The 118,616-nt window shown below is 41.8% G+C and overlaps 3 protein-coding genes across 4 annotated transcripts; all 3 read right to left on the bottom strand.

Moving 5' to 3' along the window:
- Positions 1-4,632: 4,632 nt before the first annotated feature.
- On the bottom strand, positions 4,633-6,697 carry LOC105007430 (leucine-rich repeat extensin-like protein 3). The gene is made up of 4 exons (XM_020044839.2): positions 6,577-6,697; positions 6,408-6,452; positions 5,975-6,135; positions 4,633-5,781 (listed from the first exon to the last, which is right to left on the bottom strand). Exons 1-4 carry the CDS (start codon positions 6,629-6,631, stop codon positions 5,035-5,037), a joined length of 1,008 nt encoding a protein of 335 aa, XP_019900398.2. The 5' UTR covers positions 6,632-6,697; the 3' UTR covers positions 4,633-5,034.
- A 2,745-nt stretch (positions 6,698-9,442) lies between these two features.
- On the bottom strand, positions 9,443-23,883 carry mcm7 (minichromosome maintenance complex component 7). The gene is made up of 15 exons (XM_010866359.4): positions 23,694-23,883; positions 21,917-21,996; positions 21,346-21,510; positions 21,062-21,186; positions 20,634-20,814; positions 20,413-20,550; positions 20,100-20,249; positions 19,074-19,188; positions 17,710-17,841; positions 17,502-17,585; positions 16,995-17,206; positions 16,574-16,839; positions 16,095-16,263; positions 10,825-10,934; positions 9,443-10,173 (listed from the first exon to the last, which is right to left on the bottom strand). The coding sequence occupies exons 1-15, from the start codon at positions 23,722-23,724 to the stop codon at positions 9,948-9,950; spliced, it is 2,184 nt and encodes a 727-aa protein (XP_010864661.1). The 5' UTR covers positions 23,725-23,883; the 3' UTR covers positions 9,443-9,947.
- Positions 23,884-24,497: 614 nt separating this feature from the next.
- Positions 24,498-117,547, bottom strand: LOC105029028 (cohesin subunit SA-3). 2 transcript variants are annotated; one of them, XM_020044840.2, is made up of 32 exons: positions 117,449-117,547; positions 117,082-117,156; positions 116,735-116,828; positions 116,216-116,437; positions 114,630-114,726; positions 114,392-114,468; positions 113,945-114,149; positions 113,534-113,685; positions 113,225-113,422; positions 112,701-112,799; positions 112,064-112,143; positions 111,700-111,807; positions 111,375-111,474; positions 103,145-103,259; positions 102,719-102,822; positions 102,525-102,617; positions 99,280-99,372; positions 52,659-52,859; positions 52,450-52,517; positions 52,275-52,362; positions 52,088-52,168; positions 45,154-45,246; positions 44,761-44,929; positions 44,146-44,285; positions 40,468-40,569; positions 40,242-40,375; positions 39,898-40,017; positions 38,901-39,073; positions 37,901-38,096; positions 24,932-25,033; positions 24,694-24,802; positions 24,498-24,587 (listed from the first exon to the last, which is right to left on the bottom strand). In XM_020044840.2, the coding sequence occupies exons 2-32, from the start codon at positions 117,117-117,119 to the stop codon at positions 24,540-24,542; spliced, it is 3,699 nt and encodes a 1,232-aa protein (XP_019900399.1). In that variant the 5' UTR covers positions 117,120-117,156; positions 117,449-117,547; the 3' UTR covers positions 24,498-24,539. The 2 variants fall into 2 exon arrangements, with proteins under 2 accessions (XP_019900399.1, XP_028975174.1); XM_029119341.2 differs by lacking the exon at positions 117,449-117,547 and adding an exon at positions 117,347-117,412.
- Positions 117,548-118,616: the final 1,069 nt, after the last annotated feature.

Genomic DNA, 118,616 nt, shown 5'->3' with positions numbered 1-118,616 from the left:
GGTGACACAAATGGCAATTAAAGGCAGTTTTCTCACACCTGTAGCTTTTTAATTTACAATTAGTGTCTGTGTATAAATAGGCAATGAGTTTGTTAGCTCTCACATGGATACACTGAGCAGGCTAGATACAGAGCCATGGGGAGCAGAAAATGACTGTCAAAAGACTTGCATAATGAGGTAATGGAACCTTATAAAGATGGAAAAGGATATAAAAAGATATCCAAAGCTTTGCAAATGCCAGTCAGTACTGTTCAATTTCACATTTTGATATTTCTGTTATCAAAATGTGCGGTTCATGCAAGCTGACCGAAGACTTTGCATAACTTGGAGCCATTTTGCCAAGACAAATGGGTAGTTATACCACCTGCAAGAATTCGGGGTCTCATACAACTATGACAAAATACAGCCATACTGCCAATACTGTCATTGATGTTTAAGGGGGCGATACACAGTATTAAGAACTAAGGGTTTGCAGACTTTTGAATAAGGGTCAGGTCATTTTTTTCTTTGTTGACATAATTTTTATGATTGTGCCATCCTGTTATGACCTATAGTTGCATGTGAATCCCAAAATAAATAAAAGATGTGTTTTGCCTGCTCACTCATGTTTTCTTAAAAAATGTTACATATATTACCAATTCTCCTAGGGTATGCAAACTTTTAAGCACAACTGCATCTCAAACAGTGGTTTAGGGAGATCTAGCACCCTAAGCTGGTGCATACCACTGTAGCATGTATGTGGCCAACTGCTATGTAAAAAAAAAAAAGATATCATCCATCTTGCTGTACTGTCTCTACTGAAAAACTAGGTCTGAAATTATATCTTCAAAAACTCCCAAGCATACCTCAACGTGAATAATATACGATTACAGTGTCCATTGTCAATGTCCAGGCTTGAAACTTTTTGGAAACCTGAAGTTTATCGTCTACAAGCATTTCTGAAGGATATCAAGGATTAACAATCTCTGAAATCCTTGCTTTTTTAAGAGAAAAGGTATTACTTACATTCATTCATCTTCTTCCGCTTATCCGGGGCCGGGTTGCGGCCTGAATCTGAGGTTCTATTATCGGCCGTATCCTCCTCTCCAGAACCCTGGCATAGACTTTCCCGGGGAGGCTGAGAAGTGTGATCCCCCTGTAGTTGGAACACACCCTCCGGTCCCCCTTCTTAAAAAGAGGGACCACAACCCTGGTCTGCCATCCCAGAGGCACTGTCCCTGACCGCCACGCGATGCTGCAGAGGCATGTCAACCAAGACAGCCCCACAACATCCAGAGACTTGAGGTACTCAGGGCGGATCTCATCCACCCCCGGTGCCTTGCCACCGAGGAGTTTCTTGACTACCTCTGTGACTTCAGCCCGGGTGATGGACGAGTCCACCACTGAGCCCTCAGCCTCTGCTTCCTCAATGGAAGACGTGACGGCGGGATTGAGGAGATCCTTGAAGTACTCCTTCCACCGCCCGATGACATCCCCAGTTGAGCTCCACTGTAAACAGCGTTGGTAAGGCACTGTTTCCCTCTCCTGAGGCGCCGGACGGTTTGCCAGAATCTCTTCGAGGCCAGCCAATAGTCCTTCTCCATGGCCTCACTGAACTCCTCCCAGGCCTGGGTTTTTGCCTCCACAACCACCCGGGCTGCAGTCCGCTTGGCCTGCCGGTACCCGTCAGCTGCCTCAGGAGTCCCACAATCCAACCAGGCCTGATAGGACTCCTTCTTCAGCTTGACGGCATCCCTTTCTTCCGGTGTCCACCACCGGGTTCGGGGATTGCTGCCTCGACAGGCACCGGAGACCTTACGGCCACAGCTCCGAGCAGCCGCTTCGACAATGGAGGTGGAGAACATGGTCCACTCGGACTCAATATCTCCAGCCTCCCTCGGGATCCAGTCGAAGCTCTGCCGGAGGTGGGAATTTAAGATCTCTCTGACAGGAGATTCGGCCAGACGTTCCCAGCAGACCCTTACAGTACGCTTGGGTCTGCGGAGTCTGTCCAGCTTCCTCCCCCGCCATCGGATCCAACTCAACACCAGGTGGTGATCAGTTGACAGCTCCGCCCCTCTCTTTACCTGAGTTTCCAAGACATACGGCTGCAGGTCAGATGAAAGACAACAAAGTCGATCATCGACCTAGCCGTGCGTAGAGGTGACAATAACTAAGTTTTGAGGCATGAATAAAATGTTTTGGGTGAGTTACTACATTTTGCAGACATGAAATAAGTAATGAAAATTACTTAGAAAGTAATTTTTTTCATCTTTTGAGGCATACTGGACAATATGTTAAGATGTTTTTTCACCATGGCAGTCAACCCTGAAAATGTTTAGTTACACATTTCAGTTTTGTTCTACTTAATTGTTGACACTGACTGCTTATACATAAATGTCTGTTTTGTGTAGCTGAACGCTAGTGTGCATCACACTGAGCTATTTAAATACCGATTTCTACAGTTGGTTAAAGTTTACTGGGAAAAGTAATTACTGTACACAGACAAAATAATATCCACATATATTCTTACATATAAACAGAAAATTCACATTTGCATGTCCATTCTTACACATTTTATTTCTCTACAAACGTAGCTGCTGTTCATGGTTGTGATGTTCCTTCATGTTCAAAAATGGTCGTGATTGTGCTCTGTGCAAGCTCCATATACTGCCTCGGACAAAATGAAGAGATCACAGCACTTTTTTCTTTTTTTTCCAAAAAAGTGGAATAGGAAATTTTTGAGTGAGGAACAGAATCGTTCAGTTTGCAGTGGTCTCTTAATTTTAACCTTTCTGTTCCTCACTCAGAACCTTCCTTTTCAACTTTTTTGGAAAGGAAAGAAAAAGGTGCAGTGATGGGTAAGATTGTGATTCCTATTTCATTCCTATTTCACCTGGCAGGTAATTTGCAAATCTAGCAGACATCACAAATATTCCATGTCATAGATATTTATAGAATATACATGTTTGTCTGACAGATTTTGATAATTGAATGGATAATTTTGCTTTTGATGGCTCACAATGAATGTTTAGAAGTTGTGAAGAGTTTGACAATTTCACTGAGAATCAACTCATCAGTTTTGATCAGCAAGCCATGTGCATATGAAGGTATTGTGCAAATGGTAGACAGTCATACTTACTGTTTTACACATGCAATTAATTAAGCTTAAGTGAATACGAAATTCAAATCTGGTGTGAACAAGAAACAAATTGTACAGAGACTTTAACTTTTTTTTTGTTTTAAGAAATGTTATTTAAAGTTGAGAAAAACTGTAATACAAAATGTATTTCTGGATGACAGTGACAAGAAATTGACACAAATGTGTTGGATGCGTATGCAGTTGGAAGGTTGTGTTTCTGATTGTATTACTCTTGCAGCTAATTAAGTTCTGGGTTTCCAAGCTTATATGTATACATTTTTGTTAGTGGCCTCAGTGTAAAATCAAACCCAATGCTGGCTTTTCAAAAACCTTTTACTGAAGTTAGTAGACAAATGTAACCCAATACCAAGAAAAAACACGTTAAAATGAGGGAATAAGTTCAGGACTGTGGAGTCAGCATGGTTTCAATGTTTACTGGCCGGAGGTGAGTGTGTTTGCAGTTACCTTCCTTTTTGATGTAGTCGGGTGTCCTGCTGTGCTTTAGTAGTGTGTGAAGTGCATTAAACAGGGACATGTGTGGGTTTGGGAAGGGGGGCTATGACAGTCAGCATTTATTCAATATTAAAAGGTGCTGGATGTCGACAACCCCCAGCCTGTAGTTAGCAGTTTTTCATCAACGAACATCTTTTACCCAGCCACGTGGCACCAGTACTAGTCAGTTTTCTCCTGTACAGGAGTTTTCCATCTTACACATTTCAGGCTCACTCTGCTGCCACGTCCATCCATCCATCCATCTTCTTCCGCTTATCCGGGGCCGGGTCGCGGGGGCAGCAGTCTAAGCAGGGATGCCCAGACTTCCCTCTCCCCAGACACTTCCTCTAGCTCTTCCGGGGGGACACCGAGGCGTTCCCAGGCCAGCCGGGAGACATAGTCCCTCCAGCGTGTCCTAGGTCTTCCCCGGGGTCTCCTCCCGGTGGGACGGGACCGGAACACCTTCCCAGGAAGGCGTTCCGGAGGCATCCGAAAAAGATGCCCAAGCCACCTCAGCTGACCCCTCTCGATGTGGAGGAGCAGTGGCTCTACTCTGAGCTCCTCCCGGGTGACCGAGCTTCTCACCCTATCTCTAAGGGATCGCCCAGCCACCCTGCGGAGAAAACTCATTTCGGCCGCCTGTATCCGGGATCTTGTCCTTTCGGTCATGACCCAAAGCTCATGACCATAGGTGAGAGTAGAGTAGGTGCTGCCACGTTATCTCTTTAAATCTGTGATTTTCAAACCTCTGTGGATCCCAAGTAATTTCATGTACTGGTATTCCATCTGAATGAACTTCAGGAAATGCCCTTGACTAGTTGATTACGGTGAGGCAACAACAAAATTGTGAGATTGAGGCAGTGCCCAGGAGTTTGAGAACCACTGCTATAAATAACATGCAAAATGGATAAAAACTACTGGTATGTAGTAACAGAGTACAACAGAGAAACAACCCAGACCAAGATTTCTTTAAAATATTTATTTTTCATAATTGGAGTCAATATTAACTTGGTCGCTATCTTTTTGTCAGATTATAGAGGCTGTAAGGACATCAGCACACAGGATGATAATGCATCAACCATAGTGGGTCTTTATCACTGTTACAGCATCACCCGTTATAAGATTCACCAGCACATTGAGAACAGAATTACATGCTTTATTGCTCAAAGACCTCTAATAGGTATAACCTGTACTTTTTTGGCAGCATATACACAGGTGGCCAAAATGTAATCATTATTCGTACTGTAGTCTATTGGCCAATCACAATTTGTTTTCGCATCAGCTCTTCAGAATTATGCTTTCTGTGTATACACTTCCTTTGTTATTATACATTTTGAGGTGGGAAAAACAAGCCTTTGCTCTTCGCTGTTGAAACGCTCAAAGCACAAGGTAAACCCACAGCTTTTAGAGCATCAGTGTGCTTACTCACTACCACTATCTTCAGGGCCGTCGGCTGGAGGTGAGGGGTACTGGAAGCGGATCGGATCATAGAGTTCGTGCCCATAGCTGTAGGGGTAGCCATAGTAGGGATAGGCCACTTTTTTGGGGATGGGCGCAGGGGGAGGTGTGTGCAAGATTGGTTCCTCTTTAATGGGCGGTGGTGGTGGTGGTGGTGGGGGGGGTGGTGGTGGGCCAGCCTTTCCATGGAAGGGTCTGGGTGGGTGGTCTATTAGGCAGTCCGGGTCCCAGTAGGGATCGCAGTCATACTCCATGCCCTTGAAGGTCTGGATGAGGGCTGGAAAGGGAGCTGACTTTTTGGGGGTCGGGGGTGGTCGTGGCGGTGGGGCAGATTTGGCAATTATGGGGGGTGGTGGTGGAGGGAGCTTGTGGAGCTTGCAGGATGGGTGGAGGCGGGGGTCACAGAGTACGGGCATGGCCCCGGTGGGGAGGTAGACAATCTGGGGTTTGCAGAGCGGGTCCTTGGCATTGCACAGGTACACAACGTCAGTCTGGGAGAGGACCGGAGGGGGACTGGGCTGCGGGGCACTTTTTATCGGGGCAGGAGGAGGAGGAGATAGGGCTTTGCATTTTTTGTCCGTGGCTGGATCGCACATTTTGACGGTAGGCACTCCCAGCTTGTTCTGGAAGTAGGAGGCGTCAGGTCCGTATACGTGTTCAAGCTGTCTCATCTGTTGGTACAGCATCCTGATTCTGTCAATCTCATACAGCTTAAAAGGTGCAGAAGAGGTTGGGAAAAAAAGAAGGTTTTAGTCATTAATTACACAGATATCAAACAGTATGACAGCAGGACATCATGAATACAGAAACAAATTACCCATATTTTACCGTGTAAGTTGACCTCAACTGGCTATGCTAATTCAAAAGTGCTTCATAAGTTATTGATTTTGTTTTCTCTCTCACCCCCTCCGTATGTCCGATACTACTGTAGTAGCGGTAGTAAGCCTGGAAGTCTGGGCTGCCTCTGTACCATCTGGGTTCCACGTTGCGCTTTGCTCTCAAATGAGTTAGGAAGCCGTTAGCCTTTTCTGAATCAATACTCACAGCACTTACAGGGGTCAACTCTTTGGGGAGAGGTGGGTCGGATGAGAAGTGAAGGGAAGAACCCAAGATATGGGGGGAAGAACCCAGAATATTGGAGAACAATTACATTTATGAGGATATTTCCATTTATAACTAAAATTGTTGTATTGTTTCATTAACCATAAAGCATGCATTTTCAATGACTTGTGCTAGCAGGGTTGGAATTGACTTGTGCTAGCAGGGTTGGAATTACACAGAATGTCAATACACCTGAATGTAAAAAAGTGGAATGTAATTCCCAAAATATTTTTACCTTTGTGCTTGATGGCACTCAGCAGAGACTTTGCCTCCAGCCAAACTGCAGAAGATACACACCAGACACATCATTACATTTCCAGATGGAATATCCTATTTACTAAAGACATTCATTCAGTCATTTTCAATTGCCTAAACTCATGTAATGTAAGAGAAAGTTATCCCACCTGGGAGAACCATCATACAGCATGTAGCCCCCACCAACCACAATGGAGAAATCATTTTGGCCACCTGCAAACCGGCATCTACATTTTATCACTTGAGTACTTGATTTAAAGATATTGACGTAAGATGTGCATTTAATCTATAAGTTTAAAATGAACTAAATAATGTATGAACTAAATATGTATGTTATGTTGTTTTCATTTCCTAGTGGAAATCAACATACTATTTCTTTTTGAAATTGATAAAGATCATGTAAATACATGCATTTTAGTGAGCAGTTAGAAAAATCACATATTTTGTTAGTCATGGTATTGAATAGAAAACATGGAGTATACATGTTAACTATGATGAACAATGTTATTATGTGCTATAGAAGAAGCTCTGTACTCACCTATGCATGGGTTCTTTACTGTAACAGTGAAGTTAGGTGTTATAAATATAGGTCTCCACGTTAGTGACTAACGTGCAAGCGCCTGTCCAATCGCATCACAAAACCATTAAAACAATTATATTGGCCCAACCTTGATTTTAAATAGAGCCTCAGGTGCCAATTAAGACTAAAAAGCTTCTGGACTTGAGCGGCAAAGTCATAAAGTTCCAACTTCAAATGGAAATTCACAGTTGAGTCTGGGAGGAAAGCAACACCTGCAGAGTAGAAATAGGGCATCCTAGGGGGAAACCTTGCAAAAAGAAACTTAAAGGCGTGTTCACCAGAGCACAGCATCAATATCTACGCACCCAAATAATCTGCAGTAAAATGAAGCCTACATAGAAATGAAAACAAAATGTGCGGTATACAAATGGGCATCATAGTTTGTGCATTTGTGTTGAAATCAGAATAACTGCTCCAATACATTCCCCCTCTGACCAAACCACTCTTAAAAAGGTAAATGGGACAGCTGTTTTTCCTGGAAATTGCACATTTCTATTTGTAGTTCAAACTAATGGTTTCATCTGGAATCAAATATATCCCATTTTGATGGGTTATTAGTACAGTCCTGACCCTTAATTCTAATTTTAACAGTTTTTTAAAAATATATTTTCCAGGCATTTCTAGGCATTCTTTCACAAGACATTGGGGAAAGACACATTTTGCTGAAAGAGTAGTGCGCATGATTCAAATCCAAACTGCATGAGTAAATATTCAAAGAAGGCAGCAGGTCATTACCCATTTGAAAGAAATACTGAAAATGTCACTTCCATTTTTCTTTATCGTAGGGAAGTAGTAAGCGCCATTCTGTGACAGGTATATCATTTAGATGAGGATTACAAACACTTGGCTGGGTGACATGACATGATATGGTCCTATTGTAATGAAACAACTGCAGCATATCTTAGAGGCTTCCCACTTTAAGTCTATTGTCAAATTCCTTGACTTTTCCCTGACTAAAAAGCTGAATTTCCATGTCCTATAATGAATGGAAAAATAAGCAGCCTTTGTGCAGAGCACCGAGCAAATAAAAACCGTGCCCACAGTATTTTAAACACATCAATTTGCAAGCTTTATTCACTAGTTCACAGAAGTTTTCAATACAAAGCTACGTTTTCACTGCTTAAGCATACACCGATCAGCCATAACATTATGACCACTGACAGGTGAAGTGAATAATACTGATAATCTCGTTATCATGGCACTTGTCGGTGGGTGGGATATATTAGGCAACAAGTGAGCATTCTGCCATCAAGGTTGATGTAAAAAATGGGAAGCGTAAGGATCAGTGTGATGCTTTGGGCAATGTTCTGCTGGGAAACCTTGGGTCCTCCCATTCTTGAGGATGTTACTTTGACACATACCACCTACCTGAGCATTGCTGCAGACCATGTGCACCCTTTCATGGCGCAGCGGTATTCCCTGATGGCATTGGCCTCTTTCAGCAGGATAACACACCCTGCCACAAAGCAAAAATGGTTCAGGAAGGGTTTGAGAAACACAACGTGTTCAAGGTATTGACTTGGCCTCCAAATTCCCCAGAACTCAATCCAATCGAGTGTCTATGGAATGTGCTGGACAAACAGGTCCGATCCATAGAGGCCCCACCTCACAACTTACAGGACTTAAAGGATCTGGCTGCTAATGTCTTGGGGGGGACGGGGGGGACAGGACGGGACGACGACCTACACAATATTAGGCAGATGGTCATTATGTTATGCCTGATCGGTGTAATGCACAATTATGATCATCATTAAGACGATGCACCTGTCGGCTTCATGTAGGTAGCATGCTTCTTAGTTTGCATGGCTGCTAAGTGCTCCCTCTCCCATATTTGATAGATCAATAGTTTTACAAAATTTACATTTAACTTCACTGTCATCTACTTTTAACATGGTCCTTGAAATCAAAATGAAGCTAAAGCTCTTGAAATTAAAATGTTTCTGGCATGTTTGCCTTTGTTAGCAGGTACAGGAGAACACATCTTGGCTGAAGTGATTGCCTGTTAAAGATAAAGGGATGCTGAAAAATTAAGTAGCCTAACCATAACAATACAGGAAATACATGAAATAACCCAATAAAGAATACGGCATGGAAAATACATGTTGATATATGGCAACTACAATTTAGGTCAACTTCGGTTAAGTGAATAACAGGAACATGACCTTCTGTAACACATTAGCCAATTTCATGTTCATACTACAACACAAGTTTGACAAAAACGTATTTGACTGAATTCATGGAATGTAGTTACAAGTTAGACAACCATGTACAACTGCTACCAAAGGCTGACTTACCTACAAACAGTCAATTCTATGTGTAGGACTGGACTGAATAACATTCTGGGCTAAGTAATCTGTACAAAAAAAAAATTTGTGAAAGATCATCAAAACCAGGAATGAAAGTTCAGCATTTGAGTAACTTTCCAACCATAAAACGAAGGTATGCCATGACTTTATTAACACTTACAATGTAGGAGTACATTTCAAGTACTATTCATGCCATTTTAAAAGGATATTAAAGGTTTGCCAACATTTTAACACATGGAACACAGAAGCTCAATGTCAGTGAAGCTCCCAGCATTGATTTAACTTTAAGGCCCTATGGTTCTGCTAAGCAACTGATGCATTACATTATTTCTTATAAATGGTTGGAAGAGCCGGCTCTATTTACAAAAAGTAGCATTTGAGAACAGTAACCTAACAAACATTTTAAACACACTTTAGCCAATCAAATGCTTAACCAAGGCAGCCCCACCCCAGTTGGCAACTTCTCTTTTGCAAAACAAAGAGAAGACCACCATGCAGGTTTGCATTACATTCTCTCAGGATGTTTCAGATTGGGACTCTAAGGGTGCCATTGTAGTCAGTAGCTCAGACATTTCATAACAAGCAGAGCCCTTTGCCCTTTGACAGATGCCTGTGGCGGTTAAGGAGGACTTCTTCAGACAAAGGTGATGCGGGTACGGGCCTGGTTGACCTGCCACACGTTGAGCTCTTCATACTCCTCCAGGGCCTCTTGGAACTGCGCAGGGGTGAAGCCGCGGGAAACGCACCTCTGTTCAGCCTCGGCCAAGCGAACCAAACCCCCCGACCCACCACGGCCTGCCACTCCCTCAGTGGCCAGCTCCCGGAGCAGGGAGAAGATCACGTCCGCAGGCCGCTGGGCTCTAAAAAGTAATGGAAATGTACATGTTCAAACCTATGAATTTTCAGAAACATAACAGGACCAGATCAAATCAACTGACAACAAATGTTGCTAGTTATCCTTCAAACTGTGATAAAGACGGTACTAACACAGATGACCAAGAACAAAACATTACCTCACTTGATTATAATATCCACAGTCAGCTAAATGGCTTACAAGTTGCTCAAACAGTTAGAATTTTCCAATAACACTGATCTAAATCAATTGGCCTTTAGCCACGTTGCCAGCTCTAGGCTACTAGAGCTACTATATACACAATCCGTATGTTGTTACATTGACATGGCTACCCGTGCTGCTGATGTGCTTAATGTCTAAACAACATACTTTTTTATATCATCTAATTTTGAATATGTCAAGGTGGGTTAAGACATTAACACACTGCTGATGTCAGCAGTGAAGTTCTAAACAGCTGACATTTCTACAGGTTTAAACAACTTCTCCTGTAAACATGGGGCAGTGTGAAAAGAAAGCTGTATATAAAACAATATAAGAATAAATAAATCAGGAATTTTGCCAACTACTTCTGGGCATGGAGCCACTTTGATGATTGCTCCTGAATTGCTATTAAAACATTAGGGACAACTTAGTTTCCCCAGAGAGGGGAATTGCTAACCTGGTTGCATTGGACTTGTCAGCCTGCAGGGAGTCCTTAGACATTTCCATTAGTCTCATAGCCTCATTAACATCTTCTTTCTCCACCACGTCTACCAAACGCAGACGGGCCTGGGAGTGGAAAGAAAAAGACTTGTTAAGCTATTATCATAATCTTTTTTGGTCCAGTGATTAATGTTCCATGACCTGTCCTGTTGAGGAGCTTATTTTAAGTTACATCATAAAAGGTCAAATTAAAGCTTTTGGGAATATATACTTTGCTACATCATGCCAATATAAAAACTGTAATGGAAAGGGGTTACAGAACAGAGCAAATGTCAAAATAATTGCAGTGTTCAACAGTAGTTTGGAGCTGTTGTCGTAGGTTGCGTTGTGCCGGCACTGTCAGACCGAGACAAGTGCAATGCCCTCTGGAACAGTCAGCAATTGCCCAAGTCTCCGCCTCTCAACACCAGCTAGTCTCTCTTGATCGCCACGGCCTGGCGGCCAGTCTCTGGTGTTAAATATACAGATAGGTCCAGAAATAATTGGACACGGAAACAAATTATTTGGTCTGTTTACCCAAATATATTCAAGTTAGTTAAATAAATATGGCCTTCAAGTGCAGCCTCCCAGCTTTAACTTGAGGGTATCCACATCCAAATTGAGAAAAGGGTTTAGGAATTGAAGTTCTTTAAAGATACAACTCGAAGAGCACACTCCTAATTTTTCTTAAATCAGCATCTCTACATGTATGGCAGTTATTCCATTCCAGTATCTGTTAAATCCCAACACAGGCACACCTCATTTTACTTAATGAGGTACTGATTAGGTGATTACCTGAACCAAATCTAATTTAAGTTAAAAAAAAAACACTTTTTTTTATCCTCTTGCAATAGGACCAGCTGGATGGCAAAAACTCTGCAAGTAGTACCGCAAAGGAAAATTGAAATAAAAAAAAAAGACTATTTAGCATGACAAAAGAGTTGAAGAAAAGCTTTGAGTGAGAAAAAGTTAGCGTCAGGTTGCTTGCATCCTGAAAATTTCAAAGACAGCGGTTCATTAGAACAAGGTCAAGCAACAGACATTGGGGACAACAAAGCTACAGACTGGCAGAGGGCAAAAACGACTGTCCAATGACAGAGACCGTCAACACATTCAAATGTCATTCAACAACCGCAGGGTGACATCAAGTAACCAACAAAAAGTTTGACCAACAGCAGTTGGGGTGAAACACACGGCGAGGACGGTTTGAAACAGGCTCCTAGGGTCAGGGCTGTTGTCGTGCAAAGCCAGAAAAAAAACCTTCATCAATGAGAAGCGAAGAAGTGCCAGGCTAATGTTTGCAAAAAACCATAAGGATTTGACCGTATAGGAATGGAGTAAGGAATAATCTCTGACAAATCAAATTTTCAGCTTTGCCCAACACCTGGTCATCTAATGGTTAGACAGACCTGGAGAGGCCTAAAAAGCCAGTGTCTCACACCCACTGTGAAATTCGGTGGAGGATTGGTGATGATCTGGGGATGCTTCACCAAGGCTGGAATCAGGCAGATTTGTCTTTGTGAAGGTCACATGAATCAAGCCAAGTACAAGGTTATCATGGAAGAACACCTGCTTCCTTCTGCTCTGACAATGTTCCCCAACTCTGAGAGTTGTTTTTTCCAGCAGGACAACGCTCCATGATCAAGGTGTGGATTGAGGACCACCAGATCAAGACCCTGTCATGGCTAGCCCAATCTCCAGACCTGAAAACCTCTGGAATTTGATCAAGAGGAAGATGGATGGTCACAAGCCATCAAACAAACCCCAGCTACTTGAATTTTTGTGCCAGGAGTGGCATAAAGTCACCAAACAGCAATGTGACAGACTAGTGGAGAGCATGCCAAGATGCATGAAAGCTGTGATTTAAAAAAAAAACAGGGGTATTCCACCAAATATTGATTTCTGAACTCTTCCTAAGTTATAACATTAGTATTTTGTTGTTGTAAAATGAATATGAATTTGTTTTCTTTGCATTATTTGAGGTCTGAAAACAATGCATCTTTTTCTTGGTTATTTGGACCAGTTGATGTTTTCTACAAATAAATACTCTAAATGACAATATTTGTATTTGGTAGTAATGTTGTCAGTAGTTTATAGAATAAAAGAACTGTACATTTTACTCAAACATACCTATGAATAGTAAAACCAGAAAAACTGATCATTTTCCAGTGGTAATTTTTTTTTCCAGAGCTGTATATAGGCCCCTCCTTGTCAAGGGACCAAACGTAATTGGACAATTAACTCAAAGACTGTTTCATGGATAGATGTGGGCTATTCCTTCATCAATTACAGGAAAGGTTCCCGGCTAAAAGGAAAGTGGACGTGGCAACGGATATAGCGTCCAAAATTACATGAAACATTTGGTTTTCCAAAACAGGAAGGCTAGAATTTGATATGGTTCTCCATATGTTCTACAAAAACCATTAGTGTCAAAACGAGCATTGTATCAATGGTCATCACGGTTTATTCTTTCTGGAAGATGTATAAGCAGCTGCCATGCAGAAGAATCGGTCTGTGAGGAGGCTGTATCCATAACAGTCTTTGTTTACAGAACTATAGCTCACGTTAGCTAGCAAAAATGCCAACAAGTTCTATTAGCTGCTGGTAAACCGATGCAAATCTGTCTGCAAGGAGTATTTATCTGGCAACTGGCTTTGTTTGCTAAACTGTAGCTCACGTTAGGAGAGGGATTTATTGCTACCTAATGCCATTGAGAACGTTGATGTGTCTGTGGATGAGGCGGAATCCCCAAAGAAACTGGAAGAGGCAGAGGTTGAAGAAACTAAACGATCAACTCAATTCTGTAAGGGGACTGCACACTCAAAACATTGAGAAATGTCTGTAAATTGTGCTGGTTGCTAGCTAGTAAACTCCAGTAAGTTCAGCACCATAGTTCAGCTGTTTTGAAACAGCACAGTGCTGTTAGCTTGATTGTGGAAGTTGTGAGGTAGTATATTGTTAGAAGCTTGTTTTGGTAGGAGAACTATATTTTGGCAGAAAATTTGCAGAGACCTATATCCATACACCGTGGCCTTCCCTGTTTGGAAAACCGAATGCATCATATACCTCCAAACGCTATATCTGTTGTCCCGTTCACTTTCCAGGAGAGGCTTCCTTTAAACAAACTCAAAACTTTATTCCAAAAAATAAATGTCTCTATAATCCAGGAAAAAAGGCCCTGGATCAAAAATAGCAAATATTTCCTTAAAGATGTAAGAGGTATGGAGTTGATTCCAGGGGTGGCATTCACATTTGGAAGCTGTTGCTGTGAACTCACAAAATCTGGTCAAAGGAGCTCTCAATGCAAGTAAAACAGGCCATCCTTAGGCTCCAAAAAAATACATCAGAGAGATAGCAGGAACATTAGGAGTGGCCAAATCAACTGTTTGGCACACAGAGAAAAATAAAGCACTGGTGAGCTCTGCAACAAAAGGCTGGACGTCCACAAAAGTTAGTGGTGGATGATAATAGGATCCTTTCTACGGTAAAGAAAAACCCCTTCACACCATCCAGCCAAGTGAAGAACACTCTCCAGGAGGTAGGCATATCATTATCCAAGTCTAGCATAAAGGGAAGACTTTGAGAGCAAATAGAGGGTTCACCACATTCATAAGCCTGAATAGAAAGGCCAGATTAGACTTTGACAAATTACATTAAAAAAGCTAGCCCAGTTCTGGAACAGCATTCTTTGGACAGATGAAACTAAGATCAACCTGTACCAGAAAGAAAACAGTACAGAGAAGGCTTGGAATGGCTCATAATCCAAAGCATACCACATCATCTGTAAAACACGGTGGAGGCAGTGTGATGCCATGCATGGCTTCCAATGGCACTGGGTCAGTGTTAGTGTTTATTGATGATGTGACAGAAGACCAAAGCAGCTGGATGAATTCTGAAGGGTATAGGGATATATGGTCTGCTCAGATTCAGCCAAATTCAGTAAAGTTGACTGGACGACAATTCACTTTACAGATGGACAATGACCAAAAACATACTGCGAAGGCAACCCAGGAGTTTAAGGCAAAGAAGTGGAATATTCTGCAATGGCCAAGTCAATCACCTGAATTAAACCCGATGGAGCATGCATTTCACTTGCTAAAGACAAAACTTGACAGAAAGACCCATGAACAAACAACTGAAGGGAGCTGCAGTAAAGGCCTAGCAAATCATCAAAGGTGCATCCCAAACTCCAAGCAGTCATTGCCTGCAAAGGACTCTGGACAAAGTATTAAAAATGAAAATGTTATTCATGATTGTATAAATTGGTCAAATTACATTTGAGCCCCTGAAATAAGGGGGAGTGTATGAAAATGGAATTGCAATTCCTAAACATTTCATACAATATTTTTGTTCAACCCCTTGAATTAAAGCTGAAAGTCTGCAATTCAATTGCATCTTGGTTGTTTCATTTCAAATCCATTGTGGTGGCGTACAGACCCCAAACTATGAAAATTGTGTCCACATAGTTAGGTCTGGAATTATCTAGTCCAAGTCACAGTTGTATTGTATGAGGCTTTCTGGTGATGAGCGACGACTGGTTCCAGCCACAGTCAGTTTTGCATGGGTTTGCACAGCTGCTTCATAGCACACAGGCTGGTTGCAAACCCTGCAAAGCTGACTGGGACCAGACAAAACAGCTGCATCAGAATATACCAGGTCCTATTTAGTGTTAATCAAACAACATTATGGCATAAAGGGTATGTAAACAGCCTTTGCTACAATATTAGGTTCCAGCAACAGCTGTCACATTGGCCCTCTGATGGCCACCCAGACGTCGCCAAGCACAAAGCGTGTCTGGAAGTGCTGGTTTTGCAGTAGGGTGGGTGAATCAGCTACCTGCACAAACAGCACTTTTGACACCCGGACGCTACCACGGCCAAACGGAATAAGAAGTTCCACAGATTTTATGGACAGGATGGAGGCCCGGCACCCGACGTGTGAAAGAAGTGCTCACACTGCGGGTAAACTGAGCCACTACCACTACCTGCACTGTAAGCACTTTAGCACACAATGGGTGGCAACAAGAAGACCGATCAGTCAAGCCAAGCAGCAGGGCGCCGCTCGAGCCTAAACATAACCCCAGTCAGAATGACAGGTGTAGTTGCAAGGGGTTAACTGAGGGCCACTGATGAACAAGTAACACAAGTTCAATTGATTTGCAGGGACAAAAAGCACAGAAAAACACTGAAACCCTAAAAATGGGGGAAAGGTCTCTCCAGCATCATGGTTTGGGACAAGGTGACTCACCAGCGCTGTGGAGAGCCGTAGGATGGACAGGAGCGTACGGGCAGAGGTGAAGGTGGTGTCCTTGCTGACGCGCGCCTCCTTCCTCATCTCCACATAGGCAGCTGTTATGTAATCAGCCAATGCCTCTGGGACAACTGGCTGTCGCCTCTTACACAGAGAGAGGTAACGCCTGGAGATCGATAATACAGTTGAAATCTAGGATGTACGCAGGGTTTTCAATTGTACTAATGGGATTATGGGGAGCAATTAAGGTATTAACAGTCATGGTCAAGGACATAACTATAGTATATCCATTGAGCAGGTGATTTAATCTAGCAATCGGTCTGTTACCGGTCAGATGCTTTAACCGCTATGTTACCTGCATATGAGGGGAATTCTAATTAGTCAACTACCAGTTGTCTTTTCATTCCTGACATTACATAAAGAACCTCTGTAGCAGCAGTGTATGTTAAAACTGTCCATTTGGATAGGAAACCAACCTCATGAGCTTCATATCAATGGGGGTGAAGTGTGTGGGTGGTTGACGGCAGTGCTGGTGGACGTAGGTGATGTGCTGGGCCAGTCGGAGATCGGACTCTGCGTTCGGTTTGTCCTGGATGAGCCACAGCAAGTCAAAACGAGAGAGCAGGGCAGCCGGCAGCTGGATGTTCTGCTCGATGGTCTTACGCGGGTTGTAACGGCCATAGGCAGGGTTGGCGGCTGCCAGAATTGAGCAGCGGGCATTGAGGGAGGTCATGATGCCCGCCTGGTTAGAGAAAGGAACAAATAAGTCACATTCTTGTTGAACTGGAAAACCATATACAGGGATATCAATAGTATGTACTTTCATAGAATTGATAAGTCTGCAGGAAACAGTGTTCTCAGAGTTTGTCAGACAGGTGTGGCCGTGAGGACAATAACCTTGGCGATGGAGATGGTCTGCTGCTCCATCACCTCATGGATGGCTGTGCGGTCAGCATCGGCCATCTTGTCAAACTCGTCGATGCAGCAGACGCCCTGGTCAGCAAGCACCAAGGCGCCTCCCTCCAGAGTCATCTCCCCCGTAAGGGGGTCGCGCATCACAGCTGCCGTCAGGCCAACCCCAGAAGAACCTCGGCCTGTTGTGTACTGGCCTGGAGTGAGTCAGGGAGGTGAGGTCATGGCTTGGCTAGTTAGTGGCAGGAGCCCACATGGAATCATTGTTTTGTTTATTTACCTGAAAATGACTGATGCATGCATATTCCCACAGTAATTATAAAAAAGAAGTGTAGTTGGAGTTGTCTCCCACTGCTTCACTTGGTTCATGTACTTCATGTTATTTCAGTGTGAACTGGTTCAAGTTAATTTCTGGTAGAGGCCATTAGCATGCCATGGGCAAATGACAGAGACATGGTGAGGAAGTAATCTAGACAGTTACATTGTACTTACTGCGGGGAGCCAGACGGTCAATGTAGGACAGGAGCTGGGACTTTGCTACTCCAGGGTCTCCCATCAGACAAATGTTAATGTTACCTGAAAGCAGGAAAATGCAGCCTTTAGTAGATCTGGAAACTCCATTTAATAAAAAGGCAAGTACAGAGCAGCTTGGCTACTGAACAATATTTTGGAACAGTGGGATAAGGTGTATTGCACTCACCTCTGATCTTCATTCCTTTGGGGGCCTGTTGAACTCCTCCAACAAGGAGCAGCAGGAGAGCCTTCTTCACATCTTCATGGCCAAAAATCTCAGGGGCAATAGAGCCTGCGAGCTTCTCATAGAAATCTTCCTCTGCAAGCAAAATACAGTTTATTTATTTTTTTATTTTTTTTTAAAGTGTGATTGTCATACACATTTCTCGTTAATTTTATGCCACTATTATTATTTTAAGAATACATGTGGTGGATTCAGACATGGGTTCGCGTCAAAGCAACGTCAATTAAATTTGCCTGCACATTGTGTCGTTTCACTTCTGGCTATGCTGCAAATAATATTAGAGCCAAGTTATTTGAAATACCTAATTCCAGAACTATTATGTAGGTCTACCTAACGTGGCAACACATGGTTAATTCAATTAAAAATGTACAAGGATGATCGATTTTATTTTCACACATTATTCAGATTACATAAGGTTTTAGAAACTAAACCGTGAAAATAGTCCAAAGAAAATTCTCAGTCTAACCATGTGGTTTCACATCGGCTTATAATTTGAATCTGTGGGCAAGGGGGACCCAACAGTCAAAGTCGTACAGCTGTGGCCTAGGTAGAACATTGACCTCAAAGTGCAGTTAGCCTATTGTGTTGCTCCTCATTGGAGTGTCACCTGGACCTCAATGTGTTACATCTTGTCACTCACTGGATTACATTGCTGTTAAAAATTTGAGCCTGTGCATTAAATCCACATTAATGACAGAGTTCAAATTCATGATGTTGTGTTGTACGCAGAGGTAGTAGCACACAGCCAGAAACAGAACTGCTCCTACAGGTCTACGTGCCTAGTGATGTGCGGGTAAACACATCATAAGCCCCAGTACCAGTGGTTAAATCCACAATGCAGGTGGATATAGGGTCATAAAATATTGTTTTGACAGAAGGCAGCAGGGTTGCATGGCTCTCAAAGTAAGTTCGATTTCAGCAGCCAGCGTGCGCCTGTCACTTAGCCTTTTTAAATGTTTGATATAAACAATTCTATGTGAACTGTATGTCACAGCAGCATTTACTATATTTGCGGGTGTAGGGACAGGTTCGGCCTTGAGAATTTCACTTTATTCTTATAGCCCGGCATTTGCAGATGGATGGCTTATTCTGAATTAAGGGCCTGTGTGGGTTAAACAGTTTATTTTTATGAAACAGCTGATCCATGCACCATTTAAATGGAGGTGCAAAATGAAAAATCGCAATCACAAAACACACAATATCTATAACAGAAACTGAATTGGCCAAAACATTTAACTAAAAACGGTTATATGAAATCCCACATTAATGTGCTTACACTTCAGGCCAGAGGACACAGACATACGAACCTGTGATCTGGCGCAGCTCTTCCTCATTGAGCTCTGCTGTGCCCAACTCATCATCCTCAGTCTTGTTCATCAGTGTGATGCTGTGGGCCTCCAGGTATGTCTCTGAAAGCAGACCCTAAGGACAAAACAGCAGGAACATTACTGGCATGTTCCTCCGACTAGGTGTTGCAGACACCCAATACCTCTTATTGAATGTATGGATAGGTATTACATATTCACTGAACACATTGTACAATGTCAGTTATGGCATGCTTTCATTGGTTGTTGGACGGAATGTTAAGTTGGTACAGGGTACCAAAAAAAGTTGACAATCTCCTGATTTATGGGAGAAGGAGACAATGATGGCCCGAAATGTTAGGTTGTGCAGTAAACCTTTTTATTTGCATCAACATCAACACTGAAAGAGGGCTACATGACTCCAGATACTGTGATGACAGGGAAACTGATTACCAGGCCGGGCAGAAGCACACTGCATCACTGGTGGTGTTGCGATGTTATGCTGCTAGCTAGATACTTTCCATGCAGTAATCAAAACCAGTTTGCAATTACAGATTTATGCCAAGTGGGCAAGTGTACCGGATCAATGCATAAGCATACCAACAATAGTAACACTAATGCACTTGTGCTAAACATGTAACAATAATTGCTGGCAGTTGGAAAAATTACTCAAATGTAAATGGGGCATTCAAACCTTAGCATATACATCTTGAACTGCACTAAATAGCTTTTCATTGCCCAAAAACATGTGTCATAGGTGGATATTTATGGTCTTATTTTCAATCACTATGCTTAGTTGATCCCCTAAACAATGTTTGTATTTCAAAATACTGGTTTATTTTTGGAGGAGCCTGAAGCTTAGATAACAGTAAAATTGGATGGATAACAGGCCTACTAATTCAGATTTTTGCTTATGTTGCTACACAAGATTCTGCATTATTGAAAACCTAGATTGCAGAGGGACTTTTATTTTGAATGCAGGAATGACAATATTAACTGCCCTTGTATCTTGTGTCTAAGAGCACTCACCTGAACAGCTTGTCTGAAGCCGGTACGGAGCAATGGGAGAAAGACACCGGCGATGGCAACATGATCCCCTGGCTGGGCCACACGCGTGTTCTCCCCGCGGGCGTAGATGGTCATGCTCCTGGGGATGTTCCCGACAGGGACCTGGTCACTCTGTGATGGAAAGGCTTTTAATTTTTGCCTGTCTCTTGTCATCCAGTCAGAATTGTCCTCACTTAACTTCTCATTTACTATAACACGGAAGGTGTCATGTTGGTGAACCACCTGATTTCAATGTGTTGCCGCAGTTCAGATCCTGTACTCAAAAGGTCCTTACATGTTCCTGTATGCGCAGCTCCTGGAACTTAATGAACTTGGAGCCTCGGGTCTGCAGGTAGAGTCGGCCACCCGACTTGTTGGTGACACACTCTTGACTGGGGCACATGATGAGTGGCATGAAGGTAGGGGACTGGATCTAACAAAGAGATGAGGCCAAGTTAACCCACGATTGGATGGGTTGGTGCAATGAACCACCATGACAGAATGCCCTTTACTAACCGGCTGGTAAGTCTCTGCACCACACAGGTCACAGGTGTAAGTGGCAACCGCCATCATGGGTTTGACCTCAGTGGCCCGTGTGATGATACCCCTGACAGTCACCAACTGACCAATACTGTCTGCACGGACATCACGGACCACTTTGGGTTTGGCAGTACTGGGCGGTTTGAAGTACAGCTCGCTGTGTGTGAAAGAAAACGATCAGTCTGAAGGGGATACAAGATCGATCAACTATGGCATGCATTTAGCAGAATATGGATCTCAATAAAGACAGTTTGAAAGACACACAAACAGGACATATTTACCCAGAACTCATTGATTGCATATGTTGGTATAGAGCCATGCTATACCAACTGAGCCCAGATTTTTAAGTAATGAATATTCAGTTACAACTATGACCCAAGAACATACACATCAAGCAAACGTACAATCGCCTCATGAGCTCTGCTGGGTACTGGTTTTGGGGGTTCCTGGTGTCTGTCGGGTCATGACCTCTTTGCTCCATCATCAGCCTATGCTCAATGTATACATCCAAAGAATCTTTGGCCACAACCTAGTTGAAAGACAACATACTATGGCAGTTAATAACAGACTTAAAATGTGACTTGGTCATCAAACTAACCTGGTTACCAAAAGCTTGATCAGAAATAAAATCTTGCTAAGGAGGCCCAGTGGTCTTTAAAGTGCCTTAGTATAAATGTACCCAAACTACCTCTCTCTCGCGGTACTCTGGCAGCAGCTCGTGAATAGCGTCAGCAAACAAGCCTGTGTAGCGTTTGGCATTTTCACGGATGCTTTCCACTAACTCAGGGTCCTCCTCTGCCACATCGTCCAGGTCCACCTGCAAAGCAACTTGCTCCCTGTGGGACAAGGCAACCTACAGACAAAACAGTGTTGGTGTCAGGGACTGCAGAATATTTACAGGTGGTTATAGCACAGATGCAACAAGGATATTTGCTGCAAATGCCAACAAATGTTCCTGCCCATTAGGGGAAAAAAATACTGCATCGTATCAGAGATTTGCTCATTCAAACATTTAGCATGTTGGGGCAGGGAAGAAAGATGGCTACCTCTGTTGCACACTGCCTCAGCTGCACATGTTCAGTCATATTTTTTAAAACCACTATTCATGACACCTCATGGGTTACAACCATTGTTTTAATCAGACTGCCCGTTAGTTGCAAGTGGCTCAAGATTTGGAAGAACCCAAGTCAAGTATTTGAATGCTTATGGAGAGGTTATCTGCAAATGAGAATTGGTTCTCAGGGGACTTAAATACTTACAAGCTGAGCTCCATACTTGAACACCTTCTTTCCATTGTCGTCCTCACTGTAAAACTCTTGAAGGAATTTCTTGCATTTCTCTACGGAAAAAGTAGTCAAACTCAATGTGGCGATTCTCATAGGCAGAGCCAAGACTGGTTCTGTACTGGGGGCACATAGGTCTTTTCAGGTTCAACAATGTAAACAATCTCAACTTATTTCTATAAGGATTTTTTTCCATTTTAGTCTCCAGTAAAAGGCTGTAAATTAGAATGGTAGTCAACAGCAGCATTTTAGTCGAAGGCTTATTGCAGGCTCGTGTTGACCTCTAACGACCCCCTTTTGATGGGCAAAATAGCCTCAGAGAATCTCGATGAGTCACGAACACTTACGTTAATGTGCTATCCCTTTAAATCAAAGGGAGTCAAATGTTTTCCCCCACTAAAAAAATGGATCCGTCCGAATCATTGCAACAATGGTTAAACGTTAAAGCAGCTAACTCGGCGTCCATCTTTTGGGATAGTAACCCCACTGATTTAAATGGAAACATTAACTAAAGACAATTCTTGTTCTGACAGGTGAAAACAAATCCGATCTGTTGTCCACAATATAGGTACTTACTTAATCATTCGACGCAAAAATATATGCCTTCCACATTATTCGGCATTCGGAATGTTTTTGTAAACAACCAGCACATGGCTATAGTCTGGTCACACCCGAAAATCTTCCGCAGGTAAAATAGTCCCAAATAAACTGGGAGATTGTTATCGCCTCAAAACATGACTGGATTTCAGAGTCAGTCTATTGGTGTGCTGTGTACGAATTTGCTACGTTACTGCCCAATTAAACACTGCAAGCATACCAGGTAGGAAATGATATACATCACGCCCAAGCCAAGCTGCCAGTCAGATAGGAGCCTCCCGCGGATGAGAACCGTCGCTTTGATGAGTGCGTAGCTATGGGTTGTTTGCTAACTATTAGCTTGTCACTTATTCCAATTCTATGTTATTAAATTGTGAAAAGGGAAAGTTATGTACGACATTTAACACTTCTTGATGAATTGAACCAGTCTGTGATGGCCATTAGTGGTGTTGTTCGCAACCAATGCAACTACTGCATTATCTACCCCTGGACCATGTGCTCCTCGCTTGCAGTTCTTTGTCCTCATCATGACAAGATTTCCATCCGGGTTACTAAGAATTGGAAGTTAGCTACAGCCACGGGCAAGTGATCATACCTTAATGGCAATGTGAAACACTGCCTTACAGTCTGGCTGTCTATATCACGGCACAAACCTTGCAAGTTGACATATTACCCAGCATGGGAAGACAGCCTGTAAAACAACTACCTAGTATGCTACTGTACCACTATAAGGCAATAATAGATTGAATCGTATACGTTTTTGGCAGAATAGAAAACCGGACATAACATTATGCAATATGCGTTCATATTTATTTTGAACCGCAACATTACATGGGTTTGTTAACCACTAAAATACTGCAAATTGAAATACAATCTTATTTGGTTAGTTTACATTAGCATTTAAAAATTCCAATAGTATAGCTGACGTTAAACTACAACTCTTACTCACCGTATTGTGTTTACAGAATAGTAGCTACCTACCGTGGTAACTTACCCGTCCGAGTAACCCTACCTTTTAAAATACTAACTTACTACACAACCATCCATGACCAAATTTTAGTAAACGTGCATAGAGAGTTACACAACTAGGTATGGTTACTAACTACGCTCCAAGTCAACACTCAGTATAGCTTAACAAATTAGTACTATACTGTACCTTTCTCTGCCAAATAATCCTTAGGAGCCATACTTGCAGATTAAAGATGTCGATGTGACGGGTAAACCTCAATATACACTTTTTAAAACTATTCGTTTTGTTTCGGCACCGGGAGACTACTTGTTTGGCAAGTTGAAGGTCCCACTGCAAAAACTGGCGCGAGTCTGTCGACTACACAAACCAATCAAATTGCGTATCTCTGCTACCAAAGGCGTGTCTTCTCTGTGGCGCGAAAATTGCGGCAAGTCGGTGGTCACATGATTCAACAAAGCAGTACTTAACGTCATCCGTGGCGCGAAAGGTTGATATTGCCTTTCATAGTATGCTTTCTGGCATTTTAACCTAAAACCCTAGTGAAAAGTCTCAATTAAACATGTTAATGACCAGACACAATTTATTTAACTACACCTTCTATAATGTAATTAGATGAAAAAAGTTACTCAAAGTCAAACTGAAAACGTGCAAACTCTGATGTATTGATCAAATGCCAAAACAAAAGTGGTGGTTAAGACAACAAAAACTGCAAGAGAAAAGCAGAAACACAAGCAAATTGTAAAATTGCACCACTATAAGAGCCATGCTCCTACCAATACCACAATCTCGGTGGAAACAGAAGTCATAGAACCCAACAAAAAAAACATGTGTCAAATATTTCGTACATGAGCAATGAATATATTTCTCATTATGTCTTTGAACAAACATTCATAATATTAATTAAGGTACCTCTACTCATTCAATGTTCAAATATTTTTAAGCAGAGAAAAAAAGAAAAAAGAAAGCTATTTAACTCCAATTCTTGTCCTACAAGTTCTTCTCCAATGTTACTGTGATGGCACATCATTTCTGTCACTGAAACAAGTCCTCCAAGTAGCTGGTGGAATGACGGTTGGATGGCTGGAGAAAAAAGGAGGGGAAAGAGCAAGAGGTTAAAAAAAAAAAAAAGTGTGTATGGTAGGGTCAGTGGACCAAAAAGAAAAATGTAGGTGTGCTAGTGTTCTACCTGTGTAAAGGCTGTGTCATGGTCAGAAAAATGGTCACTTTCAAAGTCTTCAATTTCAGGCTCTTCCTCCACTGCATCCTCATTCTGATCTTCCTCAATCAGACTCAGCCTAAGAAACATTTGTATGAGTCCTTAACCTTGTAGAATTGTAAAGACTGTGTTGTGGGTTTGATCTGATCATGTAATATATAGATACATTTTGATCAGATAAAGCCAATTTTGTTAAATACAGTCTTACATGGTCAGATGGGAGTCAAGGTCACAGTGCTCCGAGGACGGGCTGGTTTGTACATTGAGTTGCTTGCTCCTTCTGGTGGGTTCCACCTGGCGCAGAAGTGAACTGGAGGAGAGCATAATGTCAAACACCAAAACACATTCAGAGACCACTGAACTACACACTGTCAGCTTTGGTACATGGTAATGCTACATGGTATTTTGTATCCATATTGGGAGAACTCTTAATACTCTTAAGGCCTTTACACATCAGGAGCGAAACGAATAAACGAGACAAAAAAGCGTAATATTAATTGTCGAATGTTTCGCACAAAAACTATACACATCAGACGCGACACGGTTTTGCAAAACATTTGCGTTCTATTTAATCCCCGTGAAGAAATGGAGTCAACTTCAAGGAAGACGATTTGATGCTAATTTTGCTCACACAAAATGTGATAAAAAGATCCATCCGATTCTGGAAAGGCGATCAGATTACAGTGAATTCCACCGTCTCATCCAGTAGCTCAAATTATATCACGGCCGCTTCCGCACCTACATCAGGATGTCCATGACACAGTTTGCCCCATTGGGCAATCGCTGGCGCGCCGCCGGCGTTTGCCGCTTTTCTCCTGATCTCAATGTGCATAAGCTAATTTACATCTCAGGCGGCTTTCCACCAGCGGCCCGACTGCGTTACGCTGGCGGCTAGCCGCCGAAAAGAGGGCGTGTGCTTTAGGCTGCTTTATCTGCTTGTATTGCCATTTTCTTTCAGCAGAGATGCTATTGTACCCCTTTATTCTTGTACTGATAATTTTATTAATTTTAATATTGTTAAATCTTAGTGTACAGAATTTTGGTCAACATTGGTAGTTTTTAAATAAAATAGACTGACTATTGCACTATTGCTTGCGTAAAGGACCTTTGTGTAGACATGTACAGTAAACACATCTCGCCACTGCTTACCATCATATTTATGAACTAATGGCCATTTTTCACTACATTGTACCAGCTCAACTCGTCTATAGCCTCAACTTTAATGCTTCATGGGGGACAGTTCTTTACTGTGTTTAAACACCGCCGTAGATGGCGCTATAGTAGCGAATTGCACATGTGTAAGTCATGACCATGAGGCTATGAGTAAGAACGCCATATGGATTCCACGCTGTTGTACTGTGCAAACTAGAACTTTCATTTTAGCCAGTTGGTTCTTTCGTCAACTCTTGTTCAAAGTGTATAAGCTATATGCTCTGAATTGGAAAATACAACATGTGGATTATCACATTGTTTTACTACAATTTGATGAACTCCTGAAACAAATGAAGATCAAGGACTTTTTGGACATCAGACCGAAAATTGTTGAACGCCGAGTCACCTATGGTGAGTTCTGTTCTATTCTACTATAAATAACTAGCGTTAAGTGTTGTTAGGTTACTTAGTAAGAACGTAATGACTGTTTTATATTAAAAAATGACTGTTTGCAATATTCTATTAACATTCTAATTATTTAGGCAAGTAACTGGTAGCTGAACGCAAGTTTTAAACCATTGGTGGGAAAAAGAGTTAGAGAAACTGAGCTTGAAAAAAACAGCATTGTCCTGAGATTAAATACCTACAGTAACCCTTGTTTATTAGTGTGCCAACAAGTTTGGTTGCTTACTATATTTTGTTTCTTTGTTTATCCTCAAGTTCGGATGTTTTGTACTTCTTCGCATATCAACAGTTGAACAGGTATGGTAACATCGTTAGCTAACTTGTCAGGAAGACTGTGGCAGCAGTTCCACGCCAGGTATGTGAATTACATGTTGATCTCGTAATTGCTGCAATGTTTACTTGTTTTCACCATATTTACCTGTTCACCAACTTTTATGTTTATTTTTAGGATGGAGCAAGCACAGTACTCCAAGGCACCAGAGAGGTACTCCACGCCACCATGTAGAGGATGGCTACATAGGTAAGTGTGGGTTCATTCACTTAACCCAGATGCTTAACTTGTTATTAAAGTATGTTGCTTCCAATTTTATTTGTCAATTTCATTTATTTTTAAAGTCAAGAAGGCAGAGGTAGGGGGAAGTTTTAGCTCTGCACATGAAGGTAAGAATGAACATTTTGGTGGACACTGCAATTTGACCCCTCCATCAACTGCCACATTAACGTGGTGGAGGGGTTTGAGTACCCGAGTGACCCTCGGAGCTATGTTGTCTGGGGCTATATGCCCCTGGTAGGGTCTCCCAAGGCAAACAGGTCCTAGGCGACGGGTCTGACTAAGAGCGGTTCAAAACCCCTAAATGATGATAAAAATTTTGAGGTCCGTGACGTCGCCCGGTATGGCGCAACCGGGGCCCCACCCTGGAGCCAGGTCCGGGGTTGGGGCTCGTACGGGAGCGCCTGGTGGCCGGGCTGGGCTCAGCCCGAAAGAGCGACGTGGGGCCGCCTTCCCATAGGCTCACCACCCACAGGAGGGACCATAAGGGGCCGGTGCGGAGAGGATCGGGCGGCAGTTGAAGGCGGGGGCCTAGACAGCCCTATCCCTCGACACGGAAACTAGCTTTAGGGGGAGGAAGCTGTACAGACTTGGCAGGCCCAAGCGTACTGTAAGGGTCTGCTGGGAACGTCTGGCCGAGTCTCCTGTCAGAGAGATCTTTAACTCCCACCTCCGGCAGAGCTTCGACTGGATCCCGAGGGAGGCTGGAGATATTGAGTCCGAGTGGACCATGTTCTCCACAGCCATTGTCGAAGCGGCCGCTCGGAGCTGTGGCCGTAAGGTCTCCGGTGCCTGTCGAGGCGGCAATCCCCGAACCCGGTGGTGGACACCGGAAGTAAGGAGTAAAGAGTCCTATCAGGCCTGGTTGGCTTGTGGGACTCCTGAAGCAGCTGACGGGTACCGGCAGGCCAAGCGGACTGCAGCCCGGGTGGTTGTGGAGGCAAAAACTCGGGCCTGGGAGGAGTTCGGTGAGGCCATGGAGAAGGACTATCGGCTGGCCTCGAAGAGATTCTGGCAAACCGTCCGGCGCCTCAGGAGAGGGAAACAGTGCCCTACCAACGCTGTTTACAGTAGAGGTGGGCAGCTGTTGACCTCAACTGGGGATGCCGTTGGGCGGTGGAAAGAGTACTTCGAGGATCTCCTCAATCCCGCCGTCACATCTTCCATTGAGGAAGCAGAGGATGAGGGCTCAGAGGTGGACTCGTCCATCACCCGGGCTGAAGTCACAGAGGTAGTCAAGAAACTCCTCGGTGGCAAGGCACCGGGGGTGGATGAGATCCGCCCTGAGTACCTCAAGTCTCTGGATGTTGTGGGGCTGTCTTGGTTGACACGCCTGTGCAACATTGCGTGGCGGTCGGGGACAGTGCCTCTGGGATGGCAGACCGGGGTGGTGGTCCCTCTTTTTAAGAAGGGGGACCGGAGGGTGTGTTCCAACTATAGGGGGATCCCACTTCTCAGCATCCCCGGAAAAGTCTATGCCAGGGTTCTGGAGAGGAGAATACGGCCGAGAGTAGAACCTCGGATTCAGGAGGAACAGTGTGGTTTTCGTCCGGGCCATTGAACACTGGACCAGCTCTATACCCTCTACGGAGTGTTGGAGGGTTCATGGGAGTTTGCCCAACCAATCCACATGTGTTTTGTGGATTTGGAGAAGGCATTCGACTGTGTCCCTCGCGGCATCCTGTGGAGAGTGCTTCAGGAATATGGGGTCCTGGGTCCTTTGCTAAGGGCTGTCAGGTCCCTGTACGACCGAAGCAGGAGCTTGGTCCGCATTGCCGGCAGTAAGTCAGACTTGTTCCCAGTGCATGTTGGACTCCGGCAGGGCTGCCCTTTGTCGCCGGTTCTGTTCGTACTTTTTATGGACAGAATTTCTAGGCGCAGCCAGGGGCCGGAGGGTGTCAGGTTTGGGGACCACACGATTTCGTCTCTGCTCTTTGCGGATGATGTTGTCGTGTTGGCCCCTTCAAACCAGGACCTTCAGCATGCACTGGGACGGTTTGCAGCCGAGTGTGAAGCAGTGGGGATGAGAATCAGTACCTCCAAATCCGAGGCCATGGGCCTCAATCGGAAAAGGGTGGCTTGCCCACTTCAGGTTGGTGGAGAGTGCCTGCCTTAAGTGGAGGAGTTTAAGTATCTAGGGATCTTGTTCACGAGTGAGGGAAGGATGGAACGGGAGATTGACAGACGGATCGGTGCAGCTTCTGCAGTAATGCGGTCGATGTATCGGTCTGTCGTGGTGAAGAAAGAGCTGAGCCGCAAGGCTCAATCTACGTTCCTACTCTCACCTATGGTCATGAGCTTTGGGTCATGAACGAAAGGACAAGATCCCGGATACAGGCGGCCGAAATGAGCTTTCTCCGCAGGGTGGCTGGGCGATCCCTTAGGGTGAGAAGCTTGGTCACCCGGGAGGAGCTCAGAGTAGAGCCGCTGCTCCTCCACATTGAGAGGGGTCAGCTGAGGTGGTTTGGGCATCTGTTTCGGATGCCTCCGGAACGCCTTCCTGGGAAGGTGTTCCGGTCCCGTCCCACCGGGAGGAGACCCCGGGGAAGACCTAGGACACGCTGGAGGGACTATGTCTCCCAGCTGGCCTGGGAACGCCTTGGTGTCCCCCCGGAAGAGCTGGAGGAAGTGTCTAGGGAGAGGGATATCTGGGCATCTCTGCTTAAATTGCTGCCCCGCGATCCGGCCCCGGATAAGCGGAAGATGATGATGACTGCAATTTGAGTTCTGATTGTAAAATAACCAGATATTTAGGACTGAATAATTAACTGTCTGTATTTACTTTCAGAACATTTGGAGAAGATCAAGTGGCTGGCTGACTGAAGAGGGGGTCGAGCTGAGGGCACAGCTTGCTCAGCAATCAGGTAAAAACAAGACTATAGTTACGCTAGCATCTTAATGAAACTGCATTTGTCTGAACGTGAGCCCTTTACTGAAATGCAATACTGTACAGCCTTTCTGAAATTACATGTATATGGCAGTTTTGTTTATTTCACTATTAAGTTATTGACATTTCATTGTGCTTTTTAGCTTCTGATAAACGTCTGACTGAAAAGAAGCTCCCTCTACAATCAGGTAAAAACAAGATTATAGTTGCACGAGCATGTTGTCTTCATGAAACATTTCATTTGTCTTGAATGTCATGCAATTCTCAAAATCATGTCAGACCATTTAAGTACAATATCTGATTACTGTATGAATCTTTCTAACCGGGATGCCACTGATGAGACTGTCCAGAACCAGGTCCCCAGGTACCAGAAAGGGGCAGCTGACCGTGCAGGTGGGAGATGTTGCGGCGGTACAAGGGACCTGCTGTGAATATGAATGACATCTCCAGCACAACCAATATTGCTGCTAAGCTGCAGTACTGTAGCTTATTTCTTTTTTTACTGCTGCTATGTACAGTTATATATATGATTGAATTATCCTCTTAATATATTTATAGCTCTGTGTGAATGTTCTTAATTCTGACTAGTTGTAGTGTTATGCCACCATTCATAAGCTTATATCACTGATGTATCTGATATAAACTATTGATTGCTGCTAGGTCATACTAATGTATATTACTGCCATTCTAGCCCTTGTTTATTTTGTATTGTATTATGTTTATTTTGTACTTTCAAAGTCAAATACTGTACTTCTACTATCTGTTGCTGGACACGTTTTCTTGCACTATTTGATTTGGTAACATTTTTATTTCAATTAATTTGCACATGTTTATTTTGTATGCTTGCTGTATAATGCATGTTTTTTTTGTATGCATCTTGCACTATTTAAAATAAATTGTTTAGATTTTATTCAGTTCATTGTCATTTGTGATTTGACCAAAATTATTATAAAGGACTATTATAAATAAAAAACCTAATAATGGGGCGTGAGGCTTCCCGCTGGGTTTATTGCATAAAAGCGGCTAGCCGCCGTCGGGCCACTGGTGAGCCACTGATCAGGGTATTGTTAGAAGGCATTGTCATGAAAGCGGCCCACCGGCAGTGGGCCACTGGCATGTTGCTTGCTGGGGAGGCGCTCCTGCCGATTGACTCGGAGCAGCGCCTCGCAGCTAGTCTTAGGTTAAACATAATCATAGTTAATTTGGCTACTCAATAGTTAAGGAAAATACCTATTAGGGCATGTTAACAGGTTTGGTTATGAAGGTAATTTAAAAGAAGTTAAATAGGGCACTGCTATTAGTGGATTTTACATTGCTGCCTTGTGATTAATGGGTGTTTGGTGCTGTGGATATAACCTAACTACTTCATCTGGCGTATGTCAAGGTAGAACCGTGATTGGTCAAGCAAAAAGTTTAGCTGTAAAATTCGTCCTTGAAGCGAATAAAATAAGTGCCGCAAAACGAAAGTTCTCGTTTGATGTAAAAGGTACAATAGACAAGAAGGGAATTCAAATTATTTTAAACTGTTTTTTTGTTTTGTTTATTCGTTTCGCTCCTGATGTGTAAAGGCCTTTACACTTCAACTCCCCTTACACACAGCACCCTGACATCAGCATCTTGTCAAGAGGATGTTCTACCTGATATACCAGAAACCCATCCAAGTCAATTGTTTTCCTGTCATTATTTCCATTCACAAGACTGAACGAACATGAACAGGTTGACAATTCTTTAGCTTGGATGCTGCCATTGGACATGATACTTGATGGGCAGTGTAACTAGCTACTGATTGAGTTTGAAGAATTGATTTAGAAAGAAGTGTTCCTCTCAAAGACTACGTCAATGCCGGACACTGATGGCTGTTATGTAGCAGTTATCTTTTAAAGACCAAACATATTTGGACAAATTAATTTGTCTTTATTCAGGTATTTTAATCTTATAATCTATTTGATGCATTTCTTTGGAGGTTTTAATTACAATGATTCTATTGTGCTTTTTCACCTACTTTAATACAGTGCACGTATTACTGTACATCCTTATGAATAAGGACATATATTCTATATTATTCAAATGTAAGTGTTTTACCCCTGACTTAAAGGGGAATTCATTCATACAGTGAACTCCCAAAGTATTTTGACGGTGACCCTTTTGTTTGTAAATAAAGCCCTTTTTACATCAGCAGTTGTCACAAAGTGCTTCTACAAATACCCAAATGCCAAAGAGCAAGCAACAACAAGAGTTGATGCACAGTGACTAAAGCTGTGTTTCCTGGAACTTTTAGTCCCAGGAACTACTTTTCAAGGAACTGAAAGGTTTCTTAAGACCAATGTTCTGAGCATTTCCACTGCAGTCTAAAGACCTGCAAAGATTAGGCATGAACCAGAAAACAAACCAACAAAAACAAGAAACCAGGCACGCCTAGTTCAGCCGGCCCGCAATAGAATGTGCTGCCCTCTCGAGATTCAAACCCAGGTCGACCACGTGAAAGTCTGTGTTATTAACCACTACCCTACGGAGGTGTACATTTGCTGGGTGTTATTATAGCCTATGTCTATCCTGAACAAATCCTCTTTTGCCACTGGCCGTTTTAACAGTTAATTGCCATTCGTGAATTCAATTGATACAGTTAAATTGACTAAAGTGTCTTACTAACACAAATAGCATCTATGTAAGGCGTTTGCCCCTAGCCGTTTTAACAGCGTATTAGCCAGTAATACGCTTTACCAGTAACTACTAACTTACTGGAATAGTCATAAGAATTGAGCAATTACTACAGAGTCTGCCAAAGCTATTTCATTGCATGGCATAGGAACATACTTTCTTCTTTCATTCATGAATTACATTTACACAATAACTATCAATTAAAGGTGACGATAACTAACTTTTTCATCAAGTGAAAAGATGAAAAGAATCATGGAATCTACCAGAAATAATAAATAAATGTTGTTGCTCTCAATAGATTTGAACTTGGGTCTTCCACATAAGAGGGACTGTTTTTAACCACTATACCACAGCATTACACGTTTCAGCAGTCGCTGGACTCCATTGAGGATTGTGTTAAACTGACTAACTTTTCTTATTAAGTTTACCTCCACCATAGCATCTATGAACTGTAGCCAGTAATATGCTTACTAGTATCGCCTGTGTCCTTTTCATCCCACGACCGTGACAGAATGAACCACCAAAAAGGGACACGGCAGAAATGGACGGTAGGGGAACTCCTCGGTTGGCCTGACAGCGACACTGAAGAGGAGGAGAACCCCTACCGTCCCCTGCGGCACACCGGGCCAACACTGCGTCCACCCAAAAGGAGACGTCGACAGAGGCGACGGAAGCAAACCTCTGTGTGTCCGCCCCAAGAATTTCTTGGGGGGGTGCTGTGGGGGCAGGCGGAGTGGAAGGACGCGGCCGTGCCACCCGTGCTCACGTGTGGGGTAGTCCAGGTGCCCCAGCCCTGCCCGGTGGCATCTCATAGGCGTCGGGCAACAACGCCGGTGGGGCCTATGAGGGCTTTCCCTGATGTAGGGAGATGTGAGGACTGGTGGGGCTATCGGGACCCGCCGTACCGGTTCTCGCAGCCAGCGCCCCCCGCTGCCCGGGAGCCGCAGCCAGCGCCGCCAGCGCCCCCCGCTGCCTGGGAGCCGCAGCCAGCGCCCCCCGCTGCCTGGGAGCCGCAGCCAGCGCCCCACGCTGCCTGGGAGCCGCAGCCAGCGCCGCCAGCGCCCCCCTGCTGCCCAGTGGCCTCAGCCGCCAGCTCCTCCCGCTGCCCTGTTTTCGCCGCCGCCGCCAGGACCCGCCGTGGACTGGCCGCCGCCCGGGGCCGCCGTGGACTGGCCGCTGCCGCCTGAGCTCGCGGATGACTGGCCGCCGCCGCCTGAGCTCGCGGATGACTGGCCGCCGCCGCCCGGGGCCGCGGATGACTGGCCGCCGGAGCTCGCGGATGACTGGCCGCCGCCGCCTGAGCTCGCGGATGACTGGCCGCCGCCGCCCGGGGCCGCGGATGACTGGCCGCCGCCGCCCGGGGCCGCGGATGACTGGCCGCCGCCAGAGGCCGCGGATGACTGGCCGCCGCCGCCAGAGGCCGCGGATGACTGGCCGCCGCCGCCGCCAGAGGCCGCGGATGACTGGCCGCCGCCGCCGCCAGAGGCCGCGGATGACTGGCCGCCGCCGCCCGCAGCGCCTTCTCCTGCCCAGGTGCCGCCGCCTCATCCCACGGCGCCCTCGCCTGTCCCGGCCTCAGTGGCGCCCTCGCCTGTCCCGGCCTCAGTGGCGCCCTCGCCTGTCCCGGCCTCAGCGGCGCCCTCGCCTGTCCCGGCCTCAGCGGCGCCCTCGCCTGTCCCGGCTCTCCCTGGCCCTCCGCCGGCTCTCCCTGGCCCTCCGCCGGCTCTCCCTGGCCCTCCGCCGGCTCTCCCTGACCCTCCGCCGGCTCTCCCTGACCCCCCGCAGGCTTCCCCGTCTCCGGCTCCTTCGCCGGCTCTCCCACAGGGTTCTGACCCTCCGCCGGCTCTCCCTGACCCTCCGCCGGCTCTCCCTGACCCCCCGCCGGCTTCCCCGTCTCCGGCTCCTTCGCCGGCTCTCCCACAGGGTTCTGACCCTCCGCCGGCTCCCCCGGCTCCTGCTCCTCCGCCGGCTCCCGCTCCTCCGCCGGCTGGTGACCCTACACCGGCTCCTGCTCCTCCGCCGGCTCCTATTCCTCCGCCGGCTCCCCCGTCTCCTGCTCCTCCACCGGCTCCTGCTCCTCCGCCGGCTCCTACTCCTCCGCCGGCTCCTGACCCTCCGCCGGTTTCCCCGTCTCCTGCTCCCCCGCCGGCCGTCAACCCTCCGCCGGCTCCCCCGGCTCCTGCTCCTCCGCCGGCTCCTACTCCTCCGCCGGCTCTTCCGCCGGCTCCTGACCCTCCGCCGGTTTCCCCGTCTCCTATTCCTCCGCCGGCTCCCCTGGCTCCTGCTCCTCCGCCGGCTCTTCCGCCGGCTCCGGACCCTCCGCTGGTTTCCCCATCTCCTACTCCTCCGCCGGCTCTTCCGCCGGCTCCGGACCCAATTGGGGACCCTATTTAAGTTTAGTTTGTAGGCCCCAAGGCGTGGTTCATTTTGGTTTTGTTTATCCTGTGTAAGGAATACCCACGTCACTGGTTGCTGCCTTTTGTTTTGTTGGAGTCCTTCCTTCTTTATTTTGCATTAAACATGGATTACCTTACCTACCTCTACTCTGCGCCTGTGTCCTTTTCATCCCACGACCGTGACAGATACGAATTCGGGACCTATAGTTCACAAGTCACCCACTCAGTAAGAGACATTCGCACTTCTTGGCCAGCTCTGCTTTTGCGGTCCGGCAAAAATACTATGAGAAAACAAAGAAGATTGAGAGAATGGGATTTGGCATGGCTATGGATTGGCGATTTTGAACAGATTAGTCTTGAGGCGTTCCTGGAAGATGGGAATAGTCTCAGAGTCATGGATGGTTTTGGGGAGAGAGTTCCAGAGCCTAGGAGCAACCCTAAAGAATTCCCTGTCACCAAAGCCTTTGAGCTTTGACTTGGGGATTATGAGGTGGCCTGTAGTACTGGAACGAAGTGTGTGTGTGTTGGTTGATGTGGAAGAAGAAGGTTGGAGAGGTAGGCAGAAGCAATTTTGTTTAGGACTTTATATGCCAATAGGAGGATCTTGTAGCTGATGCGTTGGGAGATAGGAAGCCAGTGTAACTCACAGAGAATAGGGGTGATATGCTGCCATGACTTGGTGTAGGTGAGTAGTCTGGCCGCAGAGTTTTGAACCATTTGGAGCTTATGGAGGGATGTAGATTTGATGCCAGTGAGTAGGGAGTTGCAGTAGTCAAGACAGGAGGTTATGAATGCATGTATTAGTGTTTCAGCAGCAGGACGGGAGAGGGAAGGTCTGAGTTTGGCAATGTTGTGAAGACGGAAGAATTAACATTTTACAGTCTGTTTGAAATGCTGATCACAGGAGAGTGTAGAGTCCAGAATGAGGCCAAGGTTACATGTGTAGGGGATGGGTAAACAATGGTGTCATCGCTGCTGAGATTGAAAGTGACAGTTTTGGTGAGGAAGGATTTGGTTCCAATGAGTATGAGTTCTGTTTTGTCACTGTGTAGTTTGAGGAAGTTGTCCTCAATCCATGCTTTTATTGCAGTCAGGCAGGCAGATTGACTGTGAGATGACTGAGACGGATTCACGCCATCGCACATAAACATTTTCTGTTGTGATTTAATAAATATTTCAGCAGTAAACGAGACATTTTGGGAGTTCTTCTGTTTTCAGATTTACACAAACAGCCACTATACATTTGGTTAAACTATTTATCTCCAAAAATGTAGGTGCAAAATAAAAATGTGCAAAACATAAGTATAAATAACTAACAACTTAAAAAAAAAATTATCTTCTCCCGACACTGTTTCCTGGAGTGAATAATGTTCAGCTCACTTAACTTGCAGGATATTTTCGTGTACACCTTATCATTACAGATCGCCATTTCCAATTCCATCTGGATTTTGGTCCTCAGCATAAACATGCAATAAGGCCTGCACTTAGTCATTGGTGGTGTTAATGTGAATGGATAATGCATACTGGTTCTCATAATTTTGGAGTTTATCAAATGCACTTTAGGTTGCTGTCTGAATAAAAGATGATGTCTGTCTGCTACACACGAGAAACGGGTGCACAATAAGCTCCCTGGTAACTTGAATTATCCACCCAGCTTTTCTAAATACAACGCAAACAATACGGTTTGGAGACCAATCACATGCTGAAATTAGTACAGAGTTAAAGTTAAATTAGGAGCTCCAAGGAGCATTTAACTACTTACACCAAATCTAGCAATTCTTCAGAAGGAAATATCTGGGTAATCACAGTTGGCAGAGTTGGTAGCTTTTTAAATTTCATGTTAGCGTAAAACAATTATTTTACGCAAATAATTAATTGTTGGATACAAGAGTAGAAGGCACATTTCGTGTAAGTGTATATGATTGATATTGGCTGCTCGAATAGAAATGTCTACTTTTCTATTACCTGGTATGTAACTCTGGTCTTTGTTTGTAACATGTCTGAATGATATCAGAAGATCATTGGGTTCTCTGACCATTTGTTAATAAGGGTATCTATCCTTTTTTCTTCAGCAATGTGGCCGACTGTCTTTTACAATGTGCCCCTACCCCCTTGACAGTAAACACCTAGGGCAGGAAGGATAAAGGTGGGGGGGACAGCCGCCCTTTGGGTGAAACCTATGTATTGTTGAAGACAGCTGGGCAGTATCTTACCACAACCCTTTAAACAGTAATAAATACTGACTGTTCATGTATTTTCCTCAGAGTCCCTCACAGGCCTGTTGTGATAGGTTTAGGACACATCTCTCTATTTGCAAAGGTATAATAAATTGCTAATTGTGCAAAGAGAATTTTGACTCTGTACTCCCACAAAGAGTTCCTATTAATGAAATGACCATAACTATGTTCAGCCTAAGGAAAAGAGCGTAAGGAATAACTAAAACACAAACACACTTGAAACAATATCCTAACAACGTCAGTTGGATGATTCATCTCATCTCATCTTCATCAGCTTATCCGGTATCGGGTCACGGGGACAGCAGCTCCAGCAGGGGACCCCAAACTTCCCTTTCCTGGGACCCCAAACTTCCCTTTCCCGAGCCACATTTGCCAGCTCTGACTGGGGGATCCCGAGGCGTTTCCAGGCCAGTGTTGAAATATAATCTCTCTACCTAGTCCTGGGCCTACCCCGAGGTCTCCTCCCAGCTGGACGTGCCTGGAACACCTCCCTAGGGAGACGTCCTGGGGGCATCCTTACCAGATGCCCGAACCACCTCAACTGGCTCCATTCCACGCAAAGGAGCAGCGGCTCTACTCCGAGTTCCTCACGGATGACTGAGCTTCTCACCCTATCTCTAAGGGAGAAGCCAGCCACCCTTCTGAGAAAACCCATTTCAGCCGCTTGTACTCGCAATCTAGTTCTTTCGGTCATGACCCAGCCTTCATGACCATAAGTGAGGGTAGGAACGAAAATTGAGCGGTATATCGAGAGTTGGATGATTGACATTACCAAAAGAACAAAAATAAGTGAAATATGCCCTTTGCTTTTAGGCTAAAAGATGAAAGTTACCCCTCTGAGAAGTCCTCATCAGACATAGGCTCACATAAGATGCTGCCCTTGTCAGGGCTGGTGGGGGGGATGTATGTGACTGGAGGCTGTTTGGATGGCTGTCTCTGGACAGTGGAGGTCAGGGTTGGGGTGGCCAAGTTGCTGTGGATACTGCTGCTGTCCAGGCAAGGCTCCTGGCTAGCTCTGGACTCTGAGCCTAGAGAACAAACCAGAGATTTACAATAAATATGATTTTACATTTCTTACATCTTACACATTGAGTCAATTAGATTAGGCCAAGGGTGGCAGAAAGTATGGTTAATACATTCATAATAATAATACAATCCATAACAACCAAGAATTTGGGTTTATCACTTAAAAAAACAAATGCCTCTTTATACCATCATCTTTTAGTATTGACTGCTGACCATGGGTGGTGTTCCTCCTGCATTTCGCTGCAGGTATCTATGGGAGAACTGAGGAGCTTTGCTATAAGCATTCATAGCTGAGACAGTTAGATGGAGAGAGGCTACCGCAAAAAAACTAGGATCAATCTGGCTAACCCAATGACAACTTGGTGGAAATATGTAAAACTGTGGGGAGAAGGGTTGCTGCACAGCCAAATCCTTGCTGTAATGTTTTCTGAATGCTTGCCATGGTTTTTTACAAACATAATCAGTTTCTGTCTTACTCCTGGGATTTTTGGTAAACTGAATAAAGATAGCTGTAGACTCTATGTCAAATGTGACAGTATCGGTAATACACACAGAGATCATTTGCACTGGGAGGATTCAAGGAGCAAAACATTTCAATTGGTGAACAAAACTGATCTGGAAAGGGTGCATGTTTCGACCAAGCCTAAAAAATCACAGGAATTGCAATGGGGGAAATGCTTATATTTATTAAATTGCAATGCATGTTTATGATAATATGTTTATGGAAATGTTTGTACTTACTGAAAAAGTTTTTGGTAAATGAATTTAACTCCATATCTATAGATTCAAATAAATGTTTTTCTGACCCTGGATGGTTGTCCTCCTGCGCTTGGCAACAGGGGTGCTGTGGGGAGACAGTGTGGCGTTCCTCTCCATCTCTCGCGGTTTGGAGGAACCAGAATGCAGAGAGCGCTGGTACATCCTCAGGGACGGCCAGGAGGGGGCAGCAGATGGACACTCAGCGCTCAGAACAGCTAACCTAAGGAAGTAAGTGAGGGAGAGAAAGAAAGACTCAATATCCTGTCTCTCGCCCCTAGGCAAGCACTTCTGAAGTGTGTGCGTCTATTTGTGTGTGTACATGACTTACTATCCTGTTAGGCACCAAACATCCCTGTAAGGATAGTAAAATAAAATAAGATAGATTTGAACTTGAGGGTCCAGTTTTACTGTTCCTTTTGAGGAAAATAGCTATATATGGCTTAAGATACAGTTGGATTAAGGATTAGAAAAGATGGTTAGATTCAGCCAGCAGCATAGCACCCTGCAACACTTGGCTGGTTTTCCTCTGAAGCTAATCAGGGTGGGTTCTGGGTCAGTGCCTCGATGGGAGAAAGCTGATGCTGGTGTTGGAGGGCCTTATTTTCTCTGGTCTAAAGATAAATTCCCATTTCCCCAGGGCAGAGAGGGGGACATTGCAGCATAGTGCCGTCTTTCCAATGGACTATTAAACAGGTCCTGAACCTCTATTGTCACTAAAGATCCCATGGCACTTGTTGTAAGAGTACGGTTGCTAACCTCAGAGACCTGGCTATATTTCCAATCTGACCATATCATCACGACCGCTAAATCACCCCCAACTTCTCATTCATCCCCCTCTTTTCCACATAAAAAATATTGTAAAGTAATATAGGCATTTATGTATGAATGCATGAAATGAATGTGTGCTAGTCGCTCTGAATAAGTACCTCAGCTAAATGACTAACATGCAAATTGTAAAGGGCAATAGGTTGTGTGGCAATAATAATGTGGGTTCCCGGAAAGAGTAGTAAGAGTAAAGTGTGTGACTGTGTGTCTGTGACTCACAGCTGGGCACGGTCCTGGCGTACGAGTTTGAAACTGAACTCGCTGAGAATCTCCAGGAAGGGCAGATTGGGGGGTTGCTCTCCTTCAGCAGCACCTCGAAAGGCAAACTGTATACCATCCCTGCCCGACACAAGCAACATTTAGATTTTCGCTACATTTAAGAGACATGCACAAGTTTACATATCAAAGAGTTTCTCTCTCTCCTTAGCTATGTGGCTTTGCCAAAAGTCTGCCTATCATTTCATTTTCAACCCCTAGCTGCGTAAGAACTTTCGATGACTGACTATTACAACAGAAATGTTTGTGTTTATACTAAAAGGTCTTGAGCGATTGGTGAAACAGACATGTGCAGGGACACCAGTGGCTGTCGGATGCGGTTAAGGTCTATGCCGAAGTTCATGGCTAGCTTCTTTGCTAGCTCTCTGATCTCCCCGAACTCCTTTCCTTCCCACTCCTCCAGAGCAAGCCCTGAGAACAACTAACAGACACACACCCTCCAACTTTAATATTCAGTGCATTTGTAATATGCATAGGGTATTTTCATTCACACACATGTGGATATGGACACACCTGCTTCAAAGTCAGGCAGACAGTTTTTGCACTCTGCACTGGACTGATGATCTTGATTCTGCTTAGAGTCTCCTTGATGATGTCACCGTAGTCTTTGTAGAACTGCAGGAAACGTGGTTGACAGTTTCATTCAACATTCTCCCTCTCCCACTCCAACCAATGATCTATCTTTCTTTATTAAAATACAGTTGTGCTCAAAAGTTTGCATACCCTTGGAGAATTTGTAATATACGTACCATTTATAAAGAAAAGATGAGTGAGCAGGCAAAATGCGTCTTTTATTCAACTGTAGGTCATAACAAAATGGCACAATCATAAGAAAAAACGTGGCAACAAAGAAAAAAATGAACTGACCCCTGCTCAAAAGTCTGCATACCCTTAGTTCTTAATACTGTGTATTGCCCACTTTAGCATCAATGAGAGCATTTCGGTCTTTTGTAATAGTTGTCTATGAGGCCCCAAATTCTTACAGGTGGTATATTTGTCTGGCCATTTGTCTTGGAAAAATGCCTCCAGATCATGCAAAGTCTTTGATAGTCTTGCATGAACTGCACATTTGAGATCTCCCCAGAGTGGCTTGATGATATTAAGGTCAGGGGACTGTGATGGCCACTCCAGAACCTTACAACCTCTGCAGCTCATTTTTATAACATCTTTTGTGCTCCATGAAACAACCACAACGTCTTTTTCTAGAGCAGCCCGTATTTCTCCTGAGGTTACCTGTGGGTTTTTGAAAACAATTAGAATTTTCCACTTCTTAATAAGTGATTGAACAGTACTAACTGGCATTTGCAAGGCTTTGGATATCTTTTTATATCCTTTTCCAACTTTATAAAGTTCCATTATCTTTTTTTTGTAACCTTTATTTAACCAGGAAAATACTTGTTGAGATTAAAAATCTCTTTTTCAAGAGTGTCCTTGGCCAAGACAGGCAGCAGTACAACCATACATACAACACAGAATACACAAGAACATAAAACAACTAAATTAGCAAATCCATCAACCACAAATCCTTAAAATATCATGCAGAACAACTACAGCCAGATGTGGCTTCTTCCAAGTCAATTAATATCCTCTTAAAAGCAACAAATGGGACAAGCTTATTAAGTTTCAAATGTTTCTGCAACTTGTTCCATGCAGAGGGAGCAGAAAACTTAAATGCCTTTTTTCCCAGCTCAGTTCTAACATTTGGTACAGACCAAGCGTGCCGCACAAGCCCTGAAAAGTGAAGCCAAAACGTCTCGATCGCCCCCTGGTGAGTGGTCCCAGTATAGGTCATAAACCCCGCCCTCCCCATGTTATTCAATGGGACGCGAGACCAACTAAACAATTAAATTACCCTTCAAATATATTTTTTCCGAAGCTGGTTTCTGTCATTTACTGTAGTTTGTATCACGCTAATGTAAATTCAAGAGTTTGTTTTTAAAATAAGTTTGTTTTTAGTAAGTTATTTAATGCTCTAAAAACAGTGGTTAATAGCCATGTTAATAGCTAGCAGGTGATCGTTAGCTAGAAGTTACCAATTATTTTTGTATTAGGCCTATTCTAAATTAAGGTTAAACATGATGTAAGTTAGGCTATAACATATCGTCTAGGTTTAACAAGCAAAGGTTGTACTGTACTTGGACTTGCGATTGATTACGGTATGCGCATTCTGCGAGGGAGAGTGAGGGCGGGGCACAGGGGTGGGGCCGTTGATTTCGCGGCTTTACGGCTTTACTTCCTTCTCGCTACTGCGCATAACTACTGCGCAGAACTGGTCCCAAGATCGCTATCTGCGCAGACGCAAGTCCAAGATGTCAGCGCCGTATCAGGACACTGGTGGCTTCATTTTTCACCAATGGAAAAGAGCGAAAGGGCGTCGTCCATTATTTTTACAGTCTATGGTACAGACAGAAGGAAAAGATCCTGGGAACGAAGTCCCAATATTATTTGCACTGATGTAGGTCTGAAGGTAGGATGGAAGAAGACCTAAAATAGCCTTATATATAAAAACATACCAGTTTTGAAGTCTCCGTGTTGATAGAGAAGACCATCCAACACGTTCATACAGTTCACAGTGGTGAGTGAGAACTTTAAGACCAGTGATGAACCTCAGAGCTCCATGGTATACAGTGTCCAGTGCATGTAAACTTTGAGACGAAGCATGCATATACAAAACATCACCATAGTCAAGAATAAACATAAAAGTACCAGCAACTAACCTCTTTTTAGATTCGAATGAGAGACAGGATTTGATTCTAAAATAAAACCCTAGTTTAAGTTTTAATGTATTTGCCAGCTGCTGAATATGAGAAGTAAAAGAAAGAGATTAATCTATTAAAATACTGAGATATCTGTATTTAGAAACACATTCAATCTTCTTACCCTGAGAAGTGATGATCGAAGGCAGATTTAATTTGGATTTAGAATTTGAAAAAAGCATGACTTTTTATATCATAAATGTTCTGTTGAAGCATATTAAAATCAAATTGTAATTGGGAGAGGGCCTGGACTGCTGTAGGTGCTGAGCAATGCAATACAGTACAGTATCTTGTTACGCATATTCTTTTCTGCTGCCCATGGCTCAGTATCTAGCCTGCTCAGTGCATCCATGTGAGAGCTACCAAACTCATGGACTATTTATTCAGACACTAATTGCAATTTAAAAAGCCACAGGTGTGGGAAATTCACCTTTAATTGCTATTTTCACCTGTGTGTGTGACCTTGTATGTCTTTAACAATGTCAGGGACATTTGGGTGATTTCTGTTCTCAATATGATTTAAAATGGCGCCAAACAACTATGTGATAATAAACGGCTTCATATGATCACTATCCTTAAATAAAATACAGTTTTGTTTGCATAATCAGTCATATTTTCAAAATAAATCCCAAAATGTCACAATTTCTGCCAGGGAATGCAAACTTATGAGCACAACCGTAAATACTTTTCAGGCAGTGGGCTGGATCTGAACCCATGCTGCAGCTATACCACTGAACTAAACATTTTAGCTCTCTTTGTCACAATTATAATTCCTTCCTCCCCAAGAGGCCACATTTTCACATTTCCAACAAGATGAGGAATGTAATAAAATTGGAAACTCTAACCCATGCCTCAACCAAGCCAATGTGTTTAAATTTGTTAATAGTTAACAAAAAACAAAAAAAAATTTAGGACACAGCCCCCATCTCTGCATCATTAGTCTCTCACCACTACTGTGGGATAAGCATGACAACCGTTTCCTTCTTTGATCAGATGTATTCTGTTGCCCACTATCTTTCCTATGACGCACTGTCCTCTTCAAACATTCAACCGACTGTTCATCACCTCCTCCACCTTCTCTCAAATGTTCCTGTTTCCAACTCCTCTTTTTCTGTTACTATTTCTACTCATCTATTTCTCAGTTCCTCTCTCATCCATGATCACCATTTACCAGATACTCTCAAGAGTCCAGATTTGCAACTGCCTTTCTTTGCTTTTTGAGTTACACATCCGTAGATTATCCATTCTGTCTATATCTGTTGGCTACCACTAGCAGAACCATTAAGCCCAAGTAAAAATCTGGGCATGCATAAATATACTTTGCGAATAAAAAGTGATTGTGACTTGGATTCAGAAACCTGTCTTACCTTTGCCCTTGGTTCACCTACCCTCGCCCCCCCCCATCCCTCCCTCCACTTCACACTCTCTCCTCTACCTTGCTGTAGAATTTGAATACATCCGTGGCAGAGCTGAAGTCCAGGACTCCGTAGATGACCAGCTTGCAGTAGCCGGCCAACTGGTTGCGCCGCCGCTGGAGAGTTGCGATCTTCGACTCCTCGTCCACCTCTTCCTCATCTAAACCCAGAGGAGAAGGAGGAGCAGAGAGAGGGGAGAGATAGGACCGGTGACAGAGAAGAGGAAAGTAGGGCACATCAAAGGTTAATTTCTCTCCCCAGCTCACCCAGTTACTGATTTCATCAGATAAAAGTTATTTTCACTTCTATATGTATTCCAATAGTTTGAAAAACAAATTGGTATATTTTTGGTATTAGTTCTTAGGTTCCTTATACACGTGTGCTTAATAAAACACCCTATTCCCTTCCAAATAGAGAATAAGACGTCATTTTGGACACACCCTCTCGGCCCAACAATGTACCCATTTCACTAACATACATGCAAGTACTTTGCTGTTCCATAATTGGTCATTTATGATGCACCAGTGTGATGTAAACAATTACCCGATAGAACTGAAATATTAGTTCTTTGAGGGCACCTTTAGTATTGAATGCAGGCACACACGCGTAGAACCCAACAGTTTTGCTGACCCTACCGGACAGTTGGTCGCCGTCAGGCTCGGCAAAGACGTAGTCAAGGAGGAAGGCGGCCATGTCGGAGCGGAGGGAGTCTGAAGGGAAATGGACCAGGGCCTCCAGAGCCGGCTGGGAGCACGCTGAGCTTGGCCCAAAAAGCAGCAGCAGGTCACACAGCAGCTCAAATGCCTGGGGGAGCAGCAGAAAGGTCAACACACATTCATGTCCAAAGACAGTATAGTCAGGTGATTTTGTGGATTCAAAAGCAACAGTTCACAAAGATTATTTAAGTTATTGAGCTGTTGTTGGGATATTGAGGGCTATTATTGGAGTTTCCACATGTTTACTGAATGGACTGTCTTTGATTGGAATAACAAGAACAATGTTGAAGACACACCAACATTGGTACTAACCTGATCTCGGATCCCCGGCTGGCCTACGGACAGGCAACTCTGGCACATGATGCAGAAGGAACGCACTTCCTTTTTCAAATGTCTCACATCCACCTGGGAAAAGTGTGAGAAAATAGTAAAAATGGAAATGGGTGGAGGTGAGGGAGAGGGTAACATACTGAGAGCAATGACTTGAGAATGTCAGACAGGGAAGCACAGAAAGAAGGGAAGGATTTGTCAGATTTTTATGTTCGTGCCGTAGCCCAAGATTGCACGAACAACAGAAATGTATGTATGCCTAATCGTAACTGTGTACAGGGGTTACAATTAGAGAAAAACCCATGACTGAAACTTAAGTTAATCTCTGAATTATTGCCTGTGGTGCCAATTTAACTTTCCATTGTATGTAGAAAAGCCATAACTATAGTGCTTTCAAGGAAAGTGGATAGCTTTTGCTAAATCAAATCCCGGGCACTCCAAGGTGAAAATAAATCTGTCCTTGAGCCCCACACATTTAATATTATTTGCTACAGGATCCCTGTAAGAAATGTTTGCGAAATATCTGATTCTGTGGGTGCATATTTTCAAATTGATATAATACATATGCGTATAATACAAGCATCAAACTAATTATTATTATTCATTTATTATCAACCCTTACCAACTGATGGATCATAGTGGCTATACATGTATCCCCATTTGTTCTACTGGACAGAACCCTGATCATTAAAAACAATACTGTTTATTGGTGTATTGGTGTTACCCTATAAACATAATTTTTTTTATATTTTCCCTTTGAGAAGCATTCTCATGTATTAACAATTAATAGGATTAATAACTGTCATGCACTGAATGCTTGAGAAGTGGAACTTTATAATTTTAGGGGCATCTTTACCAACACAAAGTGAGCCCCAAAGCACCAATGCCATTTACCAAAATAGCCAATTAAATTCCTTTGAAACCGGGGAAAATGTGTTCTGCAAAGACATAACTATATGTGAATCTGGGGCTACATGAACAACACTGATATGGACATCAAATACAGGTTGTCATTAACTGGCATTAACTCAGAGGTGGCACCATTAAATTGGTTACATATTAGGGGCCTTTCTTGGGGACCAGTCTGAATTATTCCTGAACTTGTGAGGTTAACTTCTGTGTCCTACTTGTATGCTTTGTTGATGAAAGATAATTGTAAACATTCATATGCATTTGAGTAACTTCGTAGACACTTATCCAGATGGACAAGGCATGTTACAATTATAGTAACAGCATAAAATGTTGTAAAATCAATTATTAAATTCATCAACAGCTCACTTCAAAAAGGTGTTTATAAAATGATATTCCCATTCCATACTTCAGATTCTATTGAATCATGTCACTATGTATTGCACTGTACTTACTTTATCCTACCAGTCTCTATCGCTGAGTCACCATGCAATTACACCACGATGTCTGACAGGTTTGTGGGAGCTAGAATTCATTAGCTACTTAGCCTAGAGCACAGGTGTCAAACCGGTTCCACGGAGGGCCGAGTGTCTGCAGGTTTTTGCTCTCTCCTTGTACTTGATTGGTTAATTAGGTCACTGATTGGTTAGTTTCTACCCTCACCTGGTTGTGTAGGTATGAACTAGGAACCAATTTATAGGAAAAACCAAAAACCTGCAGACACTCGGCCCTCCGTGGAACCGGTTTGACACCCCTGGCCTAGAGCATTAATCGTCATCCATCTGTTATGGTTTGACAAAAGTATTTATATTTTCTGAGTAGACAACTGGAATTTTTTAGCTAGCTAAGTTAGCTAAAAATGTTTTACAAATGTCTTTGTAACAACACCAAGTCATCCGTCTTAACTTAACCAACTGAGCAACCTTTTCGGGAACTTAATCATTGTCCATTGGCCTTGGGTAGCAACAACATATTGTTTCATCTGTACTCAGTTTTTTTCCCCGTAACAAACAAATGTAATCAGTGAGCTTAAAATAATACTACCTAGCCAGCTAATAATGTAAGCTAGATCTCTAGTTAACATGGAGTAGCTACACTAGGCACTGCACTGTGGGATCGTTAACATGCTGTACGCTGCCTGCTGTTACCTACCTGGCTACCTTCGAATTTACTCTATATAAACTAATTGGTTAAATTCTACTTTGAGGTTACCAACGCCATATTTTTCATTTGTTGACCTCTTACCCAATTTTAATACAACGGGACTATTTTTTGACCCCTGAACACCATACGCAAAGTATAATTAAAATGCCTTATCACTGTAATTGTTGTAGCTACAACATGGAGATCTATCGTCTTCAGGTAAAGAGAGCAGAGTTAGAGGCTCGGCTTCAGACGCAAATGTCAGGCAAGGATTATATTAGTGTAGAAATAGAAAAAACTGGGTCTGTGCAACCAAGAAGAAACTAGTGCTGTTAGCGCCATGGGAAAGCTCCTGCAGCCGGGCAAGAACTTTCTCTTGGTCGCTGGGAAAAAATGCCGTCGACCAGTTAAACCTGAGTCGTTGCTAAATCCAACTGATACTTTCAACAGGTTTTCCCCACTGGAGTCGGAGTCAAGGCCCGAGCCGTCTTCAGAGGGGAATGATCGGCAGGCATGTTCTACCGGTGGCCTGGAAAAACTAAAAACTTTATTCATCTGCGATTCCATTACCCGCAGTATTAGACTAAAGAATCAGCCGGCGATCGTACATTGTTTACCGGGGGGCTACTTAGCCGACGTAGTTGCAAATCTGGGGTTGGTGCTAGCGAAGTCTAAAACTGGCAAGTATAGAGAGTACAGAGATTGTTATTCACGTTGGCACCAACGACAGAGGTTACAAAGCAGAAAATAGCATCAGCGTATAAATTAGCTAGAAAGATGTTTCGGAATCGAGCAATTGTCTCTGGCCCCCTCCCAGGTAGGGGTAATGACGAGCTCTACAGCAGACTTGCGGAACTCAATCGCTAGCTGAAAACGGAGTTCTGCCCGTTGCAGGAGGTAGAGTTTGTAGATAACTGGCTCTCTTTCTGGGAGAGAAATAGGGCCAGGTCTGATCTGCTGAGGAGCGACCGACTCCAACTTAGCTGGAGTGGTGCTCTTCTTTTATCTAGGAACAGTGACATTAATCTCACTCCTATAGCCTCACCATGAGATAGAGTGCAGGTCAGGCCGCAGGCTGTTAGTCAGCCTGCAAGCATAGTGGAGTCTGTCGATAGCATAGCCAGAGTAGTTAGTACAGCTTTACCTATTGCCAGTGTGACTCATTCCAGGCTGAGAAAAGTTTAACAATTTAGTGCTAACAAAAACAACCTTATTAAGATAAAGCATTCCTCCACCTCGGTCACAAATAAAAATGGCTATCACCTCGCATCTCAAAATGGGACTCCTAAATGTTAGATCCCTTGCTACAAAGGCAGTTGCAGTAAATTAATTAATCTCTGATCATAAACTAGATGTTATTGGTTTATGTGAAACGTGGCTAAAGCCTGATGAATTCATTGCCTTAAATGAGGCCTCTCCTCCTGCCTATAATAGTGACCATAACCCTCGTGCATCCCGAAAAGGAGAGAGTAAATAAATCTGTAAACGATCAAATCGAGGATCTAAACTCAACACTGCGAAATACATTAAATACGGTGGCACCACTAAAAACCAAAGAAATACGCAACAAGAACCTTGCTCCCTGGTACACAGACAATACTAGAGCACTTAAGCAAGCATCCAGAATATTGGCGCGAAAGTGAGTTAACAAAAAGGCAAAGCTTCTTTCTGGGTCTTCACTTTAGTTGTAATGAATACATGAACTACTTTGATGAAAAGATCATCACCATTAGAAAACAAATAACTGACTCCTCCTTAAATAGTTATAGTCCTCAAAATCTCAGCTGTCCTGAGAATGTCCGGAACCTCCCTGACCAGGTGTCAATGGGGACACTTTTTTGATACCGTATCGCTCAACACATTCACAAAATTTGTAATGAGTTCTAAACCCACAAACTCTCAACTAGACCCAATTCCAACCAAATTACTTAAGGAGCCATTTCCTGTGCTAGGTCAGCCAATGTTGAACATAATAAATTGCTCCTTTCCTTCCCAATGTGTACCAAACTCTCAAAAAATTGCGAAAATTAAGCCTCTTCTAAATAAATCGCATCTGGATCCCGACATATTACATAATTATAGGCCAATATCGAACCTCCCATACTCTCAAAAATCTTAGAAAAATGTGTTTCCCAACAACTGAATGCCTTCCTGAAGAAAAATAACATTTATGAAATAAATCTGTCCTTGAGCCCCACACATTTAATATTATTTGCTACAGGATCCCTGTAAGAAATGCTCCGCATCAGCCCTGTTGCTTCTTGATCTGAGTGCTGCTTTTGACACTATTGATCACTCCTCTTAGATCACTCCTCTTAGAGAGACTAGAAACCCATATTGGGATACGTGGACATGTTCTAGCCTGGTCTTATTTATCTGAAAGATATCAGTTTGTTAGTGTGGATGGCATATCCTCTGACAAGTCAAAGGTATGTTTTGGTGTTTCTCAAGGCTCGGTTCTGGGCCCCTAATTGTTCTCACTATATATGCTGCCTCTGGGCGATGTAATCCGAAATCACTATGTAAATTTTCACTGTTATGCTGATGACACAGCTATATATTTCAATGAATCATGGAAAAGCCCCTTAATTAGCTACTTTCGAAGCATGTGTTTCAGATATTAGGAAGTGGATGACAGAGAACTTCTTTCTCTTAAACTCAAGAAAAACAAAAATGTTTGTTTTAGGACCCAAGAAACAAAGGGTGTTGTTAGCAGATCTCACTGTGACCCTCGACGGCTACATGGTCGTATCCCAAAAAACTGTAAGAAACCTCGGCGTTACCCCTGACCTCTCCTTGGATGAACATATAAAATGTCTCAAGAGTTGCTTACTTTCATCTTCGAAACATTGCAAAAATCTGAAACTTTCAACCAAAAACGGATGCAGAAAAACTAATCCATGCTTTTGTTACTTCTAGACTAGATTACTACAATGCTCTTCTTTCCGGTAACCCTGACAAATCAATAAATAAACTTCAATTAGTGTTGCACACGGCTGCTAGAATCCTAACTAGAACAAAAAAATTTGAATACATTACTCCTGTCCTGGCATCCTTACACTGGCTGCCTGTTAGGGTTAGGGCTGATTTTAAGGTTTTACTCTTAACCTATAAATCAATACATGGACTTGCTCCTACTTACCTTGTTGAAATGATCCAGCCATACATACCTACACATAACCTATGATCGCAAGATGCAGGCTTTTTAATTGTGCCTAGAATTTCTAAACAAACAGCCGGGAGTCTCCTCCCGTTTTAAACTTTAGGAGAACATGAGGTCCTGGTCCACACCTGCGGAGTACCTGGTTTGGGGGGCCTGTTGCTGTCCCTGTCCAAAATCCTCCTGGTTGTGTTGCAGATCAAGACAATACCTGCCACTGTGCTGACACCTCCTCCCTCCCCCGTGTTGTCCCTGTCCTTGTCCATTTGGTCATGGTTCTGACCTAGTCTAAATTTAAATAGACTCTGGATTTAGCCCACATGCGTTTATTAATTATTCCAATTGGACTCTTAATATTTCACCTGGCACAGCCAGAAGAGGACTGGTCACCCCTCTGAGCCTGGGTCTTCTCTAGGTTTCTTCCTAAATTTCGGCCTTCTTAGGGAGTTTTTCCTACCCACTGAAATTCAACACTACTGTTGTTTGCTCCTTGGGGTTTAAGGCTGGGTGTTTTTGTAAAAGTACTTTGTGACAACTGCTTTTGTGAAAAGGGCTTTATAAATAAATTTGATTCATTGAATGACAAATGCAGGCTACTAAATGTAACAATAGTAATGGATATGATCATTCTATTGAGATAGGGGACAAGTTGAGGAGTTTGACATACCTTGTTTTTTACTAATAACATTTCCACAGACTTTTTCACCTGACAAGGAGACATGTGATTGGGGACCGTGTGCAAAGAAAGTAGCTAGTAACCATCTGCACTGACTTGATTCTGATGATCACTAGCATCACTAAGCAATGAGTTGTTGAGAGGCGTGGTTGATGCTCTACCTCTGGGGCCAAGTTGGCTGTAGCTAGGAGATCACTGTACTGACAGGTGCATTCACTTGCTGCAGTCGGCGTTTGAGGTAGTGTGTTACATTCAACAGAGTAAATGGGCTGAAATTTGGATAAGTATTTGATCAACTTGTTCAATTGCAAGAAATTCACGTAAATGTTTTCCTTTGCAAAATGTTATTTTTACATTTATATTAGTAGATACATTGAATGTGCTCGATACTCCTCTGAGTTGACACATTTGCCGGCAGGTCTGCATTAACTATGTCATGAGGGCACAATCCTAGACATACTATAAATTGTTATGGATATCTGATTCCCTGTCAAAGGAATGCTGCCCTTTTGGAAAGTATAATGTGAAGACCTTATTATTGCGGGGGATCGTGACATAAGCTAGTGGCAGCCAAGTGTGACCCAGAAAATAAGATCATTGATGTCTTGGGGACATTTTGCTAGTCCCCATGAAGAAAAAAAGGTATTTTCAGCGGGTGTAAAATTTAGGAAAGAAGTTCAACTTGGGAGTGGGTTTACAATCTACTAAGTAATTTGGGGTTAGGGTTCAATTGTGTGGTTTGGGGTTGTGGTTAGGTTAACAGATTTTCTTTTTAATGGGAGTAATTGTTTGGGTGCCCACAAAAAAAGTAAAACAAATGTGTGTGTGTGAGACAGTCTGCGAGTGTCACTGTGGGCTCTGGTGCACTTGAGCAGATTGCCATGTTAATTGCCTGCTGTCCAAACAGCTGGAACATAAGGTGGCGAAGCGGGGCCATCTAAACAGGGCAGGCAGGCACAGTGCCTCGTTCTAACTCCGGGGGTACAGAAGATGGCAGGCTGGCAGTGCCCATGCTGTGAAGTGGCTACCTGAGCTAGCGCAGAGTTGGACGCTTGGACTTTCTCCCAGAGTACGTGGAACGCTGCACAATTCAGAGCTGGAACCATCAGCTGAAACGACACAGGACAACATCCACGGAATTTGTCTTTTTGTAAGACACTCCTTCTTGCCATGCTCCTTGTTAGTGTGTGTGTGTATGTGTGTGTGAACACACACCTCTTTGTCGATATCTCTGGACTCTACACCATTCTTCAGCAACTGAAAGCAGGGCTTAAACAGCTTCCAGGCAGTCAGGTCTTTAGCACTGAAAACAAACATACCCACACTGTTGTATTACGTCCCTTCTGTGCCTAGTAAGTCCATACACAGAAACACACACACACAGGTGTACCTGCTGAATGCTGATAACTTCTTCAGGGCTGTGGCAGCTCTGTAAACTTCATCTTCATCCGCAGTTCCCTGAGAACAGGGGAAAAGAGAGGGATTGAACGCTGACGTTGTTCAGCGTGTGTACATAATCCATGACACATAGCTCTGCATAGATGTGTGTGTATGAGTTATGACACAGAGAGCTACAGATAGAGGTGTGTGTGTGTGTACCTGCAGCAGCTCATTGAGGTGGGAGCCAAAGCAGTCAGCCAGGCAGTCTACTAGCTGGCTTACGGCCAGGTAGGCACGGGAGGAGAAGGTGTACTTGTCTGAGCAAAGGACACACGCCAAGCGGGCACATGCCTCCAGTACTACAGCCTCTGTGTGCTTCTCCACGATGCCACACACCTGGGCGAGTAGCAGATCCAAATACTGAGAAAAGGAGAGGTGCAAATCCCATTAAAGGCAGATATACAAGCAAGCAAGTTTATTTATATATCACAATTCATACATCGAAGCAATTCAATGTGCTTTACAAATAAAAATATATGAAAGGACAATAACATAAAAACAAATACTCAAATTAAAACATCAAAGCAAATGAATACATCATAATAATAAAAAAATACAATAAGAAAATATAAAGATAAAAAATGGGATAAAAACATAGGAAGCTATAAGGCTAAACAGTGTGGTTAAGTTTAATTGCTCAGTCATAGGTATGTGAGAAGTGTTTTTAACCTGGATTTAAAAATGTATACGTTTGGGGCACGTCTAAGATCTTCTGGTAGTTTATTCCAGTTTTGTACAGCATAAATGCTTAACGTAGCTTCTCCATGTTTTGTTTGATCTACAGTGTCAAATGCTGCACTGAGATCTAATAGAACCAGAACTATTATTTCATCAGAATCATTATTCAGCCGTATATCATTTAAAACTTTAATCAGGGCCGTTTCAGTACTGTGGTGAGGTCGGAAACCTGACTGAAATTTGTCTAAGAGACAACCTTCTCAATGATCTTGGCTATAAAAGGGAGATTTGATACAGGTCTATAGTTGTTCATTTTAGATACATCCAGTGTTCTCTTTTTTAATAGGGGCTTAATGGCAGCTGTTTTTAGAGACGTTGGGAAAATGCAGAGAGCTATTTATTCATTACATTTCACAGTGGACATGAGTTCTGATGCAATCTGCTTTATTGGGTTTGTAAGCTTGTCGACCATGACAAAGTATTTCTGATAATTTTGTTGATCTTTCCTGATAAATGTTGCTGTCTGGTCCTGTGTAACTCATTGTTGAAGCTACCAAGGCTTTGTTTATAGATGTCACAATGGATTTTAAGTTTAGTTTTCCTCCACTTACTTTCCGCTTTCCTACAATCTATTTTCAGGGCACTTACCATCATGGTGGTTCTCCATGGTGTTTTCTGTTTGCTCATAGTTTTCTTTACTTTTACCAGTGCAACACAATCCATGACATTCAATATTTTGGCATTAGAATTATCCAGGAGTACATCACCTGGCTCAGCAGTTATTGTTGGAGAGATAGCTATGGCTTAAATAAACTGAGCATTGGTACTTTAATTAATGTACCTTTTCTTAGCAGAAACAGTTTAGTGGAACATTTGGGGGGATAAGTGAATAAAAAAAGACACATAAATGATCAGACAGGGCCAAGTCTTTAACCATGACAGAGGAAATAGAGACCTTCAGAGATAACCTTCAGAGATGGCCTTGAGTGTATGTACGCTCTTTCACATGTTGAGTGAGATCAAAAGTGTGCAAAAAGTTCTTTGGCATTATTGTCTGTACATGTGGATGTTAAAATCCCCTATAATAATAAACAAGTTATAATCAACTGATATAACAGTAGTTTAGCAAAATCATCAATACAACTTGCAGAATATCGTGGAGGTCTGTAAATGATTAAAACCAAAATTTTGGGGGTACCCTTCAATGTAAAACAGAGGTATTCAAAATAAATAGAATTACCTAGTGTATGTCTTTGTACTATAACGTATCTTTGAATAGGGCAGCCACTCCTCCTCCTTTCCTACCATTTCGACACATTCATATAGTCAAATTTTTCAGGTGCTGTCTCGTTAAGAATTGCAAACATTAGCATTCTTTAAGCACACGTCATGGTGAAATAATTTGTTTTAGGCTCATACATTTTTAGTGTCCCCCCTTGGGAGATTTTTTTAAAACATTGTTTTAGTAAATATATGTTACATACAGTGCACTCCAGCATTATTGGCTTCCTTGATATAAATGAGCAAAAAAGTTCATGGTATATTTTATTAACTTAACCACACACTCAGAGTTTCAGACATGTAACCTTTAATTTAGGAGAAATTATTAAGTAAAATCTTAAGAAATAAAAACTCTCCTCAAAAACATTTTATGACTGCTAGCACTGACATTTTAGTCAGTGTAGCTTCAGTTGTCGTTAACCCTTTGGGTGTCAACTAAACTCTGATAGTAAACACTGATAAATAGTAGGGCTGCAAGAACTAACAGACAGAAATGTTGCCAACAAATCTTATTACAAATTAGTTAGGTCTATGTGAAAAGAAGTGAGAAAAGAAAGATTGAAGAAATAGCAGAGGCTGTGTCTAAACCAGTGGACAGAACTCTGTTCCTCTGCTTTACACTAAAGAGCGTAATGCATGCTCACCTAACCACCTTGAAGCCATGACAACAGATGTTGAATAGGTTTCAAGACCATATGTTAATCTCTGGTTGCTTTCACCACTAGCTTGTTAAGTCTGGTTAAATAAAACCTGGCGTGTTTTCCCACTAGTCCGGTTTCTTTGAGGAATGCACCAATATCACAGCTGCGGCGGGTCGTTTCCAGCGAAAATGCAATCCGACAAATATAGCAACCCAAAAGTGCAGTGTATTATCGGTTTTAATTTGCTATGTTTTATGGGATTAATATAGCAATTGTTGACATTGTGCCAGTTAGCTGGAATACAAAAATTCAGGCATCACTGGCTGGTGGTGGTGGAGAGGAACCAGGTGCAGGCGGATTGCATTTGAATGTTGACTTTAATCGAAAACAAACACTGAATACAAAATACATTGAAAGAAAGTAAAGTGCTGAATTAGCTTTAAAAAATGTGGCTTTCCAATAGCTTGTTTAACAGTTTCCATTTACAGTGTACAGGCTACATTAGATCACCTTTGACTGGAAATGTTGCAACAATTAAATAAGTTGCCAAAATATACAACAACAATTTACCAAATAGGCTAATATCCCCATTACAATACCTATCTTCATTTGAAACTTACCCACAAACCCAACAGGCCTACTTTCGATTTGAATACACAGTGTTGTGTACTCTTGGAAAGCTCGTATTCTTCCGAAATACTACCACCTTGTAAAAGGGAGCAGGTGTGACCTAACGAACAATTTAAGCTGTCGATGGGATTGGACATGACAAGGTCATTGATTATTAATTAACAGGAAGTCACATGGCAAAAAACCTGACCGGCTGCAAAAGTAAAGTCTTACCAAGGGAAATTAGAAAAAAGATCTTTTAAAAACATATTTATGTGTACAATAATATATGATTTGTGTAACATTTAACAAGAAACTAACCTCATTAGACACATACTATAGAAACACATGCTTTAGTATTACCCGGAATACCCTCAAATATTAGTGTTTTTTTTTACAAGTAAATTGACGAATATTTAAGGTTTTCTTTACAAGTGGAAAATAAAATTATAAAATTGACTTCTTTTGAATAATAATTTCAATAGGGTTAGAATTTACACAGGCATTTATCATCCATAGCCTAAACCTTAAGATGGTTTGCACTGGAATCTGGCTTATGGCAGCAACAATTTCAACTGCCAAGACCAACTTACAGTTCAAGGAGATTTACAAACCATTAACATTTGCTCTTCCTAAAATAAGAGTAACTTCAAAATAATAGTCCAATATAAACAAAAAGATAACATCGAGGACTGAATGCTCTCATGCTCCCAACACCCCACCCATTCCGCATTGACTGACAGGCACTGCCATGGCTCCTCCCATATCTTCAAAAATATACCTCAGTAACTGCTGATAGAACCAACAACTCCAACTCAACATACTAGCAGATTCACACACTCATTACATCAGTTCTTCCTTCAAAATAGGAGTTCCTTCAAAATAATAGTCCAAAATAGAGAAAGAGAATAACACAAAATTTGGGGACTGAATGCTGCCATATTGTTAGAGATTTTTTCATATTTTTCATATAGAACATTTAAATATCATTGTCCAAAGAACCCTCACAAGCAGACAGCATGCCAATCCGTTCCATGATATCAGAGTAGATGGTGTTTAGGTAATTTTACTTAATTCACTTATTGCGGTCAAATCGTTTGAGATATCAAAATTCCAAATAATTAATTGAAGATACTGGTCCCAGGGTCCATCTCAGCGAATGGTGTGCAAATCCGTTCAGCAGTTTCCGAGGAGATGTCATTAATGAGTTTTTCACAAAAATTCTAATGGAGGCCATATTGTTTGAGATATCAACTTTTCTTGTATTACTTTTAAAGACAAGGGTCCAGTGGTCCTTTACACTGATTGTCAACAAAATCTGTTCTGTGGTTTTGGTGGAGATGTCATTTAAGTGTTTCTATTAACGGCAAAATCGTGAGAAACATCGGTGATGTTTAGAGCGCCCCCAAGAGGTATTTCTGTAATGGACTTTTTCTGTCCATTCCTGACATACACATTTACGAGTATGTTTAATTTCATAGCTGTTTTATGTTCCATTTGGGATTAATGGACTTCTAAATTCATAGACCCGCCCAGCTCAATTTCATTCGCTGATTTCAGCCATACTATTTGAGATATCAACTTTCCTTATGTAACTTTTAAAGATAATGGTTCAAAGGTCCTTCACACCAAACAGCATGCAAATCAACTTCGTTGCTTGGCCCCCTAATAACACAAACTATCAATAATAACACTATCCAAAAAAACATGTATCAATAATAATTATACAACTGTACAACCATAGTGCAATGTAAAAGTGACAGGTGTGCATAATATGATTGGCAGATGAGCATGATATAAAGTGACAGGTGTGCATAGGACTATGGATGGAAGGGAGGAGGGGTTCCTGAATTGAGAAGCCTTACGGCCTGAGGAAAGAAACTGTCCAATAGCCAGATTTGGACGGAAATACTCCTGGAATCCATGCCAAATCTCCTTAATCGGCTTAGGAAGAATAGCCATTTCCTGGCCTCCTTCACCAAGATGTTAGAGGGATGAGACCTGGTCAATTCATCACTGATGTTGACACCAAGGAACCGGATGTTATGAACTCTCTCTACAGCAGACCCATTGATGTGTATGGGGGCGTGGTCTCATCGCCGCTGCTTCCTGTGATCCACAATCATCATCTTCTTTTTGCTGATATTGAACTGGAGGTTGTTTTCCTGACACCACGAAGTCAGTGACCTTACCTCATCTCTATATGCTGACTTGTCGGTGTCAGCCTATAGATCAGACCTATGATGGTGGTGTCGTCAGCAAACTTAACGATGGTGTTGGAGACGTGAGTTGCCAGGCAGTCGTGGGTGAAGAGGGAGTACAGGAGCAGGTTCAGCACACAGCCCTGGGGGGATCCAGTACTGAGAGTCAGTGAGGAGGAGGTGGCTTTGCCCATCCGCACCACCTGGGGTCTGCCCGTCAGGAAGTTTAGGATCCATCTGCACATAAAGGGGTCGAGACCCAGATCCCTGAGCTTCACCGCTAGCTCGTGGGGCACAATGGTGTTGAAGGCGGAGCTGTAGTCAATGAACACCATTCTCACATATGTGTTCCTTTTGTCCAGATGAGAGAGTGCGGAGTGGAGGTTCAAAGCAATGGCATCCTCTGTAGATCTTATTTTTATAGGCAAACTGCAGCGGGTCCATTGTTACAGGCATGGAGTCTGTGATGTGAGTTTTAACTAGCCGCTCAAAGCACTTCATGATGATTGTTAGTGCTACAGGGCGGTAGTCATTATTGCAGAGGACTTTTTGCTTTTTTGGCACAGAAACAATGATGGACTTTTTGAAGCAGGTGGGGACCACTGACTGATGTAGCGATAGGTTGAAGATATCAGTAAAGACATCAGCCAGTTGGTCAGCACAGACCTTGAGAACACGGCCTGAGATGTTGTCTAGTCCAGGAGCCTTGCGGGTGTTAATCCTTTTTAGGGCTTTGCAAACGTCTTCCCTGGTCATTTGTAAAGGGCAGCCGTCCTGGTCCATTTGAGTATACATGCCAGGGATGATGTTCTCAAAGCGAGCATAGAAAGAGTTCAGTTCCTGAATAGCCTTTGTGGGAGTGTCATGATTTGGGAAGATTTATCTGCGGCAAAGACTGGGACACTGGTCAGGTTTGAGAGTGGGTGAATGGAGCAAAATACAAAGAGGTCCTTGAAGAGAATCTGATTCGGTGTACACAGGGCCTCAGACTGGGGCAAAAATATAGAACAATATCAACCCCGTGGACCATCGGTTTGGTGACCGGTTTAACGTTGTGTTAATGTTGCGCTCAATCATGCTTTCAAGGTGAATTATGTCTTTTTAAAACCCAATGTTAAGATTATATGATGAGATTACAATTTTGTTGACATTTTTACTGAAATCTTGATGTATTTTCTCTCAAAGAAAACAACATTCATAACATTCACAATAAAGCATCACACATTTTCATTTACTGTGGTTGAATTTTTTTTCTACCATTACACGACACGGTTAGCTGAAATCCCCTTTCCCTCAATTTGTCGCTAAAAGGTCTCAGAGTTTTTGTGGCCTTTTCATTTTACATTTCAGAGATTTGGTCACATGGAAACGAATACAGGCGTCTCCGCTTTTACTTTGGAGACGACCCTCCGATACTGTGGACGAGAGGGGAGTATTGCTGCCAGGGGGACTGGTTCTCCGACACCCTCACATCAGAGGACTCTGAGTCGGACATCTCCGAGGCAGAGGACGACTCCATGGATGGACGCTACGCCGTTTGCTGAGAAGGACCCTGGGACCAGTATCTTCAATTTAATTATTTGGAATTTTGATATCAAACGATTTGACCGCAATAAGTGAATTAAGTAAAATTACCTAAACACCATCTACTCTGATATCATGGAACGGATTGGCATGCTGTCTGCTTGTGAGGTTTCTTTGGACAATGATATTTAAATGTTCTATATGAAAAATATGAAAAAATCTCTAACAATATGGCAGCATTCAGTCCCCAAATTTTGTGTTATTCTCTTTCTTTATTTTGGACTATTATTTTGAAGGAACTCTTATTTTGAAGGAAGAACTGATGTAATGAGTGTGTGAATCTGCTAGTATGTTGAGTTGGAGTTGTTGGTTCTATCAGCAGTTACTGAGGTATATTTTTGAAGATATGGGAGGAGCCATGGCAGTGCCTGTCAGTCAATGCAGAATGGGTGGGGTGTTGGGAGCATGAGAGCATTCAGTCCTCGATGTTATCTTTTTGTTTATATTGGACTATTATTTTGAAGTAACTCTTATTTTAGGAAGAGCAAATGTTAATGGTTTGTAAATCTCCTTGAACTGTAAGTTGGTCTTGGCAGTTGAAATTGTTGCTGCCATAAGCCAGATTCCAGTGCAAACCATCTTAAGGTTTAGGCTATGGATGATAAATGCCTGTGTAAATTCTAACCCTATTGAAATTATTATTCAAAAGAAGTCAATTTTATAATTTTATTTTCCACTTGTAAAGAAAACCTTAAATATTCGTCAATTTACTTGTAAAAACAAACACTAATATTTGAGGGTATTCCGGGTAATACTAAAGCATGTGTTTCTATAGTATGTGTCTAATGAGGTTAGTTTCTTGTTAAATGTTACACAAATCATATATTATTGTACACATAAATATGTTTTTAAAAGATCTTTTTTCTAATTTCCCTTGGTAAGACTTTACTTTTGCAGCCGGTCAGGTTTTTTGCCATGTGACTTCCTGTTAATTAATAATCAATGTCCTTGTCACGTCCAATCCCATCGACAGCTTAAATTGTTCGTTAGGTCACACCTGCTCCCTTTTACAAGGTGGTAGTATTTCGGAAGAATACGAGCTTTCCAAGAGTACACAACACTGTGTATTCAAATCGAAAGTAGGCCTGTTGGGTTTGTGGGTAAGTTTCAAATGAAGATAGGTATTGTAATGGGGATATTAGCCTATTTGGTAAATTGTTGTGGTATATTTTGGCAACGTATTTAGATATAATAGGCAACATTTCCAGTCAAAGGTGATCTAATGTAGCCTGTACACTGTAAATGGAAACTGTTAAACAAGCTATTGGAAAGCCACATTTTTTAAAACGGTATCTTACGAAGGCGGACATTTCACTAGGGACTTTTCCACTCCCCATTTTGAAATTGCATTATTGTCTGCCTCTTCCAAATCAAGACGACGTGCTTCAGCACCTGGCAGTAATTTCAGAGTGGCAGGCAGGCCAAGGCAACAAAAAAATACTCAGAGCCAGTGGGTATCAAACTCTGACATCTCGGATCTTTGTTTCATAATCGTTTCTGATACTGATATGTGCAGCTAGACTTCTTTCCAACAGAAGCTGCTTGCACGCGAGTTTTCCTATGCGAAGCATTATATCGCATAGTAAGGTGAGTTGGATTGAGCTAGTTAGCCACCTAATTTCTCACAATGTTTTTCACAAGCAGGTCAAGCATACATTGTCCGCTCTCTGATTGATATAGCGAGCTAGTTCCTGTTTCAAACAAGGTTGATGGCAGATAAAGACCAAATATCTTACTATTTTGTATGCGTTATTGTAGCTAGTGTTGAGATAAATGAAGTTTAAATAATGCTGATTTAATAACCATGTATTCTTATGTTTTTGTTTTATTAAATTGTATGCTGCAGCCAGGTTAGGGAAATATGATTGAATACAATAACCATAAAAAGTTTAGAACTCCATACACTCAGCCACACTCACTCAGACTTTACACCTGGCTCAGATAGAGAGACCCCACAATTAACATACAAATGAAACTGCCCCCTATACAGCACAAAGAGACCTTCTGTCTCCAGCCCCCTGATGTTCTAGTCTAGGTTAGGACAATAGAATGTAAATTACTGTAACCTGGTTAAGATTTCACACCTGTATGCAAAGAACCTGTTGATCTATGACCGAGAGTAACCCCCAAATGGGAAGAGTTTAGAGCATGCCCTTCTTCATTGGACAGCGAAAACAAAGAGATTCGTCCAACATGTCACCATGCCAACAAAGAGCCAATAAGGATGGGTTTTACTCACAAGAGTGAAAAGTAACCGCCCCTGTGGCGGGAGTATCAAAACCGATGTTCGATCTTTATTCGGGGCGAATATTTTGTGGAAGCTCGAGGGTTGAGCAAATATTTGACCGCTGCAGTGTATTTCATGTATTTTGACTTATCAATTCATATTAATAAATCTTTGTGCTAAATTTTCATTCGGACCAGAGCCTCATCCTTCTTCAGAAATTCTGATACACGTAAAATTCTTAACACTAGCTAATTTACTAATTGAGCTACATGACGTTCACTAGCTAGTTTGATTAGTGCTGTGCTGGAGAGCTACGCTATAGACAGCTAACAAAGCTGTTTTAATACCGGCTATAGATTGCTCATCTAGCATCAGTAAAACTGAAATCTAAGAGATTGACGACCGATAATAGGACGTTTAAGGAGAATTATCAGATGGTCTGTCCGTTATCTACCAAATTCGTTAATATTATACATTGTCATGCAGTAATGACGTTTTACATGTTTCACTGTCATGGTAATTCAGCCTACATGACTTGGTGCACCATGTCTCAGCAGGATATTCAATTGTGTACAATTTGAGAATCCGGGAGCTTTACAAATATGTTTCACCCTCTCTTAAAAAAAACTAATGTTCCAATCCTGTATTTTACTGACTTAAATGTCAGTTGCTTGGCTAGTTTTAAAATATTTGTTAAGATTATCTTTGCAATAGTGTTTTCCTTTGTCAGTGTGTACATTTGCTAGGTGAATTCTGAAAGACACTACGGGACGTTTTACAACACCTCATCCTTAAATAACTCTAAAATGCTGGCTAAAACCCAGCTGAAACCTATTTGGTTTATTTAAATCTTTCATTCCTCAAAACATTGATTGATTGACTGGCTGGTTTCTACAGTGAGCCGCTTCATTTTTGCACTTTTTGACCTAATATTGACCTCAACACATACCAGTCTACTGCAGATTGTGGCAACACAAACTCAAAGACCATATAAGGCTTCATTTATCAAAGAAAATAGCTTTTAGCTGTTTGATATAATTAAGTGATGTTCTAATACCACATTAGCAATTTGGCATGATCACTCAAGGATAAGGTGTTGGAGTAATGTTTGTTGGAAATGAGGCCTGTGTAGATTTAATCAAAAATACTTAAATAGTAATGTTTTTTGCATCATTACTGTCCTGACTATACTTTGATCAGTTGAATACCACGTTGGTGAATGAAATGTCCTTTCAAAACAGCAACATTTGTAAATTATTTCAAAGTTTTGGCCCGCAGGGTATAACTTTTATTTGTCCTGTTAGATTTCAGATCAATCCCATGGCTAAAATAAAGGTTTCCATAAAATGTATTTCAAATCATCATCCTCGTCATCATCATTTTGTTCCGCTTATCCGGGGCCGGGTTGCGGGGGCAGCAGTCTAAGCAGAGATGCCCAGACTTCCCTCTCCCTAGACACTTCCTCCAGCTCTTTTATAGTTGCCACACAAACCTGGATTTATGCGGAGTGTTTTGTGCGTGTCTTTGGTAGTGGAGCCTGTCCTTGTGTTTTCAAGTGGCTCTATACACTCACCTAAAGGATTATTAGGAACACCTGTTAAATTTCTCATTAATGCAATTATCTAATCAACCAATCACATGGCAGTTGCTTCAATGCATTTAGGGGTGTGGTCCTGGTCAAGACAATCTCCTGAACTCCAAACTGAATGTCACAATGGGAAAGAAAGGTGATTTAAGCAATTTAGAGCGTGGCATGGTTGTTGGTGCCAGACGGGCCGGTCTGAGTATTTCACAATCTGCTCAGTTACTGGGATTTTCACGCACAACCATTTCTAGGGTTTACAAAGAATGGTGTGAAAAGGGAAAAACATCCAGTATGCGGCAGTCCTGTGGGTGAAAATGCCTTATTGATACTAGAGGTCAGAGGAGAATGGGCCGACTGATTCAAGCTAACAGAAGCAACTTTGACTGAAATAACCACTCGTTACAACCGAGGTATGCAGCAAAGCATTTGTGAAGACAACACGCACAACCTTGAGGCGGATGGGCTACAACAACAGAAGACCCCACCGTGTACCACTCATCTCCACTACAAATAGGAAAAAGAGGCTACAATTTGCACGAGCTCACCAAAGTTGGACAGTTGAAGACTGGAAGAATGTTGCCTGGTCTGATGAGTCTCGATTTCTGTTGAGACATTCAGATAGTAGAGTCAGAATTTGGCGTAAACAGAATGAGAACATGGATCCATCATGCCTTTTTACCACTGTGCAGGCTGGTGGTGGTGGTGTAATGGTGTGGGGGATGTTTTATTGGCACACTTTAGGCCCCTTAGTGCCAATTGGGCATCGTTTAAATGCCACGGCCTACCTGAGCATTGTTTCTGACCATGTCCATCCCTTTATGACCACCATGTACCCATCCTCTGATGGCTACTTCCAGCAGGATAATGCACCATGTCACAAAGCTCGAATCATTTCAAATTGGTTTCTTGAACATGATAATGAGTTCCCTGTACTGAAATGGACCCCACAGTCACCAGATCTCAACCCAATAGATCTCCATCAACTGCAAGATGCTATCCTATCAATATGGGCCAACTTTTCTAAAGAATGCTTTCGGCACATGGTTGAATCAATACCACGTAGAATCAAGGCAGTTCTGAAGGTACAGTACACTTTATTTCCGTTATAAATGTTTTGTTGCCAACTTTATCTCAGGAAAAGTGTAATGGCTGGGGTAAAATTTACATTTGGAGAGGATAGAGAGCTGTAGGGACAACCTGTAGCCCCGTGTGGTGTAGTCGGGACATCCCTGTTCTGCAATATTCTGATCCTGGTTCAATTCCCCTCTGAGATGTTCCAAATATTGTTTTTCAGATATGTATATCCACTTGGTACTTTTCACCCTTCACACAACAATATATATCCCCCCTGTAATACCATGATTCTCATATGTTTAGGAGAAGAATTGTTTTACGTGACCCTTATATACTGTTATTGTTTTCCAAACACACAAATCAGCAATGAAGTGATTGGAGTCACAGTTTTCGTTATAAGTAGGATGTATAGCTATTAGCTATATAGTCTTTGTGCAAGACTACTCTTTAGTTCCGTTAATAAATGTTATTTTGTCCACGCTACTTCAACAAAAATGTAATGGCTGAGGTAAAGGTTGCATTCTGCTGTTTAAACAGTGTAATGATTAAAGACAGTCTGCCACATAGCAAAAAAACAGATATTGAAACCTGCCAGCCACAACAATATTCATCTATCCTAATCGCCTGAACTAGGATTGCCTGGTTCCTTTTCTGGTTTCAAGGTCTTTTTATTTTTTTTCTCTCCTACGATTGGCCATCCCGACTACTAGTGGCGTTGGGCATTTTTAAATTGCAAAACATTTCTCTAGTGAGAGCATGCAGTGAGATGCTTCCTATGCCCCGCTTGGCCCCCTGAAATGCTGCTCGCAGCTTTAATCTTGTTATATTCCTATTTATATATTATAATATTTCTTTTTAAAGTAACAGTAATTAACTGCACTGTCAGGAGTAGGAAAACCAAGCATTTAATTCCCATAACTTGTTATTGCAAATGACAAATAAACCTTTTGGACATTGAACCATGCTTTCCTGTAAGGATGGGTATAACCAGGTGATGAATGTCACTGTGTTTTTACTATACATAGCGCAAGAGAAACTTAACACAACGCATATGTGCTGACTAACTCTGAACAAAGGACGATACATAGGACGTGCTGCCTGTTACTGATGGGCCCCACACATCCTGTCCATATATCCTGTTCATGCCTCCTGCTAGGAGCTGTCCATGTGACTGTCATAGGCCCTATGGATAGGCCCATTGACCATAGGTTGGAAAATAACATACAATGGTCATTTGTAGGATAAACCTTTCTTATTGGAGGAAATTGGAATGTGTAATGGTAGGCTATGACCACTGAACACCTCCTATGTGTCCTGGCATAAAGGACTGTGTTAACTTTGTAATTATTGGAGAACATGTAAGAACTATGGACGGTCAACATAGTAGACTCATGCTGAATAAAGATGGTTCTCCCCTGACTACCGGTTGCATACATTTTGTTCATGAATCAAAAGTGGACAGAATCTAACAGCATGGTGCCATGACTCGGACAGATGGATTTGGAGCTACTCTAAAAGAACAAGTCAGTTTAATGATCATTAGTATCCAGATTAACACATCTGGAACTAGAAGACCAAGAAACTTTTTTAGGCAGTAGAACCCTGTGGTAAGGACAAGCAAGACATTACGTTGACACTGAAAGATGTGTTCTTAGTCTTAGTCAATGAAATACCACAGGAGAAGCTAAGTCCTTTTTAGGAGGGAATCTTCGTAAATCATCTAGAAGTCCTTGCTTTGGATAGCAAGTTGACAAGTGTATAGTAATAATTTAAATAAGTAAGGGGAAGTAAAGAAAAATAAGTAAGGGGAAGTAAAGAAAATGACGTCTTTAAGTTACAAACTGAGACTGCAGCCCTGATGTTGTAAATCAGAGAAATGGCAAAATAATTGGTTGATGACATTAAAAATAGTTTCAAAATAGATGACTGTCGTCAAGAGATAAAAAAATGTGCCATTGTTCCAGAAGAAGATTTTTCTAGTTTTTTTGAAAATATGGGAGGAAAGCCTGATGAATTACAAAAAACATGTTGGTTGTTGATTGTGTTATCAGAAATTCAAAAATGGAATGATAAATTCCTCCATGATGACCTTGAAAGATCTTCGAAGAAGAAAATGTGTTCGGGCGTCGAAAAAAGAACTTGAAAAGTTAAAAACGGTACTTGAAAAGTTGAAAAAGGAACTGGAAACACTGAAAGCAGGAAAGACATCTAAAGACACCAGGATCATGTCACTATTGTGGAATCCCTGGCCATTGGCAGAATGATTGTCGCAAGAAGAAGAACCAAAGGAAAGACAGGATGCACAGACAGTTGGAACAGGGACAATCTGCCCACATGCCGAGCAGTAGCGAGGAATTCAGGAATCAATGACAGAGGATTTCCTGGCGATGACGTGAGTTTATATAATCATTGATTGAGTTGTAAATGAGTTTCCAAAAACTTATCGTACCTAAATATTAAGTAGAGCTGGAATTTATCAAGGAAATCTGATCACTTCCTTTGATAATGATCATGCTTATTCAAGTGAATATTAATTTGAAAGCACTTTGATTGTATATAGCATGTTTTAATAGGCATTTGAAATAGCCTGTTTTTTCTGTCATGCTTGAACATGTTTTAATAGGTATTCAAGGAATAGCCTGTTTTGTTCATGTTCACTATGTAATTTTAAATCAAACATAATTATTGTGTTGATGATAATGTTTAAAACCGTCAAGTCTCAAGGTGGGTCTCACTACAATATGGATAGGCTTTAACGGGCCCACCGCATGGTAACAATCTGTTGCGTGCTGAGCTGTTCGCTAGCACACGTGGGTACATCTGAAACATAGTGATTCATTAGAAATTGGTACAATTCTGATTTTCTAATCAGGTAATATAGTCTCATGGTTTTAAAAAAGGTTAAAATATTGTGTTCTCTTTCTCTATGCCTCGTCACAGGACGACTGGTGAGAGGATAACAATACACAGAGGGGAATAATTTTTTTGAAGTAAAGTAAAACACATGGCTTTCCATATGCACTGAATTTGATTCTAATATATGTTATAATTTGGTTTGAGACAAAAGATTGAGATTATTGTCTCATGTGAAATTATGACAAAATGGGTGTGAGAAAGCATGTCTTTTCCTAATGTCTTAAATGTATGATAGTCCTATACTCTTGTTAAATGAACACAACACACAACACAGAGGAAGAATGTTTGAGTAGGTGCTATATGAGGTGCACATAGTTATCAGCTGCTGTCTATTATTAGAAGGGCCCCAGGACTCAAGAAGGGACACTATACCAAACAAGGTTAGGATGCATATGTAAAACACACATATATGATCGGCAGACGTCCAGAAAGTAGGATGTGCTGGTCTTTGGTTTAGTATGTATATATGCTGTTGACATTTGGAGAAGCACAGAGACATCTGGAAAGACCACGAGGAGAGAGATCGGAAGAAGGCAGAACATCTAAAACAGACATGTATTATATTTTGTGAATAAACAACAAGGAACGCTTCTCCCCCTAACTTGGGTCCTTTATTATTCTGCAAAAGAGCCATAAGCCAACATGGGTGAAAACAGCCAAAAGCAAGTTTATCCCTTACAATTGAAATTAAATATTTGATTTTGAATGCTAAATTGGCTTTGGTTAACATTTTCATTTGTTTGTTTTTTGTGTTTCTCTTATAACTAAGATGACATTTGTGTTTTAAAGGACAAATTTAGATATTAAAAAGTTGACTGACTAAAATAGTCTCACCCTTGGTTCAGAGGGCTGCACAGTGGGGAGTGCTTGAGCCAATTCCCTCCACACACTGCCTTGGAGTAGCAAGAGTAACATAGGCTTACTTGGGTGGTCATGTCTGTTTTTAGTTTGGACATTTCATGTTTTGGAATGTCCACAAGAAAGTTAAGTTACTGTTTAGATATGACAAGCATATTTTTACAAACTGCAAACAATATTAGAGATGGGTAGGACAATAAATCTGAACCTTCACTTAACAAAGGATATCAGCTTAGTTGAAAGAATAACATATCTAGCTACAGACAGCCTGATGACCATGTCAGATTTTTAATATGTGGAAACCTAAATTTCATATACATTTTAAATAATCCATTTGGCACCATTTTTACCATATATGGCTAACCAAAAGTGGGTAAAGCCAACGGCTCCAGGAAGGGGGGCAGACCTCTCCGATGACCCCAAACAACCTCTCCCATTAAATCTGGGTAGCCTATTAATAAGGGTTAATGTTAAACTGTGGTAATTTCCTCAAAATAAGCATATTCAGTTTTGGGATAATCAAACATTAAGTGAAAGCTAAATATATTTTCCTCTCAATAGCTTTAATGTTGAAATTTATGATTTTGAAACCAACTGAAGTGAAGGTAGAGACCAAAAGTAATCCCCCATTGTTGATGAGAGAGCAATGTTAATGTCAATAGAACCACTGACAGATGTGGTCAAAATAAAAGTTGGAATTTTCCTTAAATGTAGAAGGTATATCAAGACATTGTTTGTCACAAGGTAATTAGGTCATTGTCTGTAAAAATGCTAAATTTGTGTGGTGTAGATATGCTAATAAAATGTTGTATTGGGCTGGAGTTTTTCTCTCCTACAATTTAGTTGAGCAGGTAATCCTAGTGGGCAAAACAATTTAGTTAGGCATGTGCCAAGAAACTATAGGATTCTATAAATGCATAATAGCCAATTTAGTAGACATGTGGGAAGGTACTGCAGTAACATCATGGTTTATAATTCCTTCGCACACATCCTGGTTTATCATTCCTTCGCACAAGCGATTGTGTTGCACATTGATGTCTTTGATTGTGTTTGTGAATGTTTGTGTTTTTCACATTTCCACTTTGTTATTTTTGATGAATATACAGTATGCAACTCCATATCGAATGGATTCCAGATCCACCCTTTTACCAATTCTCTATTTTACTTGTCCATCCCAAAATGATGGCCAGTGCAAGTTCAGGATGGCGCCTCCTGTGGCTGTATTCGCTGTGATTCTGCTTGTACTCATGGTCACTTTCCATTGACCTAATGAAGTGAAATCAGGGGGGATGTATGATATGATAACTGAATATGATTGTAACGAGTCGAGCTTTGGGCTCAAAGCAAATCAAAATTGGTTCTTATAAAGAGTTACATGAAAAATGTGTAATTTCTTCGGTTTGCATAGTTATAACAGAGCACTGGCATCTGCTATGTTTAATATCTTCCATTCTTAGGATTTAAAAAAATTAAAATTGGAAATTGTTTTGTTTGACATTAGGTCTAACATTTTAATGGTGGAATAGCATAGATGTAACCATTGGGGATTTGGCTAAGCAATGTCAAGTCTGATCAGACAACGGAATCTCATTCCACTGCCAGGTGCTATTCAAGCATAAATATAGCACATTGAATGAAACATCAACCAAGCCAGTTCTGGATGGAAAAGTAACTTTGACATAGACTTTTATGGAAACTTGTCTGAAGCTTCACTCTAATAATGGAACTTCTGAGATCCACAAGTTTTCAGGACTGATCTATTGTCTTCATTGTTGGGAGTTGACGGAACAATACCCAGTGGATAAAAGTCTGATGGACTGTTGAACCACACTAATCGTTGTTTTGTAGTTATACTTTCAACAGATCACAACCCCTTTTCTAATGATACATCACGTCACTGACTGGACACAAAAATCTGTTTCAAATCTTCCTGACAACTCACATGGCAGAACGATGCCAGGGTCAGATCACTTAGCTTCACACTCCATTTCTAGATGAATCATCGACAGCAAGATGAGAGGAGAATCCACCGGAATCCACCTGAAGTACTCCACATACTACACGTCAGAGTACAATGGGCCAGTTGACTGGAAAGGTCACATGGTCCTAACACAGTGGAAGACACTGTTATATAATGGTAAGATGATTTATAGTAGTCACTAATATCATTTGTTTTTGTGTATTATGTTTATTGTAGAAAAATATAACTGCTAGTGTTGGCTGCCTGTTGGTATGTAAGTAACCCTTCTGGTCCCGATTGAATTTTTGCTACCTGGTTAATATCATAGTGTGGTCTTGAAACAATTACAATCAGGAAATAAAGTTATTAACACTGTTTGAGCGCGATCTGACCAGCTCTAGTCTGATCACACCGGTGTGATTGTACGCGTCAAAGGGTTAATCTTGAATTAGTGAAGTTTTGGAAACTCATTACTCCACTACACATCTACACTGTCTTTTTAGGACAACCAGGCAATTTGTTGGGTCCACCCATCACACTACCTACAATAACTGATATTGGAACTTTACATAACTGATACAAGACTGAAGACTAAAACTACAGGACATTTGATGGGAATCTAGGTTCATTCCTAACAATCAATAGTTTTCCTAAACTGACTGATATTTTGATCTCTTATGTATGTTCATTCCTCACAAAGCAGGTAGAGGACTACATGTGATCACTACCCAAACATTGGTCAATGATAATAGATATTTTGTGAAGTTGCTTAATAGTCATGATTACAACAACTATCCTGATATGTTTAATGGTGCCATATTCCTTTTCAAAGGTAGAAACTGTTGAGTTGTGTTATGTTCAGGATATTTTGGGTTGTTAGTATGATGTTGATGCATGACTCATGATATGGACAAGGGGGGACTTTGATTGTTTAAAGGGTTTATTTTTTTGTGCTTCCTGGTTTCATGCCTGTTAGTCGCATAACGCAACTCTCCTGCTTCCTGCCTTTTGCCAGCCTTTCTTTCTTTTCTTACTTTTAAATTATCTTTTAATCTTTTTAAAATATTTTACCTTTTTCATTTTTGTTCTATATTTGTTTTAATCATATTTTTATAAATGTATGTAATTTTTAAAAGAGGACCTCAGCATAGTTCTTTTGGATTTTTTATGATAGAGGAGCTAAGACAGCTGCTGGAGGAACGGATCAACCGCTTAGAGGATTTAGTCACCAGAGCGCTCCTCTGGTCGGACTGTGGGTCTTGTCCCGCAGCTGAAACAACAAATGCTAATGCTAACATAGCACAACAGGCTAACCTAAGGCTAGAGAGTTCTAAAGATTTCCCTATACTTGATAGGACGCAGTCAAAACTGGTGAACAAATCAGAGCAATCTAAGAGCGAACGGCTGAATGAGACGATAACACAGCTTGAAATATGTGAGAGTGAACAATTAATTGACTCTGTAGCAGCTACTCTAGGGGTTGAGCTACCAAATGCTAACAGACTGGTTGGTATACAAGGGATTACTTCAAATCTAGACCACTCTGTCACGGACCTGGCTGACTCTCTCCCCTGGACATGTGCAAATGCCACTGGATTAACCGCAGAGGCTTTCAAACCAGCCTTCCTCAATGACACATCTTACTGGCACAGCACCGTGGCTAGACCGAAGGCATCAACTCCAGCGGGGACTTGGTCTGACGTTGTACACTGCAGAGGCAAATCCAGCAAGAAATCAAATAGAGCACCAACCCTCAATCCACCACCTGAACTGTCATTGCAAAACAGGTACGGTCCACTGGCTTGGAACAGAATGTGTGTAAATGAACCTAAGGAAGTTAACTCCAACACTAGCATTAGGGCTAACCAAAATCCAAAAAACAGACCTAAAATCACTGATAGGACGAGGGAAAGAAGAAACTTTGCTAACTCCACATTTGATAAACCAGACACTAACTTGATTGGAGAGGACATAACCAAGCATATCAGAATGGCAAAGACTGAAAACTTGTTATTCTCTCTACACAGTTATTCTCTCTACACATCCAAGCAACATGCAGATTATCATCCACACTGGATCTTTTGATATTCTACAAAGGAAAACAGTCTCTGAAATCCTGAAAAATTGTTCTGTGTGGATACACTGAATGTATAAGCTGTCAAACTGTTGTGAGCATGTTGAATGTATGTGGCATAAGCTGAAACTGAAAGTTGCAAGTAGAAAACAGGAAATCTTATTTAGGCTGTTGCTGGGGTGGAAGAGTAGACTAAGCCTGTGTGTCAGACTAACAGGAAACAGAGGGGGACAGATTAACAACACACACACATAGTCTGGGCAGGGGTGAATTAAGAATAGACAAGACAGAAACCACAAAGGGCAAGATGCACGTACACACATAAGGTTAAGAACATAACAGGACCAATGGCACACATGCTTGGCTACCTCCACCCCCCCGCTTTATAGGCGTATTGGTAGTATAAATAATACTTGTGTTACTGCTGATGTTTAGACATTGTGGGGCGGCACTCTGTCTCCAGAAGCTTCTGTAATAAACAGATGATACAGAATTAGTAATTGACCTGACTCCTGGTGTGTTATTCTCCTTTCCATCAAACCAACTCGGGGAAGTGTTAGACTTCAACATATGCTACTGTAGAAAATAACTTTCAACAACATGTTTTCATCTCAGGCCCCATTCCAACCTTGGGAAAATTATTTGAATATTTTAGCAGACACCTTGGGCTAAATACATGGCTGACATCGGCATAAGGTTTATTGACAATTTCAAATTTTTTTGGAACTGTAAAGACCGCTTTAGACCTGATGGGGTTCATCCAAACATCATGGAATGCCAGCTGCTTGGTGCCAACCTACATTACGCTCTTGGAATGCCATTCCCAAACAAGATAAGCATGAAGGACAGTACTGATAGGCAGAGTATTCACCCCCCCCCTCCTGACCCTTTAACTAAAAACACCCAATGCTTCCAGAAGTTGTCCTTGTCCCAAATGGGGGCACAACTCCCAGGCCCCTTCACCACACTCACCCTCTCCACCTCAAACACACCCAACCTCTCCCCCTCTATCACTCTCACCCTCTCCCCCTCTATCACTCTCACCCTCTCGCCCTCTACCACACTCACCCTCTCCCCCTCTACCACACTCACCCTCTCCCCCTCTATCACTCTCACCCTCTCCCCCTCCACCACACTCACCCTCTCCCCCTCCAACACACTCACCCTCTCCCCCTCCAACACACTCACCCTCCCCCCATCTACCATACTCACCAATCAGGGAGCTAGTTCTAACCAAAGAGAGCAGAGCTCATCTTTCCCTATGTCCCACTCCTCCCCCCGTCTAAAACGATTGCTTAGACAACTGCGACATCGTCAATAACCTTGTCCTTTATTTCCACAGAGCACAGAATATACTTAGTGATGTGCTTCGGGTCCCTGCTACTGTGAAAATAGCAATGCCGACTGTTTTGAGTACAAGCTAGGACCCAGTATCTTTATTCCTGTGTTGATTAGAAATAGAAGGAACCGTGAGCATGCAACCCATAAAGTAAACTTGTCTAATCTGTTAACTGTAACACGTCAACCTACTAGTCCAGGAACCCCTATTATATCTATTAAGCTGGCTTTACATAATATCAGATCTCTTGCCAACAAATCATTCTTGGTAAATTACATTATAATATCATACAACCTGGATTTTATGTTTCTCACTGAAACGTGGCTAACAGAAGATTGTAGTGCTGCAATTCTTAATACAGCACCCGGAAAATGTGGCTATATGAATATGTGTCGAAATGGTAGGAAAGAAGGAGGAGTGGCTGCCCTATTCAAAGATACATTCCATCTCATCTTCATCCGCTTATCCGGTAACGGGTCGCGGGGGCAGCAGCTCCAGCAGGGGACCCCAAACTTCCCTTTCCCGAGCCACATTTGCCAGCTCTGACTGGGGGATCCCGAGGCGTTCCCAGGCCAGTGTCGAAATATAATCTCTCCACCTAGTCCTTGGCCTACCCCGAGGTATCCTCCCAGCTGGACGTGCCTGGAACACCTCCCTAGGGAGACGTCCTGGGGGCATCTTTACCAGATGCCCGAACCACCTCAACTGGCTCCTTTCGATGCAAAGGAGCAGCGGCTCTACTCCGAGTTCCTCACAGATGGCTGAGCTTCTCACCCTATCCCTAAGGGAGAAGCCAGCCACCCTTCTGAGAAAACCCATTTCAGCCACTAGTATTCGCGATCTGCCTTCATGATCATAGGTGAGGGTATGAAGGAAAATTGACCGGTATATAGAGAGCTTTGCCTTCTGGCTCAGCTCACTTTTCGTCACAACGGTGGGGTAAAGCGAATGCAATACTGCCCCCCCAGTCCGATTCTCCAGCCAATCTCCCGCTCCATTGTCCCCTCACTCGCGAACAAGACCCCGAGGTACTTGAACTTCTTTACTTGGGGTAACGCCTCATTCCCTACCCGGAGGAGGCACTCCATCGGTTTCCTGCTTAGAACCATGGCCTCAGATTTAGAGGTGCTAATCCTCATCCCAACCGCTTCGCACTCATGTGGGAACCTGTCCAGTGAGTGCTGAAGATACATTCCAGTGCAAAGAAAATACACTAGGACATTTTATTTATTTTGAATATCTCTGTTTTACATTGAAGGGTACCCCCAAAATTTTGGTTTTAACCATTTACAGACCTCCACGATATTCTGCACATTTTATTGATGATTTTGATACTCTGCTCTGTTATATCAGTTGATTATAACTTGTTTATCATTACAGGGGATTAACAACCTCATAGGTAATAGTACAGACAATAATGCCAAATAACTTTTTGCACTACTTGACACTTTTGATCTCATTCAACATGTGAAAGAGTGTACACACTAGAGCCCGACTGATAAAGGATTTTTGAGGCCGATATCGATACAAATATTTGGTGATTTAAAAATCTGATATATTGGCCGATATATATTTTTTTAATCCCGAAACATGTAACAAAACAAACGGATTTCCCTAACATTAGTTGTTATTTATGAGTCCTCACTAAAATAATATAAGGCAGTTTAAAAATAAACTTGTTTGTTTTATTGTCACAACAGAACAGAGGAACAACAAAATATATTAAAGTTCTGATGAATAAAATGTATGAAAATACAAACTTAAATTCATTTGAACAAAAACACAAAATAATTCAAAGTTTATTACAAAATAAATCAAGCTTCATTAATATAACTTTGAACCAGACTGGATTTTTATGTCCCTATAAGTTCTGATAAATAACAACTACAGCAAAATATAAACTATATACAGTATATGAGGCAGTGTACTGAATCAGTCATTCCTCAATAACTCCCGTCCAGCAGAGGCAGGTTGTAGTACAAAAAGCAAAGTTTCTCTGCATTCTCTCCTTTCAAAGAGTTTCGCCTATCCTCATAAATATTCCCTATGGTGCAGAACACTCTTTCGCTCGCAACAGAGGAGGGTGGACAGGAGAGGTACTGCCTTGCCAGAGCTGACAGTCTGGTGAAACGGTTGGTGTTGTGTTTCTACCAATCATATGGATTTCCACTCTTTCTGTCAATGACAGGCTCTCTGAAGTACCGTTCTAGCTCTTCGATGAGCCCCTCTGGTTCCACTGCCTCACTGGTAGATGGAAGGAGCACACTGTCGTAAAGCAAGTTTAAGAGACTTGGTCCTCTGTTTTCTGCCTTTTGGGATCGCTCTCCTCAGATGGAGTTTCAGTGGCAGAATCTGGTGGACTGTTCTCCATAGCCTTTTTCAGACCGGTTTTCACTTTTGTCTGAATTTCTGGTACCAAATGACGCTTTTTGTAACGTGGGTCAAGGACAAAGGCAAGCACCACCTCTTTACAGTCCTTAACTTTTGCAAACCTTTTTTGCAAGCTATCCAGCATGGGTTTTCTCATAGATTGAATACCCCTGGTGGTTGGTCCCTCTGACTCAAGTAAACGGCGTAGCACTGCTGTGCATGGTAAAATGCAGGATGTGGATGAGTCTGCACTACTGAATTCGAGTGTCACTTCCTCCAGTGGTGCAAGGGTCTCTGCCAGGTTTGACACAATGGACCATTCCTCTGCTGACAGACATGAGAAATGTCCATGGTCGCTAGCATATGCAGTGATGGCTCTTTTTTGTTTGATCATCCTCACCAACATGTGTAGTGTAGAGTTCCACCTCGTCTGTATTGCCTGCAGGATAGAATGCTATGGGACACCTAGCTTCTCCTAAATTTTAGACACGGGTTGCAGTGCCGTAACAGAGTGGTTGAAGTGTGTAGCAATTTTCTTGAGTTTTGCCAGAATGTCCACCACCACTCTCTGGGAACAAAGGCCATCATTTATAACCAGTATGCAGTATGTGAGTACTGCAGCTCAGGCCTTTCACAATATTTGCCCCACTGTCCCTGAGCACAAGCATGACCCGCTCCTCATCAATTTCCCATTCCTCAAGCATGGACAGAAATGTCTCTCCAATGTACCGTCCTGTGTGGGACTGTGACAAGGATTTAACATTCAAGTTGGACCTTTTTCATGAGCAGTAAAGCTCATGAGTGATTCATTTGAACCTGACCAACAGTCAGTGGTAAAATAAATGCTGTTTCCTGCATTTTCAACTGACAGCAGTTTCTTAATTTTGCTTACGACTCCTGTATAAATCTCCATCTTCTTTGTACGGAAACATTTCTCTGTTTTTAACAGAGAGGCTCTGCCTTGGCCATAACCCTTTTAAACCCTGCAACCTCAACAACTGCAAAAGGCAGGATGTCAGTGGCTATCATCTCCATCAGGAGTTTGTCCATTTCCTCTATACTTGGATCATTTAGAGTCCATTTTGTGGTTCTCTCTAGCATTTGTTTTAGGGTTGGCTGTGTTATTGAGGTGGTTGGAACTTGAGGCTGTGCATCTTTTTGAGCCTTCTCATAGATGTCTTTGTATTTTTAAATTTGAGGCTGCCAGATCCCTGGCTCACAGAGGCTGTGCAGGTGTTCCATGTGACTGTACATGATAGGCCTTTTGTGAAATACTCCCATACTTGACTTCGTCCACCACTTGCCATCTGTCAAAATATAAAGTAAACAAGCCAGGTGAGACATACAAAATTAGTGCTGCTACAGCCACAACTATTACTATTGACAGTAATAATGAAAAATTAAAAAAAATCAATGATTTATTTTCATCATAATTTGTATTATCATCAAACAAGAAAAAGGTCACTCCTAATGTTTTTTGTGTGTGTAATAGTTAGTCCCTATTGCCTTATAAGCTACCTTATAATTACAATGTCAACTTGTTTATCCCTTTACCTGCACTCTTTTAATTATATCCATCAAGCTACAACAAGCCATCATTTGCAGCCTGCCTTCTAAAATCTACTAATTAATCTACTACAAATCCATTATGTGACTTGTTAATGATGCGGCTGAACAACAGTCAGCAACGCACACCTGCGTCATTGGATTTCACACAAATGTAAAAGAAAAGCTAACTTGTATGCACAAGCTATGTTTGATACTTTTTCTCTATGTCTAAATGTTCACTCCTTGCATGCCTAACTTACGTTTTACAATGCAGGGACTGTAACTACAGATATGCTAGTTATAAATACAGTAATCATTACTTTATTTAGGCAGAATAAGTTCATTGTGTTTTCCAAGCTCATTAATGTTAGCGGTCTTCCACTGATAGCCATGGCATTAGCAATCTTTGTGGTTAGCTAAAGTCTATGATAAGCCATAATTTAGCGAATGGATAACGTCATCCTGCAAATTATTGTAAAATATACTTACATACTATACTGTAACACGTAACATAATTACTAGCTAATTCCGTTTCACTCTCGGCTAACATGTCACAGCAGACAAAACTGGACATGGTAGTCACTAATTTTATCATGCTTATTTGAGTTAAGAGAACTGATGCGTTCTTTTAATTGTTATTAAAGCAATGTATGTCTTGTGACAGTTGCCAACTTACCATGAACACACTTCACTGATGAGCTCAGTCGTGGATAACTCGTTCACTCTGCTGGTTGTAAGATTTGTGTTGCCAACAGGGACATTGTAGAGTGCACTCTGGTAGACAAACTATGCAACCCCAACACTCATAACATGGTTTAAGGGTGTTTCATCTGTTTTTATAAAAAAATTATAATATTCATTCATCGGCCATTATAAATGCCAAGATCGAATGTTTGGAAAATGCCTAATATCGGCTTATAATATCGGCCCGCTGACAAATCGGTCGAGATCTAGTACACACACTCAAGGCCACATTCTACACTCACCTAAAGGATTATTAGGAACACCATACTTATACTGTGTTTGACCTCTTTTCGCCTTCAGAACTGCATTAATTCTACGTGACATTGATTCAACAAGGTGCTGAAAGCATTCTTTAGAAATGTTGGCCCATATAGATAGGATAGCATCTTGCAGTTGGAGATTTGTGGGACGCACATCCAGGGCACGAAGCTCCCGTTCCACCACATCCCAAAGATGCTCTATTGGGTTGAGATCTGGTGACTGTGGGGGCCATTTCAGTACAGTGAACACATTGGCCCTCATTTATCAAAAGTGTGTACACCAAATTTCCAGCGTACACCTGGCGTACACCCAAAACCACGGTGACTTTGAGATTTATCAATATGGACATTGGTGTACGGCACTCTCAAATCCTACGCCAGCTCAGGAGGTGGTGTACGCACGTTTTGAGTTAGTGCGGAAATGCGCAGAAAAGAAAATCCTAACGCACGGACAAACTAAAAGATGTGATATATTATGACCTACTGTAAAAAAATAACTAAAAAAACATAATTACAAACTTCAGTGTTTATTTTTGTGCAACATGGACTTCAAGGTTTCATTTGTGTGACTTTACCAAAGCATTTGACTTATATGTATTCCTTCAGATGCGAGCCTGTGCGCTTTACATGACGTTTCAGGGTTAGGCCCGGCAGTTGCGCATAGACTGGGTTCAGTAATAAAAGGCTTTAAATTACCAAAATATAATTCAGACTGACAAAATAATAAAAATGACATTCTTCTTCTTTTAAATAATAATAATAGAAATAATAATAATAACGACATTCTACTTCTAAATAACAATAAACGTCATTAATAATAAATATCATAAAATAATAAGACGAATATTACAAATTGTCATGCAATTATTAATGTGAATGAATGGTACTCCACATCACATCATCATCTTTTATTCCGCTTTTTAAACTGCCAAATAAAACAATTTTATTTCTTTCTACCTCCCTGGTGATTGTCTCAATCTCCACGTGAGAGAAGTTTCTCGTTTTTGCGGTCTTCCCTGTGTCCATGGCGTAAAATGAGGGCGTGGGGGAAGCGGAGACTTGAATATATAGGGGCGTGTTATTCTAATGACGATCGTTTTCAGCCGCGCCATTTATCAAGGGAAGGTATTGCGTACACCTGGATTTTAAAGGTACGCACAGCTTCATAAATCAGGCGGTGAGAGGAGTGTAAGCAAAATCTTACGCCAACATATACGCCCGTTTCTATGCAAGAATGATAAATGAGGGCCATTGTCATGTTCAAGAAACCAATTTGAAATGATTCGAGCTTTGTGACATGGTGTATTATCCTGCTGGAAGTAGCCATCAGAGGATGGGTACATGGTGGTCATAAAGGGATGGACATGGTCAGAAACAATGCTCAGGTAGGCCGTGGCATTTAAACGATGCCCAATTGGCACTAAGGGGCCTAAAGTGTGCCAAGAAAACATCCCCCACACCATTACACCACCACCACCAGCCTGCACAGTGGTAACAAGGCATGATGGATCCATGTTCTCATTCTGTTTACGCCAAATTCTGACTCTACTATCTGAATGTCTCAACAGAAATCGAGACTCAAAGTTGCTCTTCTATCAGCTTGAATCAGTCGGCCCATTCTCCTCTGACCTCTAGCATCAACAAGGCATTTTGGCCCACAGGACTGCCGCATACTGGATATTTTTCCCTTTTCACACCATTCTTTGTAAACCCTAGAAATGGTTGTGCGTGAAAATCCCAGTAACTGAGCAGATTGTGAAATACTCAGACCGGTCCGTCTGGCACCAACAACCATGCCACGCTCCAAATTGCTTAAATCACCTTTCTTTCCCATTCTGACATTCAGTTTGGAGTTCAGGAGATTGTCTTGACCAGGACCACACCCCTAAATGCATTGAAGCAACTGCCATGTTATTGGTTGATTAGATAATTGTTTCATGACAAATTGAACAGGTGTTCCTAATAATCCTTTAGGTGAGTGTATATATACACACACAGTGGGGCAAAAAAGTATTTAGTCAGCATACAATTGTGCAAGTTCTCCTACTTAAAAAGATGAGAAAGGCCTGTAATTTTCATCATAGGTACACATCAACTATGAGAGACAAAATGAGAAAAAAAGAAAACCACATTGTAGGATTATAAATGAATTTATTGGTAAATTCCTCAGTAAAATAAGTATTTTGTCACCTACAAACAAGCAAGGCTCCTTGTGAGAATCCTTTCTGGCTCTCACAGACCTGTAATTTCTTCTTTAAGAGGCTCCTCTGTCCTCCACTCGTTACCTGTATTAATGGCATCTGTTTGAACTTATCAGTATAAAAGACACCTGTCCACAACCTCAATTATAAGAAAATGAAAGACATACAAGACCACTGATAATCTCCCTCAATCCGGGGCTGCACGCAAGATCTCACCCCATGGGGTCAAAATGATAACAAGAACGGTAAGCAAAAATCTCAGAACCACACAGGGGGACCTAGTGAATGACCTGCAGAAAGCTGGGGCTGTTTTTCTGCAAAGGGACCAGGACGACTGATCCGTGTAAAGGAAAGAATGAATGGGGCCATGTATCGTGAGATTTTGAGTGAAAACCTCCTTCCATCAGCAAGGGCATTGAAGATGAAACGTGGCTGGGTCTTTCAGCATGACAATGATCCCAAACACACCACCCGGGCAACGAAGGAATGGCTTCGTAAGAAGCATTTCAAGGTCCTGGAGTGGCCTAGCCAGTCACCAGATCTCAACCACATAGAAAATCTTTGGATGGAGTTGAAAGTCTGTGTTGCCCAGCGACAGCCCCAAAACATAACTGCTCTAGAGGAGATCTGCATGGAGGAATGGGCCAAAATACCAGCAACAGTGTGTGAAAACCTTGTGAAGACTTACAGAAAACGTTTGACCTCTGTCATTGCCAACAAAGGGTATATAACAAAGTATTGAGATGAACTTTTGTTATTGACCAAATACTTATTTCCACCATAATTTACCAACAAATTCATTAAAAATCCTACAATGTGATTTTTCTGGATTTTATTTTCTCATTTTGTCTCTCATAGTTGAAGTGTACCTATGATGAAAATTACAGGCCTCTCTCATCTTTTTAAGTGGGAGAACTTGCACAATTGGTGGCTGACTAAATACTTTTTTGCCCCACAGTATATATGGCTCTTGAACAATATGACAACAGCTCAATAGACTATCTGTGTCACTGTATAGAGCACATTAATACCTGGGTGAACCAAAATTGTCTACAATTAAACCAAGATAAAACTGAAATGATTGTGTTTGGCAACAAAAATAAAATAACAAGTATTAGTAAAGAGCTGGATTCTCGGGCCTTTAAAACCAGGAATCAAGTGCGTAGTCTGAGATTACGTAATCGTAATCTCAGACCTCACATTTAACAGTCATATCAAAGCGGTCAGCAAAACAGCATTCTATCATCTAAAAATAATATCCAGAATCAAAGGCTTGGTGTCCCAAATAGACCAACAGAATCTAATCCATGCTTTTATCTGTCGTAGGGTTGACTACTGTAATGGCCTCTTAACTGGACTCCTGAAAAAGACTAAAACAACTGCAGCTCATTCAGAATGCTGCTGCTAGAATGTTAACCAGGACCAAGAGAACAGAGCACATCACTCCGGTTTTTAAATCTTTGCATTGGCTTCCATTCCAGTCAGTTACAGAATAGATTTGAAAGTGGTGCTTTAAGTTTATAAATCTCTGAATGGTTTAGGACCCGAATACATTTCTGATATGTTTGCAGAATATAAACCGAGCAGGGCTCTTAGATCTATGAACACAGGTCAGCTAGTAGAGCCCAGAGTCCAAACTAAACATGAAGAAGCTACGTTTAGCACTTATGCTGTACAAAACTGGAATAAACTACCAGAAGATCTTAGACATGTCCCAAACGTATCTTTTTTTTAAAATCCAGGTTAAAAAACACGTGCCCATGACTGAACAATTAAACTTAACCACACTGTTTACCCTTATAGCTTCCTATGTTTTTATCCCATTTTAATGTTTTCTTATTGTATTTTTTTTATTATTATGATGTATACATTTGCTTTGATGTTTTAATTTGTTTTTATGTTATTGTTTTTTCTTTTCCTTTGTAAAGCACATTGAATTGCTTCGATGTATGAATTGTGCTATATAAATAAACTTGCTTGCTTGCTATTTGGAATTAATAGACTCTGTGCACCAGCGTAGTGAGGAACTTCCGCTTTTGTCAAGAAGTCGGTATTGCAGTTTCCGGTTTACTTACTAATACTCATCCGCATTAGTAAACACCTAAACTCACAACAAGATGAGTGATGCTGTTGTACAGGAAAAAAAAGAAATATAATGTACGTGACTCATTTAAGTTTCAAGGTCCTCTTTTTAATAAAATATGGCTTGCGCCATTCAATGACTTCAAACGCTAGACTAGAAATAGTCAGAAAAGGCTATTTTTTTATATACTTCCACGTAACGCAGGTTTAAGTGCAATTAATACCATATAGGACCAGATGTTTACATCCTATGCCAGTTGTTATTTTTCAGTTTCGTTGTGAAATGAGGTTACAGTAGTCAAATAAAATAGTTTTTTTTGCTTTTTTTGAGGCTATGGAATTTTAAGCTTCATTCAGGTTAGAAGAGGCTGAACGAAGGTTCGTTTCAATTCACCTGCTATGGAGACATGCTAGCGTTCCAGCTCAGCCAGTGTTCTTTTGCCGTTTTTGAGGCTAGGGTGAATTTGTATGGGTTCTATTGTCCTACCTAATATTACACTAAAAAGGAACACATCGCTAACTAGCTTAGCCGATAGCCAGCCGGCACACCACAGTAAACTACTTACCCTCATAGTTGTGCAGATAACTCGATATATAGAGTTTGAATCCCTTGTTCTGCTTGCTTGTTGGAGCAGGGGACCAGGCATCAACAATTCGATGGGCATCACTAATGCTTATTTTAGAGACATGCTTATTTTTGGAGACATCTACTAAAAACTGAAATTTTGGGGCGACGCGGGTGATTGCCTCAAGTAAACTGGGAAATAATATGCTAAAGCGGAAGTTTGTCCATACACTTGTGTACAGAGCCTATTATGCATTAATTCAACACAATGCATGTGGTGACTAACTCTGAAAAAAGGACAATGCATAGGACGTGATGCCTGTTACTGATGGGCCCCACACATCCTGTCCATACATTCTGTTCATGCCTCCTGCTAGGAGCTGTCCATGTGACTGTCATAGGCTCTATGGATAGGCCCATTGACCATAGGTTGGAACCTAACATAGGATAGGATATGTAGGATAAACCTTTCTTATTGGAGGAAATTGGAATGTGTAATGGTAGGCCATTACCACTGAACACCTCCTATGTGTCCTGGCATAAAAGACTGTGTTAACTTTGGAATTATTGGAGAACATGTAAGAACTATGGAAGGTCAACATAGTAGACTCATGCTGAATAAAGACGGTTCTCCCCTGACTACCAGTTGCATTAATTTTGTACATTAATCAAAAGTGGACAGAAGCTAACAGCATTCAGGACTAAGTTCGATTTCTCTCTCATCAGACTATGTCATTGTGACTATTGGGGCCCTTCCTCTCTGTCTCTCTCTACAGTCCCTTTGGAAAGTATTCAATATTCATATTTTTCCTCATACTTTCAGATTCCTTCAGAAGGCATGTTATATGCCTTTTACACAGCAGTGGCTTCCGTCAAGGAAGGCTTGATTAATTAAGTGTTGCAGAGTGGTTGTCCTTCAGACAGGTTCTCTCCCATTTCTGAAGAAAAACTATAACCTTCCCCAGGTCTTTGCCTCGACACAATTCTATCTCTGGGGTCAAAGACAGGTTACTTGGACTTCAAGGCTTGTTTTTTACTATGACCTGCACTGTGAGGGACCTTATATAGACAAACTTTGGAGAAAGTGAAGGGCTTTCTGAAGGCACTGTAAATGCTATTTCAAGTTGTTTTGAATAGAACATTGTTTTCATACTAGTAGGACTTTATGTATCTGATTAATTGATTAACCAAGAAGTAATTGACAGATAAATAGATTAACAAAATAGTTGTTAGTTTGCAGACTGACAACTGATTCTAGTCCACCGAAGAAGAGAAAACAGTGAATCCCCCTCCCCAAAAAGCCTGCTGAACACTGTTGTGGAAATTTCTTTATACAATGTATTCTCACTGAGTAAAGGACTGAGTCCCACTGTTAAGATAGGTAGAGGAATGTGTGGGATCTGGTATTTGCATAGGGGGCATCTATTGTCTGTCCAGATGCAGATCAATGGGTTTTAGGACAGGATAGGAGAAGATACACAACAGGGGGAGTAAGGTCAGTTGGCCCCTTTGGGTAAACACTACAGTAAACATTATGGCGGGAAGGATAAAGGTGAAGAAGGGGAAGATAGCATTTGACTTGTGTGATAGAACAAAGGGAATGTGTTTGATTGACATGAGACAGATGGCAGCATCTTACCACACCCCTTTTCCTATGTAATAAAAACTGTCGAAATGATGTTTTTATTTAGAAACTATTCACTGTTACTTTGTAACCTGTATACTTTCTCCTTGCAAGCAAGATTAAAACCGTTTATTGCGCAATTGATTTCACCTGTCTTACCTACCATTTTCATAGAACTATTTGGATTTTAGAAATTGCCATCACAACACCTGAACCTCATTTCAATTATGTTGGTTGTTGATATTTGTGACACAGGGTGAGGTCACTTTTAATGCTGTGAGAATTTTTGGAGGAGCTTGTCAAATTGAATGGTATAATGGTAATGATAATGTGACTGTTGTTCAACTACAATTGTTGTTATGGACATTTCTTGAACTGATGAATTCTTACTGACATCACTGACTGGTATCAGCAGATTATAGGGTTACTCGTAAATCTGTTGTTTTTCCAGATGCTGTATGTCGTTTTCAGAGTTGAAAAGGTTACCCATGTGGGGGAGGACAGCCTGCAACTTGGGAGAAACCTAGGTAGTGATAGAACAAAGGGAACAAAGAGAATGGCCTTGAACGTCTCACTTACGGGTCGACGAGTCTAATAACTATGTTAGGGCACGTTAATTGGTTCTGACATGCAGGGCACGCTCACATTAATTGAGATTTAAAAAATGGGTCTGTTGTTTCACCACGCATGGTTTTACCGGACTTGATAATGGGTAAGTGTTATGGTAAATATTTGGTGGTGAAGAAAATGTTTATGTTATCTGGACATTCGGTTAAGTGCGTTTTCATTCGGTGAAGAATGCATGGCCTACCGGGCAGATGGGGGACTGTGGACGAGGTAACGTACGGGAGTTGCAGAAGGCATAAGAGAAAGTTGTTTGGAAGGCGTCGGCTACGGTATGTGGAAAATGGTGACTGATGGAAGTTTTAGGATCGTTTGTGTGGGGTTTATTGATCTCTGTGTTGTAGTTCTTTTCTCCCTGGTTGGATGGATCGTCCCTCTGCCTGCCCTCCTGTGGTGTTCCGCCGGGCCGATTGCTGGGAGTCCTAGGAGGTTTGTGTGGTCCCATCCCATCGGCGACACTGCAACCCCGCTGGTGACCGAGATAGCCCCCAAAGTGTTTTGCTCCACCTTAGGCGTGTTGAGAGAGTCTACACGGGTCAAGAAAAGAATTGAAAGGGGGGAGAAGAACACACCAGATACGTAACATCACTCTGTTGGCCCAGCCGGTGTTTACAGCGGCTAAGACCAAAGAAGACAGTTCCAGCTACCTCTCTGGCATCGCCGCGGGCGACCCAACCCAACGGGAATACCAGGCAATGTTGGCACAAAACCTTCAGGCGTCTGTTAGAAAACTGAAGATGAAGAGTTCACCTTTCAAAGTTCACCTTTCAGCACGACAACGACCCAAAGCACAAATCCAAATCCACAAAAGCATGGCTTCACCAGAAGAAGATTAATGTTCTGGAATGGCCCAGCCAGAGCCCAGACCTGAAACCAATTGAACATCTGTGGGGTGACCTGATGAGGGCTGTGTAAAGGAGATGTCCTCACAATCTGACAGATTTGGAGCGCTTTTGTATAGAAGAGTGGGCAAATATTGCCACGTCAAGATGTGCAATGCTAATAGAATCCTACCCAAAAAGACTGAGTGCTTTAACCATTCATGGTCGACGTCCGCGATCCCGCGGACAGTGCTAATTTGCATAAATATTTCGAAAAATAGATTCTCCATAATCGTCCGATTCCAATGGTATATTATTTGTAGCCACTTTCCTGAAGCGTTCCGTGTATAATTGGGGTTTTCCGTGTATAATATGGGTTGTATAGTTGTATAGTTTGGGTTGCTATGAGAACTTTTCACCAGGCAACGACATTGCCTATTCATCTTAGAAAGGCTCATTTGTACATCAGTATAAATATTACAAGCGTGTACATCACTATATATGATGTTTTTAACCATAATACATCGTTTGTATTATATATAAGATATAAAAATTAATATTTAGTCAAAATAGTATGGGGATGTTCTTGAGTTTTTGGGAAGAAGTTGGTAATTTTTCTGAGTTTATAAAATATATAAGTCCAAACGTAACTAGCGATCTAGTGCTGCCATCTGCTGGCCGTTTTGAGTCATTACACCTATTACATGGGATTTTACATTCAATCTTATTTATTTCATAATGTTTTATTTCTAGGTAGAAGAACCACATTTTTTGGGGGTGCCTATATTTTTTACCTTCTATTATATTATTTTTCATTATTTTCAACCCAATTACAGTGTAATTTGATAGTAAAGGCATGAAAGTATGAGGAAATACCATTGACACAAAATCTAATAATGCTTTAAAAAAAAAATCTTGATGCTGAATGGCAGAAATGTTTTCCGAAAACATTTTTTTTGCCTGTCAAACAGATGAGTTTTATAAATATTGACCCAGAAGTCTGTTTTTATGTGTTTTTATTGTAGCCAGAGGGGTTGCTATTAAAAGGATACATCATAATAGGTTGTATCTGTTACAGAAATGAATCTAGGACCCAAAATGTCCCACTAGTGAAATCCGGCCGAAAGCCCCATAGGCTACCAAGGGTTAATAAAATCAAAAGGTGCTTGAGCAAAGAATTAATTTGAGGGTGTGCACACTTATGCAACCAGGTTATTGTAAGGTTTTTATTTTTCATTTTTCCTCCTCCTTTTTCAATTGAATTGTACACATTATAGGTCACATTCAAGGTGGAAAAAGTTCTGACATTATTTTTGTCTCATTCTTTTACATCACAAGATCCTGGCATTTTAACAGGGGTGTGTAGACTTTTCCAATGTAGTTAAACTCTGCAGTAAAGGTTGGACCTTACTGTATATGCATGCGCACCGATTGTCCTTGATCTGTATACGGTCATGGCCCAAGTCCCGGGCATTGGTGAATATCTTGTTGTGGTTGACCTAGTAAATGCATTTTCCTTTTTGGTATTCCCTGTGCACAAGGGTTCCGATTGGCTGCATTTTGTATTCCTTGGTGGAATATTTAATATCGTTCATGGAGATTGTTGTTAACCTGGAAGTTTTTTGAATTCGCCAGGTTTTGCTTTGTTTGGGTGAACGTATTCTTTGCGTTGTGAATGTCATTCTCTTGTGAGGCCCACTCTTTCGGCTATTGCCTATGTGCCGACTCCGCTAAATTTAGATTTGATTTCTCATGTGTTGTTAGCTGGTACATATGGAGATATTCGTCTGATGTCTTGGGATTCTACAGGTGCTGGTCATAAAATTTTAATATCATCAAATGTTGATTTATTTCAGTAATTCCATTCAAAAAGTGAAACTTGTATAATTTATACATTCATTCCACACAGACTGATATATTTCAAGTGTTTATTTCTTTTAATTTTTATGATTATAACTGACAACTAATGAAAACCCCAAATTCAATATCTCAGAAAATTTGAATATTGTGAAAAGGTTCAATATTGAAGACACCTGGTGCCACACTCATCAGCTAATTAACCCAAAACACCTGCAAATGCCTTAAAATGATCTCTCAGTCTAGTTCTGTAGGCAACACAATCATGGGGAAGACTGCTGACTTCACAGCCGTCCAAAAGACGACCATTGACACCTTGCACAAGGCAAGACACAAAAGGTCATTGCTAAAGAGGCTGGCTGTTCACAGAGCTCTGTGTCCAAGCACATTAATAGAGAGGCGGAGGGAAGTAAAAGATGTGGTAGAAAAAAGTGTACAAGCAATAGGGATAACCGCACCCTGGAGAGGATTGTGAAACAAAACCCATTCAAAAATGTGGGGGAGATTCACAAAGAGTGGACTGGAGCTGTTCTTAATTGGCCAGCAAACTCGCCTGACCTTAACCCTATAGAAAATCTATGGGGTATTGTGAAGAGGAAGATGCGATACGCCAGAACCAACAATGCAGAAGAGCTGAAGGCCACTATCAGAGCAACCTGAGCAGTGCCACAGACTGATCGACTCCATGCCACACCGCATTGCTGCAGTAATTCAAGCAAAAGGAGCCCCAACAAAGTATTGAGTGCTGTACATGCTCATACTTTTCATGTTCATACTTCTCAGTTGGCCAACATTTCTAAAAATCCTTTTTTTGTATTGGTCTTAAGTAATATTCTAATTTTTGGAGATACTGAATTTGGGATTTATATTAGACGTCAGTTATAATCATCACATTTAAAATAAATAAACATTTGAAATATATCAGTCTGTGTGTAATGAATGAATATAATATAGTTTCACTTCTTGAATGGAATTACTGAAATAAATCAACTTGATATTCAAATTTTATGACCAGCACCTGTATACAAGATTAATGTCCTAAATAAAATCTGAGTGATGAATTGGAAATTAGTACAATTCCTAATTTGGTAAAATTTGGTCTTGTGGTTTTCTTACAAAAGGTTTAAAAGTGTTTCTCTCTCCTTGTATGGAGTAGTAGAATGAAGAACCACATGGCGATGGTCTTTAACGTTAAGAAAACACACTGTTTCCCATGAAGAATGGATTTGCCATCCAATACAGTCATAGCCTGAAACAGAGGGTAAAATTGCCAAAGCCTGTTTATTCCCCAAAAAGCCAAAGCCTGTAAAATTAGATGTCTTATTTTAAAATGTTGAATTGGGTTTGGTTAAATAATGTAGTTTCACTTTGTGTGTATTTACAATAATAACTGGGGTAATACTTGTGTTTTAAGATGGATGCCTGATACTGGTTACTGGAGTTTAAATTCTAAACTGGTACACTGACAAATGGACAAATGGGGTAGATTGATGTGACAGTGTTTAGAGGTTTAGATTGAGTGTCCTTGGGATTATTCACTGATTGTACCTTAATTTTAGTGACATCATGCATCTGTTCTCTTAACATGGCATTTCTTGAGAACTTTTTGTTTCTTACTTTCCACCCTAATTTTAATGTGTTGATAAGTCAAGCACATTTTTACAAACCACAGCGATTTTGGGTGGGTAATAACACTGTACCTTCAGTTAATGTAAAGTATGGGCTAAGTTAAAAGCAAGACATCCCTTAACACAGATGGCTTGAGGACCATGTCAGATGTTAGTGTGGAAACTTACATTTAATGAACATTTCACACAATCCATTTGGCCTTTATGGCCTACCAGAAGTGGGTAAAGTCCTGGGCTCCAGGAAGGGGGGCAGACCCCCTGGGATGGCCTCTACCAACCATTCCCATTAAATCAAAGTAGCTTATTACTACGGGTTTAATTAGAGTGTTTTGACTGGCCTCACCTATGGTAATTTCCCCAACATGAGTAGTATAATCAGTTTTGGGATAATCAAACATTAAGTGCAAGCTAAATATATTTTCCTCTCTATAGCTTTCATGTGGGAATGTATGGTTTTACAACCAACTTGTAGTGAGGTTAGAGACTTAAAGTCACCCCCATTGTTAATAATTAGAACAATCTTGATGTTGATGCATGAAATATGCACGAAAGTTGTGATATTGGTTTTGGCTAAGCGCCACTATTTGGAATGACATGGACATGCATCAAAGTTGGAAAAATTCCCTAAACTTTAGGAGGTTAATTGAGACATTTTGTTTGTGTTGTCACAATCTAGTTTGGCCATTGCCTGTGGAAATGCACATTTTTATATGGTAATTTGTGAGTTGTTTCACTGATTAAGACAACTTTGTCAATAGGTTATATGTATTATAATTCCTTCCCACAAGCAACCATGTTTTTGATTTTGTTTGTGGATGTTGTGTTTTTATAATATTCACATGTTTTTGCTGAATATCCAGTTTGTGACTCTTTACTGAATTAATGTTTTCTCTCATGAGTCATTCTGCTTGAATTGGGTTTTTGACTTATTTTTAACTGCTTAGAGAAGAAACAGATTTACTGATGACATCAAAATTAGTATCCTAATTTGGCTATACTGAATACATGGTGTTCATTATTCTGGTTTTGACTGGTTACGACCATCATTTCTCTCTCAAACAGCAAAAAGGTTGAAAGCCAAATTGACACTGGGTTGAGACTTTCTTTAAAGTAGAGATTTTTAAGAGAAAACTAACTTTTACTTTGAGAGTTTATCTAGTACAGACAAAAGTTGAAGAGTATCTGGTACTGTGAGTATCTAGTATTCTTTATTTCCCTGTGTAAAAGTGCAAGATATTTACAGATCAAGATTGGGTCACTCACTTTTAATGAAGACCCTCACACCGTGTTTCAGTACAAGGTTTGGGCAGACAGGACAAAAAAAGGGGGGGGGGGGGGGGGGGTGTCATGATTTATGACAGGATTACAGAGTGTCTTTGATGTGCTAGGATAAAAAAAGAAGAGACTTGGAAAATTTTGCACTTGGTTTCATCTTGAGGAAAAATTTGGTAAAATAAAAGTTGTTATTTGAGCATCAAGATGGTATGAAATGTTTTGATTTGTAATAAGGCATTTAATCATTTATGCGAAGCAAAGGTGAATTTGTTTGTTGTTCCGAGACAAAACAATCAGATGCAATTATATATTAACTGAGATCTTGTTAGATGATGAACTGACAATTTTTATGAACTACTCTTTGAGAGTGATACTTCAAAGTAAGCAAACTCTTTTAACCGATGATGAGTTATTAGTGAGAATTTGTGTTCTTCTGTTCTTGTAGTTTTTGTTTTTTGTTTGTTAAACCAACTATGGAAAAAAGGGAAATTGTTATTTTTCCACAATAGCAGAACAGAGTCACCAGAAATGTTAATGTTTCCGCTATACTGTTACTGTTTACAACCGTTCTAATCTATTTAGGAAACGGAGTAGAAAGACATTGGATATACAGGTATACAAGTTTAAGTGTTTGGTAGGACTGTGTTCTAACGCATTAACAATAAGCAACAAACTAATGTAATGGAAATTTTTCTGATTGTGTACTGTGCAGTTGCAACTAATCTTCTCAAGGAGAATTCACTGACAAGTAGAATTCAGAATTCAGAGAATCAGCCGGCGATCGTACATTGTTTACCGGGGGGCAGAGCCACCGACGTAGCCGCAAATCTGGGGTTGGTGCTAGCGAAGTCTAAAACTGGCAAGTATAGAGAGTACAGAGATATTGTTATCCACGTTGGCACCAACGATGTTAGGATGAAACAGTCAGAGGTTACGAAGCAGAACATAGCATCAGCGTGTAAATTAGCTAGAAAGATGTGTCGGCATCGAGTAATTGTCTCTGGCCCCCTCCCAGCTAGGGGTGGTGACGAGCTCTACAGCAGACTTGGGCAACTCAATCGCTGGCTGAAAACGGAGTTCTGCCCGTCGCAGGAGGTAGAGTTTGTAGACAACTGGCCTTCTTTTTGGGACTCTCCCAGAAATAGGGCCAGGCCTGATCTGCTGAGGAGCGACGGACTCCATCCTAGCTGGAGTGGTGCTCTTCTTTTGTCTAGGAACATTGACAGGAGTCTCACTCCTATAGCTTTAACATGAGATATGGTGCAGGTCAGGCTGCAGGCTGTTAGCCAGCCTGCTAGCATAGTGGAGTCTGTCAATAGCATAGCCAGAGTAGTTAGTACAGCTTTACCTATTGTCACTGTGACTTGTTCCAGGCTGAGAAAAGTTAAACAAGGTAGTGCTAACAAAAACATCCTTATTAAGATAAAGCCTTCCTCCACCTCGGTCAAAAATAAAAATAATTGTATCACTTCGCATCTCAAAATGGGACTCCTAAATAATAGATCTCTTGCTCCAAAGGCAGTTGCAGTAAATGAATTAATCTCTGATCATAAACTAGATGCTATTGGTTTATGTGAAACGTGGCTAAAGCCTAATGAATTCACTGCCTTAAATGAGGCCTCTCCTCCTGGCTATACTAGTGATCATATCCCTCGTGCGTCCCGAAAAGGAGGGGGTGTCGCTAATATTTATGACAGTAAATATAAACTTACTCTCAAACATATCACAGAGTTTCATTCTTTCGAAGTTTTACTCATGAAAGTTAACCAGGCCGATAAATCATTTTACATAGCTACTATTTATAGGCCCCCCGGGCCATACACATTGTTCCTCAATGAGTTTCCAGAATTCTTGTCTAACCTTGTAGTTTTTTTTTGGCGATTTCAATATCCATATGGAAAACCCCAATGATCCTCTTCAAAAAGCCTTTCAAGCCATAATTGACTCAATGGGATTCATCCAACATGTCTCAGGTCCAACACATTGCCACAATCATACCTTAGATTTAGTCCTGTCACGAGAAATAGATATTGTAGATTTAATAATTTACCCCCAAAATCCTGGATTATCGGATCACTGTCTTATTACATTTACCGTTAAAACAAGAAATCCACTTGCCCCCCAAACAATGAGTTTCAAAAGCCGTACTATAAATTCTCAGATTACAAATAAATTCCTTGATATTCTTACTAGTTCGCTCATTAATGACAGAGTAAATAAATCTGTTAACGATCAAATCGAAGAACTAAACTCAATACTGCGAAATACATTAGACATAGTTGCACCACTAAAAACTAAAGAAATACGCAACAAGAAACTTGCTCCTTGGTACACCGACAATACTAGAGCACTTAAGCAAGCCTCCAGAAAATTGGAGCGAAAGTGGCGATCCACCAAGTTGGAAGTATTTAGACTAGCCTGGATAGACAGTACAGTACAATACCGAAAATCACTCACGTCTGCTCGATCAGCTTATTTCTCCAACCTGATTGAGGCGAACAAAAACAATCCAAAATTTCTCTTTGATACAGTTGCAAAGTTAACAAAAAAGCAAAGCTTAGCAAGTGAAGTGGGTCTTCACTTTAGTTGTAATGAATACATGAACTACTTTGATGAAAATATCGTCACCATTAGAAAACAAATAACTGAATCCTTAAATAGTTATGGTCCTAAAAATCTCAGTTGTCCAAAAAATTTCCGGAACCTCCCTGATCAGGTGTCAATGGGGACACTTGAATTTTTTGATACCGTATCGCTCAACACATTTACAAAATTTGTAATGAGTTCTAAACCCACAAACTCTCAGCTAGACCCGATTCCTACAAAATTACTTAAGGAGTTATTTCCTGTTCTAGGTCAGCCAATGCTGAACATAATAAATTGCTCCCTTTCCTCCGGATGCGTACCAAACTCACTAAAAACTGCGGAAATTAAGCCTCTTCTAAAAAAAATCTAATCTAGATCCCGACATATTAAACAATTATAGGCCAATATCGAACCTCCCGTTCCTCTCAAAAATCTTAGAAAAATGTGTTTCCCAACAACTGAATGCCTTCCTAAAGACAAAAAACATTTATGAAATATTCCAGTCCGGTTTTAGATCCCATCATAGTACTGAGACTGCACTCGTGAAGGTAACAAATTACCTTCTAATGGCCTCAGACAAAGGTTCCGCATCCGTCCTGTTGCTTTTTGATCTTAGTGCTGCTTTTGACACTATTGATCACTCCCTTCTCTTAGAGAGACTGGAAACCAATATTGGGCTACGTGGACATGTTCTAGCCTGGTTTAAATCTTATTTATCTGAAAGATATCAGTTCGTTAGTGTGGATGGCATATCCTCTGACAAGTCAAAGGTATGCTTTGGAGTTCCTCAAGGCTCGGTTCTGGGCCCATTACTTTTCTCACTATACATGCTCCCTCTGGGCGATGTAATCCGAAATCACAATATTAACTTTCACTGTTATGCTGATGACACACAGTTATATATTTCAATGAAGCATGGAGAAGCCCCTAAATTAGCTATTTTGGAAGCATGCGTTTCAGATATTAGGAAGTGGATGACAGAGAATTTCTTGCTCTTAAACTCAAATAAAACAGAAATGCTCCTATTAGGACCCAAAAAACAAAGAGCGTTGTTAGCAGATCTCACTGTGAACCTTGACGGCTGCATGGTCGTATCCCAAAAAACTGTAAAAAACCTTGGCGTTACCCTTGACCCTGACCTCTCCTTTGAAGAACATATAAAATATGTCTCAAGAGTTGCTTATTTTCATCTTCGAAACATTGCAAAAATTAGAAACTTTCTATCAAAAACTGATGCAGAAAAATTAATCCATGCTTTCGTTACTTCTAGATTAGATTACTGCAATGCTCTTCTCTCTGGTTATCCAGACAAATTAATAAATAAACTTCAATTAGTGCTGCACACAGCTGCTAGAATCCTAACTAGAACAAAAAAATTTGAACACATTACTCCTGTCCTGGCATCCTTACATTGGCTGCCTGTTAGGGTTAGGGCTGATTTTAAGGTTTTACTCTTAACCTATAAATCAATACATGGACTTGCTCCTACTTACCTTGCTGAAATGATCCAGCCATACATACCTACACGTAACCTTAGATCGCAAGATGCAGGCCTTTTAATTGTACCTAGAATTTCTAAACAAACAGTTGGCGGCAGGGCCTTTTCTCATAGAGCTCCACTCCTGTGGAATGATCTGCCAATTAAGGTTAGAAATGCAAACTCAGTGCAAACTTTCAAGTGTCTACTAAAAACTCATCTCTACAGAACGGTTTATAATTAGGTGTAGCCTGGCCCGGGGGCGTGAAGGTGACCAGTAGGCTTGATACTGTCCACCCTTGCTGTCTTGCCAAGTGGGCTCTCATCGCCACTGGGATGCCCTCCCTCCAATGCCCTTCGGGGGAAGAGTCACTGGCTTGTTGTTGACTCTCTATTGCGCACTTGTGCAGTTGGGCTGTACGCTGCTAGCAATACTCGCCCCTCATTCAGGGGGGTTGCGGTTGGTGGGTGTCCCTTTGGTTGATGCCTGGCAATGTGGTTGGATTGATTTCCTGCCTGTTGGGCCCTGTCCGGGGCCTCCCCCGGGTAGGGCCACAGTGTCACCGGACCCCCCCGTCTCAGTTTCCAAGGTGTTACGCTGCTATATTATTGTGCTGGGGGACATGAGGGATGTATTACTAACTTTTCTCAGTTTCCTCCAGTTTTAAATTTTAGAAGGAGATGAGGTCCTGGTCCACACCTGCGGATTACCTGGTTTGGGGGGACCGTTGCTGTTCCTGTCCTTGTCCACCTGGTCATACTTCTGACCTAGTCTAAAATCAAATATACTCTGGATTTAGCCCAGAGAAATGTATTTATTATTCCAATTGGACTCTTAATATCTCACCCGACACAACCAGAAGAGGACTGGTCACCCCTCTGAGCCTGGGTCCTCTTCCTAAAATTCGACCTTCTTAGGGAGTTTTTCCTAGCCACTGAAATTCAACACTACTGTTGTTTGCTCCTTGGGGTTTAAGGCCGGGTGTCTCTGTAAAGCACTTTGTGACAACTGCTGTTGTAAAAAGTGCTTTATAAATACATTTTGATTGATTGATTGATTGATTGAAGTACAGGACACTTGAAAGCGATTCAGTGGTAAAGGACTGGTTGGAGCCGAGAGAGAATGAGTTTGGCTTGAAGCACAATTGTGAGGTGGGCTGAGATAAGATGTATCACACACACACGGAGTGTCCCACAGCTGCAAGCAGATTCTACTCCCCAGGGTGCAGGGAGTCTATAGTAATGCCTGGTTCCTGACAGCTGGACTAATTCTAGTCCTGATGATTCTGCCTCGAGATGAAGAAGGCAATCTCCAACCGACGGAGGGAGCTAAGAAAGGCTCCAGTTCTGGACAATGTTTACTGGGGCGTGGAAGACCAACTGCACAACATCATGCCACGCTGGTTGGGTCCATACCAGGTACACCTCATCTGCTCTCCAGGTAGCTGAGAGAGGAACCTGGAGTCGACACCACCCACGCTACAGGAGGGTTTCGGTGTTTAACAAATTAGGCACGGTGAAATGAAGTCACTGAGAGAAAAGTGAGTTTTTGGTGCTAGTAACCATCACTTCCGACCCGGCCTGCAGCTATAGAGCCCTTAGATAAAACTGGTCATCTTGGCATTCACAAAGGAGAGCACACAGATTCTTCTGACCTGGCTGATAAAGCAGCTAGAATGGAGACGATTAGAGCGGTGTCATCGTAACCTGCATTTGAACTATGAAGGACAACACCTTGGAATATACTTCTGACTTTTACGTTCTGTTACATCGGTCTGCCAAGAAATGGTTCATAACTGTCTGCCAGCCATTTGGAGGAGCAGAACATTTGCGATGACTTTGGAAGTACATCTTATTGGAACCACGAAATGACTTTTCAGTGAATCAAGTAATATGCATGAGAGGACTTTGTACCAGTAATAAATTGAAGGATGTATTCAGTGATTGGTGTTTACACACCCAAGTGTCGATGCAACTTATCCCATACTGTCATTATATATGTGTCACCTGAAATTACTTATTATTACTATTACTAATCATTAGGGTAATGATATCAACAGGGTCATGTTGTTAAAGAGTACTGTTTTGTTGCAGTCTACATCCTAATGAGTAAATTGTTTAAGGACTGATACCAAGGGTTGATTTGGTATCAAGGGGAAGGATTGTTATGGATATTTCTTGAACTGATGTATTCTTACTGATTAAAGTATTGAGTCCCCATGTTTAGATAACAAAATTAATGTGGGATTGGGGATCTGGTATTTGTTTAGGGGGCATCATCGACTGGTATCAGCCGATTATAGGGTTACTCTAAATCTGTTTGTCCAGATGACAGTCTGTCCCTTGGGTGAAACGTAGGTAGTGATAGAACAAAGGGAATGTGTTTTATTGACATAGGACAGCATCTTACCACACCCATTTTAACTGTATTAAATACTGACTGTTCATGTATTTAACTCAGATTCCTCAGAGGGTTATTTTGTAAGCTTTTGACGCATTTCTCTATTTGCAAATAAACTGCTAATTAGGCCAAGAGAATTGTCTCTGTACTTACTCCTTTAAGAGTTCCTATCGATGGAATTTCCATCACACTGTTGTGTAATATTACAATCTTGCCTACAGAGCAGGGCTCCAAACAAAAAAATCAATTAAGGAGCCATTGGCTCCTATGGGGGGAAAAAACAGGCGCCAAATAATTTTTCTAAGAGCCACATAACAATGCACATACTTTTATTCACCTTGTTGTGTGCATGTCTCTCCTCTTCCGACTTATGAACTATATACAGTCAAATGAAATTTTTTTACGCAGAATCTGAGCCAGTGTCACTGCCACTGACCATGATTATGTCCATATCACTTGGCCACTGAGTGTAGTTTGGCCGTCTCCTCTTCTTTTTTGTAGAAAGCCAGCGTTTGACACATGGTTCAGGATCAAACTGTTTAAGTGATGGGCCTTCAGTGCTGATCCTGATCAAATCTTCCAAGGTTGACACATGGAGTGAATTGCGTACTTTAGATTTGATCCTGTTTTGAGCTGAAAAACCACGTTCACACTGAGCAGCCGAAATTGGTAGGACAAGTATTATCTCAACTAGATACAAAACATTAATATAGCAGACGAATAAATAATCACAACATAAGGCTACGGCGCATGAACTGGAGATTATATCATCATGAACCGAACCGTAGCCTACTCGCCTCACAGGCCTGAAAAATGTGAAATATATCTATTATCTACAGAAAGCTGTTTCTAAACAGAACTATCCAAAAACAAAAATATATATATATCTCTATCGATCTATCCTAATCCGTAGGAAATATGCATTTCTCTCTTGCGCGTTCACTAGCCTACTGCAAAGCTCGCAAGCCAGTAGGCTATCGTCAACCTAATCTTTGCAGCCGACAGAAAACACTTGTTTATTAATAAACAATTAAAATGTCTCATTGCAAACCATAGACCAGTGGTTCCCAACCAGGGGTACTAGGACCCCTGGGGGTACTTGGCCTTTCCACAGGGGGTACTTGAAAACACTCATGACACCATAGACTTACTAGTGAAATGAACAAGAGGGGGTACACTTCAGGGGTACTCCAAGCAGTGCAAATTCTTTTTGGGGGTACAGTAACTGAAAAAGGTTGGGAGCCACTGCCATAGACAATAGCATATAAGAGGCGCAAACAGAGCGGAAATTGAAGGCGCGGCTCGCAATGGCTGTTATTTCAAATAGAGCATATTTTAAACTAATCGGTTAACCGGTTTCAACCGGCTAATGAGGCTTGGCGGTTGGTCAAGAAATGTTTTCGTTTTCGCCATAGTGGAAGGGGGCCAGACTATGTACAAATTAAAGACGTTAACAAAACAAATGAAGCGATAGGCTACTGGTTATAAAACATGCACGTAGGATGCAAAGTTTACAATCAAAGGGAGTAAATTTGTATTGTCGCCAATGGCGACCTTGGCAGAAATTTCACTCGCAAATAAATATATTTGGTCGCAAATGCGACCATTTTAGTCGCAGTTTGGAGCCCTGCAGAGGGAGCAGGTATAAAGAGTGCTAGTTCTTTTTCTCTGCGCTACCTCACTCTCCTACCTTTTCCAGTCTGCCAGTGCTGCTGTAGGTCTCCAGGTCAAAATGCAGGGGAGCCTTCAGGAGTTTGGTCACTTTCTCCACATCCGCTGAGTACTGTGTGCAGTGGTGACAATGACAAATCAAGCCGAAATATTAAGAAGCAGGGATAAAATGGTATTACCAACTTCCTATGAAGAAATAAAACGTCAAATAATCAACAAATACAAAATTACATCTGAAACATAGATATCTAAACCAGATAAGATCAAGCTCTTTGTATTTGAAATTATATATTTGGGGTTAATTAAGTGCTGAATGGTATCTCAGATATCTTCATTCATATAAGATTAACCATTTAGATATTGGTGTAGCGGTCTAAGCTCCAGACTTGGCTGAGTGTCGGTGCTCTTCCTCTCTCTCTACAGACCCTTTGGAAAGTATTCAATATTCATATTTGTCCTCTTGCATTCAGAGTCCTTCAGGTGACATGTCATATCCCTATTACTCAGGAGTGGTTTCTCACTTATCAAGAACCTTCTGGCCCAGTTACTTATTTTGGCTGCTGGGCCAGCTCTTGGAGGAGTCTTAGTGCTTCCAAACTAATTTTATTGCACAATGATGGAGCCCACTTTGCCCACTTTGTTCATTGCATTAGCAATTATTTATAACCTTCCCCAGGTCTATACCTGCAGAAGCAGAAAATGGCACAGTTGTTTTAGATTGATGTTTGTGCTGAGCCCTCTTCAATCTTCTAAAGTTCAAAAGACTAGAGTTTTACATGTCTCACTACTGAGTACACATCAGTCACAATTCTTTCAATCTTTAGTTCACTTTTTTTAATGCTGTAACCCACATAGATCCAACTAATGCAAAATTACATTTGTTGCAAACTAATTAATATTATAGACGTTATTGACATTGTCAATTAGTTGTTGAAGCCCTATTTTACACACAGTATCCCACCCATTTACTTTCTTTTAATTCTTCGTCATGGTGATCATTCTTTGGTTTTTCAATCACTTGGTAGACCAAAGGTCTTCCTTGGTCTACCAAGTGATTTGTCATTTCTGAGCTAACCACTTCTTTCATTTGTATTCTTAATGTACCAAACTGTTCATTTCAGGACACCAAACCTTTTGTGTATATTTTGTGTTTTATCTTAATAAAAGCTAGCTTGACTTCAATTGCCCCTTTGGTCCATATTTTGTCAGACACAAGCTACACACTCCAAAAGCAAATCCTAGAATCAAAGACTGCTTTCTTAATGCAAACATACCTGCCTAATAAGAAACAGCCATGAGGCCAAATGTACAATAACAGTGGGGAGAACCAGTTTTTGATACACTCATTTTTATCATAGGTACTCTTCAACTGTGAGTGACGGAATCAAAAAAAATAAATCCAGAAAATCACATTGCATGATTCTTAAGTAATTAATTTGCATTATATTGCATAACATAAGTATTTGATATATCAGAAAAGCAGAACTTAATATTTGGTACAGAAACCTTTGTTTGCAATTACAGATTCTTCAGGTTTCTCCAGATTCTTCAGGTTTCGTGATTGTCGCTGGGCAATACGGACATCCAACTCCCTCCAAAGATTTTCTATTGGGTTCAGGTCTGAAGACTGGCTAGGCCACTCCAGGACCTTGAGATGCTTCTTACGGAGCCACTCCTTAGTTGCCCTGGCTGTGTGTTTCGGGTCGTTGTCATGCTGGAAGCCATGACCCATATTCAATGCTCTTACTGAGGGAAGGAGGTTGTTGGCCAAGATCTCGCGATACATGGCCCCATCCATCCTCCCTACATTACGGTGCAGTCGTCCTGTCCCCTTTGCAGAAAAGCTTCCCCAAAGAATGATATTTCCACCTCCATGCTTCACGGTTGGAATGGTGTTCTTGGGGTTGTACTCATCCTTCTAATTCCTCCAAACACGGCGAGTGGAGTTTAGACCAAAAAGCTCTATTTTTGTCTCATCAAACCACATGACCTTCTCCCATTCCTCTTCTGGACCATCCAGATGGTCATTGGCAAACTTCAGACAGGCCTGGACATGCGCTGGCTTGAGCAGGGGGACCTTGTGTGCGCTGCAGGATTTTAATCCAAGGCGGCGTAGTGTGTTACTAATGGTTTTCTTTGAGACTGTGGTCCCAGCTCTCTTCAGGTCATTCACCAGGTCCTGCCATGTAGTTCTGGGCTGATCCCTCACCTTCCTCATTATCATTGATGCCCCATGAGGTGAGATCATGCATGGAGCCCCAGACCAAGGGAGATTGACCGTCATCTTGAACTTCTTCCATTTTCTAATAATTGCGCCAACAGTTGTTGCCTTCTCACCAAGCTGCTTGCCTATTGTCCTGTAGCCCTTCCCAGCCTTGTGCAGGTCTACAAATTTATCCCTGATGTCCTTACACAGCTTTCTTGTCTTGGCCATTGGGGAGAGGTTAGAGTCTGTTTGATTGAGTGTGTGGACAGGTGTCTTTTATACAAGTAACAAGTTCAAACAGGTGCAGTTAACACAGGTAATGAGTGGAGAACAGGAGGGCTTCTTAAAGGCAAACTAACAGGTCTGTGAGAGCCGGAATTCTTGCTGGTTGGTAGGTGATCAAATACTTATGTCATGCAATATTATTTACAATGTGATTTTCTGGATTTCTGTTTTAGATTCCGTCTCTCACAGTTGAAGTGTCCCTATGATAAAAATTACAGACCTCTACATGCTTTGTAAGTAGGAAAACCTGCAAAATCGGCAGTGTATCAAAAACTTGTTCTTCCCACTGTACCTTTGCCACTCTAAAATGGGGAGAATATACTTTTATCCCATAGTCATTTCATATTTTCAAGTTCTGAATACAGAACACAAAAAATAAAGACATGACAATGTCCAAACCAAGTTCACTGTATTGGAGATTCCAGATTTCCTGCTGATTTCCATCCTGATAGGAAAGTCACCAACCCCAAATGTATAAAAAACTATTCAACCATAGTCAGGAGTTTGGAATAAAACACATAGTGGCAGTCCCTTTCTAGTGGATAATCATTCAGTGTTATCAACCAGGATACACTGCATTCATCTCACTCTATTATCCCCCAAAAGATGTTTCCGATGGGTCTTGGAAAATATACATTTAGATTGGTGCACCTTAAAACATTCTTCTAGTTATAATAGGGCAAATATTTCCAATAGTGCCCTTACATTCTTTGTATGCACCTACATACACCTTGAATGTAATCATATAGCCATGTGAAGTTATTATGAACTACCTTGGCCAACAGCTGGGGCAGCAGGGTGATGAAGTGGGTGGTGAGGCGCCCTTTGTCCTGGGCTTGGGCCTTCTTGTCTTTCATGCTCAGGATCTACACAAACACACAGTTGACCCCGTCAATGCAATTGGGCCGACCCTGCCGTCTTTTCTCCCGGCATATGGTTTTGTGCTGCCGTGTGGGTGGGCGCTCACCTTCTTGCCCTGCGCTCTTCCCACAGGCGGGTGCCCCTCTGCAGCCTGTCTGACAGCGCACATCATCAGCTCGATCAACGCCCCCTCCTCCTCGTCCAAAAGACCTGAGACACGCAGGGATGGTGAGAGAGAGGTGGGTGAAAGACCAATGGAGAAAGCAAGGGATAGAAAGTTTGAAATAGAGATGCAATGAGGGAGAGTGAAGATGAATAGGTGGGAAGGAGACGAGAGGATTGTTGCCTTATGTCATCGCAAGGCCTCAGGTGTGAGAAAAGAGCTTTACATATGACATTATCAAATTAACAACCTATGAAAAAAGAAAGAAAAATAACAAATCAAGATGGAGAACAAGCTATGCAAAATATCAGATTTTGGTGTAGGTTAAACAAACAATTTCTTCTGAAAATAACACCCAGTGCTTCGTACCTTGTTCCTGGCCAGCCTCCTGTAGCAGTAGTGATGTCATGGTTTCCCAGTCCCTTAGTTCGGAGTCTGCTACACCCCACAGACTGTCCACCAGGTAGGCCCCGTGCTCATGAAACTTATAGGATATAGGGGGTAAGGAGAGAGATAGAAGGAAAGAAAGAAGAAAAGTACGGTATAATTATTCTCAGAGTACCCTTAGGCAATGTGTACATTGTTACATTATGCCAATAAAGCATTTTTTATTGAAAATGGAATTTAATTGAGAAAGAGGGAGAGAGACAGTGACAGGGTTCAAGTTTTTCTAAATCTTTATTTTAAACCATCAATCTCAATCCACATCTCAATCTGAAACCAACAAAAATTTAATCAAACTAAAATACAATTTAAATTAAACCCACTATCCTTCACCAGAGAAAAATTCAAAATTCAGCTAAATTCTGGATTCAAAAGCCTGTTAAAGATTCTGACTACATCAACATCACACCTGTGTCCTGTTTGACGCCCCCCCGATGGCTTCCGAGATCGAAATCCCCGGCTTTTGACCACCAGCCACCCCTTCCTGTCATCTCTATTTCCTCTGTTTCCTTGGATTCACGGACATTGCCAGCCCGACGCCCTTCTGTTGATCTCTGGACTACTACACACACACCTGTCTATTTGTCTTAGGTTTCCTTTATAGTCCATTGGCTTATGTTACTCTTCAGGGCAACGTTACTTTGTTTCCAGTCGGGTTACCTGTGTTGCTATTCCCTGTACCTTGTTAAGACTTCTTTAAGGCTTTTCTCTTGTTCTTGTTTTGCAAGTCAGTTGTTAATTCTAATTAGAACTTGTGCCAGGCTTTATAGCATGTTGGTATTATCTACCTGTATTTCCCTTCATTAAAGACACAAGTCTCATCATCTATGCCTGCTTCAATCCCTTAACCCATCATTACAATCACCTTGATCACTGTGAAGTTTATGCCTCCTACTTAGTAAAATTGCCATCTTAGCCTGACCGAAAGAAAATGTCCCACTTTGCGGTTTATTGTACTTAAACACCAAAATATAACCAGCGGTAGTAAACACATCCCGACAGCTTTATAATGCAACAAATCCATAGGAGCGACTCTACACACCGTTAGTGTACGGCACAGTACACTCTATCCCAGAAAAAAATTTACAAGGATTTTCACAAGGTGACTCTAAACATGCCAACTGATGCCACAGAGCAGAGGAAACCATATTACTAATAATAATTTCCAGCAAAGACAGTTTCACCTCAGACCAGATCCCTATCTGCAATGCACAACCTTTTGCCTAATTTCTCTCTGAAGATAAACCACAGAAATCAGTCTACTTCTTGATTTTTCACCACAATAAAGACAAATCAGCATAGGCTGAGAGACAAACTGGTTGGGTATCTAACGATAATTACCGCTTCAATCGTATTCCTAATGCAATAAAAACAGCTCAATTGTGTTCAACATACCTGATAAAGAGCAGCTCGGTCTGATCCCCCTACACACCAGGAAAAGAGCACTCAAGCCATCGTTAACTTTCAGAACACTTTCAGTGTCACCATAGAGTACTCTGACCATAGCAATGAAACCAGAGCTGAACCAAAGTCCCACAAGACCGCGCTGTGCCACAAATACTGGTTTTCAACCAGATCAAAAGCTTTTTCCTGGTCAATAGAAATCATACCAGCATCCAGGCCAATAACCCTAGAAATGTCCATAAAATACAGAATACTAGATATATTACCTTAGATCAACCTGCTGGGAACCCAGTAGAACTAGTCTGTATTTATGATCAACTCCCTAAGACTTGGACAATATCTTATCAGTCCACCGACCTCCAGTTCTTCACCTCTCTAGGGTCACCCTTAGGCAAGAGGGTGAGAACAGCCCTGATGCAGTGCAGTGGTAGCAAACCTCCATCCTCACCCAACACCAGCCAAAATTACTCAACCGGAAGTAGGGCCACACAATTAATTGAATTATTTAGCAATACTGAAAAGTACTATAACTTGTTTTTATTCAGTTTAATAGCATGTAGGCTATGATCTCTATTTTTAAGTGACATTACCTATGCCATTTACATCCTGCTTGAAAATCGAAAATCACAATCGCAATATTTGTCTAAAATGTAATTCAATATTTTATCCAAATCATGCAGCCCTAACCGGAAGCCCATTAATGCCTGGTGCCCTTCCATTGTCCAAGGCTTGCAGCACAGCATACAGCTCCTGCAGTAACTGTGGGGATTGTAGCTCAGCCTGAGCCTCTTCATTATTACAACATCATTGGTTTCACATGTGGTCCTCCAGCTAAGATCTCTGGCCAACTCAGACCATCTTTTTATTTATTGTTACTGAAGTGCACTTCTCTGGAACAACTTACACTATTTCTAAAGTCAAAGCCTTAGCTAATTTGTCATTATGGTAGATAATCAACTTTTGACGAAACACCCCCCCACTCCTGCTGCCACATAACCTTGTTGCCCTTATCACTAAGAGTTTCTTGAAAAATTACAATACTTTTGCTTTTCATTAATTTACACAGAACAGCTCTTTTTTATGTTATTTGCCCTGTTTACATTCAGGGAAGAAATTCTAAATATACTAAAAAAAAAAAAAAAGGGAAAAAAAGGAAAACAGCATGAAATATTGATGACTGCAACTGGGACCCTCCATTTTATTGCAAATGTAACTCACTCATTACATTTGTGACAACTTTTGTCAAGCAATTTTGAAGATAATCAACAGTCCCTTGTCACTTTCTACATCACAAAGTCCAGAAATAGTTAATAAAAATCAGTCACATTATAATCTTGCGCATACTTCTTCCCCTAGTTCAACTTTAGAAACTGGCACACCCTTTCAATAAGATATCTCCCTTGCACCCCACTGGTCTCACTGTTTGGCTGTGACACATCTGACAACTCACAGTCAATGGTGGTAAGTTTTCTCACCCCGTTCTGCCACCTGTTTAACAACTTCAGCCAAACCTTTCTCAACATTCCTTTTAGAAGTAGACCCCTCACCACCCTTGGTATATTTCTTCTTACTCTTCGAAAAAAAGATTTCAAAACAGATAATAACTCCTCCATCTACCTGCCCAACTACTGAAACTCCGTCATTATTTTGAAGTCGCTCGTCATCTACCATTTTTTCTTGTTCCTGCACCACGTCCCAAAGCAGACACATCGGCCTTCCTACCCTGATCAGCCTCATCAACCAACAACCATACCAAATGTTCTACTCTCCCAAACCCCAAACTACACATGATCTCAGTAGACACAAAAACTGAGTAGTCAAAACCATCAATCATAAACATGAACATACAATTTAATTTCTCTGTGTCATTCAAAATCATATGATATGCTTTCATGGGAATCAAACCCACACAGCTGGGGTGTATGAAGATGAGAGACAGAGGGGCGGCAGATATGCAGAGGATGGAAACCTAGTGTTTCAGTGCTCCAGAAACGGGGCCCCCCAACACACACTAGAGGTTGGGCCTGTAGAGAAGATCAACAATTTCAATACCTCAGCAGACCAAGTGAAAAATCTGTCTTTCTACCCTTAGCCTGAATTGCTCCTTTAACTTACTTTGGATGAGTTTCTGCTTAACAAGTGACATGTAAATATAGTGATGGATAAAGTGAGCAAGACATAATAAAAATACAGTGCCGGGCAGAGAAAGTGAGAAACCAACTTGCCAACCTTGAATGTTCATGCCTCGGAGCCCGTGATGAAATGTGTGCGACACCCTCCCACCGTTCATCCCTAATAATAATGTTGGCAGAAGGCTATCTGAGTTGGCATTGTAGGCTATAGAATGTTATAAGCACTTGGTATTTTGCCGATTTAGAATCATTCAAAAATCATTTTAATTTACATTAAGGTTTCCATAGTGCTTAAGGTTTTCAAGATGCTGCTGACTGCTAATTTAGGTTTAAGGTTGGATTGAGTTCAACATTAACGATGGCCCACTGGCCCGGGGCAAGTTGACTTAACGTTAGGCCAGTAGACAAAGACAGTCAGTGGCCAGTGAGAACCAGTGCTCAATTTCCCCATTTAAATTCATAGTATACAACCTGCTTGTCATGTCACTTTTCCCGCTTCAATTTTTGCTTGTTCTCACAGTAAAATGTGTCTGTGTTGCTTCTTCTCCCCCTCCATGTGGTAGAGTACTGGTGTAATATTTTTGTCCAACAATATTCAATGGCTCATATGTTTTGACCAATTATAGTTCATAGTGCATTCTAGAGCAGGACCCAAACATGGCGTCGTATGAGGCAAAGCAAACAATAATTTTTGTATTTGTGGAAAGAACAGGTTCCATGGGTCTAAAATAATACTGGCAAGGGACATGTACTGCCATTACCTGTTGTGCGCTCCCAACGAAAGCTGATAAGACAGGGTCATTTTTCAGGGGAACAAAACAACTACAGAAAACCTGCTAAAACATCAGGGAGCCACCACCATGCTTCAAAATGGGGATGGTATTCTGTTCACTAAAGGCCTTCTTGACCCCTCTCCAAACATAGCGCTTATGGTTGTGACCATAAAGCTTTATTTTGGTCTGGTCACTCCAAATGACAGTCTGAACAAGCTGTGAGGCGTGTCAGGGTGTTGTCGGGCATATTGTAACTGAGCTTATTTGTGCCATTGGCGCAGTAAAGGCTTCTTTCTGGAAACTCGACCATGCAGCTCATTTTTGTTCGTCGTATTGTGCTCCTTGGAACAACCTTTTTGCATAGCAGCCTGTACTTCTCCTGAGGTTACCGGCAGGTTTTTCTTTGTATCCCGAACAATTCTTCTGGCAGTTTTGATTGAAACTTTCTTGGTCTACCTGACTTTGGCTTGGTATCAAGAGATCCCTGATTTTCCACTTCTTAATAAGTGACTGAAAAGTACTGACAGGCATTTGCAAAGCTTTGGATATCTTTTTATATCCTATTCCAATTTTATGAAGTTCCATTACCTTGTTACGCAGGTCTTTTGACAGTTTTTTTCTGCTCCCCATGGTTCAATATTTAGCTTGCTCAGTGCATCCATGTGAGAGCTAACAAACTCACTGACTATTTATACACAGACACTAATTGCAATTTAAAAAGCCACAGGTGTGGGAAATTCACCATTATTTGCCATTTCCACCTGTATGTGTCACCTTGTGTGTCTGTAACAAGGCCAAACATTCAAGGGTATGTAAACTTGATCAGGGCCATTTGGTTGATTTCTGTTATCATTATTATTTAAAAAGCAGGCAAACAACACTGTGATAACAAACAGCATCATTTGATCACTATTCTTAAATAAAAAAAATTTGGCATGATCAGATATTTTCAAAATCAATGCCAGAATTTTACAATTTCTGCCAGGGTATGCAAACGTATGAGCACAACTGTATGTACAATACGATGTTGTGTTTTTCTTTTCAATTCAATAAAAAAAAGTTAGTGTTGCACCCTGTTGGATAGGGGAAGGTTCAGAGGGAGTCTATAACCCCATTAAGAAAACATGCAGTAAATGCCATGTCCTTGAAACATAGTCATAAATCATATATAATGTAGCCAACACAGCCTCTTGACATAGATGGATCCTGAATAAATTTCAATCTGTTCTTAATGACTCCCCAAGTGTCTGCATCTATTGCTAATGATTGCAAGTGTCTATGTGAATAGCACAGCGAAAATATCAACTGGCTTCTTTTCACGGCTATTCATCAAACATTTCAAACAAAACTGATTATGTCAAGCAGTGAATGCAATTTGGTAAGAATAATGCATGGATTGTAATTGGATAACAAATCAACAATTAAATTTTTTCCTGTGTATTACAGTATCTCAGATCAATAATATTTAGGGGCATGATTCTAGACTTTTTTGCCAGTGGGGAGCTGTTATCATTGCACTTAATAAATGAATACAGGACGAGGTCTGTTGTGACCATGATGGCTTCTCATCTAGGAGGTTATCCAATATCCAAACTGAACAAACACAATTCAAGTGTCCATTAATAGACAAACACAGACAAAAGGGACAGAGAGAGAGACATACTACTACTACTTTGTTATGTACAGTTAGGTCTGGAAATATATTCGGACACCGACACAATTTTCATAATTTGGGCTATGTACGCCAACGCAATGGATTTTAAATGAAACGAGACGCAATTGAAGTGCAGACTTGCTGCTTTAATTCAAGGGTTGAATGAAATTGTATGAAAATTATACTTTGTCAAGAATACTTTGCAGGTAATGACTGCTTGAAGTCTGGAACACATGGACATCACCAAATGCTGGGTTTCCTCTTTTGTGATGATTTTTCAGGCCTTTACTGCAGCTCCCTTCAGTTGTTGTTTGTTCATGGGTCTTTCTGTCAAGTTGTCTTTAGCAAGTGAAATGCATGCTCAATTGGGTTGATCAGGTGATTGGACTTGGCCATTGCAGAATATTCCACTTCTTTGCCTTAAACTCCTGGGTTGCTTTCGCAGTATGTTTTTGGTCATTGCCCATCTGTAAAGTGAATTGTCGTCCAGTCAACTTTGCTGAATTTGGCTGAATCTGAGCAGACCATATATCCCTATACACTTCAGAATTCATCCAGCTGCTTTGGTCTTCTGTCACATCAACAATAAACACAAGTGACCCAGTGGCATTGGAAGCCATGCATGGCCATGCCATCGATCTGCCACCACCGTGTTTTACAGATTATGTGGTATGCTTCAGATTATGAGCCGTGCCAAACTTTTGCCATACTTTTTTCTTCCCATCATTCTGGTACAGGCTGATCATAGTTTCATCTGTCCAAAGAATGCGGTTTCACAACTGGGCTGGCTTTTTAGATGTTTTTTTAGAAAAATCTGGGCTGTTCTATTCTTGAGGCTTATGAATGGTTTGCACCTTGTGGTGAACCCTCTGTATTTACTCTCAAAGTCTTCTCTTTATGGTAAGGACTTGGATAATGATATTCCTACCTCCTGGAGAGGGTTCTTCACTTGGCTGGATGTTATGAATTTTTTTTTTATTTACCATGGAAAGGATCCTACGATCATCCACCACTGTTGTCTTCCGTTGACATCAAGACATTTTTGTGTTGCAGAGTTCACAGTGCATTTTTTTTTCTCTCTCAAAATGTACCAAACAGTCGATTTGGCCACTCCTAATGTTCCTGGTATCTCTCCGAATGTTGTGGGTTCCCCAGCAACAGCTTCCAAATGTGAATGCCACACCTGGAATCAATCCAGACCATTCATCCACTTAATTTCTAAAAACATTCGGTGAGCTTTCTCCGCAGGGTGGCCGGGCGATCCCTTAGAGATAGGGTGAGAAGCTCGGTCACCCGGGAGGAGCTCAGAGTAGAGCCGCTGCTCCTCCACATCGAGAGGGGTCAGCTGAGGTGGCTTGGGCATCTTTTTCGGATGCCTCCGGAACGCCTTCCTGGGAAGGTGTTCCGGTCCCGTACCACCGGGAGGAGACCCCGGGGAAGACCTAGGACTCGCTGGAGGGACTATGTCTCCCGGCTGGCCTGGGAACGCCTCGGTGTCCCCCCGGAAGAGCTAGAGGAAGTGTCTGGGGAGAGGGAAGTCTGGGCATCCCTGCTTAGACTGCTGCCCCCGCGACCCGGCCCCGGATAAGCGGAAGAAGATGACATGACCTGACATGACATGACATTCGGTGAATAACAGTACTATTGGAACCATTTTCTCTCGGCCAGTCTAGCTGTACTCCATCTACACACACCTCAAATTCTTGCGAGTCAATGTGCTAGCGCATACTACAACTAAAGACCAAACCACCTGCTGCGCTCAAAATAGGCTACACCGATAACTCTATTTCAGCAGTAGACAAGATGATGCTGCAGTGAGTTTAGGATATTTCTGAAACATGGTTCAAATTGAAATAATTAAGCGGGATAATGTTCCCTCCCGATGATGTGATGTCAAATTTGCAATTATGTCCAAAACCACTTTACATGTAATTACACTACTAACACTCACAGGCTTACCATTCTTATAACAAGGCAGTCCTGTCCCAGTCACAATACACCCCCCCCACCCCACCCCCCCCACCCCCAGGGGATTGTCTGGCCGCAATGACACAGTTGTTACGCAAGGCAGTGTTTGACCACTGCACCGCTTAGGGGCGTTCCGGAGTGCCTTTAGTTGTTTACATGCTACATAAATACATATATCTCTACAGACATCAGAGTAAAAGAGAGAGTGCAGCGTGTATCTTTACTTCACTCTGGATGAAGAAGGAGACAAGCAGTTTGAGGAATGCAGCCCGGCGACAGCCCAGGTCTTCCTCTGGTGGCCTACTGCTCATTTCGCTGCACAGTCTGACAGGGACACACACATACAAACAACAGATTGATATTAGTGATCGTGATGTGTAGAGGATAGACCGATGGCAGACTGATGAGATACAGATGGCAGGACGACAAAATGGGGACGGCAGGACGATAGGGAAGCCAGGACAACAGAGATGGCAGGATGATAGAGATGGGGGAAGACAGATAGCGGAAGGATATAGAGATGGAGGTAATAGTGAGAGGATGACTGACTTGTGGTAAAGGAAGGCACCAGCAGCAGACGCCAGACCTCTGTGTGAGGCAAACACCAGAGGATATAGTTGGCTACACTCCTCCTCGTTTAAGCCCTCCTCTGTCCTCCTGCTCACAGACACACAAACTATTTATATAGGTAATGGAAAAATGTACAATATTTACAGAATAAATTACACAAAACTATTAAAAATTATTTAAATGGTCAATGTCAAGCGTGCAGTACAAACACACATCAATCAATAAACAACCGTGAAATAAACACATATTAAAAACCTACCACACACGCATAAACATGCGCCACCATTCTCCAAATTCCCATAACTCCACACAAGCACGCACACACGCTCAGCAATACACTCACTGTTGGATGAGCAGCAGTAGCTGAACAGCTTCCACTGCGACTTCTGGATCCTTGTCTAGCACCATTCCCAGCATCCTCTCCTACACACACACACAAACACATCACCAAGGCAGACAACAGAAAGGAAGGAGCTGTCCAATTTTACTAAGCCAAGGAATAAACAACCACTATCTCATGCAACACATGGGGGCTTGAAGGGGTTTGTGAAGCTGTTTTCTCCTGGCGTGTGTTTTGGAAAGTGACTATTAGCCATCCGTTCCAGACAGATAACAACACAAAACAAATCAAACTGTCTGCAAACAGTGCAACATGCAATAGAGAGGGTGGAAATAACACAGCAAATGACTTTTGTTTGGAAGAATACATTTACATTTATTTTATTTACCAGACGCTCTTACCGAACCCATATCCATTGTAAGAACCAGGTCCGACCAACCAAGTTCCACAGAAAATATATTCTATTTGGGCGTAATGTGCATCCAATATCAATTTCACATCAGCAAAGTATAAAATTCTAATTGAACACACACACTGAAAGTAGTAGGGGGAAGGGGGTGGGAGAGACAGACAAAACAATTGAATACGAAGGAAGACAGGAAATAAACACACACACAAAGAGATAGACAGGGAGACCTACTTTAAACCTGCTGGTGAAGAGCTCCAGGCGGCCAATAAAATCTGTCTCTTTATAGAGGCCCTGCAGGGCACGAACACACTGGAGACGCACAGAGGCTTGCTGTGGGGAGAGAACAGTCTTTTAATATTTACTTTTCTGTAAAAGATCTTCCCCTTACCCTTAATTGCAAAGCTTTAACATATTCCACAAGACTGAGAATGTGTGCCATTTACATGGTTGAGACAGGGAAAATGTCCCTTTGTGTTCCTGAATCGGGTGTCTTTCTTCAGTCAAGTGCACCTTTCTGCATGTCTTATCTGTCTGTCAGCCTTCTTGTCCGTCTGTCAGCCTTGGTAAGATAACTCCCAGAAGGGGATATTTTGTTTGCGTCAATATACAGATATAACACCTGGTCAGACATATTCACACACTACCAACAAATATAATCAAATAGTGGCTACACTATATACACATTTCAACGCTCACTCTAATCCCTACAACATTGTCTGTAGGCCAGCCCACTGCCTGTTCTGTCCACCTCACACCTTGTCGTGCAGTGTCCAGCCCAGGTACTTGAGGTATCCGTCGTTGAGGAAGTTAACAGGGTTTTCCCGGAGCCACACACCCAGCTCCTCAATGCACACTGCCCTGATTTCGGCCACGCGGTCCCGGTAGCGGTGCACAAACACCCCACGAAATGTAGCATTCATTACAGAGGACAGCTCCTCCTGGCGTTCCTGCAGCTACACACACGCACATACACTCAAAAATGGACTCACATGCACAGGACTGAGATAGTGAAAGAATATGTACTGGTGTAAAATGAGCCCAATCAGTGTGTGTATATGAGTTACCTCACTGATGGTGGCCTGTAGTTCCTCCACTTTTTCAGAGGCTCTGTGTTCGGCAGTCTTGCTCTTCTCAACGTCATAGCGTCTTTGGGTGGTCTTCAACTGGGCAAACACCACAACTGCTACCTGCACTATGGCTGTCATTAGCTTCATCGCTAGAAGGTAAAGTTACACAGGGTCGGATTTGTGTGTGTATTTGTGTTACTTTTATGCATTCCGTCCTTTACCAGGCAAGTCAATTAAGAACATCTTATTAAAATAACAGCCTTGTTGGAAGCAAAGGGCCTCCTGTAGGGAAAAATATTTGGGATTAAAGAAGGAACAGACATTCCAGACAGAACATGCATGGGTACAGCATAGTAACAATCAAAAGAGGGAAAAAAAGGGAGCGATTTTCATCCCATTGTTTCTCACCGATCAAGCTGCTGGTGTGTCTGAAGGCCCTGACCTGGGAGTCAGAAAACCCGGTCAGCAGGGCTAGCAGAGATGAAAAGAGGTACTCGTCGTACAGGAGGCTGTTCTGGCAGGAGTGCACCAGAACCTGAGCAAACTCGCACAGGCCGGCCCGGAACTTCCGACACTGGGGGCCCGGGGAGCACAGTGGGTAGTTTGCGGAGTCCTGCGTTTGGAGAAGACAGCAAATGATGTGCGATATTGAACAATTTAAGCAGCACAGGTTTTACAGAAGCAATAGGAAATTAAATTATATTTAATTTCAGGGAACTGAGTCACACAAAGTAATAAAATACCACATTTGAGATAATAAGAAAAGTAGAAAAACACCCAGCTATAATATTTCTGTTGTTCTTTGCAACCAAAATGTCTAGTTTGGGTGGAATGAACACACCCCTGCTCTCTCACCTCATTGAACTCTTTGGTCAGAATGCTGATGATCTCAGCGTTCTGCATGCTGTTAAACATCTCTCTGCTCACCATACCTAAGGAGGTGGCGGAGGGTTGTGTGGAGTAACAAGAAAGCAGGTGGTATAAAACAGAAAGGGAGCACCTGGACTTATCCAATAATAAAAGCTGAAAACGACAGCCCTTAGCGTACAGGCGCTTAATTTGCAAATTAGCCAGTTAACATAATGAAACAGACCTTTGCAGCCACAGCACTGTACAAAAAAATTTATGAGCTCCAGCATTCCTGCCTCCCGGTCCTGCTTGTAACCATCCAGCCACTCATCCACCACCGCCTGTAAATTGACAGCGAGGCAGAAGCTTATCAGTGCAGAGCAACATACAAGGCCTAAACTGATGTCATTGTGTGGCAGTTGGCTACTGCTTCTTTGTCTCTGTTTCAATTATCAATTTGTCTCTGTTTCCTAACCAGGAATGTCATATAGCACGTGATATATAGAAATGTCTGGACAGCGTGATCAAACGCACATCCTTCATGATCTGCAGAATCCGAAAATGGCTGTAAAAGAGCCTATATGCACATTTGGGTCATTCTCATGAAATTTGACATTTGACAGTAACATTTAACCTGACATGGTCTGTTTCAAATTCAAACTTGGGTGTATCAAGCACCAAAAAACTTCAGTCTAAATACTTACTGGGGGAACTGTAGATGTGTCACATACATAATATAGTGTAGACACACTCACCAGCCACTATTAGTTACACCTATCAAATGCCAAGGTCTGATGCGCTCTGAAATAGTGTATATTTCAGTATTTGTGGTCTTTCTGTCAGCTTGTATGAGTATTGCCATTTTCCTCTGACCTCTCTCATTAACAAGTTGTTTTCACCCCCATGACTGCCACTCAGTGGATGTTAATTGTACCATCTCTGTGGGCTGCGATATACTGCCAATACACTGTGGTATATATGTATTTTTTGCACAGGCGCATAGTGTTTGCGAATATCATCTTTCATCAGATCTGAGGTCAGGAAAACCAGATTTAAATCCTGAATGCCGAATGGTTGATAGTCATGGTGTATGAGACCGTATTCAATGGGTATGACAGCACAACACTTTTTACCTTGATTTTACCTTGATTGGGTAACATAACTGCAATGTGGCATCTCTGCGGTTTGTTATATGCGTTATGCCTAAGAACAGCTCGTAGTTGTGATACTGGTTACCAACACAGTTAAAGCAATAAAAAAATTATGTAATGTTGCATCTGCTGTACATCCACGACTGTCAGCCACTCAGGCATCAGCTTTTAGGATTCAAACCTCCCTGTATGTAATAAACTGATAACAAAATCCATTCAAAATCCATCCAGACTATTTACAAATAAAATATAGTATTACATACAGATACATCTATGTATCAGACAGAAATCTTTATTGCTTTAAATGTGCTCTAGTCATTTTCTTATTTTTTTGCTCAAGCCATTTGTTCTATGTTATAGTTGGTCTGTGGTCTAAACACATTCCACACATCCCTTAGCCAAAATGTATTCAAAATGTTATTTTTTTTAGATATATTCAGACCACAGTTTAGAAAGTTTTTTCCAACAGCCTCTTTTTTTATACAATATTATAACCTCAAGAGACTGGGGAAACAATGACGCGTCAATCGTTGACTACGCAGCCCCAAGGGCAGCTCTTCTTACTTTCCACATCAAAAGACCTTTGTGGGGTCAGATCAGTCAGCAATTGCCTGTGCATGATAATCACAGCCATTGTGGGCTGCCGAGGTCATTACTCACCCCCCAATCCCTCACTCACCACCATGGCACTCTTTCCAGACCTCACAGCTTCATACATATCATGGGCGCTCATGCTCTGGTTCACCCTCCTCTCCCTTTCTGGTCTTGGAGAGGCTTGCCTCCTGGTTTTCCCCTGGGACAGGGGCGATGGCTGGGGGGAATGAGCTCGAGTGGAGGAGGCAGCGGTAGTCCTGGGGCTTGGGATTACATGGGCTGCGTTTCGCTTAGGTCTCTTGGATGACTGGAGATACGAGAACAGACACAGGGGTACAATATAGGAATTGAGAGTGAATTCATGTGCCTTCTGTAAATTCTAACAACGACAGTTAAAATCAAAGTTTGTTTTGATTTGGTTGCTTAAACTTTGTTTATCTAGACAAAATGTAAAGGGAGTACAGTAGGTTCGCTAGACCGTTAAAGCAAATGTAACGGCCACTGCATATGTTTCATAAAATGTGGTGGTGATGTCTACAGTATTTGCAAGAGGGTCATGCAAATCATCAACAAGCTATGTTATATTTAAGTAAACATTCTAGACCTGAAGTCCTAGTAGCGCAGTGGTCGGTTTTCTCCTTTTCATGGACTTCAGCTGGACTTCAAAGTCACTGTCAGAGCCTGATATGTCTTCAAGACTGAAAATAAAATGTATGTAGCGACCTTGGTTAGACTTGCATGTAAACTAAACACTGCCAACTACACAATTCATAACATACCAAATAGCTACAGTACTGGAAATCTAATGAAAATAGTTTACATGATTATGCAGATTCCAGCTAGCCATGTATGCTGTTCATTCTTTACTAATATGCTGTTCGGCTTAGCTAGCCATGTTTATATAGCTAGCTACTGTCAGGTATCCTTTTGTTAGCAGGTAACAAGCCTAACCTCTCATGGCTTGATTCATCGGATTGTTGCACATCCATTTTCCTGACAAGACTGTTGGCTTCACGAAGGCTGATGCTGGTTAGAAAAAGGACCCTTGACATTTAGGATATTATTATAACAGTAATATTAAATAGGATATTACAATTGTGCAACCATACCGACAAGCTCCAACAACATAAACTAACATTCACAAGCATTAGCGTATGTTAGCTAATAGTACAGTACAACATTCAAATGACCAAGGCAACTTATTCACGTAGCTTACATGTATCTTTCGAGTTAAAATCAAAAAATATTTCTCCAACTACCTCTATTAATAATGTTCATTTAAACTTAAGAAACTCATTTGGAGACTGTTTTCCCTCACCTCAGATGTGACAAAAGACGATCACCGAAAACACTACGCGCCCGCGCTAAAACCCGTAGAACGCCACTGTTTGACTAAACATGTGTCATGTGATATATAATTGGCGGTCACAGCAAATACTTCGAAAGGCATCCAGCTGCAGCCAAATCCATTCTGGGAACAGTCCAGAACAGTACTACGCCACTTACTGGATATAATTATGTGGCTGGCAGATGGGGATGTTTCCCGAAATTGGGAGCGGGCAAAAATGGGTTTGGGTGGTTCGAGTTACAAGCTAGTTTTCTTGTTTTTAAGGAAATACGATTTTAGTTTTCTGTCCCTCTGCTTAATCTGACCGCGAGTGGCATGAGGGGAAGGGGCAGAGTGGTGAAAAACTCAGAGCAGACTTCCACACCAGTAAGATAGATTAACTTAGTTTCCATGTTTTATTTAGCGTCACATTTTATCAGCGAACTACGTTACGTTAGCTAGTACCTGTCTTTATTGCATCAAATCAAGCGAAGAAGATTGCTAATGTTAGCAACCAATTATAATGTAAGCATCTACAGTAAGGTTAACCACGCTTGTTAAAAACAACTTAACCCCAGCATTTTACTACCTACTACGTAGGGCAGTTGGGTTGTAATTGTCATGGTATTTCCCATAGGAGATTTAATTGAACCATTTGGACAAAATAAGCATATTTATCTACGTGCTAACTACCTACTCGGTTAGATGTAACCAATACAGTTAATGTTTTATAAAAGAACACCTTTCGACTAACACTAAAGTTAATATAATAATTTGGCTAACACGTGACTGGTGTCCCCCTTAAATCTGTCGAGAGTTAAACTAGCATGGTTCAGTTACTGTCTGGAGATCACTGATACAGGAGGCAAGCAAGTTTAATTTTTAGCCAAAACGTATTTTAGTTTCCTTTTTTTATTTATCATATTGATTATATCGATTTTATCAAACCTAATACAATCTTGCTAATGTCAACAAAAGGAAACCTAGCAAGGCTTTTTCAGACTACATATATATTCATTTTAATTAATCCCAATATACAGCCTTACCTATCTTCCTAAAATGTGTTCTGCCTAATAGCGGATGTAACCCTACTTATTCTTCATTAGTTTAGTCAAGACCATGCTAACATTTTGTGGTACAGATGCATCATTCTGTAATT

Source organism: Esox lucius, chromosome 4 (genome assembly GCF_011004845.1).
Source record: "Esox lucius isolate fEsoLuc1 chromosome 4, fEsoLuc1.pri, whole genome shotgun sequence".
In the NCBI taxonomy this organism is placed as follows: domain Eukaryota; kingdom Metazoa; phylum Chordata; class Actinopteri; order Esociformes; family Esocidae; genus Esox; species Esox lucius.
The sequence above is the reverse complement of the archived record's forward strand: the minus strand, read 5'-3'. Positions and strand labels throughout refer to the sequence as shown.

Coding starts and splice junctions, on each gene's coding strand:
- LOC105007430 (XM_020044839.2), bottom strand. CDS start 6,631: ATGATTTCTCCATTGTGGTTGGTGGGGGCTACATGCTGTATGATGGTT. Junction 6,136..6,407: donor GAGTGCCATCAAGCACAAAG/GTAAAAATATTT, acceptor CTCTCCCCAAAG/AGTTGACCCCTGTAAGTGCT. Junction 5,782..5,974: donor GTATCGGACATACGGAGGGG/GTGAGAGAGAAA, acceptor GCACCTTTTAAG/CTGTATGAGATTGACAGAAT.
- mcm7 (XM_010866359.4), bottom strand. CDS start 23,724: ATGGCTCCTAAGGATTATTTGGCAGAGAAAG. Junction 17,207..17,501: donor TGACCGTCTGGCTCCCCGCA/GTAAGTACAATG, acceptor GACTCACTCCAG/GCCAGTACACAACAGGCCGA. Junction 10,174..10,824: donor GACAAGTCCAATGCAACCAG/GTTAGCAATTCC, acceptor ATTACTTTTTAG/AGCCCAGCGGCCTGCGGACG.
- LOC105029028 (XM_020044840.2), bottom strand. CDS start 117,119: ATGGATGTGCAACAATCCGATGAATCAAGCCATGAGAG. Junction 113,686..113,944: donor ACACACCAGCAGCTTGATCG/GTGAGAAACAAT, acceptor TTTACCTTCTAG/CGATGAAGCTAATGACAGCC. Junction 44,930..45,153: donor AGCCGGGGATCCGAGATCAG/GTTAGTACCAAT, acceptor CTGCTCCCCCAG/GCATTTGAGCTGCTGTGTGA.